Here is a 103,713-nt window from a genome sequence, read left to right as displayed (position 1 = left end):
GCTAACTAAATGCTGGTAGTTAATATTATAATTAATATATAGCAGCCACCTCGCTGGGCTTCTGGCTTCTGCTCTGCCTCCCTACAGTCTGTTTTCCATGCAGCAACCAGAGTGAGGCTTTTAAAATATCAATCACAGGAGCGCCTGGGTGGCTCAGTCGGTTAAGCATCCGATTTTGGCTCAGGTCGGGATCTCGTAGTTTGTGAACTCGAGCCCCATATCCAGCTCTTCAGGCTCTGCAGTGACATTGCCTGCTTGGGATTCTTCTCTCCCTGCCTCTCCCCCACTTGAGCTTTCTGTCTCAAAATGAATACATAATTTTTTTTTTTTTTTTTTTTTTTTTTTTTTTTTTTTTTAATGTCAGGGGCACCTGGGTGGCTCAGTCGGTTAAGCGTCCGACTTCAGCTCAGGTCACGATCTCGCGGTCCGTGAATTCGAGCCCCGCGTCGGGCTCTGGGCTGATGGCTCAGAGCCTGGAGCCTGCTTCCGATTTTGTGTCTCCCTCTCTCTCTGCCCCTCCCCCGTTCATGCTCAGTCTCTCTCTGTCTCAAAAATAAATAAATGTTAAAAAAAATTTTTTTTTTTAAAAAGTCAAAAGAGGCGCCTGCGTGGCTCAGTCAGTTAGGCGCCTGACTTCCGCTCAGGTCATGATATAGCTCGTGAGCTCCGCATCAGGCTGTGCCTTGACAGCTCAGAGCCTGGAGCCTGCTTCAGATTCTGTGTCTCCCCCTCTCTCTGCCCCTACCCCGCTCTGTCAAAAATAAGTAAACATCAAAAAATTAAAAAATAAAATAAAATAAAATAAAATGTCAATGACAGATTAAAGAATCACAGAAAACAAACACAATGTGTGGATCTTGTTTAAATTCTGATGCAGACGCAACAAGTGTAATAAAAAGATATTTATGGGATATAATGTCCGGCATATAGCTTCAAAATCATCTGGGAGGAGTGGGTGGGGGAATGAAACATTGGCCATCAATAGATAATTGCTGATGCCAGCCACTTCTATTATTAACAATTCTAGGGGCGCCTGGGTGGCTCAGTTGGTTGAGCGTCCGACTTCAGCTCAGGTCATGATCTCATACTCCACGAGTTCGAGCCCCGCGTCGGGCTCTGTGCTGACAGCTCGGAGCCTGGAGCCTGCTTCAGATTCTGTGTCTCCCTCTCTTTCTCTGCCTCTCCCCTGCTCATGCTCTGTCTCTCTCTGTCTCAAAAATAAATACAAACATTAAAAAGAATAAAACAAAAACAATTCTATTCTCATGCTTTCTGTATGTTTGAAATAAAACATTGTTCTTACAAATGAAAAGCAAGATATGCAGGGGACAATGGCAGAAATGTGATAATGTGAAGAAATGACTCTTGGGGCGCCTGGGTGACCCAGTCGGTTAAGGGTCCGACTTTGGCTCAGGGCATGATCTCACAGTTGGTGGCTTCAAGCCCCACGTGAGGCTCTGTACTGACAGCTCAGAGCCTGGAGCCTGCTTCGGATTCTGTGTCTCCCTCTGTCTCTGCTCCTCTCCTGCTCGTTCTCTGTCGCTCTCCATCTCTCAAAAATAAACGAACATTAAAAAATATAATAATAAAGTAAAAAGAAATGACTCTAAAGTTTGAAAGTTGTGATAATGATATTTTAGTTGTGTTTCAAAGAGAGAGAGTCCTTATTTTTTTTTTTAACGTTTATTTATTTTTGAGACAGAGAGAGACACAGCATGAACGGGGGAGGGGCAGAGAGAGAGGGAGACACAGAATCGGAAACAGGCTCCAGGCTCCGAGCCATCAGCCCAGAGCCTGACGCGGGGCTCGAACTCACGGACCGCGAGATCGTGACCTGAGCTGAAGTCGGACGCTTAACCAACTGAGCCACCCAGGCGCCCCGAGAGTCATTATTTTTTAGGAACACAGGTTTAAGTGTTTCTGGATGAAATGTGTGGAATTTGCTTCAAAATAACTCAAGGGACTTAATGGGGGAGGGGATGATGGAACAAAATTGGTCATGTGGGTGATGGATTGGTGAGGGGCTGTTTATACTCTTCCCCTTCCTTTCTTTTGGTCATGTTTAAAATTTTCCATAAACTAAAACAATTTTTTAAAAAAGAGTATATTGAGGCCCCTGGGTGGCTCAGTTGGTTAAGCGCTTGACTGTTGATCTCAGTTCAGGTCTTGATTTCAGGGTCATGAGTTCAAGCCCCATGGTGGAGTCCACACTGGGCATGGAACCTATTTAAAAAAAAAAAAAAAAAAAAAAAAAGAGAGAGAGTATATGAAGACCTAAACTAGTTCATGCCACTTCCCATATTTAAAACCCTTCCTTGGTTTCCCACTCAGCTAGGCCTCTTTCTAATTCCTTGACCTCAAGTTCTGTATTGTCCCCAACGTCTATCTACTCATCACAGAGAACTTCTGGCTGTTAATCCTTTCCAGCGTTTATTTGATACAGATTTATTGGACACCTACCCTGTTCTGGACAGAGGGTGAACAAGGCAGACAAGTTGTTAGTCTTAACAGGGAATACATTCTTGAGGACAGGAATACTGTATTAAGTGCCTACCAGGGAGATGTGACAACAGAATAATGAAGGGAAGGGAGCATCATGAGCTACGGTGGACAGGGGAGGCCTTCTGCAGTGGTAATATTTGAAATGAGATCAGAGTGGGGAGTCAGACAAATACGTTGATGGAGGAATGACCTTGGGGGAGGGGGAGGACATAGGGAACCGCCAGTGCAGAGGCCCTGAAGTAGGATGGACCATGGGATGTACCAGCCCTGGAAAGAAGGTGAGTTTGGAGGATGGAGGTAGGAAAGATCCCCTGAACGCAGCATGTTCCTTCCCACCTTGAGCTCTCTGAACTTGCTATTCTGGGACAACTTTGATTCTATCATGGCCTATTTCAATGCACAATAAAAACAAAAAGTAATATTGGTAACATGCATTGAGCACTGTAGGCACTGGTCTAAACTTTCCATTGATTACTGAATTTAATCCTAACGTCCCAGAAAGATGAAGGGACTTGGCCAAGGTTACACAGATAGAAAGTGGCCAAGTCAAGATTCCAAACTGGTTACCCAGGCAATCCGGCTCCAGAGTTCGAATAACCCTACACCTAACACCCAAGGGCTCCCAGGACTCGCCAGACCTTATCACACTGAAGACCCACCCATGCAGGGCATTTTTATGGGCACTTCACGGTCATTCTCGTGCTGGGCGGGAAAGTGCACCGTCATGGCCCGGGGAAGGGTGCCAAGCGTGGCACCCAGGGCCTGGCACCAGGAGATCCAACCCTCCCAAGAACTCCCGCTGGGATATTTCGGGAACCGCCGTCCCCCTCCCCTTACCACATCTGGGCCGGGGCATTGGGGTGGGAGGGGCTGAGATTCTTGAATCACCCAATGGCGAAGGGTGCCGGGGGCCTATGCAAATAACACATTTTTTATTGGACCTCAGCTCTCTCTGAACCTGGAGTCTCACCCCGCCCACTCACGGAAAATTGGCCTGACTTCTTTGCAAAAGCCTTGGGCAGACGTTTCTTGCAATTCCCTCCGGAGAGTGAACTCAGGTTCCCAACGAATTCTCGAAAGGAAGGGGGACACAGAGAGGGAAGGTGCCTATGCTGGGCAGTGTCTCAGTGATCTCGAAACCCAGTTTCCCCGAGTTAGGTCCTGCACGTGCTTGACTCCACTCAGCCACCGTAGGCCCCGCAAGCCGCAGTACACTTTCCTATAGCCCTTAGACTAGCTCCGCGCTTGCTCACCAACTTGCCTGCCTCGCGCACCCACCCCTTCGATTTCTTCTCCCGCGGCAGCCTCAGCTGGCCGCGACTGCGCATGCGTACTGACGCCCCCACCGGGCCCCGCGTGGGAGGAGTGGATGGAAATGAGGCTGGGCAGAACAACTCGCTCACCCTCCCTCCCCTCCCGTCGCTGGGCGCGCGCCGGGAGGTGCAGCTCCGCCGCGTCCGAGGGCAGCGCAGCAGCTGCAGCGGCCGCTGCGGGAGGGGCCCCCGGAGCCCCGCCCCCGGGGAGGGGCCTTCCGCAGGTGAGCCGGGCTCGGGTCCGGGCCTGGATGCCTGGGTCTTCGGGAAGTGGATTGGGGGCTGGACGCCAGGATCTCCCGGAAAAGAATCGATTGGAGTCCTGATGCATAGGTTCCGGAGGGACTGCATTGGTGCCTGAGCCTTGGTAGGGTGCATCGGTGCCCGAATGCCATGATTCCGAGGGGTGCACTGAGGCCCGGACGCCTGAGACCCCGAAGGAGAAATCCATTAGGCGTCTCTTAATCGCAAGACAGGCCACATTCTTTCTGCATCTCCCTCCAGGTCTCCCCTCTACCCTCCACGCTGGGGATGAAATTTAGCAACAAGAAGGAAGCAGTTCACGCGGCGTCCATGGACGGAGACTAAACCGCGACTCCGGTAAAGCTACCTATTGGAGGTGAATCCCGCCCACTGAGCTCAGGCTCCTCCCCTGGGACAGAGTTGTAAAAGACCCGCCCACCCCGCTGGAAGGCCCCTCCCCTGGGTCTGAGTGGCTTTGGAGCCTATTTATATGGCCCCGCCCATTCCCGTCTTAGTTTCCACTGCTGGGAGGTTCTAATGGGGGGAGGTCCCGCCCACTGTGGATCCTGGCTTCGGCAGCTCTGCGCTCAGGACAGCCCCAGAGTTTAAGTTGTAGAGGCCTCGCCCACTCCGTTCAAGGGCTCCAAGCCTGGGTCTAAGTTGCAAAGGGTCACGTTTGCATAAACCCCCGCTAGTTGTGCTTTTAGGCTCCGCCGGCCCGCAAGCAACACCTGCCCTGCCTTTGGATTCCAGACTTAAGACCTCGCTCCTAAAACACTGGTCCGTGATTTTAGGCCCTATAGCCTATCCCCATCAGCCTGATCATCACCGGCGTGGCCTAGCTCCCTCTGGGTTCCTGGGCCAGCAAGATGCTGGAACGAGATGCGGAGTCCGCGGCCGGGGACACGGATCCTAGTCCCACCGGCAAGGAACCTATAACCAAAGGAGGAGGTGAGAGCAGTCCCGCCTGTGAGTAGGGGGCATTCTACAGGAATTGGGGCCAAGAGAATCACATTTTGAGGGAATCTCAGGGCGAAAGTTTGAAGGCCTAAGGTGATGGCCATTTGGGTTGCTCCGAATCGCGTTCTGGGGAATCGTACTATTTGGCGTTGGGGAAATTCAGTGATCATTTTTGGGGCTCAGAAAATTAAAGGAGGCTCAGGGGGTTTGCTGTGTGGAATTTCAGGGTGATCACTTGGGAATGTACTAGAAACGAACATCTTAGTCGCTTTGGGGTTCCAGCTCCGTAACCCTTTGGAGCCCCTTAGGATGATCATTTGAGGAATCTCAGTATGACCCTTGAGTGTCCAGATACACTCCAAGTATCAAGGCTGGGACGGGGTGGGGGGCGGGGGAGGGAAGCCTGGCCTAAATTCAGGTTGTTGGCTGATGCCTGGAGCCCTCCTGTCCTGTAGCTCCCCACCAGGGCTCGCCGCAGAAGCCCAGCCAGTCGGTTCCCGGGCCTGCCACGTCCGCGGGGGCGCCTTCTCGACCCCGCCGGCGGCCCCCGCCCCAGCGCCCGCACCGCTGCCCCGACTGTGACAAGGCCTTCTCGTACCCGTCCAAGCTGGCCACGCACCGGCTGGCACATGGCGGCGCCCGCCCGCATCCGTGCCCCGATTGCCCCAAGGCCTTCTCCTACCCCTCCAAGCTGGCGGCTCACCGCCTCACGCACAGTGGTGCCCGCCCACACCCGTGCCCACACTGCCCCAAAGCCTTTGGCCACCGCTCCAAGCTGGCCGCCCACCTCTGGACCCATGCACCTGCCCGCCCCTACCCGTGCCCGGACTGCCCCAAGTCCTTCTGCTACCCCTCCAAGCTCGCAGCCCACCGCCACACCCACCACGCCACCGACGCCCGCCCCTATCCTTGCCCGCACTGCCCCAAGGCTTTTTCCTTCCCCTCCAAACTGGCCGCCCATCGCCTGTGTCATGACCCCCCCACGGCGCCGGGCAGCCAGGCCACGGCCCGGCATCGCTGCTCCAGCTGCGATCAGGCCTTTGGCCAAAGACGCCTCCTGCTCCTTCACCAACGCAGCCACCACCAGGCTGAGAGCCAGGGGGAGCGCGAGTGAGCCCTCCCCTTGGCTCACAGCGCCCCCCTGCCGCCAGCCCAGGTCAATGAAGAGGTGGCATTTCTAAGCTGGGCTGTACGGACTTGCCTCTGCTCCACGCTGGGCTCAAACTTACCGGGCTGAGGACTTCTGCTCACCTGTTTGGGGGAGGGAAAGGTGTCACCCATAGTTAGCACTAGGCCCCAAACTATGGGTTTGGAGCTGTGGGTTGAAATCAAGTCCTGGCTCTGGTTTTTTCCCTCCTATTCACAAGGCAAAAGTAAAAAGTCTGCTAGCACCGGGGGTTGGTGAGGAATGTGGGGAAACAGGGTCTCTCCTTATTGTGAGTTAAATTGGTGCCTGCATTTTGGCCGTTTTGACTGTATCTATAAAAAATTTTAAATGCACACATGGTCGTGTCAACTATTCCACTTCTAGGAACTTATCCTGTAGATAAACTCAGCACGTTGAAATAGGCGTAAGGGTAAGGATGTCCACAGTGGGATGGTTGTGGCCAAAGATGGGAAACAATCCAAGTGCCCATTGGTAGGGGACCAGCTAATAAATTCCCGTAGGGCCACAGAATGGACTATGTTGCTGTAGGAGGAAAAAAAAAAAAAAGTCTATTTGTATAGATGGGGAAAGAGTCCCCAAATATACTAAATAGTGAAAGCAAGAACAAAGGGTATACTACCAAGAGTTAAAAAAAAAAAAATTTAAGTATTTATTTTTGGGGAGGTCACAAGCAGGGGAGGGGCACAGAGAGGGAGACACGGGATCTGAAGCAGGCTCTGTGCTGACAGGCTGACATCAGCGAGCCTGATGCAGGGCCCGAACTCCTGCACCTCGAGATCACGACCTGAGCTGAGCCAAAGTCGGACACACTCAACCGACTGAGCCACCCAGGTACCCCAGTATAAATTTTTTTTAAAGCTCAAGCTTTAGAGCCAGCCCTGACCCACTACTGGGGGACCTTGGACAAGCTTTGACACTTCTCTGGAGTCAGATGCCTTATCTAGAACATGGGAGTGTTATAAGGCCTTTAGAAGGACGCAGGCATCATCTCTGGCAGTCACTTCCCTCCTGAAGCCTGTTTCTCCTGCTATAAAGTAAGAATGAGCTAACCTGGAGCTGCCCTTCACTCTACAGATGTGTATTAAGTGCCCACAGTGTGCTGGCCCCTGACCAGGGTGGTAGGAACACACCAGTGAACAAGACAAGCCTGGTCTAGTGAGGGAAGCGGGCACTAATCAAGTAGGGACCAAGAAAAGAAAAAAAAAAAAAAAAAAAAACTAAAGCGGGGCGGGAGGGGGGGGGGTAGGGGAGGCAGCCACCACCAAGAATTATTTCAATGTTGACATGGCCAAAGACGCCATTCAATGAATGACATCCATGGCATGGGCTTGGGAACAGGCCAGTGAAAGAGAACCAGTAGCTCAGAAACAGACCTGTGCTTACCGGGGGTCCTGACTCGTGACAATCCCCACATGTCCATGAGGGCCTGACAGTATATGTTTGTAGGTTTTGTAGGCCACGGCATCTGCTACAACTACCCCCACTCTGACGCTGTGGTACAAAAGCAGCTGTACACGTTATGATACATGGGTGAATGAGTGCGGCTGTGGTCCAGTAAAACTCTGCAGAAATAGTAGGTGGGCTGGGTGTCGCCCATGGGATGTCGTTTGCAGATCTCTGCTGTCGGTGAGTGGGGAAAGGACAGGCTAATCTGTGAACCAGCTGAGAGGTACGGGGAAAAAAACCAAGTGGGACCCTGTGGAGGCAGAATAATGGTCCCCCAAAGAGGTCCACGTCCTAATCCCCAGGACGGGAGCATGTTAGTTTACACATGGCAGAAGGGACTTTGCAGATGTGATTAAGGATCTTGGGCGTGGTTAGGCAGGATACTGGCCCCCCAAAGATGTTCACTCCCTAATCCCTGAAACCCACAAATATGCTATGGGGCAAAGGAGAATTATGGATGAAGGAATCAAAGTTGCTAATCGGCTGACTTTAAAAGAGGGAGATTATCTATCCCCTTGAGATGGGGAGATTATCCTGATTATTCCAGCCCCCCCACCCAACATAACCAGAGGTGTCCTTATATGGGAAAGAGGGAAGCAGAAGAGTCAGAGGCCATGTGACAATGGGAGCAGAGACTGGAGGGATGCAGGGCCATGGGGCAAGGAATTCAGGCAGCCTCTAGACACTAGAAAAAGTAAGGAAATGGATCCTCCCCGGAAGGCACACAGCCTTGCACACCATGATTTTAGCCCACTGAGACTGATATTGGACTACCACTGACCTGCAGAACTGTAAGAAAATCAATTTGTGTTGTTTAAGGCCCCTAAGCTTGGGATAGTTTGCTACAGCAGCAATAGGAATCTTACAGATCCCGGTCTCATACCATACGCAAAAATAAGTTTCTGGTGAGTTAAGATTTAAGTTGGGAAAGCAAAACAGATGGAAATAATAAAGGAGAATATCTTAGTAACCTCAGAGGTACAGAAGGAATCCGTACGACACGAGAAATGCACATCGTAGAGGAAAAGACTGGTAAATTTGACCATAAATCAAGTGACAACTATAACAAGAGATACAAGAAGAGTGTATATATACCTAGCACATACTATTATATAGAGGGTTAGAAAAGATATGTTTGAGGAGGGAATGTTTGGGTTCAGATCCGAAACGTGTGGATGGAATGAGAGATGCTTTGTGGAAGTATCCAGCATAAGGGGTAGGACTGAGCAGGCAAGTGCAAATTAGCCGGCCGCCAGACCACAGTCCACTCAGCAAAGCCTTGGGGGAGGGGCGGGCGAGGGTGAGGATTCAAGTCCTTCCACACCTGGAAGTGCGGTTTGTATCAATGTTTACATACAGAGCTGTTCTGGAAGATGCCCTCCGCAGCAACCACACCACCATCAAGGTTTCAGGGACCCAAACGCACTTGAGGGGTGTTGATCTCTGGTCTAAACGTCATTGTACAGGTGGGGAAACAGGCCCGGAGAGATGGGATTTGCTTGTACCCAAACAAGGCCAGCAGGCCGGGACCTGATGAGCCAGGGTGGATCGCGTGTATAGCTCAGGCCGGCTCCTGCCCGAGGGCCTTTGCACTTGCTTTTCCAGACCTCCCCTACTTCTCACTGCAGAGGAATTCTTCCTGCAGAGGAATCAGTCCCTTGAGATGCCTCCCCCGCTGACCTTATCTAAACCACGCCACCCTGCCCATCACTGTAACACTGCCCTGCGTTATCTGCCTCACACGTTTATCACTGCTCAATGCTGCAGTCTCTCTCCCAGAGGAATGTCACCCCGTGAGTGGGGCCTCATGCTTTTCACACTGCAGTTCCACGGCCTCACCCATAGCGGGCGCGGTGGGCAGGACAAGGGCCTCCCAAAGACATCCACATCCTAATCCCTGGAACCCGCCAATATGCTATGTGGCAAAGGGGAATTACGGTTGAAGAAATCAAAGCTGCTAATTGGCTGACTTTAAAACATGGAGGTTATCCCAGAGTATCCAGGTGGTCTCGAGGTAAACACGAGGATCTTTTAAAGGTGGCAGGAGTCAGAAGAGTCAACGTCAGGGTGATGTGAAAGACTCCCCTTGCCACTGCTGGCTTTGAATACAGAAGGGGAATTGGGGATTTGGGGAAAAGACAAGGAAGCAGATTTTCCCCAGAGCTTCCAGAAGGAACACGGCCCTGCCTACATCCTGAGTTTTAGCCCAGTAAGACCCGTTTTGGACTTCACACCTCCAGACCTGGAAGGTTCTACATTTCTGTTGTTTTAAGACACCGGGTTTGGGTTAATTTGTTACCTCTGACTGCCCTTTGCTCTGCTCAGACCCCTTCCTGACCTCCCTGGCCACAGGATAATGTCCAAGCTTTTCGACCTGGCGTTCACAGACCTTCGGGACAGCCCCGTCCTCTTGCTTTCTGCAGTGATGTCACTGTTCTCTATCTGTACGCTCTGCTACAGCAGCCACTGAGCGCTTGAAGTGTGGCCAGTGTGGCCGAGGAAGTGAATTTTTCCTTTCCTTTCAGTGCAGTTCATTTAAATAGCTACCTGTATCCAGGGCCTACCGCGTCGGACAGCACAGCTGCAGGGGCTATGTCCACCCTTCCAGACAGATCTGCCCTTGAAGTCTCTTAAGCAACTGCCCCTGGGGAGCCAGGCTCGTTCCCATGTCCTGCCCTTGGCCTGCGCCACGGCCTCTGCCCAGAACACCATCCCAGCTTCCGCCCAGATTCTGTAACACGCCGCTCAGTTCCCAACTTAAATGTGGTGCAGGCTTGAAGGGGGTCCAGGATTTGGGTGGGTTGATTAAAATGCCCCTTCCCCTATTTTACTTCCCAAATGAGGTAATGTAAAACCATCCTGGTGACAGTTATACGGCCACTTCTGAAAGCCCTGAGAAAGGGAGATGTCCCTGGCCCGGGGGGGCTGAGACGGACTTCAAGAGAAAGGCATACCTCATGAGCACCCAGGCCTCCAGCCCAGGACCCACGAGGGACAAACAAGACCCAGGAATGGGCTCAGAGGTTCAGAACTTCAATTCCCTGCCACCATAGGGGTAAACGGCCAGGGAGAAGTGACAAAGAGCTTCTTCCCGACCAACGCCCTGATGGAGAGTTACTCATTCTCTCCAGGACCCCGGGACAGCAGTCTCAAGGTGGCCAAGACACCTGGCCCTCAGAGGGAAGGAGAAACCAAACCTAAGACAGAAAGCTGGGAGCCTCTGGGAGACTTCCAAGCAAGACAGAGGGCCAGCTGTTCCAAACAGGTCACCTTTATTAAGCTCATCTCGTGTGTGTGCGCACACGGGCGTGTGTGCGCCTGAGTACACGCGTGCACACACACGCAGGCTCATACTTTAGGCCTGGGGCACCACCCCATAAAGCTGGTGGGGAAGTAACTTCCGCTTCTCGTTGCAACTGTAGATCCATCGGGGGCGGACAAACACCAAGGAGGGGTTGTCCACCAGGGCCTGCAGGGTGGAGCGGGTGCACATGGGAACATGTGAGTGAGGAGGGGACGGAGGGGACACAGGGGCGGGTTGGGTGGCCCTTCCTCTGCCCTGCTGGAACTCACCTCCTCAAAACTGGGGTCCCACTCCTGTGCCGTGATCACAAACTGGACCCGGTCGCTCATATAGTCCTCAAGTTCCCTGGCGGGAGAAGGAGAGAAGCAGAGGATCGGTGTCCCCTCTCCGGACATCTTAGCCCCCAACTCTTCTCCAAGGCCGTCCTCCCTCCCTCCTCACCTACATCGCCTAAGGGCTACCTGGGCACCCCCTTCCGTTCTCCCTCGTGCCAACCTGGCCGCAGCCCTAAAACCGAGGCCTCCCACTGTTGCCGGTCGGGGGAGCCTCATTTTCGAGAAGGGGAAGGGAGGGGAAGCGATCTAGCCGGGGATGCCCAGCAGAGCGAGCAGGGCCTGTGCCCACCCTGCAGCCCTTCACCTCCTCCACGGGCCCGATCGCCTTCCTTCCCACAACCCCTCCCTACCCTTGCCCCCACCCCCTGGAGACTGACCCATTGAAGGCTGTGACGTATCGGCTGAGCTTCCGCCGCTCGTCCCCAGGGAACTCCCCGTACAGGAAGAAGTGTTTGCCCTGGAAGAAGTCTGCAGGGGAGATGGTGGGAGAGCCAAGTGTGAGGCCACTGGAGTTTCAAAGCACCAGCCAGGAGCCGCAGAACACTTGGAGGCAAGACTGGAAGGCCAGTGTAGTGGACGGAGAGGGGCGTTTGTGAACACCCTGGCAGAGATGTCGCTCACAGACGGTTCCCAGTTGGGCAGGCCCATCAGAACCTTTCTGGAGCTTTTTTTTTTTTTTTTTTTTTTTTTCTTTAATGGTGAAAGACGAATTACTATTACTGCAATGTGTTTCTTACATGAGGTAAATCCCAGATGGGCAGGTGGCACTTAGCTAGCTCCGTGCGGTTAAAAGCTTTGTAGCCTGTCACTTCTTCACCTTGGCTGCCTCGCCCCTTTTCAGCCAGTGCCTTCTCTGGCTCTGACCTTCTGGATGCCTCTTTCCTTTGTTCCATTGTAGTAGGACTTTCCAGACCATCAATTTGCTGATGCCACTTCTGGGGCCATGGAGGATCAAAGCACTTACGTGCCCATCACCCCCAAGGAACCGGGTGGAAACGGCCTCTTCCAGTGGCCACCGACCCTCACCTCTGTTCAGGCGCTGGCTGCCCATCTTCTCCCTCCATTCTCCACTGGCCGAGGCTCTGACCTTTGCCCCCCAGCCTGCGCCCCCTGCATTCATGTTGGGGTGACAAACAGCAATGCCAACACCACCCGGGTCCCAACAGAGATCGGTGCCCGCATTGTCTGTGTGCCTGGGTGACATCCCACACCAACAGAACCGAACCCGGGGGGGCAGGTGAGGGAGGTGCCGTTCGCACTTGGGTGGAAAGCCCTGGGCTATGATGGAGGTGGTCACAGCAGGAAGTCAGGAGGGGGAACCGAGAGAGAAGTCGTGGGAGGATGCCAAGCAGAAGGGAACGGGCCCAAGGCAACAAGAAGGTAGCAGAGGCAGGAACTGCGGGGGAAGGAGGTGGGGGGGGGGGGCAAGTCACAAGTCACGAGGAGCAGGGGGAGCAGCAGCGATCCCAGGGCTGGCGGAGAAGTAAGAAAGACCAATCCCACTTCGGGAGGCAGGGAGGGATTTCCTACCTGGGAGCTCCGGAACTGGCAGGTCGGGAGACTCTGGGGGACCCTCATTGTCTGTGTTCTCATCTGTGGATCCTGCATACGGGTCCTCGCCATTCTCCCCCTGGTCAGGGGGCTGCTTTTGCTCCCTCTGCTCGGCCACCCTGAGAGAGCCAACAGGGGTGCAGGAAGAGCGTGCAGATCAGATCCCCTCCACCCGAGCCTGGGGCCACCCTGACCCCCAGCCCTGCTTTACCTTCTCAGCTCATCCTCAGTATCCCCAGAATCTTCTGCCCCATTGCCCAGTTCTTCTGCAGGTGGAAGCTTAGTCAATGCAAGGCACGTGCTTGGTCATCCTCCCTTCCGGTCTTTTGCCCGAGCACAGATGAAGGCATGCCAACCCCCAAGCTCAAGGGCCCGCTAGATCCAGTTATCTGGGACCCTTAGCCTCCTCTCCCCCAGATCCACTGTCTGGGATCCAGCCCCACCTTCCTTAGATATAGGAATCTGGGTTTCCAGCTTTCTTCTCCTTCAGACCCAGGAGTCCAGGCCGCCAACCCCTCCTCCTCCCTCAGACCCAGGAGTCCAGGGCCCTCCCCTCTCAGGCTCTGACCTGACTGTTCCCCCTCAGTGTCAGTATCTTCCCGAGGCCCTGGTGAGGCTGGTTTGGTCTCTTCTGGGGTTGTGGGTCTCTGGGGTGAGCTGGGTCCTGCTGCCTGAGGGGGCTTGGTTTTGGTCTGAGGGCGCTGAGGAGGGAGGGGACAGCACGGGCGTGAGCGTGTGTTCTCACAGAAGGCAGGAGCGGAGAGTCTGGGGTACCACCACAGGCCCACGTCCTCCTCCCACCGCACCTCCCCCACCAAGACAGGGGGCATAGGACCTTTTGGGGGAGCTTGGGGGCTTCATCCCCGCTGCTGCCGCCGTGAGAGCCCCCTTCATCCTCACTGCTGGAGCTTGGCCCTGCCATGAGGTACCTAGGGGAGGAATCAGGCCTCAGATAAACAGCACATCCTGTCTTGCGGAGGGGTGCTCAGGAAGCCACGGGGACCGGCATTTGTGAAGCACTCAGGATGCCTCACCTTCCACCTTTGGAAGGGCCCCGCTGAACCTGTTTCAAAGACCTTGAGGCCACATTCACGGTTCCTTACGTGGCTGACACTCCAGGAAAGGGGCTCCCCTAGCTGGACCCTAACAGCTCCTGCTCACGCGGCATTGCCTACGTGCCAGGCACAAGAGCCTTTCGAATCCTGTTTCTCCAGCCTGCCATGCTTCTCATGCTCCCAAAGCAGACTTCACGGAGCCCTCGGGGACGCCAGGCGAGTCCTCTCTCCTCCGCAGCCTCGCAGCCCCCGCCCCTCCTCTCAGAAGCCTGCTGACGCTGGGCGAGCCCGCCCTGTGTTCTCCACGTACGGAGGCCCCAGTCTGATTTCCTCCCAGATCCCCAGCTCTGCCCGGCACGGGCCACGGGATGCGGGGCAGGAATGGCGTGTGCGCGCGCATGCGTGTATGTAGCCACGAATCCAGCGAGGCCTCACCTCCGGGAGGGCAGCCGCCGCCGCATTCGGTGACAGTCCAGCACCCACTCTTTCCGCACGATGCGGCCTCCAAGGCCTAGGACCTGGCTGTACTTGGGGGTGTTGGCAAAGGCACAGCTGGTGGGGGAAGAAGGAAGGTGTGGTCAGCCAGGTGTGGTCTGAGGGGCAAACGGGAAAGAGGGTCGGGGACAGAGGGGAAGAAAGACATGAATAAAAGAGAAAGAGAAGGCCATGAGAGAAACAGAAAAAGACATTAGGAGACCAAGGCACAGATGTAGGAATCAGAAAAGAGGCAGAAGATACAGAGAACTGAAGAGACACAGGCAGAGACGGGCAGACAGGAAGAAACAGAAAGTAAGATGGAGGAGACAGAGGGGTGGCGGGGAGCACGGCGGGGAGGAGGGCGCCGGCCTACATGAGGTGGGTGCTGTCTGGAGTCCAGTCTGGCCGATACTTGGCCCCCAGCTCCAGGGCCTTGTCCCGGAGCTCTGAGCGGAAGGGGTTCTGGAAGCCACTCAGCACCACCACCACACCTTGAAGGATCTTCCCCAGCTCCTGCGGGCCAGCTCGGGGCCCCCTGGGCTCCGTGGCTTCTCGGGTCTTCCCTGGCACTGTGCCTCGTGCTGAAGCAGGGACTGGGGTGCTGCTGGCTGGGGTACGGGTGGGAGCTGGCACTGGGGAAGCCAAAGAGTAGATTCACTTAGTACTGCTGGGACTAAACCCCAGCCCCTCCTCCCGCAGACCCAGGAGTCTAGGGCCCCCGGCCCCTCCTCCCACAGACCCCAGGATTCCAGGCCCCCAGCCCTCCTCTCCCAGGAGGCAGGAACACAGGCCCCTGTGACAACAAGGAATCCAGGGCTCACATTTGGGTCTCTTGAGGGCAGGTGGTGAGGGCTGGGCTGACGCTTTGCCGGGCATCTTCCTTTCTTCTTGGTTCAAATCCAATTTTCTCTTCCCTTTGGGGGACTCCTGAGGCTGAGGGGTTGGGATGAGTTGAGGCCTGTGGCTTCTCCCCTCCTTCTCCACCCCACCAGGGTCTGATAATCTCACCTTGGAGGCGCCGCCCACTGCCCTGGAGACTGGAGAGGCCGAAGAGGCGGCACTAGAGGCCTGCAGCGTAGCAGCTGCGTAGCTGGGTCCTGCTGGGTCGGTGGCTGTGGCTACAGAGGGAGAAAGTGGATCCAGGGTGAGGGGGCTGGGCCCTAAGACCCTTCACCTCCTACCCGTGGGGCAGAGCGCTGTTCTCGTAACGCGGTAGTGATCCAGGCCCCCGGCCCCCTCCTCCCTCAGACCTGGGAGCCTCTAGCCTCCTCCTCCCTCAGACCCAAGTCCAGGTTCCAACCCTGGACTCAATGGGGACTCACGTTTCCACACTCACCGGGGGATGTCTTATTGATCCGGCTGAAGAAGAGGGCCCCGGGTCTCAGGGAGTTAGCACCCTCATCCTCCTCCTTCACGCGGAACTGGCCAAGCTTGGTCACCTTCTAAGGTCTCACAAGGTCAGTACGGTGAGTGGCTGTTGGCAGGTGGGGGTGAAGAGGTAGGGAGAGGGCTCCGGGAGGTGGTGGGGAGAGCTTACCTGGGGTGAGGCCTCCACCTCCTCTTTGTCTGGGGGGCTGTGAAACCGTATAAAACTCAGGCCATAGGGGGAGTCCTGGGAAAGGAGGGCGGGAGTCAAGAAGTGCGGCCAAGGCAGAGCCCCTTGGGGAAACCCCCTTCTGGCTCTTTCCCTCCTATGGACACACATGTCTAGGGAGGTGCCCAGAGGACAATGGCGACAATACAGCATCAAGCTGGCAGTGAGCCCTAACTCTGGGCCAGGTGCGGCGACAAGCCCTTTACGTGCATCGGCTCCGTCAGCCTCAAAGCGAGTGACAAAGGCTGCCGGTGTCCAAGCGAATCCTCTCCCACACGCTCAAATTCCTGACTACAGAATGGGAGGGAGCACTGTGCACCGCTTCGGGAGCACAGAACTGCTCCAGGCTCTTTCCCGCTCTACCGGCTAGGGGAGCCTGGATGACCGGCCAGACACTCCCAAAGACAGGTCCATGGGTAAGAAGTCTACCTCTACTGTGTGGTGTCATGATATACTTGAGTCTCTTTGGTGGCACAGCTTAGCATCCCTAATCCACAGCAACCCTATTAGGATCAGGAAACTGAGGCCAGAAAGGTTAAGTCACTTGCCTAAGGTCACACAGCTAAGAAGTGGTGGGCCCAGCGTCAGACCCCGGATCCCATGATGGTAACTATTAGACTACTCCTCTAACAAGTCAGCAGCCCCCCTTCTCCTCCCCTGAGGTCCTGCAGTCTGCCTTTCTCAGACATCCTCTAGGAAATGAAGCCTCACCTGTGAGAAGGATCGCAAACCCACTTCAGAAACCTCCGGGACCCATCCGCCTCATAATCCCCCAGGGAGACCAGATGCCCCGTCCTCCCAGCTGAGTCCTCTGGGACTCAGTGTTGGCCCCTCGCCCCTCTCCTTGCCCAGGACTGAGGACCCTGCACCCTCAGCTCCCACCCCAGGTACCTTGCTGTAGGGCTGGCTGCAAACGATTTTGACGCGGTCCCAGCTCTTCTCAGCTGCTGCCCGGACCAACTTGTCAGGCCCAAAAATGCGAACGCGGTTCGGGTTTGAGCCACTGCGGCTCTCAGAAGGGGACATGAAAGACGAAGTGACCAGCAGGACCTGGAAGAAGGAACATCAAAGGAGAACTAGGGCTGGCTGATTTCAATGACACCTCCTAGTGGCTGGAAAAAGAACAGGGGCCCAAGTAGGGGCTAGGGAGGCCAGATCTAGCCTGCACCTCAACGTCTGTCCCTTCCCTTGCTTCTGGGCCTCCAGTCACTTCCTCCCTGACACAGGCTCCAGTGAGAGCCCTCCACTGCCAAGTCTGAATGAACCTTCTCTAAATTCTTTCATAGAGTCTTCTATATCCGGCCATAGAGCCAGCTACACCACCTAAGGAACCCCCAGCACAGAATAATCACAACGACTGGCCTAATATTCAAACACCTTTTGGAAATGCATGGCGGAGTCAATGGAAAGGCAGAAGAATGATCAGCGGCCAGAAATGAGAGAAGTGAGGCGCCTGGATGGCTCTGTCAGTTAAGCGTTCAACCCTTGATTTTGGCTCAGGTCACCATCTCACGGTTTGTGGGGTTCTCTCTCTCTGTCTCTGTCTCTGTCTCTCTGTCTCTGCCTTTCCCCTGCTCGGGCTCTCGCTCTCTCTCTAAACAAACAAACAAACAAACAAACAAACATTTAAAAAAAGGAGAGAGCAGAATCCAATGGGGTAGGGGAGCTGCACCAGTTATTAAGTGATTCGCTCCGGGACATTTCTGCTTCTCCTGCTGCTCCTTCTAGGGCACTGCCAACAGGGGGAGCTAGAGAGAGAGAGAGGCTGAGAGGCAAGAGGAGGGAGGTGGGTGGAGGGACGAGCTCCCTCCTTCTAGCAGCTCCCGTGAGTGTCACCCCTCGGGTGCTCCTGCTTCTGCAGCTGCCCCTCCCCAGGGCAGCACATGAATCTGGTTTCAGCTTCTTAACACCTGCAGAACCGGCATCCCGCAGCCTCTCCCAGGGTTTCCAGCGCCCGCCCCTCAGGGTCCGAGTTTCAGCTCTGGGAACCCCACTTCGAAGCTTCTAAGCGTCTAAGTTTCAGTAATTCCAACCTTGTCATTCCGGTCCCCCAGCCCTAGGGGAGGTAGCTGCTCCCTGCATTACCTCACCACACCTTACTCTTCCTGCCTCTCTGGTTCAATACCTAGTTGCTAATTCTTTGTTAAATTCTCTGTTAAAATAACTGGTGACTCTCAGTCTCTTGGCAGGACCCTGACTGATAGGGCGGGTGGCATTGAGGCTGGTGTCTGCCCAAGTGCTGACTCTGGGTGCCAGGGAATTTAATTGTTTTTTTTTAATGTTTATTTATTTGGGGAGAGAGTGAGCAAGAGCGGGGAAGGGGCAGAGACAGAGGGAGAGAATGCCAAGCAGGCTCCGCACCGTCAGTGCAGAGCCCGACACGGGGCTCGGCTCCACGAACCGTGAGATCACGATCTGAGCTGAAATCAAAAGTCCGACACTCATCTGAGCCACCCAGGCGCCCTGAGAATTTAATGTTAATGGGTGGCAGGGGCAGAAGGGGGACAGAGGACAGAGCCTGGGCTCCAAGCCAGGAAGAAGAGTAGCTCAGAGACTACCACCACCAAATCACACAGAGCTGAGTCCCCTCAAAGGGCAATACCCTCCATGAACAAATTAGGGGAAAATGTGCCTTGTGGAGTGACTCAGTGGGAGGCCTTAGCTCTGGAGGACAGCAGAGAAAAGATGAACAGTTTCTCTGGAGGATTCCTAAGCACAAGTCTGTGCTCTCGAGCATTGGGAATAAAAGATTCATATTAGCTATCTGCATGGAAAAACCCAAGCTGAAGGCTCTGAGTGGTCCCACGTACACAGACAGGGTCACCTGACACCATGGCAAATCCTCTTTGGAGGAATGTACTTCAAACCAGTCCTCAGAGATTTCCCACAGATGCCTTCTCAGAGTACAGAAGTTAACAGTTACACACACACACACACACACACTGCTGTGAGGCACGTGGAAACAAGCAACAGAAACCACAAAGTACAGACTCAGACTCACAAAGGCTGCATACACCGAAATGATCAAACGCACAATATAAAAGAAAGTATATATACATATATTTTTAATTTTTTTAAGTTTATTTATTTTGAGAGAGACAGAGACAAGTGCGAGTTGGGGAGGGGCAGAGAGGGAGAGAGAGAATCCCAAGCAGGCTCCGTGCTGCCAGCACAGAGCCGGACTTGGGGTTTGAACTCATGAGATTGTGAGATCATGACCTGAGCCGAAACCAAGAGTCAGACGCTTAACCAGCTGAGGCACGCAGGCGCCACAAAGAAAATATATTTAATAGTTTAAAGAAACAAAGGGAGCTCCATCGTGACAGCGTGATGAAGGGACAAAAGAGAATCAAACGGTCCAGGCAGTTTTGAAAAAGAGTGGAAGAGCTGTGTGCCCAACACTAAAGGGTGAACCAGGATTGGTCCAAGCAATCCAATTCCCTCTGCCAATGGCTGCTTGGGGACAGGCACATGACCCAGTCGGCCAATGGGATGGTAAGAGGAAGGGTGCTGGGGGCTGCTAGGAGAGATCTTCTTTCCTCAACACAGAGAAACAGGAGGGAAGAGAGCCACTGAATTTCTGCCATTCTACTTCCTCCACTTCCTGCTTTGGGTGCTACTACGTGATGGATGGAGCAGCAGCAATCATTTTGTAATCCCGCAGGCAAGTCCAAAAGAAACAACAGGTGCCAACCGAGCCCCCTCCACCTCCGACTGCCAGATCAACTGTGCGTCTGCCTAATGCTGCACTCCCCTCCTCAGGAGACGATAAATTTTCTTACACAGTGATCCAATTTGAGGTGGGTATATTCTGTTTTACTTAGTGTCTTCTCACGGACATGCCGTGAGATTTGTGAAATCAGAAAACAAAGCCTTTCGCTGAGGAAAGCATGGAATCTATCAGTCTCTTTGTGCTCAGCTCTGATTATGAAAAGGAAACAACAAAGACAAGGCTGGTTATACAGAAGGAAAGCCATCTCCCTGGCCTTGACTTGTTTAGCAAAGGGCCCGATTTTGAGCTGACGGGGGAGCTGAATTTACCATCGAGTAACTACGGTGAAGGGGCAAGGCAGACCGTGGTGGGCAGCTGTGGTCCGCACCCGGAGGTTCATTTCCTCAATACAGGCTCATCCCATTCACTGTAAGGAGAAAACAACTCTAGCTGTCCAGACTGTTTTATTATCCAACACTGTGTTTGAGGCTCTGGGGTTAAGCCTTTATTCTCTAGACTGTTTTAACCTCGAAAGCTTATGTATCTCCCTTGTAGAATTTGGAGAGGGAAGAAAAGAACACATTGATTTTGTAGAAAGTGGTATCGGTCATGAGAGTCGGGGCCTTACAACTGATTTGGACAGGCAACGCCAAAGTGGACCAGCCCTGCTCTGCCCTTGAATTTCCTCTTCTTCCTTGACTCTTCCAGCCCTACTTGGTCTCTGGGTGGAAGCCAAACATCACAAGTCCTGGAGTCTTTAATTCAGTCCTGGTTAGGAGTTACTTTTGGGCATAGGCATTTTCAGACTTTGAAAAGATAAAGCCCCGAGTAGCCATTTCATCTTGCTAGATAGAGGGCGAATAATAGACATTCACCTACACAGATACGATAGAATTTTAGCTAAAAACACACTTCCTCAGTTGTCATCGTTATAAATAGAATGTTGATCCAAATCTCTATGCCAAGAAGAACAGAGAACTTTTCTTAATAGTTCCAAGGACTGCTGACTTTGTTCAAACAGTTACCAAGCGGGGGTTTTAGACTGGGTGACTCTAGTGATGAGGGAGCCTCTGTGAGTAAACCCAAACCTAAGCCAGAGTCAGAGAATTAAACGCATACACGACGAATCATAAACAGCGGACTCAATTTCTCAAGTCTGAGAGAATGAAATTCAAGAACAACTATTCTACCAGCTACCAAGTAACTAGATTTTTCCAAACGAGGCAACCGTTTAAAGCTATAGCCAGTTAAGTCATTTCTTCGGTTTGCTTTGGCATCTTCTCTACAAAAACCTCTGCTTGGGGCGCCCGGGTGGCTCAGTCGGTAAAGCGTCCGACTTCGGCTCAGGACATGATCTCGCGGTCGGTGAGTTCGAGCCCCGTGTCGGGCTCTGTGCTGACGGCTCAGAGCCCAGAGCCTGCTTCGGATTCTGTGTCTCCCTCTCTCTCTGCCCCTCCCCTGCTTGCTCTCTGTCTCTCAAAAATAAATAAACATTAAAAAAAAAAAAGTTGTGGCAGCAGGAGCTAGCTTAATTATAAACAACAACAACAACAACAAAAAACTCTGCCCTAGCCTGCCCACACAGCACTCCTAATCATTTTCAGTTTGGGCCCCCGATTTGCATGGTTTGCTCAAATAAACTGGCCAAAATTCAACGTGCCTCAGTTTACCTTTTTACAACTGAATATAACCTTGAGAACGAGAATGTTTGCTAAGGGACACCCTCGTTTGTGAAAATGTACCTCACAGATCAGAAAAAGCGCTTGATTAAAGTCCACACATGTGCACGAAAAAGCTCTCATGAAAGCAGGTCTGGAAAAGAACGTCCTCAACTTGACAATGGACACGGGTAAGCCAAATCTCCAGCGGACATTGTATTTCGTGGTAAAGACTCAACACTTTCCCTGTACGATCAGGGGCAACACAAGGATGTGTGCCCTCACGAGCTCTATTTGACATTGTACTAGAGATACTAGCCAGGGTGAGAAAATGAGAAAAAGAAAAACAAAAGCGCAAATGTTAGAAAGAAAGCTATCTTTATTCACATACAGTATCACTATCTTTGTTAAAAAAAAAAAAAAAAATCCCCAGGGATCTACACAAATTCCATAGGATTCTCCTACAAGAATTAGTAACTCAATGGGGCGCCTGGGTGGCTCAGTCGGTTAGGCGGCCGACTTCGGCTCAGGTCATGATCTTGCGGTCCGTGAGTTCTAACCCCGCATCGGGCTCTGTGCTGACAGCTCAGAGCCTGGAGCCTGCTTCATATTCTGTGTCTCCCTCTCTCTGACCCTCCCTGTTCATGCTCTGTCTCTCCCTGTCTCAAAAATAAATAAACGTTAAAAAAAAAAAAAAAAAGAATTAGTAACTCAATTTAGCAAGGTCACAAGATACAAGGTCGATACACAAATATCAACTGTGTTGTTATTATACTATCAACAACTGGGAAATGACATTTTTTTAAGAAATATAATTCAGGGGGTGCCTGGGTGGCTCAGTCAGTTAAGCGTCCGACTTCAGCTCAGGTCACGGTCTCACGGTCCGTGAGTTCGAGCCCTGCGTCAGGCTCTGGGCTGACGGCTCAGAGCCTGGAGCCTGTTTCAGATTCTGTGTCTCCCTCTCTCTGACCCTCCCCCGTTCATGCTCTGTCTCTCTCTGTCTCAAAAATAAATAAACGTTAAAAAAAAAATTTTTTTTAGAATATAATTCAAACAGCAGCGATAATTAGGCAAGAACCAGTAACAGATGCGAAAACTCGTGACTACACGTTTGTGCAGAAACAAGGTATTTATACAGCCTCAAAGTATCTCCCTAAACGATACTTATTCATTTCCAAAGGGCAAGACAATAATTTCACAGTGGCCAAACCTGGTCCTTAATAAAATGACCCAAGTTAACACCATCAGTGTTAGAGCAGCTCAACAGCGTGTGCTCTGTGATCCGACGCGCTGAGAGCGCAACATCCTCTCTGTGGTGTTCGGGCCAAAGCTGTATGACCTAAATTTCGTCATGAAGAAACGTCACACATTCTGTACAATGAGCGGTATTTTACAAAGTCACTGACCTCTACTCTTCCAAAATGTCAACGGCATAAAATACCAAGAAAGTCACAACCACCGCTCCCAGGGAAGCGAAACCAAGCAGACACGACAAATCAATGCAATGCATGATCCTGAATTTTCTTCTGCTATTAAGAACGTTACCGGGATAACGAAGAAAATCTGAATAAGGTCTGAGATCAGATGGCAGAGGACTAGATCAACATTAATTTCCTACCGTTAATAAATGTACTGAGGTTAAGAGAATATCATGGCAGGTTAAGGAATAACATGGGCAAATGACTTTCAGTTCAGTAAAAAATACGTACATATGTGTTAACATTTGAGAAATCTGAGTGAAGATTGTAAGGGAATCCTTTGTACTACTTTTGTAAGTTTTCTCTAAGTCAGAAATATACTTACTGACAAGCTCGTTTAATAATGTACATGGAAATAAATGTTAAAGATCTAGAATAATCAAGGGACTCTTGAAACCCAAAGTTGGAAGTCCAACACAGTCTGATTTCAATATTTATCATGAAGACAGTGTGGTACTGGCCTAAAGATAAACATACATATCAATGAAACAGAATAGAGAGTACAGAAATAAACCTACATATCTATGATCAATTAATTTTCAATAAAAGAGCCAAAACAATTCAGTAGGAAAAGAAAAATTCTTTTTTTTAAAGATTTTACTTTATTTATTTATTGGAGTTCATTTATTTTGAGAGACCCAGAGGGTGAAAGAGGGAGGCAGAAGCAGAGAGAGGGAGATACAGAATCCCAAGCAGGTTCCATGCTGTCAGTGCAGAGCCCGATGTGGGGCTCAGACTCCAAATGGTGAGATCGTGACCTGAGCCGAGATCAAAAACTCCGAGGCTTAACTGACTAAACCACCCAGATGCCCCTAAAGATTTTATTTCTAAGTAATCTCTACACCCAACGTGGGGCTCAAACTCACAACTGAGATCAAGAGTCACATACTCCACTGACAGAGTCAGCCAGGTGCCCCAGGAAAATCTTTTTTTTTTTTTTCCTCCTTTCTTTAGAGTTAAAGCAGCAAAGTTTTTTGTTTTTGTTTTTTTATTTTTAAAAAAAAAATTTTTTTTTTTAACGTTTTTTTTAAATTTATTTTTGAGACAGAGAGAGACAGAGCATGAATGGGGTAGGGGCAGAGAGAGAGGGAGACAGAATCGGAAGCAGGCTCCAGGCTCTGAGCCATCAGCCCAGAGCCCGACGCGGGGCTCGAACTCACAGACCGCGAGATCGTGACCTGAGCCGAAGTCGGACGTTTAACCGACTGAGCCACCCAGGCGCCCCTGTTTTTGTTTTTTTTAGCAAAAAGTGACAGTACACTCCAGAGACAGAGGAATGGGCTGACCCAAGGATGGGTGCCTGGAAAATCTTTTTTTTTTTTTAGTATTTTCAGCAAACATAAAAAAAAAAAAAAAAGGAAAAAAGGACCTTGTCCTCTACTTCATACAATATAAAAAAATTCATTTGAGATGGATCAGAGATCTAAATGGAAAATCTAGGGAGCCCTGGCTGGCTTAATCAGTTAAGCATCACGGTTCATGAGTTCGAGCCCTGCATCAGGCTCTGCACTCATAGCGCAGAGCCTGCTTGGGATTCTGTTTCTCCCTTTCTCTCTGCCCCTTCCCCTCTAGCTCTTTATCTCTCTCTCAAAATAAAACAAATAAATAAACATAAAATCTAAAATTATAAAGCTTCTAGAAAAAAACACAGAAGATGGCAGTAGGCAGAAAAACAGCGCCCCAAAGAGGCCCATGTGCTGATCTCTGGCACCTGTGGATACGGCAAAAGGGACTTTGCAGATGTGATTAAGTACCTTGAGATGGTGAGATAAGCCTGGATTATCCAGGTGGGCCCAGCGTCTTCACAAGGGTCTTTATAAGAAAGGGCGAGGGGCACCTGGGGGGCTCAGTGGGTTAAGCACCCAACGTCAGTTCGTGGGTTTGAGCCCCACGTCAGGCTCTACGTTAACAGCTCAGAGCCTGGAGCCTGCTTCAGATTCTGTGTCTCCCTCTCTCTGCCCCTCCCTGCTTGTGTTCTCTCTTCCTCTCTCAAAAATAAATAAATAAGCGTTAAAAAAAAAAATTAAAAAAAAATAAATAAAGGGCAAGGCCGGAGAGTCAGAGTCAAAGTGAGGATGGAAACCTATTGCAGTATTGTGGTTGCTACCTTTGAAGATGGAAGGGGCCACAGGCCAAGAAACAGATACACATGTGGCTTCTAGAAGCTGTAGTAGGTAAGGAAATGGATTCTCCCCTAGAGCCTTCAGAAGGAGCCGTCCTGCTAACACCAAGAGTTCAGTCCCCTGAACCTGATTTTGGACTTCTGACGCCTAGAACTGTGAGACAGTAAGTCTGTGTTACAGTTTTAAGCCACCGAGTTTGTGGTCATTTGTTGTCGCAGCGATGAGAAATTAATGACTATCATCATTACTTTGGGACAGGTGAATGTTTTTTATAGGACACAAAAGGCACTATGCAGTAAAAAAAAAAAAGAAAAAAGAACAAAAAACCTTGATCGACTGGACTTCATCAGCTTCTGCTCATCAAAAGGCACTGTTAGATAATGATCATGATGAGCACTGAGTGATGCATAGAATTGCTGAATCATTACACTGCACACCCGAAACCAATATAACACTGTATATTAATTATACTTTAATACAAGAAATTTAAAGATAATGAGAAGGGGGGAGTCTGCAACATACGTATCTGAAAAAAAAAAAAGACGGAAAAAAATAAACAAACCCATCATTAACATCCATGACAGAAAGACAGCCCAATAAGAAACAAGCAAAAGACTTGAATGGACACTACACAGAGTAAGATAAATGAAGGGCTAAAAAGTACACGAAGGGTTATACGATGTCATTACTTGCCAGGAAAATACAAATTAAATCCATATTAAAGTACCACCACCTGCCATATGAATGGCTGAAATTTAACAAATTAAAAACTCTGGCAACATCAATATAGGTAAGGATGTGGAGGAACTAGAACTCTCTCATCTACTGCTGAAGGAAATATAAAATGGTACAACCACTTTGGAAAACTGGCGATGACAAAAAGGTTAAAACCTACATCTACCCAAGACCACGCAATCCCACTCTTGGGTATTTACCCTAAAGAGATCACCATGCAGAAGCTTGTACGAAAATGTTCACGGCAGCTTTATTCATAATAGTCAAAAAGTGGCCACAGCCCAGATGCCCATCAACAAGAGAATGGAGGAAGAAATCATGGTCTCTGCCTACGGTGAACACCACTTAGCTGACATGCCATAGGGAAGAATCTCAAAAAACGGGACGATGAGTGAAAAAGGCCAGCCACGAGAAAAGAGTACAAACTGTGAAATTCCATTTGTAGGAAATTCTAGGACAGGCAAAGCTAGCCCGTTGTGACAGAGAAGAGACCAGAGGCTGCCTGAGCTGGTGAGGGTGTGGGTTTGGGGAGTGAAGGCAAAGGGGTGTGAGGGACCTCCCAGGGCTGTTGCCCTGTGTCCTCATTTGGGGCCAGTTACACAGATGTACACAGCTGTCAAAACTCATTGACCTGTACATTAAGATCTGTGCATTTTAGGGGCACCTGGGTGGCTCAGTCGGTTAAGCATCCAACTTCAGCTCAGGTTGTGATCTCACGGTTTGTGAGTTCGAGCCCCGCGTCGGACTCCGTGCGGACAGCTCAGAGCCTGGAGTCCGCTTCTGATTCTGTGTCTCCCTCTCCCTCTGCTCCTCCCTCGCTCATGTGTGCTCTCCTTTTCTCTCTCTCTCTCTCTCTCTCAAAAATAAACATTAAAAAAAAAGATCTGTGCATTTTATCGGATGCAAAATACACTTCAATTAAAAACCATTAGTCACTGTAAGAAAAATCCTCACCTTGTAGAAAACTGGTTTGTTTACTTACAATTATAAACTTGCTTTTTCAAGTAGGTTTATTTCTTCCCCAAGACATTCTGTGAATTAGCCAGCTGGCTAACTATGATCTCCCCAGCCCAGCGCTAATGAATTCAACCAGTAACAAAAGGATCGCGCCAACTCTTAAAATACTTGTAATAGAGCAAAAGGCATTCCTTCTGGTAAACATTTGTGCGTATAAAGTGACTAACAGAGGCATCCCAAACAGCGTGGAATCCCAGTTTGCCAGGACATCTGTGAGAACCTCTGGGACCAGAGAAAAGCAGTTCTGCTCTCAAGCAGCGATGGCCTCTTAGAACAAACCAGCGTCTCTGGCTGTTCACACCCACCCGATGCGCACTTGGGCGTCTGTGCGGGTGTGCGGATCACCTGGGTCCGCTCCTCCAGAGGCGGAGGGCAGTGTGACTCATCTCCACCTGGATGGGGGGGGGGGGGGAGCAGTGACGGGGGCGCTTGGGGCAAGGAACAGCGTGGGGCCCATCTCAAGGCCCTGCTTACCTCGTAGTCTTGCTCCCCAGCCCCTCCGGCCGAGCTGCCCACCAGCACCTCCACGAAGGCCGAGCCGTCATTGCCGATGTCCACGCTGTGTATCTGTTCCTCCTTCTCCAGCTGTGGGAGGGGGAGAGCCCGCCGTCAGTGCCTGCTCTGCCTCTGGGCTCACTGTGGCACTTCGGGAGAGGGACGACCCCCTTCTGGGCTCCTTGCAATGTCAACTCTGTGACACTGTGGAGGCCAGGGTGAGTGGGGCCACCGTGTCCCCAGCACGCGGCACAGGGCATGGCCCAGGGTCGGAGTTCAGAAAATATTCACTGAATGAAGGCATAAGCCCCTATACTTGTTCCCCCAACTCCTCCAGACTCTGCCAGATCGGTGTATAACATGCCACCACGGAGCCCTCCTTGGTAGCACCTGCCAGAGTTACAATGGCATTCGAATATTCACACGCACAGGGCGCCTGGGTGGTTCAGTGGATTAAACATCCGACTCTTGGCTTCGGCTCAGGTCATGATGTCATGGTTTTGTGAGTTCGAGCCCCACATCAGGCCCTGCGCTGGCAGCGTGGAGCCTGCTTGGGATTCTCTCTCTCCCATTCTCTCTGCCCCTCCCCCACTCGTGCTCCCTCTCTCTCTCAAACTAAACAATTTCTATTTTATTTTTAAAATATTTTTTAATGTTTATCTTTGAGAGAGAGAGAGAGAGAGAGAGCGTGAGCGTGTGTGTGTGTGTGTGTGTGTGTGTGTGTGTGTGTGTGTTCAAGTGGGGGAGGGGCAGAGGGAGGGAGACACAGAATCCGAAGCAGGCTCCAGGCTCCGATCTGTCAGCACAGAGCCCGACGCGGGGCTCGAACTCATGAACTGCGAGACCATGACCTGGGCCGAAGCTGGACGCTTAACCGACCGAGCCACCCAGGCACCCCTAAAATTTTTTTCTTTTTAATCATGCACACAAATGGCACGTGTGTCACTCTTACCCCCAGTCACACAGGACTCCATGGATGCTCCCTCAAGGTAGGAGCCCAGTGTGGTTTTGCTCACTACTGACTCCTGGGTTTGCATCCCAGCTCTGCCACACACTAGCTACACGACCTTGTCATATAACCGACCTCTTGGAGCCTCGGTTTGCTCATCTGTAAAATGGGGATAATCACCAGACCCAAGGTTATACACATGAAGACTAAGGCCACACTGCACAGCAGGTAGTAGGCGCTCTACCCTTGTCAATCAGGAGGCATTATTAGTCAACGCTCGACAATTTAATTATGTGCTGAAAGAAGAAAAGAGCTACCCGTAGGAGGGCTTCCTGCAAACGTTCCGCTATTCCCTGCTGACAGTTAAAGCACACAAAGCCATGTGGGGGTGGAAGGCAGTTAGGAACGGCTGAGGCAAGTCTTCTTTCCAGTTTCCAGTTTGGGGCTCCTTAATTTGGCTCCTAGAGTGACAAATTATTAACAACACTCAAAGGTACCTAGGCCACCACCCCCAGGATCGTCTGACGCTCTAGTCGGCTCTATCACCCCCAGTCAGGAGGTCGCCCAGACTTCACCTACACACTGCTAGAAATAGGGACATCACTACATGGGAGGAAGGAGCCTGGCCTTGGGGGAGGCAAGCCTGGGTGCAAATCCAGCCCTGCCTTTTCTAAGCTGTGCAACCCTGGGTGACGCGCAACCTCTCTGAGCGGCAGTTTCCTTTTGTGGGGGATGGGCGGGCCGTCATAATAACCCTCCTCCTGAATGAAGGGGGCTGAGATGACTCAGAATAACAACCACAGTAACACTGGCAGCAAACATCTAAGTGCTCACGTTGCACCAGACACGTCACGCATGTGTCTGTCTTCTCTCCTCACAACGGCTCTGCCAGGCAGGGGCTATTATTATCTCCATTGAACACGTGAGCAAACGGAGGCAGGAAGCGGTTACGTAACGCCCCCCAGGTCACACAGCTGGCGAGTGGCAGAGCGGGGCCTGGAGCCCAGGCAGGCTGGCTGGCGTCCCACACGTGCGCCTCCACCGCATCACAGGTGTGTCGGAGAAAGAGGCGGTGCTGCGGGAAGGGGCTTCCCAAGGCTGAGCCGAGCTGGCCTCTTGCCTTTCCAGCTCTGAGTCCTGGGACAGTGTGTGGCGCTGCCCAGGAAGTCCTAGTCTGACTTCTCAGCCTCCTGCCACACCGGGTGGCTCTCCTCCGGCCACGCGGGCCTTCCTTCTGTGCCAAGAGGCCAGCTCCTTCCCGCCGCGGGGCCTTTGCACCTGCCACGCCCCCTGCCTGGACCACTCTCCCCTCAAACCTTCCCACGGCCAGCTCTTTCCGTCATTCAGGTCTCTGCTTAGATGTCATCTCTTCAGGCCAACCTAAGTAGGCTGGCCCCTCACCTCCTAACCAGGTGCTATGCTCTACCCTTAACCCTGCTTTATTTTTCTTCAGTATCCCCACTCAATATTGTGTACGTAACTACACTTTTTAGTTCCATTTGTCGCCCATCTGTTTCCCCCCACCAGACTTTTAAGCTCCACGAGGGCAGACACGAGATCTAAGCCACCCCCCACTGTGTCCTGAACACAGAGGACAGGGTCTGGCCCTTCCCAGCTCTGCTTACTTACTGCTGTGTGAGCCCGGAGCAAATAGTTTCATTTCACCCCTTGTGCCTCAGTTTCCTAACCTGTGAAATGGGGACGGTAGCAACTTCTAACTCAGAGTTGTGTGAAGGTTCCAGTGAGGAACACACACAAAGCCCCTTGAACAGTGCCTGCCACAGAGCAAGTGCTCCATAAATATCAGCTGCTACTGTTACCTCGATACGCGCCCGGTGGACAGATGGACAGATGGACGGGAAGCCCCTACTAACCACCTGCTGAAGGAACAGATGCCCCCTGAATCGTAACTCGGGCTCTGCCCTTCCTGACCAGGTGGCTTTGGTGAGGCATTTGCCTCAGTGTCCCCATCTGTCACAAAGGGGTCATCATGGCCAACACTTTCAGATTCTCACTGCGTGCCAGGGGCTCGGTGTATTAGTCTCCTGCTGCTGCTGTAACAAATTACCACAAACTTACTGGCAGAAAGCAATACCTCTTACAGATCTGGAGGTCAGAAGTCTGAAATTTGGTCTTACGTGGGCTGAAATCCAGGTGTCAGCGGGGCTGCGTTCCTTCCGAAGGTTCTATGGGAGAATCTGTTTCCTTGCCTTATTTCCAGCTTCTAGAAGCCACATGCATCCCTCAGCTTGTGGCCCCTCCTCCACCCTCGAAGCCAGCAACAGCATCATGCCGACCTCTGTTTCTATCTCTACATCTCGTTCTCTGGCTCTCCTGCCCCCCTCTTGCCCTTACAAGGACCCTTGTGATGATATTGGGTCTCCTTGCCCCTCAAATAATCCAAGCCAATCTCACCATCTCAAGATCCCTAACTTGATCAGATCTATAAAGTCCCCTTTGCCGTGTTCACTGACATATTCATGGGTCCCAGGGATCAGGATGGGAAATCTTTCTGGGGCCATTATTCTGTCTATCACGGCTAGCTAAGCCCTCCCTGGGCCAGCCATCACTCCTCACAGCCACCTTAGAAGGAAGGGTCTGTTAAAAAAAAAAAAAAAAAAAAAAAAAGAAGGAAGGGTCTGTTACTATCCCAGTCTTACAGATGGGGGAACTAAAGGTCAGAGGTCAAATAAATAGCTCACGTCACATGCAGCTAATGACTAGGAGAGAAATTTGGAACCCACCTGCCTGACTGTAAACCAACACTCCTTCTCAACTCCCCTATTTTAACCCTTGAGGTAAAAACTCAACATCTTTACCTCTCCCACATGACAAAGCACAAGCCCCTATCTATATCCTGAATGAATGATGTTAGTTGCATACATCAACTACCTCTACTTTAAACATGCACACGTACTCCCCCGTATGTCTTCTTTTTCTAAAAATATTTATTTTTGAGAGAGACAGAGCACAAGGGGAAGGGCAGAGACACACGCACACACACAGACCAAAGCAGGCTCCAGGCCCTGAGCTGTCAGTACGGAGTCCCAGATGGGGCTCAAACTCATGAACCTTGAGATCACGACCTGAGCTGAAGTCGGATGCTTAACCGACCGAGCCACCCAGGCGTCCAGTATTTCTTTTTGATAAAGAATTCCAGACCCTAGTGTTTACACATGGAGACAACCCAAATGTCCATCAATTTCTGAACGGATGTACATTGTAGGGTATGTCCACGTAATGGAACAGTGTTCTTGTAGAAAGACACGGGAGTAATGATGCACGCGACACGGAGGAACCTCAAAAACGTGGTTCAGTGAAAGAAACCGGACACAAAGGCCATAGCATGTGATCCTATTTATGTGAAATGTCCGGAAATCTACAGAGACAAAACGTAGACCAGCGGTTGCTGGGGGCAGCTTGGAGAGAGAGGAATTGGGAGTACATATGGAACGGTTATGGGGTTTCTTGTGGGCACTGAAAATGTTCTCAATTAATGGCAGTGATGGCAGGACGCTGTCGATATGCCGAAACCACTGAACTGTATACTGGAAATGATTAAATGGTGAATTTCATGTTACGTGGATTTTATCTCAAAAAAAAAAAATGACTGTTCAGGGTCAGTGGTTAGGGGAAGGGCTTAAGCATTAACTGTCTGTCCTCTGCGGCCAGGTTCATGTGCACCTTTCTCAGGAAGAAGACCTAGCTCATGACAGTAAAACAAACGCAGCTGGGAAGGTTCACAGAGTTCCTGAGAGACACTGTGTTAAAAAAAAAAAAAAAAAGTTCCAGGGCGCCTGGGTGGCTCAGCGGGTTGAGCCTCTGATTCTTGATTTCAGCTCAGGTCATGATCGCAGGTCATGGGATCAAGCCCCGCGTCGGCCTCCGTGTTGAGCACGAGGCCTGCTTAAGATTCTCTCTCTCTCCCTCTGCCCCTCCCTGTTCCCTCGCAAAAACAAAACAAAACAAAACAAAACAAAAAATCAAACAAACCGGTTCCATGTCCAAGAAAGGTAGTGTTATGCACCATTTAAAGGAATAAGGTAGAGGCACCTGGTGGCTCCGTGGGTTAAGCATCCGACTTTGGCTCAGGTCATGATCCCTGGGTTCCTGGGTTCTAGCCCCGAGTCGGGCTCTGGGCTGACAGCTCAGAGCCTGGAGCCTGCTTCAGATTCTGTGTCTCCCTCTTTCTCTGCCCCTTCCCTGCTCATGCTCTGTCTCTCTCTCTCTGTCTCAAAAATAAACATTAAAAAAAAAAAAAAATTAAAGGAATAAGGTAGAACTTTGCCCAGTGCCAGCAGGTCTCCAAAATACATTGTCATTTGAAAGAAAGCATGGGGGATAATAGTGTCCATACTAGGCACTTGGTGGAAGAGGTAGATATTAATGTGCTTGTATGTACACAGTGACCCAGGAGGGCCACGTGAGAAACTCCTAACAGTGGCTGCCGGTGGACAGAGTGGGAGGGGGTGGAAGCAAGGAGAGGGAGGTGTAAACCCTTTTGTGCCCTTTAAATTTCACACTGTATACACATGATACTCATTCAAAAAGTTCAGCTCATAAAAGGGCAATGGACGGGGCCTCCTGGGCGGCTCAGTGGTTAAGCGTCCGACTTCGGCTCAGGTCATGATCTCGCGGTTTGTGAGTTCGAGCCCCGGGTCGGGCTCTGTGCTGACAGCTCAGAGCCCGGAGCCTGCTTCGGCTTCTGTGTCTCCATCTCTCTCTGCCCCTTCCCCACTCACACTTGGGCTGTGTCTCTCAAAAATAAATAAATGAGGGGCGCCTGGGTGGCGCAGTCGGTTAAGCGTCCGACTTCAGCCAGGTCACGATCTCGCGGTCCGTGAGTTCGAGCCCCACGTCAGGCTCTGGGCTGATGGCTCGGAGCCTGGAGCCTGTTTCCGATTCTGTGTCTCCCTCTCTCTCTGCCCCTCCCCCGTTCATGCTCTGTCTCTCTCTGTCCCAAAAATAAATAAAAAACGTTGAAAAAAAAAAATTTTTTTTTTTAATAAAAAAAATAAATAAATAAATGAAAAAAATTTTTAAAAGAAATAAAGTCCAAGGGTTATCACCAACCATGGAGCACCATACAGAAATGAGGACGAACCATCCACGGCTACACCCACCCACAGGGATCAAAGTAACAAACAGGATGCTGAGTGACAGCAGCCAGACACAGACGTCTATACTGCGTGCTTCCATCTATGTAAAATCCCAAACCAGGCCACACGAATCTGCGCGGTTCAAAGTCAGGGATGGTGGTTACCCTGTGGGGGGCGGTGACAGGAAGGAGCGCAGGGGCCGATGGGGGGCTGGGCACGTTCTGTTACCCATGTGGGGGGGGGGGGAGCACCTAGGTTGTCGTGTGTGAGGGTTCACTGAACCGTGTGCTTTGCTGTACACGTCACACAAATAAAAACCAATTTGAAACACCATGGGGGCCAACTGAGTGGTTGGAAAACCACTGAGCAACAAAATCCAAACGTGTGCCACGCTGTTGTTGAGCATCTCTCTGGTTTTGTTTTAATGTTTATTTATTTTTGACAGAGAGAGAGAGACAGAGTGTGAGTCGGGGGAGGGGGGGAGAGAGAGGGAGACACAGACTCCAAAGCAGGCTCCAGGCTCTGAGCCGTCAGCACAGAGCCCGACGCGGGGCTCGAACTCGCAAAAACCGTGAGATCAGGACCTGAGCGAAGTCTGACACTTAACCGGCGCCCCTGTTGAGCCCCAGGCGCCCCCGTTGAGCATTTCTCTCAAAGAGCGCATGTCAGTGGGGCACCGGAGCAATCTGGACCTGGTCCCAGCCATCCCCTCCGGCCCAGGAGCGGTTAGCCAAGAAGTTGGAACTCCCCTCCCGGGAGCAAGTTATCCACGGAGCCTCCTTCAGCTGCCGCAAACAAAAAAGGTGTGTGTGGCCGTCACGAGCAGAGGGTTGAACCCCGTGTGGCAATATCCAGATGTTGCATCATATTGTTTGGAGGAAAAAACACAGGGGAGAAGAACGTGCCACAGATCAGTCTACGGGCATCGGTGTCCAGAAAGTTCTGCCTTTTTCACTTGCTTGAAAACACCCAAAATTACCGTGAATCTGGAGTCGCCCTGCATCCTGGCAGTCGCCGAATGCGGTCAGATTTCCCGAAGTGTCTCTAACGTGGCTGGTGCTGTGCAGCTTGCTCCTGTACTCGCCCCCCGTGCTTTAATTCTCAACACGGACACCAGGGTTCTGTGGGAACCTAAGTCCGACTCTGCTCCTCCTCTGCTCAGAGCCCTTCAGTGGCTCCTGTCTCGTCCAGAGTAAAAGCTGAAGTACTTAACGGTGGCTTTCAGGCCTTCGGTGTGTTGGGGGCCCTCCAGCCCCACCCCATTAGCTCATGTCCCACCTGCCCCCCCCCCACCAGGCTAAATCCACTGCACCCACACCAGCCCCCCTGCGGCTCCTCCGGCACGCCAGGCGCCAGGCCGCCTCACAGTCTGTGTTTCCTCCCTGGATATTTACAGCTCACTCTGCTCAATGTCACCCTCTCAGGGAGGCCCTCCTGGATCCCTATTAAAATAAAAACCTGCTGCCACTGCCTCCTCCCCCAGCTGCAGCATTCTCCGTTCCTCTTGATGGGTGAATTTTCTTCCACCATCTGACATGTTAGAAAAATTAGGTCACTTTTCCTACTAACATGACAGCTCCACAGGACTGACATATTTGTGTCTTGTCCTGTCCCCAGGACCTAAAACAGTGCTTGGCCTACAGGAGGTGCTTCATAAAAAATTACTCAATGAATGAATGAACACAAGAATCCATTCACTCCTGGGGAGCCTGGGTGGCTCAGTCGATTGGGCATCTGGCTCTTTTTTTTTTTTTTTTTTTTTTTTTTTCAACTTTTTTTATTTATTTTTGGGACAGAGAGAGACATAGCATGAACAGGGGAGGGGCAGAGAGAGAGGGAGACACAGAATCGGAAACAGGCTCCAGGCTCCGAGCCATCAGCCCAGAGCCTGACGCGGGGCTCGAACTCACGGATCGCGAGATCGTGACCTGGGTGAAGTCGGACGCTTAACCGACTGCGCCACCCAGGTGCCCCGGGCATCTGACTCTTAATTTCAGCTCGGGTCACGATCTCACGGTTTTGTGAGATTGAGCCCTGTGTCGGGCTCCACACTGCCAGTGGCAGCCCGATGCTGACAGTGCGCAGCCGGCTTGGGATTCTCTCGGCCCCTCCCCCGCTCCCTCTCTCTCAAAATAAACTTAAAAAAAAAGAATCCATTCACTCCTGAGTCTATAGGTCCTGCCCCTGTGCTGACAACTTCCACACCTCTGTCTCCAGGTCCAGTTCCGATTCCTAAGTGTCTCCTGAGTACCTCCCCTTGGATGTCCCAAAGTCCCAGCACACCAGACATTCCACCTACAGGTTCCCAAGCTGCCCCTTCTCTGGGTTTCCCATTTCGGTGACAGCTGCAATACCTCCCTGTCTCCTGGACCAGAGAATCCTGTGCTTTGCTCTGGCCCCTCCCCACGTCGTGTCTCTTCTGCCTCTTGTCTCTCTGCTCCCACTGCAACTGGGGTATAGACTGGAATGTGATTCTCCTGGGGTCACCTGATCCTCAGAGGGCCCAGCAGAATTGTCACCCAGTAATAAAAACATGAATCCCTCCCTTTACACAAACATCTACATGTTGACGGAGCACTTGTGCAGACATTATGTCACCGAGTTTTCACAATAACCCTGGGCTTAGATCTCGTTATTCCCAATGGACAGATGAGAAAAGATGTTCAGAGAAAGGCAAACATTTGCCTGAGGTCACAGAACGAGTAAGAGGGAGAGCTGGGGACTTGAATCCAGGTCCCAAGACTAGATCGTGAGCAACCTGTACCTCTCTCAGTTTAAAGCACTGGCTCTAGGCCAGTGGCATAACCTCCCTGGGCCTCAGTTTCCTCATCTGTAAAATGGAGGTAATAACAGACTCTAGGTCATGGGGTTTTTACGGATTCAATGACTTAAGCCATGTGTGGAGTTCAGAACAGTAACTGGCAGTTGTAATGTTGAATACATATTAGCTCTCATTATTATTATTACTATGTTAGACACTTAGACGTTGCAACTAAAATCAGAAAGTCTTAGAGTCTTACTTTTCCTGGGAAGAGAATCCTCAGCTGCTCTCTAATTCTTAAAAGGGTCTGTGACCCAAAACTTTTTTGGAACCACTGGGCAAGAGAGAGACTGAGAATATGTCCAACACAATCACAAAAGCCTTGCTCCCCAACATCCCTCCCCAAACACCCCTCCATTCAGAAGGAATATGGCCAAAATCAAGAAAGCCAGCGTATGAACACATAGCAAGCGTGACAAGGTGGCTCGGAGTGCCCACTTGGGTTCGAGTCTCAGCAAGCTATTTATTGATGGTGCTAAGGGCCCCTGTGAGATCACGCAGGTAAAACACCCAGCCCAGGATCCAACACAGAGCAGATGCTTCAGACACACTCAGCCCTCTCCTTCCACTAGCCCGTTTAGAATTCTGTCACCACCTGGGGTCAAACCACCCTTTTCCCTCTGTGCCTCCCTCCAACTTCAGAGCCTGGGCTGAAGGTTGGGTGAGAGCACGTACAAAAGCACGCAGAAGAACCTGGCAAGCATTCCAGAAATGGTGCTTAGACCGGCCATTGCACTTCTCCCCTCCCTGTGCTTCAGTTTTCCCATCTCTAAAATGGGGTTGATTGGCTTACATGATCTTCCAGAACACCTTGCAACCTGGAGCCCAAGGACTTCAGAAGGCAAGATACATGAAAACGATTCACTCTGTTCCAGGTGAGGAAACTGAGGCTCAGAAAGCAGAAGCAACCTACCCAGGCCACACACTGATTCCTATAGTCACCCCAGGCCCAGTCCTTGGACCACCTTTGTTCTCTGCTAAGGGGCACAGCCATCACACTGCCCATTTTCCAGGTAGGGAAGCTGAAGTCCAGAAGGCTTAACCCACTGCCAGTTGACTGAAGAGTAGTGTCTGGACCCTGAGTCTCCAGACTCCTACTAGGAAGGAGACAGGGGGAGGGCAGGGTCACCTGGAGCACCACAGAGATGGTCTTCTCGCCTGCCTTGGCTGCCCGCCATTTTCGGTAAGTGTCCGCCTTGAGAAGGTTTTCTGCACAGTGGGTCTGCAGGGAAGAGTAGAAAAAGGAAAGTAAGGGTACAGGGATGAGAGCTCGGTCCCCAGCTCTCCACAGCCCTCTGCTATCCCCCAGATTTAAAATTCCCCGTTAATCCCACCACACTCTGCTTGAGTCCCGTATAACATTTTCTCCTGGCAGCTCCCCACTTCCTCCTGTCCTCTCCGCAAGTCCCCCCATTCCACACCTCTGCCAGAGTTCCCTTATAGCCTCCTGGAATTTCCCCTTGACCCGCCGTGGACTTCCGTGAAGTTCCCTTTTACACTCCCAAAGTTCTCGCACTGCCCCCGGCAGGGATTCCCTTACGTCTTCCAGCCTCCCCCCATGTCAGTTCCTCACCGAGTCCTGGCTACTGCAGGACACCACATGGCGGAGACGGATCTCCGGCATGTCAACGTCTTGGGCTTCGCCAGGCGCGAAGGATGAAAGAAGTCCGAGTTTGGGGGGAAGCGAAGAGGGGGTGCTCCCTGCGCGGGCTAAAGTGCGCAAGCGCACAGGGCTCGGGCCTTTCAAACCGCGGCGCGCCGGCGCTCGCGTAAATACTGCGCAAGCCCAGTCGCGCCTCTCGGGAACGAGGCGCTTAGTCCCCTAGCAACCGGCTTTCCTCTAAGCCCCGCCTCTCCCCGGCCTCACCACTCTCTAGCCCCTCCTCCCGGTGACGTTCACTCCTTGCTTTCTGGGCGCCTGGCAACAGGAGCGGCCTCCGGGATTGGCCCCTAGAAGAAATTTGCCATTCTCATTGGACAATGCAGTCACCGCCCAAACCGAAGGCTTAGAAATCTAGAGGGCGCAAACCTGAGTCGATTTTCTTAGGGAGTCTGGAGCCTACCTCAGCGGGCTCCTCTCCACCAGTTCCTGCGGTTACGCTCTTCCCTGCTACCCTCACACCATGCGCGCGCGCGCGCACACACACACACACACACACGCGAACAAAATCTCCGATCTCTCCAGGGTTATGCCCGAGGCCAAGAGAGAGTGCGTCAAGGACCTACATAAGACACAAAGCACGCATTCAAACCAGATCCACACACGGAGCCTAGAGTGCTTCCACCCATGCCTCAGTTTTCCAATATGTGACCTGTGGGCATCTGTCGCCTACCACACCCGCCCCTGACCGCTGACAGGCATCCCTCTGTTTGGTCCCTGTGAGACCTAGGGGTGCAGCCCCAGGCAGGATCAGAGCTGGGGACAGCCCAAACACAAGACAGGGAATATGAGCCAAGCACACGAAGAAGGAAGAGAAACAGGGCGCCCAGGCCCCCGCAGAACGAGCCGGGACATGCTGGGCGCTCCCAGGTAGGGCCTCGCCCACGCTGGGTAACTCCTTGGAAAGAGAGAGAAGAGAGGGGATCTCAGTCCTCCTAGCAGCCACTCTACACCTACAGGAAATCAAGTGACCCAACTCTGACCTTGGGCTTCAGGCCAGAAAAAAAAAAAGGCGGGGGGGGGGGGGTGGGGGGGTGGGGAGAAGGGCCATGAGAATGTGAGAAAACAGGAAAGTGACCTTCTGGGTCCTGATGGAAGAGGGGGCTAGAAGCCCAGATTCCTGGGGTCCCTGTGGAGCAGGGGGCTGAGCATGAAATGCCCATGTCCCTTTTGAATTCTGGTTCCATATCCCCAACCCAGAGCCACGAAGGCCCGCCCTGAGATCTTACCTCAGCTATTTCTCACCCCAGGGTGAAGGTGGATACAGACCCGCCCCTCCTCAGTTCCCTATAAGGGCTGGGGACCCAGGACTGCAGGTTCACTCATCATGAGGGCTTCCATGAAACCGGGGACCTTCTTGCTGGCCTTCACTCTGCTCTGCACCCTCCTAGGTCTGGGTAAGTGAGAAGGGGTGTGGACCATGAGGACCGTGAGAGAGAGCACTCAGCACGGTCCTTGAGGGGGAGAGTGGAGGTGTCCTGGGAATGCAGACTCATGGTGAAGGCAGAGGCTAAAGGAAGAGAAAGCCTGGGGCCCCAAAGGAGAAGCTCATGTGGTCGACTCCCTGGGGGAGCTTGGGGGGGCTCCGAATCCTCTATCCCCCCCCCCCCCAGGCAGGGCCTTGAAATAAGACATATGAATCTAGGAAATTGGATGAGAGCATGATTAGAAATGGAAATCTAAAAAAAAAAAAAAAAAAAAAAACATGGGAAGAAGGCATGGAGGACAGACTTCCTTTGTCCCTGGACTCTACAGAATTCAGACCCCCAGCCCCTCCTCCCTTAGATTCAGGAGTTCTAACAAGCCCCACCTTTCCCAGGACCCAGGTAGGTGTCTGGGCCCCGAGTTGTGTCTTCTTTTAGGACCAAGGAGTCCATGCCCTCAGCCCTCCTGGTCCTGACTCTCCCTTCTTGATCTGGGATGAAGACCCCAGCCTCGGGTTCCCCTGCCTGAGCTCCTGCCACCTCCAAGACCTACATCTGGTCTTGCGTCCAAGAAACAGCTGGACCTGAAGCTTCCCAAAGCCCATGGAAACCTTCGCCAGGATCCCTCCCTGTCCCCGAGCTTTCTCAGGAGTCCCTAGCATCCCAAGTCCCCAGCCTTATAATTAGGTAAACAGGCTCCCTGGTGGAGTCGCTTCCCGCCCGTGGAAGCAGCTTTGCTGGCATCACCACCGCGTCCCAGCCAGAGCAGTGGACATTTCCCTGGACAGCGGTCAGTGCCCCACCCATGAGCAATTAGAGAGACACCTGTCCCTCCTCCCTCAGGACTCCAAACCCGGTCCCCTGTGCCTCCATCTCCCTCTGGACTCGGAAGTCAAACCCGTGCTCCGCTGACCACACCCCTCATGACTACAGCCTGGCTCTCTACACCGCAGGGTGCCCACTGAGCTGTGAAGTGTGCAGGGGCTCCGGGCCCACGTGCAGCGGAAAAATGAAGGCTTGCGAGGCCGGCAAGGACGCATGCGTGGTCGTGGTGGGGGAGTCCTGCACAAGTATGACAGCCTGGCGTCCCGCCCTGGGGAGGGGGTTGTGCCTTCAAGGGTAGAAGATAGCGCCACATCAGGGAGGGACCGTCACGGTCACGGTTCTGGTGGTGGGAGGTCAGGGAAGAGGGAAAGACTGTCTTGAGGTGGTGGGTGGAAAAAAGCGAAGTCAATGGGATGATGGGAGCCATTGTTGTCAGGGATTTCTGAAAAGGGGACTCTCCAAAATATTAGACGGTGGGTGGGGGGCAGATATAGAGACTTTCTTAGGCAGGAGGGGGTGAGGAAAGGAAAGGACACAGGGGAACAGAACTGGTGAGGGGTAAGTAATAGGCAGGAGGTAGAATGGAAGGGGAGGGGGAATCGAAGAGAAGAGGCTGGGGTGGGTCTGGAAGAATGTGATCAGGTTGACCGCTTTGGGTGAGAGGGAGGAACCGTCCAAAATACCAGGGGATGGCTGGGGTGGTGCGGGCTGGAAGGGACCATTCCTTTTTTTTCTTTCTTTCCTTCTTCTTCTTCTTCTTCTTCTTCTTCTTCTTCTTCTTCTTCTTCTTCTTCTTTTAATGTCTATTTACCTTTGAGAGAGAAAGAGACAGAGCACGAGCGGGGGAGGGACAGAGAGAGAGGGAGACACAGAATCCGAAGCAGGCTCCAGGCTCTGAACTGTCAGCACAGAGCCCGACAGGGGCTTGAACTCACCAACCGTGAGATCATGACCTGAGCTGAAGTGGGAATCTTAACCGACTGAGCCACCCAGGCACCTGGGAAAGGGACCATTCCTGACGGGAGGAGGTGATATGACACCAAGGTAGAGGAAGAGACATAAAAGGGACCGTGCCAGGCAGGAGAGGAAAGATAACCCTGAAGTATGGAGCAAATCGTCAGGAAGAAAGGTAGAGATAGAGAGCCGGAGGCAGATGGGTGACATGGGAGAAGGCATGACTTTAATGGAAGCGACCGTCCCAGACCTGAGGAAGGTTGGGGAGAAGGGGAGCGATGGAGTGTTGATTCAAAGCTGAGGAGAGAGGATGGGGCTGGGGCAGGAGATGAAGGCCGCCAGGAGGGTAGGAAGAAGCCACCCCGACCGGTGTGGGGTGTGCGTGTAAGGAGGGTGAGACAGAGGGTGGTGGCGTTGGCAGGTGGGCCAAAGGACCCGAAGGGCTTGAAGAGACCACCCCAGGCATACACGAGGGAGATCAGACCCTGAGGTTGGAGGGAGAGGAAGGTGGGAAAAGCCCTTCGGGGGTGAAGAGGAAAATCCTTGGATTTGAATGGAAGAGACCACCACACGGTGGGGAGGGGGAAGGCCACGAAGACTGGAAGAGACCACTGCAGGCAAGGCTGGGGGTAGCCAGGGAGGGAGGCGAGAGACCACTTTAGAGGATATGGGTGTTGCAGGGTAGGGGTTGGGCGGCCTCCCAGGGTTTGTTGGAAGGGATTTGGAAGGTGGGAGGGAGGGCGAAGGTGAAGAGGACTGGAAGAGACAGTTTCACACAAGCATGGGGGTAGCCAAAGACGCTTTGGGGCAGGGACCCTTGGAGGATGGCAGAATGGGGCTGGGCGGAAGGGCCCAAGTCAGGCTTGGCAGTGGGGAGCTGAAAGAGACCCTCCAGGCTGGGGGCTAGGATAATGGGGCGGCGGGGGGGCGGGGGGGGGGGGGGCGTCACCTAATAAACGACTCCAGACCAGATCCCAGGTAGCTCAAGGGGCATGGCTTTGGGGCGCCGGAAGAGACCACTCTAGGCAGTGGCGGGGGTTGGGAGAGACCCCGAGGCCGGGGTCCACGCCAGAGCGGGGTCAGCGGGCGCTGCCGGAGCCCTCCCTTCCTGTCCCGCATCCTTCAGAGGGCCGCCACGCGGTGAACACCTACAAGGCCTGCATGAAGTACAGCGACTGCTACTCGGGATTCGTGTCCACCACGATGGGCCCCAAGGACTACATGGTGTCCAACACGCGCTGCTGCCAGAGCGACGGCTGCAACCAGGGCTCGGTGCCCCGTAAGTGCCAGCCCCGCATCGGGAGTCGCTTCCAGCTCGCCCCAAGAGCCCGCGGTGTGTGCTCTGCCCCTCATCGGGGCAACTTGCTTGCTGCGACCCTGTTTCCTTACGGCCAAATGCAGTGTCCGTCATCCATTGGCAACCCGTGTTCCGAGGGGTGTTGTGAGGTGAGGGAAGGGTTGAGTCGTCCCCCTGCTTCTCACGCGCCACTCATCCCCAGCTCCCCAGAACAATCGTACGGAGAACGGCCTCCAGTGCCCGGCCTGCATCGCGCCCTTTCAGGAGACATGCCCCGGGACCCAGGCAGCCCGCTGCGTTGGCCAGGAAACCCACTGCGTCTACTTCGCTGGCAACGTGCAGGCCGGTGAGGGGAACCCGGATCTCTAGAGGGGGCAGGGGCCCCAGAACTGGAGGCCCATACTTCCAGGCTCTAGGGGAGATAGTGGCTCCAGGTTACTGGGTGAGGACAGGGGTGGGGGAGGGAGGACGGGGTCATGAGGAAGGAGGAGTTAGGGGCCGACTCCATTCTGAAACCCCCTTCCCAGGTCTCATCACCCCCAAATTTGCCACTCGGGGCTGTGCTACGGAGAGTGCCTGCTTCGCCAAGGCCGGGGCGCAGGTGCCTTCAGCCTCTTATCTGTACTTCCTCCGCCGAGCAGACTGCCTTCCAGCCCGCCAGGCCCCTAGCAGGGCGGAGTAAAGAGCTGAGGATTATGTGGCTTGAAGTCTCCCTTTGCCCTCAGTCTACACCTGCCCATGTGCCTATAAATTAAACAGGTTAACAAAGCAAGCCCGAGTTCTTGTGATGTGATGCATCTCAGGAAGCGAGGGTGCAGAAAGCAGGGGTCTTAACCCTTGCAAACCCTCTCTTTGCAAGGAAGGGAGAGAAGATCCCACCATTTATTACAGGATTCCTCCCCGCTGGGCCCCTGTGCAGTGTTCTCCGTGCTGTACCTCATTTCATAACCCCAACGACTGTGTGAACTTGATATTACTATCCCCATTTTACAGATGAACAAACTGAGGCACGGGTTGTGTGGCCATTTGTTTTGGGGCAAACCTCTAGGGAGGGTCAGACCCCAGAGTCCATGATCACCTCTCCTGATTAACCCTCTCCCTCTTTTTGCCCGTTTTCATATCTGCAAAACGTGGGTATTAATAGTAATAACCTCATTGGGTTGTTGCATCAAATGAAAGAAAAGCAAAAAAAGCACTTAGTGCAGTGCCTGGCACCTTTATGACAATGTCGGTTCTGGAAACGATACATCTGTAAGTAATAATCATCGGAACAGCTGCTTCTTAATGAGTGCCCATTACCTGGAAGGTGCTAAGCATTGTCATCAATCAGTATGCTGCAGTAACACGCAAGTCCCTAATTTCAGTGGTTTAAAGCAACCAAGTTGTATTAGTCGACTAATGCTGGAGTAACGCTGTGTAACAAACCATCCCCAAACCGAGCCATAAACAACAAGCATTCTTCTTGCTGAGGGTTTGTGGGTGGCTGGGGTAGCTCTGCTTCTGGCCGTGTATTAGCTGGTTTGGCTCCAGTTGGGGAGGATTCAAATTCTGGGATCAATGGCTCCCTGGCTAACGCTCTGACAGCAGGCACAGGAGCACAGTAACCAAGTGCATTAAAAGCCCCTGCTGAGGTCAGGTGTGCTAACATTCCACTGATTGAAGGCAATCCTGTGGTCAAAGCCAACATCAACCAGGCAAGGAGGTGTACTACCCTTCCGGTGGGAGGGAGAAGAGTAGGATTTGTCGAACAAGTCCCCACTCACAAATAGTCGCTTCCCCCCGACCCTCCATGTCTAGCACTGTCCACGGGGTGTTCTGCTCGTGGTAATCATAGAGCATCCTCCAGCTCGAGCGTTGCTGATTTCTGTGCACCGGAAAAGTCTCACACGGGTGATTAAATGCCGTGACCCAGAAATGACTTGACACAACTCATGGGATGGAGCTAATCACATGGCCCCCAAGCCCCACGGGGGGCTAGGAAGTCGCTCCCCAGTGTGGACATATCTTGTAAAAGGCACGAAGCTGCCACGGCCCCCTAGCAGGTGTTTCTCATTTTCTCTTCATAAAGACTCCCTGTGATATAGGGACTGTTATTCTCGGCCCTGTTTTCAGAAGAATCTGAGGCTCAGACGCGGGATGTTACACGCAACTACAAAGTGGCAGAGCTTAAGATTTGATCACCGGGTCGTGTTGAGGGGGAGAAGGGACCACAGCACAGAGGGAACAGGCCCGCATCGGTGATCTTTGGCTGTATCTTTTTTTTTTTTAATTTTTTTTTTCAACGTTTTTTATTTATTTTTGGGACAGAGACAGAGCATGAACGGGGGAGGGGCAGAGAGAGAGGGAGACACAGAATCGGAAACAGGCTCCAGGCTCCGAGCCATCAGCCCAGAGCCCGACGCGGGGCTCGAACTCACAGACCGCGAGATCGTGACCTGGCTGAAGTCGGACGCTCAACCGACTGCGCCACCCAGGCGCCCCTTTGGCTGTATCTTTATACATCGAACCACTCCAAAACTTCGTTGCTTTGAACAATCACCTTTTATTTAGCTCATGATTCTGCAATTTGGTCTGGGATCAGCTGGGTGGTTCTTCTGCTGGGTGCGGCTCCTGTCGGCTTGGCAGCTCGGTTTCGGAGGGTTGGCTGGCTGGCGGTGGGGGTGTCAAGGCTGACTGGGTCACCTGGCCTCTACTCACCCAGCAGGTTAGCCTGGACTTGGTGTCCCAGTGGTGGAAGGGATTCCAAGGGCGGTGAGAGAGGAACCCCTGTATGTGAGCCCTTTCTAAGCCCCTGCTTTATCGCGTTTGCTGTTGTTCCTGTGGTTAGGCAAAACACACGGCCAGGTTTCGAGTCAGGAGAACGGACTCTGCAAGGACACAGCTACAGAGAAGCTGAACAAATTGGAGGCATTAATGGGCCGAGCTGCTTCCAGAGCTAGGATGCTTTACCGTCACAAGCTCCTAAGGTCTAAATGTCGTTTTTCCACCTCCATTCTCCTCTCCCCCACTCCCAGGGTGGCAAAACTCAGGCACAGGAGTCTTTGGGTTCCAGCTCAAGGGGTTCTTTCCCATACAGACCTTCACCATCCCTCCTCTCCCAGGGCTCAGGAGTCCCCACCCTTGGTCCCTTTCTCCGTCAGACCCAGTACTATCTCCAGCCCCTTCCTCAGACCCAAGCAAAATCCCAAGCATCTTCCTACCCCTTCAAACCCTCAAAGGAGAGACAACACAGTGGGATTTCTACTCGTCTTTATTCACTCCTGCAAGAAAGCACCACAGGCCAACCACACCCTTGATTAGCCCTCCATGGTTCCCCACCCCAATGGATACAAGTGCCTTCATCATAACCCAGAAATATCTGAAACTCAGCTAAGGTGATGAGATTGTCTCCAAGTTTTTTGTTTTGTGCCTCTTCTGCTTCTGGCAATGGCAACGCCAAGACTCAGCATACATTTCCTTGAATTCTTGCCTTCAAGGATCTTCCAGCCAGAAGTAGGATGCAGACACGCCCAACGGGGAGCCAGCAATCAGTTCTCAAGGGAGTCTTAGTCTTTTCTGCTTGGATGCTACCTGGGACACATGCCTCACTGGCCACCTTATGCCTCCCACCCAAAGTCATAATTTAAAAGACAACCACCCTCCAGATTAGTCACGACGCCCAACCCGTGGCGATACACGATGATACAGACACAATCAGCACTCCCCGACAGAGACACAGGCAAACGGAATTGGGTCTTGCTTCCTCAGATAGGATCTCTGGCACGATCCCCATTGGCATGGGGGCAGAGGGAGTTTGGAGTAGCGAGGCACAGGGCAGAGGTGTCAGGTGAGAGTGGCACAAAGAGGACACTCTGTGAGCAAAGACATTCTGGGTGTGAGACAGGCGCCTAGACTAGAGTCGGCTCAGCCTGGGGCTGGAGGCATGGACCAGACTCACATTTGAGCTCCCAGTGGGCCAGGCTTCTCCAGAGGGCTGCAGTAGGCTGACATGTGTGTGTGTGCACATCTGTACACACACTATTCTTAGTTACCCCGTGAGGTAGATGCCACTTGCTCAGGGACTTGCCCAAGGTCACCCCAATGTCAGCAGGGCTGTCTGACCCTGGAGCTATGCTAATGGGATTTCCTGGGATAATGCAAGTGTTCCAGGTCATGTGGCTACTGAACACAGGAAACGGGGTTCGTGGCACTGAGAAAGCAAGTTTTAGATTTCATTTACTTTTCATTAAAAATTGATACACGTCTCCGTTGCTGGAAGACCGTTCAGTATCAGTGGGACAACTTGGGGACGTGGATCCATTTCTCCAACAACACATTTTAGGAAAGCTAAACAGAACTATTTCTGATGAAAATTTCTGAACGAGATGTGCTGGAAGTGTAAAATACCAGATTTCAAAGGCAGCATAAAAGGATGTAAAATGTGTCTTTCTTTTCTATATGGACTACATGTTGAAATCATATTTTGGATATACTGGGTTAAGTAAAACATATTCTCAGTAGTTTGACCCTGTCTCCTTTTACCTTCCCTTTTTTTTTTTTTTTTTAAATTTTTTAACATTTATTTTTGAGAGAGAGAGAGAGAGAGAGAGACACCCAGACCCAGAATCCGAAGCAGGCTCCAGGCTCTGAGCTGTCAGCACAGAGCCCATGTGGGGCTTGAACTCACAAACTGTGAGATCATGACCTGAGCTGAAGTCAGATACTTAACCGACTAAGCCACTCAGGCATCCCTCCTTTTACCTTTCTAATGTGGCTGCCAGACAATTTCAAATGATCGATGTGGCTCACACCGTTTCTATAGGACAGCACTGCTTTCCTCTCCTGCGTTCCCACGGCTGGCATGTGAGACTGAGAGACAGTGTGGTATTGGAGATTACAGACCGGAAGCCATTCAGTATCTCATCTCGGCCAGGCCATCTCAACTTTTTTTTTTTTTAATGTTTCTTTTTGAGACAGACAGCGTGAGCAGGAGAGGGGCAGAGAGAGAGAGAATCCCACACGGTCTCCCGCTATCAGTGCAGAGCCTGATGCGGGGGCTGAACTCACGAACCATGAGTTCATGACCTGAGCCGAAATCAAGAGTCGGACGCTCAACTGACTGAGCCAGCCAGGCGCCCCACGGCCATCTCAACGTTGGTGGGACAAACTGTGTCACTGGGAGGGGTTCAAGCTGGACATGGAGATACCACCTCCCAAGTGTCTACCCCTCGGAGTGGTCACCCTTGTCTCCCGCCGTCAAAGGAGATAAGATCTTGGAAGTATTTATGGTTCTCGTTAGGCCCTTCCATTTCACAGATGGGAAAATAAAGCACCGGTCCAAGTCACCCAGAGCGACAGTGGCAAAGCCGGGCCTGCATTCCAGGTCCCCTGATCTCAGACAGGAGCTTTCTCTCCCATCAGATACTTGTTTCTCTTTCTCCCCACCCGGTTCGTTGTCCCTGTCCTGTGGCAAGAGGCTGACAATCTACACCCAGGTCTGCCATGGATTAATGAATTAAAATAAATATTTACAAGCACCTGCTGTGTGTCAAGCACTCTTCTGGGTACTGGGGTTACAGAAGAGAACAGGACAGGCAAGAGGATCATAGCCATTAAATAGGTAAATAAATAAATAAATAAATAAGGTAATTTTGTTACAGTAATAATTGCTTCAAGGGAAATATCTACTGGCCGAGATGAGTAATGGGGGAGTGAGGGCTACTTCAGTTACAGTGGTCAGGGAAGGCCTCTCTGAGGGGACATCTGAGCTGAGACTCGCTAGACAAAAAGGAACCAGTCATGGGAAGATCTGGGGGCAGAGCATTCTAGGCAGAAAGAAGAGCAAATGCAAAGGTCCTGGGGTAGGACCCAATGTGGCCCACCCAGGCACTGCAAGGAAGATCACGCTGGCTGGGAGATGGGGGAGGGGCAGGGAGTTCGAATAGGCAGGGGCCAGACCACATAGGACCTTCCTGTGTGCTGTTGGGCCTAGAGTCTGCTCTCCCTGGGCTCTGCTCTTCCCCCTTCTCATAAAAGAGATTCTATTGAATGGACTCTCAGGTCCCCCCCTTCTGTTTTTTGACACTGAAGAACTGTGACCTGTGGCATCTTTTCTACCCATGGTTGGCAGTCTAGAACATAGCCAGGCACTGTGGTTTCTGCCTTTGCTTCACTCACGGCGCACTCTCACGGTCTGGAACACGACCCTAGCTGTTCTGTGGGCCTCTTGCTCTCTGCGGCACTCTGTGTACTCCAGAAGGCAGACCTCTTGGGGACACCTGAGGTAGCCAACACAGAAGTGTCTGGGTTAGTGCAGCACTATGGCTGCTTTAGCCCAAAAAGGCAGGAGTACAAAATACCAAGGCCAGAAAGAGTTAGGTTTAGTGACAGAAGAAATCAAGACCAAAAAGAGATAGAAACCGCTAGAGGAGGGAGGGACAAAGTTAGAGACTCCCCAAAGACCCCCTGAATCACTCCACACCTATAAAATGGGGGCACTCATATCCCTTTCCCAGTCAAACTCACACAGAGAAAGGCAATTGCTGGGATCCAAATCCCTAAGGGATTTGTGGGAGAGACCTCTGAGGTCTCTGCCCTTCCACACCCAGAAGGCCTCATTCCCAGTCTCTGGCTACCCGCAGGCCCCACCATGCCCAGACCTCCTGCCTCCCCCTCTTCATTTTTGTGGGACCATCCTCCCCACAACAGCTGGGAAAGGAATCTGGGTCACCAGGCCCCTAGAACAACAAATATTAGATATCTATTCCCCAAGAGCTGTTCTCCAGCTCTTTCGCACACCCCCCCCCCTCCCCTGCCCCGGCCCTGTTCCCCTCTGTAGATGGAGACCTCCCACCACCAAGGAATTAGAAACCAAGGTCAACCGCCCTCTTGGGAGCCAGGAGTGTGAGACCCCCAATGAAGATTCCACGCCACTGCCTCTTGAGGAGCTGGGAGGCTGGATGCAGACCCATTTCCTCCAGGAAGCCTAGAGGATCCAAAGATTCCAGCTCCCGGGGGTACCCGGACCCCGTCCTCCATACTGGAATCTCTATTGGGGTAGAGACCAGGCTTTCACCTCTTCTCTCCCCAGGGGGCTAGATGACCAACAGACCCGGTTTCCTTTCCCTTGAAGACCATGATATAACCCCTTCTAGGAGGCCGACCCCTCAGTTTCCTTCAGGCCACAGTCTGGTGTCATGCCCTGTAGTCTCCAGGGAAACCATGGGCTCTGTCCCCCAGACTCTATTCCCCTTCAGGACCCAGGAATTCGGGTGACTACAAGCCACACATCCCAATCAGTAGTCAGAGCCCCCATCCCCTTCAAGCATCCGGGACTCTGAGCGGTGGCCCCCAGCTCCCTTACCCCAGTGGCCGAGACATCCCAGGCCAGAGCCTGTACCCCTAACCCCCCTCCCTCTAACCGGGACTTGGGAGTCCTCAGCTCCTGGCGGGGGCCAAGCAGCTGGGACGCTGGGAGCCCGGAAGCCCCGGCCCTCATCCCACCCCTCACTGCGCGGGCACATGGGGTGCCAGCACCGCCTCGGCATCGGCCTGCATCTCGTTGAGGGCCTGCAGCAGGACGCCGTGCGCCGCGCGGTAACCCAGGCCGCCGGTGGCCGCCGCCCCGCCCGCGGGCCACAGGAAGGAGAGCGCGCCCAGCGCCGCGCCCCCGGCGGTGCCCTCGCCGGCCCACGCGCCCAGCCTCGCCTCCACTTCGGCGCGCGTCACCGGGCCCGGGAAGCGCGTCCGCTCCGCCAGCTCCCCAGGGGCCAGGCCTAGCGCGCGCTCGCGTCGAGCCAGCGCCGCGGGTTCGAGCCCCAGCGCCCGCCGCCACTCCGCCAGCTGACCCCGCAGAAGCGCCACGTCGCACGCCCAGCCTAGCCCGGGTATGGGCGCCGCCGCCGCCGCCAGGCTAGCCAGCAGGGCCGGACGCCACGCCCCGGCCCGCAGCGCCGCGGCCTTCATCCGGGCCCCGTGGGGAGACGCGGGCGGCAGCGCCAGCAGCAGCGCCCCCGCCTGGGCGGGCGGCAGCGCGCGCCGCAGCCACTCGCAGAGCCCGGGGAGTCCGCCGGGCCGCAGGGGGAACACAGGTGGCGGTGCCTCCTCCAGCACCTCCCACGTCTCATCCTCGGGGCTCAGTGCGGCCGCACGCTCTGAGTCCCCACTGCCCGATTTCTTCGCGCCGCCGCCAACACGTGGCAAACTCTCGCTGCCTGCTTTCTCTGGACCTTCCCCGCTGCCTGCTTTCTCTGAACCTTCCCCGCTACCTTTCTGCAATCCAGCGCCACGTTTCTCCCTTCCCTCACCGCGTGCATTCTTCAACTCCCCTCCGCCAGCGTTCTCTAAGCTCTCGCTGCTGGGCTTCTCTGCCTTTCCCTCTTCCTCGGGATACTCTGGATCCTCGCCCTCGCCGTCGGTTCGCACGCAGACCAGCGGTGCATCTGGCAGCACCAAGGGCCGAACCTGAGCCCAGTCCTTCTCAGTGGGCGCTCCCGGGGTGACGAGGATGAGGGCGTCGTAGTGGGTGGGATGGGGGGCGGCAGCAATGCCCGCGGAGCCCAGAGGCACATTCCAGAGCACCACATTGGGACGCTCCGGGGCCGGGTAGGGTGTGGGCCCCGCGGGCATGAAAACAGGCTCCGCATCTGGATCGCCGGGATCCAACCCTAAGAGCGTGTTCAGCACAAGGCTCACATTAGCCGTGCCGGCCACGGCCAGGTCCAGCCGCGCGCTGCCCAGCCGCTCCAGGCCAGCGCGAACCCACGACAGTGCCGCCTCCAGGCCACCGGTCTCAAAGGCCTCCCGCACAGCCTCCAGCTCTGCTGCACCCAGGACCTCGAAGCCATCCTGAGCCGGTGGCAGGAGCCTGAGGGGACAGGAAGACAGAGGATAAAGGGCAGAAGAGGATCTAAACGCAAGAGAGCTGAGTTCTGGGGACAGGACTAGGCTACGAAGACGAGGGGTGGAGTTTTCCCCGAATAATCTCTGAAAGAAGAGGGAGCAGGAAAGGGAGGGGCCAGACTGATGGTACAGCACAAAGAAACCAGGGCTTAAAGCAGGGATGGGGCGGGTTGGTTGAGATCAGGTTTCCAAAAGAGCCTAAAAAGGGGAACCTGCTAAATCATCCCCTGGATTCAGTCTTGAGGCTGGGGGCGGGGCAAGGGGGCCTTTTCCAAGGGATCTGCAGGATTAAGAAAGGCCAAGCAAAACTCACAGAAGGTGGAGCTCGGGCCAAGACAGACCTGCAACTGTATTGTGGACTAAAGGAAAGCGGAGTACTTGTCGACAGGAGCAAGGTCACCAGGGCACTCTTTGCTGAGACTAGGTGTAAAGAGGGGAGTAAGAGCCAATGACGGGGAAAGCTTCACATACTAGTGCTCATCAAGGAGATGTGGCTAAGGTAAAAAAAAAAAAAAATGAGCACCGAGCCTCAGTTTGACTATGAAATAGGTGGTGGCCAGGGGTTGGGGGGAAAAAATCAGGAGGTAGGCAGCAAGTGGGCACAGAAACATGATGGGGTTATTGAAAGGAAGTGGGAGAGCTAACCCAGAAATAACAAGGCTCACTGAAGGTGTGGACTGGTATAGCTTGACGACCAAGCTGATGGTGTGGAGGATGAGGAGTGCTGGAAAGAGTGAACCCTTGGGTAAAATTTTCGCGGGGATCGCAAGCTTGTGTGCTGAATGAGCCCTCCTTCAAACTTTTGCCGGGGCGGGGGTGGGGGGGGGGGCGTTGCTATTTGGGTGTTAGTTCCTCTCCGAAAATTCTCACTGGGGCAGGGCTTGTGACCTCAGAACGCTCACAGGAGGCTGAACCTGGAGAACAGGTCTGAACCTCTAGCTGACCCTTGGATGGGGCGGGGCCTAGAAGACAGGAAAGGGTCCAGCACTCAGCACTGGCTTGGGGTAGAGCCTCGGTGACCGCAAAACCTGCAATGAGGGGCGGGACCTGGACGAGAGAACTGGCCCTCCCGCAGCTATCCGTTCAAGGCCTGCCCCAAACTCGCTGGGGGTGGGATCTCGCGGATCTCAAAGAACGTCTTCTGGGTCTAAAGGACCCGGTCTCCAACCCACCGGGAAACTCCTCGCTTACCTCTGCAACACCTCCGCCTGGCTCTGCAGCGCCACCCGCAGGCGCTCCAATTCCTTACAGTCATCTCGGCTGCCGCAGTCCGCCGGCAGCACGAAGAGAGCCGCGGTCCCCAACCCCGCGCTGTTCAGCAGGGCCGCTGTCTGATCCCGGGCCTGGTCTTCATTTTGTGAATCCCCAGGACGGAGGTTCCGCACAGCCAACAGCGGGGTCCCACGGGCCAGGGCGGCCCGCGCCGCCTCTCCCAGCGCTGGGGCCAAGGGCTCCCCATTCCCCTCGGGGTCGGGCAGGACCAGTACCAGCACATTGGCCTCCGCCGCCCAGGGCCCCGGCGCTGCGGGTGGGCAGCTCAGCTCGCCCAGGAAGAGGCCGGGGCCCGCCGCTCGCAGGCTGGGGATCCCTGAGTACGGCCGTCCCTCGGGGATCTCTATCGTCTCCACATTCCTGTCGCACAGCGCTGCAATCAGAGCGGACTTTCCAGAGCCCGGAGGCCCCAGGAACAAGGCGGTCACGTCGCCCCGCGGCGGTGGCATAACTGGAAAGCAAAAGGGTGGGGCGGACACGGGTCAGGGAGTACCCAGCTTTTTCCTTTCCCAGTCATCCCACTCTGGTGTCAGACTTCAGTCCTTCACCCCGTCCCCTTCCATTCTTGGGTGTCACTCCCAGGGAGAAATCCGGCGCGCAGGCCCTATCTATTCCCCAGGGATCCGGGCGTCTTGTCCGCCCTTTTTCTGGATACATTTTATCTTTCTGTTTCAAAGATCCGGCCTCCAGCCCCTCCTCCCTCAGACACAAAGATGTTTTTATCCCCCGCTCCTCCCTTCCAAATCACTAACCGGGCAAAAAGCCGGCACACCCGAAAGCACAGCTGGCGGCGGCTGATCAGCCGCTGAGAAGCCCCGCCCCTAGAGTCCGGCGGACGGAGGCCGAAGAGGTGAGAGCGCCCGGATTTGGGAACGTCCCGACACGTTCCAGGGGCTCTTACCTGACGTCAGTCCTTTAAGGAGGGGGTGTGTCTTGGAAGCGCGACCTCAGGGATACGGCCCTTCGCGGCGCCTGCGCAAAGCAACAGACGTACGTCCGCTCCTCAGCTCCTGCCGCCCGCGGGGCTCGGAACAATGAGGGAACCAGAGCGCCTGCGCTCCATGAGCACCTAGCCACACGTGCGCCAGAAGCTGAGGTCTGTACGGCAAGGGTGTCATGTCACGTCATCATAACGCACTCCAGTGCAGAGAAGGACCCCTCCCGTTACTCTGAGGACCCGGTTGGCGCGACTGCATCACTGCCGGATGGCATCCGGCATCTCGGCTTGGAGAGGCTCCTCAGGCGAAAGGGCATGGAAGCCACTGGGACCTTGAGCCTCGGTGGGCCCTACCCCGCTTCCCTCCGGGTGGCGGCGCTGTGACGAGCGACGGACCGGCGCAACGAAAGGCAGCCCTCTGCTGCCCGGAGAAAAGCAGAGGCCTGGGCTACCCGCCTCGGGAGGAGGGACCCGAGGGCAGTGCTCGGGGGCAGCGGGACGCCGCGGTTGAAGGCGCGCGTGGGCGGCGGGGGCTCAGGGTGGAAGGAGTTACAGGATGTCAGAGAAAGATGCCTCCGGGGAAGAGGCGAGCTAAAGCCTGGATGCCACTACCTGCCTCAAGACACGTGGGAGACGGGGGCGAGGCTGGTGTCAAAGATCCAGGGTTCCGTGCCCTGAGTTCAGGGAATTAGTTTGATGTAGGTCATAGGTCGCACACAGGTGAGAAGGCTCGAAGGGGTGTCACAGACCTAGGGAGTCGAATCTTTTGGGAGGGCTGAAACTTCTCTAGGGCAGAGCTCCATTAGGTTACAGTTCAAGAAGATGGTATCTTACCGGGGCAAGAGAGCCCGTCAAAGGTCATAGGCTTAGCGGCCCTTTAACGCTGTAGACAGATGAGCGACTTCACTTGATTTACTGTTGTCATGCGTGCTACTCTTGACCAGAGGGATCCCAGCCACTATGGAGGACCCGCATCCCGAAGAGACCATGGAGCAGCAGGATTCGTCCAAGGAGAGGAGTCCCCGCAGTCCAGGAGGCGACGTGTGTGAGTGCTGCTGGCCAGAGGAGGGTGGGGTGCAGGGGCTGAGGCTCCTAAAAGGATTTGCGTAGCATCTCAATGTCCAAGGCGTTACAAGGACTTGCCTGCTGGGGAGGGGCTGTAATAAATGGTTTCTGAGCTGCCCCACCGGGAACCGCCACACTCCACCCTTACTCTTATTCTGCTCAGATGTACCCACTCTGATCTGTCCATGTTAGCTTCAAGGGGCCACAGTTCAGAGGGACAGAGTAGCATCCGGAGGGGCTTGGGGTGGGAGATGTGACTGGGAAAGGGCAGAGACTGAGAGGAAGCCCAAGGTTCCAGTCCCAACTGGCCCCCAGACTCAGTGTGACTTGGGCCTGGGTTTCCCAGTCTGTCACAAGAGGCTGCGGCTACTCCGGTGACTCGGCTGTTGTTATGGGGATTAGCGGCAGAGAAAGGGAAGGTTTGATGTTAACCAAGGTAGCCAGTTCGACAGAATGGTGGCAACAGCTTCTGCTGAATGCTTATTACATGCTAGGCGTGTTCTAGGAGTTAAACCGTCATTATCTCAGTCCTCCAGACAGACCCTTTGAACTCGGTTAAGTATTACTTTCGGGTGAGGGAATTGAGGCAAAGAGATTGTCGGTAACAATGAGCCGCCACCCTGTCAAGGCCCCCCAGCCAAAGACCACCAGGAACACGCCTACAGTTGAACAAGTTGGTTTATTGCTAATAGCGCTAAGGAAGCACACGCACCCTGGGGCACTGTGAAGGCTTCTCAGTAAGAGTTAGGATTTATCCTAGGGTTGGGGCTTTGTGGTAGGTGATTTGGGGAAGGGTTCAAGGAAGGGTTTTGCTGCGGGTTGGATGTTGCCAGTAAGCAGAGGCAAAAGACAGGTTGGCAATCTTAAATCTTCTCTGGGAGGGAGGTACGAAGGCCCCGGCTGCTCTTCCCTTTCTCAGCACCAGTAACTGCAAACCACTGTGTAGCACTGTTCTAAGCACTTTATATAGAGTAATTTATTTACTCCTCCCGACCACCCAGTGAGGTAGATTCTGATAGGGTCGTTACTCCATTTTCCAGATGAGGAAACTATTGTATTTGTCTAGGAAGAGGTAGATCCGGGATTCGATTCCAGGCAGTTTCGCTCCAGGGGCTGTGCTCACGGCTCTGTTGGAAGGGCAGACCCCCGGGGTTCCAGTTCTGACTCCAGGGGTTCATTTCATACCTAGCCTCATGACTGTAGGCGGGTTGCCTCACCTTTTTGAGCCTCAGTCTGCTCATCCATAAAACAGGCCCAGTAATAGTTTGTCTGGACCACTGTCCAGCCCTGGCATAGAGCCTGGCACGTGGTAAGCACTGAATGTGAATTGTTGGCATGACTCTGGGGCTTGGGAGAGGTCCTGGTGACTCTTGCTGGCTTCCCCCGACCTCTCCCCACGTCCCTCAGGCCACCTGGGGGCCCCGCAGTGCACCCGCTGCCTCATCACCTTCGCCGATTCCAAGTTCCAGGAGCGTCACATGAAGCGGGAGCACCCAGCGGACTTCGTGGCCCAGAAGCTGCAGGGGGCCCTCTTCATCTGCTTCACCTGTGCCCGCTCCTTCCCCTCCTCCAAGGCCCTGATCGCCCATCAGCGTGGCCACGGTCCAGCCACCAGGCCCTCCGTGCCAGTTGCACCCGCCGCTGCCCCGCCCACCTTCCCCTGTCCTGACTGTGGCAAGACCTTTGGGCAGGCTGCTTCTCTGAGGCGGCACCGCCAGGCGCATGAGACCCGCACCCCTCCTGGCCCCTTCGCCTGCACTGAGTGTGGTCAGGACTTTGCCCAGGAGGCTGGGCTGCATCAACACTACATCCGGCATGCCCGGGGGGAGCTCTGAGTGAAGGTTAAGCCCTCTCTAGGGCAGTGGGGGTTCTGTGGCTGCTGGAACCCACCTCTGGTATAGGATGGGGGCCTTGCAAGGATTTGCTTCCCTCCCGGGACAGGCAAAGGACTTCTGATAAATAGGACCCAGAAGATTCTCATCTAGAGCTTCAGTCTTTGGAGGACACAAAGGCCTTCAGGGATACAGTGAAATTAGACAATAGTGAAATCTTTTGTTTTAAAAAAAAAAGGAAGCAAAAGGGAAAATTGTTGTATCTCCCTCATTCCCAATTAAATAGTTTGAAATCACAAGTAGCTACAGATTGTGTAATCCCCTTTAATTCTTCCCAGATGGATGCCATGGGCCATAGGAACAAGTGCCCCCAGATTTGTGCCTGAATGGGGGAGGGGAAGGCGAGGTGTTGTGACGTGCAGCAACGTGGGCCTTTGGGGATGGGGCAGCCAAGTTGGGAGCTGTGTTCTGAGTCGTGTAGGGGTTGCAATCAAGTTCTTATCTCCTCCCACTCCACCCCCCATCAGTCTTTCCCACTCAGAGGGGCCACGGTATTGGGTGGATTCAGGTGCACACACACAAACACACACCCCGATAATTTATTGCCCACTTAAGTAATTTTATGTACCATTCTGGTCTTAGAGTATTTTTTTCTGGGTGTAGGTGAGATGACATGAATAAAATAACAAATAGTATCTAAAAACAGAAAAGGTCTGTATTGAAATATCTAAACAAGGAACTCTGGCCTTTGAGCAGATATTCCCAGAAAATATAAGGGCACAGGGAGGGGGGAGCTCAGGTCAGAGCTGGCCTGGCCCTGCAGGGAATCTGGTTTGGAATCAAACAGAGATACCTTCTGTTTCCTGTTGTATTTGGCCAACATTGGGAGAGTTCCCATTAAGATCCTATTTTCAGCTCTTGAAAGGCCTAACCCTGTGGAGTGTCCCTCCAGGGCACTGCTGAATGTGGTCAGGACTCTGGGTGACCTGCCCTGCCCTTAGAGTCAATGGCCGGTGCCCTGCATGCAATAATTATAGACCCTATTCGAACTGATGGATGTTTTTAAAACCCACAGCGGGGACACGGTAGAGACTGATAGCTGTCCCCCAATTTTTAGCTACGTACATGGTAGCTACAAACACAATTTCCCAAAGTCCCTTGCAGCTGGGTGTGGCCCTGTGACCCAGGTTCTTTCCTGGGTAGAGTTCTCAAGCTTCAGAGAGGGACACGCCTTTCCTGTACCTTTCCGCCTGGAGTGTGGACACGGTACCCAACCACCTAGGACCATGGTAGAGCAGCAAGACAGCAGAAGCCTGCGTCGCTTGTTGACTCCACAGAACGGAGTCCTCATCCTCGCGCTAGGAGATCCACTTCCATACTACCATGTAAGAGAGAAATAAACCTCTATCTTGTTTAAGTCACCATTATTTTTGGTCTCCGTCACAGGCAGCGTAACTTACAGGCTGTGTGCAGCATAGAACAGCAGATCTGAGTCGTTGCGACAGAGGCCGTATGGCCCACAAAGCCTAAAATAGTAAAGGGCCATCTGGCCCTTTATAATGGAAGTTTGCTGACCTCTTGTCTAAGTGATGAGACATACAATCTACTCTGAGCCTGGAAACCGGGATTCCCACCCTGGGAAATACTACCTCTAGTAGGGGACTGTGTGTGTGTGTGTGTGTGTGTGTGTGTGTGTATTTGTTTGTACAAGATTCGTGCAGGGCTAGCTAGCCTGGATCTCTTTGCTGGGGTGACTTGTGGGGAAACTGGGTTGGAGTCAGTTGGCCATCACTTTTCCCAAAAATGTCGGCTTCACCAAAGCCAAATATTTCCTCTGCACCTGGTGACAGCCCAGAAGTTTCCAAACCAGATGTCCAAACCTAAGGCTCTAATCACACATGCTCCCCTGAGACAGACAGCCGCCCTGCCTGTGTTCTTCCTGTTCTCTCCACTCTCCAGATGTCATAGATTCCCAGGACTTTAAATAGCATCACTGGTGACTTCCAAATCTTTATCTTCAGCTCAAACCCCAGACGCCCCCCCAACCATGAGACAATCACTTGGATGATGACAAATAGAGGAGTCTCAAAACCTTAAAACAGGCCACTGTGACTCCTACGGCCCCCGCCTACACCACTACCATCAGATTGGTCAACTGTATACTACTAGATTCCCGAGTCTGACCGGCCCTTCCCATAGCCGCTCTCCTAACTGCTCCCCCTGCACCTGCCACCACTGCTGCCCCCTCCAGTGGACTACAGACCACCCCCTGTGTAAGTCAATTCATATCGCTCTTCATTTAAAATCCTCCAAAGAGATTCCATAAATAACATCCAGAGACACCTTACCCAGGCCCAGAAAATCCAACAATGATGGGGCCCCCACCCACTAAGCAGTCTCAACTCCCTCTCTGCTCTACCTTTACTACGCTCCAGCCACACATGCCAGGCTGGCTTCTGCCTCAGGGCCTTTGCACTTGCTGTTCCCTCTGCCTGGAGTGCTCTAACCCAGAACTTTGCAAGGCTGTCTCCACATCATTCAGGACTCTACACATGCCACCTCCTCAGACAGGTCCTCCTTGACCTGCCTGGCCAAAGTAGCACCATTGAACCTTACCCTGGCTTTATTTCTTCCTAGCACCCTTCAACACCTGGGACTATCCCGCTTGTGCGTGTCATTATCTGTGTCCATACTCTGGAATCCAAACTCCTGAGGGCAGGCGGTGTGTCTTCCTCACTTCCCCAGTACCTAGGACAATGTTCACTGCAGAGGCTCAAAAAAAATGCTCGACTGTGCCCACTAGAGTCTCTCGGCCTGCAGCCCTCCCGATGATGCTCTGTAATGCTGGGCTTTCTGGAACTGTATTTCCCAGATTCCCTCCAGAGCTGGCTTCCTCAAGTTCTGCCCAAGAGAGGTCTGGGCAGAAGGTAGACAGAAAGAGGGGGAAGGGACTCACCTCACTTTGGGCTGCTGGAACCCCTCTAACAGCAGCGGCTCAGGCTCCAGTGCATTTCTACACCCTCAGCACAAGGTACCGTGCCTCTCTTGTGGTGTAGGTACAGCCGCACATGGCCTGTCCCTCCAAGCTCCTGTTGGGTTCTGGTAATGTCCCTTCTCTTTCTGTGCCCCGGTCCTAGAGGTGGGAGCTTTGTGCAGACACGAATATCTTGGGGCCTCAACTGTCCACATTTGTGCTTTCGGCCTTCAACCAGCTGCACACCCAATCCCCTGTGTTAAATCCTCTCTTTGGAATTCCTAGCTTGGTTTCCATAGCTCAACCAGGCCCTGGGGAACTGAATGATCCCCCCCGCCCTGCTGCCCCTGGCAGCAGACTAGGTCTCTTGATTCCTAGTCCTCTCATATCCTTAGGAATTTTTCCTGATGAACAGATAATTCTCTATATCTATGCTTAGAAAGCCCTGTCTTATGATTCCAACTATATGACAATCTGGGAAAGGCAATACTATGGAGAAAGTAAAAAAAAAAAATAAAAATAATCATTGGTTTCCAAGGATTGTGTCGGGGGATGAACACAAGAGGAATTGTAGGATAGTGAAAACAGTCTATGATACTATAATGATGAACTCAGGTCATTACGCTTTGTCCAAACCCACAGAAGGTGCAACAAACACCAAGAGTGACCCCCAGTGTAAACTATGCACATTGAGTGATTATGCTGTGTCAATATAGGCTCATCAGTTGTAACAAACGGACCAATGTGGTGGGGAATGTGGATGCCAGGGGAAGGTATGCGTGTGTGGGGGCAAGGAAGTACACAGGAAATGTCTCTATCTTTCCCTCAATTTTGCTATGAACCTAAAACTGCATTAAAAAAATAAAGTCTGGTTTAAAAAACAAACAAACAAACAAACAAAGCCCTGTCTCAGGGCAGAAGAGGGCTTAAGCATGCTGCTCCAGGAACTAAAATCCATCCGGGGTGTTTTAACGAGCTGTGAATTTCTGCCTTGACGATTCTGAGATTCATTGATGTTAAGCTGTGATGGCTATGAAAGTCTCAATTCAAAGAGTGGATAAATGTCAGGTTCCCAGATTCTGAGCTTCTAGGATGAAAAGTGTGGGCTGTGACAGATGCTTTGGTATGAGATCCTGTAACAGGCATCAGGATGCAAACGCTCTTTGTGTCCAAGCAGGGTACCATAAGCAGTGAAGCAGGCAAGGTGTGAGGGGTCCAGATGCCACATGCTGAGGAATGGGCACGTGGGAGGGAACGCCCATTAGCAGGAGGTAAGCCTTCCTCAGCTCCAGAAAGCTACTGCTCCTTGGGATTGTGGGCTCAGCGATCGAGATCTCACGATTTTCAAGGGAAGCCAAAAAACCTCCCTTTTGAGGTGAAATCTGCCCAGTTTTAAATGTTGGTAACCCACATGATTAGAAGACCCCAGTAACTCTATGGAGACCAAACACGCTCCTGGCCAGTCAGACGGTGGCTGTGGAGAGCCAGGCTGCCATTTCTGGTATGTGGCTTCATGGTTAAGAAGGTACGCACCGCATCCAGTCGTCTGGAATCACAGCTGCGTTCTGCTTATTAGCCGTGTGACCGACCTGTAGCAGCTAAGTCAAGTTCCCTGTGCCCTAGCTGGAGCGGCTGTGAAATGGTCACCATAATAGCCCCTGTGCCTCTAAGGGCTACGACGAGGACTCAGACATGGGACGCAGAGCCCAAACTGGTAGAACAGCCGACAGGGCCCGGCCCTCTGCCTCTCCCTGACCTTGCCCTTCCCCTAGTCTTCCCCTGCCTTCCTCAGCAACGGGTCTCATGCCCTAAGTGTTCTTCTGCCAACATCCCAAGTAGGACCCCACTTCAGAGCCTTTGCACTCACTGCTCCTGTAGACAGTGCAGGGGCCCCACTCCTCCCCACTCCCCATCTCTGCCTGAAGTCCCCCTTTCCCTGAAGCCTCCACGACCACCCTCTTTGGAGCTGCCGCACACACACACACAAGCCTCCCCACCCACTCTGTTTCTCTCCACGGCACTTACTATCTTCTAACGTTCTATACTTTTTATATATTTTACTTAAATATCTAAGTCTCTGTCTTCTCTATAATAGAACCTCCACAAAGGCAGGGATTCTTGTTCATCATGTTTACTGCTCTGCTCTCAGCTCCCAGAATAGTGCCTGCGTCTGGAAGGTATTCAATACATCATTGTTGAATGAATGAATAAATAAATAACAGCCCCTACCTCATAAGGATCCGATGCGATTGTCCATACAAAGCGCTTACAGGGCCTGGTCCACCGTGAGTGCTGCTTTAATGATGGCCATTATGGTCATTCAGGTTCTATTCTTGAAGGTTCTTAGTTGCCAAGCTTCTATGAGTTAACACACGTAAAGCGCCTTAGAACGGGGCTTGGCACAGAGTAAATGCTCAATAAATGGCAGCTATCATTATAATTAGGCTTCTATTTTCAAAGGAGCTTTGGTGCCAAACTTCTATGAATTAGCACGTCCCTTCTCAGAGCGAGAGCCAAGGTTTCGACAGAGCTGTGAGGAGCTGGCCCTCTGCTCCCCTCTGCCCTCATCCTTCCAGCCCTGCCCTGACAGGTGGCAGGCTCCTGCCTCCTCCCACCCAAGTGCACAGCCCCCTCGCTCCCTCTGGTCTCTGTCACCTCCTCAGGGAGGGCTATACTATTTAAAATGGCAACCGCCTTCCAGAAGCGTTCTCCCTTCTCTGCTTTATTCTTCTCCACGGCATCTACCACCACCCAGCATTCCCTCCAGCTTGATTACTATCTGTCTCTACCAGTGGCCCTGCCCACTGCCCCCCCCCCCACCCCCCGCCTCGGCCCCATGTAAGCTCCAGGAGAACAAGGATTTTATGTTACTCACTGCTAAATTCCCAATGCTCGGCATACAGCAGGGACCCAGAAGATACTGCTTAAATGAATTAATGGATCACAATCCCTTCCTCACAGAGTTATTCTAAGGACCTGATGATCTCATGCAAATAAAATGCAGCACTCTGGAAGTGCTGGGGAAATGGCAGCTGTAATTATAATTAAGGTTCTATTTTGGTAAGTTCCTAGATACACAACTTCTATGAGTCAATATATATAAAGCTCTTGGACTGGCACTTGGCACCCGGGAAGCACAGCTCTGATTATAATTAAAGTCCTCTTTGTAAAGGTTCTCAGGCAGTGGCAGAGAACATCGACTGTCCTCCACAAACCGTTTTCTGCTTTCTGGGCACTGGCTAGACCTGCCTTTCCCAGACTCCCTTGCAGGGAGCTGTGGTCATGTGACGAATTTCTCGGCAAAGGAACGTAACTAGGAGCAGGCTGTGCTACTTGCAGGCAGGGGGGGGGGGGCCTGTCCGAGATCACGTGTACCTCTCCAGGCTCACCTTCCTCTTCCACCGGCAGGGCCCGGGCCTCGGCCACTCAGCCATGACCATGTGGACGACAGCAGGCTTAAGGGATGGCCTGGGTCCCCAAATCACTACATGGAGAAGGGTCGCCCACCTACTGGAAACACCCACCCTGGACTCTATTACACGAGTGCGAAACCGTTGTGTTGTACGTCATCGGGTCTATGAGTTAAATATACGGAAGCCACCTGAACATAAGCCCTTAGTAAATGTTAATGGTCTTGGCTACAGTGATCTTAAGCTTCCCCCGGGGAGGAGCCAGGGGAGGGGGGAGGGGGAGGGATAAATGCCCCAGGCCCGCGCCTCGCACACTCAAGCGTTTACACACATGCATGCACGCACACACACCAAACACGCTGGACCGACACACACAGAATTCGGCTTTTATTCTGACCTTCACACATCTACTGCTAAGACGACACAGATCGGCGGTACCCCGTCCCACATGACCGCTGCGACCACCCCGATTTCCTCAGCCCCCTCCTCCCACCCCACCCCTTTAGCCAAGCTCCCTGGGTGGGGGGCTCTGCCTACACCTCGCCCCGGGCATGCAGCATGAAGTGCCCGTGCAGCTCCCCGAGGTTGTCGAAGGAATCCTCACACTCTGTACAGTGATAGGTGCCCTCCTCCTCCTCCTCCTCCTCCTCCTCCTCCTCCTCCTCCTCCTCCCTCCCAGCTGGTCGACCCTCCCCAGCCCGAGGCGGCTCCTCCTCTTCCTCCCCCAGGGCCCTGCCTTCAGGGGCTGGAGCTTCCTGGGGGGCTGTAGCAGGGCAGCAGAGCCGGCACGGTGGGGTGCCTGGTGGGGCCTCCCCAAGGGGTGAGCGGCCACAGAGCTGGCAGGGCTGGGCTGGGGGGCCCGGGGGCTGGGCTGCACGGGGGGCCCGGCGGGACGGGCCCCCCCGGCCCCCCCCCAGGCGTTGCTTCACCTTGTAGCCAGGGTCATATTCAGGATCGTCAGTGGCCTCCTCCTCCTCCTCCTCCTCATCTTCTTTCTCTTCGGAGTCTGGCTCTGAGAGAGTGTATTCAGAGTCAGAGGAATGCTCAGGGCCTGTAGAGGGACGGACAGGGAGAGTCAGAGGCATCTGAGGACAGGGCTGTGCCCCTCCCGGGGCCCCATTCAGACTCGCCACAGTAGGGAGGGGACAGCCAGGACACAACCCTGCCCTTCCCCATGGAAGAATCCCTGTCACATGGAACACGGCCTGGCACACGGCAGACACTCAGTGCCTGTGTATTAAGCAGATGAATGTCTTGCAAGAACTGCATCTCCAGGGTTTAAGAAGGACAAAGTAACAGTAATAAAAACAGTACCAGTAACAGCATCCACTGCTACTTTAAGAGCCCTGTTCTTCTATATTAACCTGCCGAATCCTTACAACAACCCTTTGAGGGACGTACTGTTGTCATCCCTAAGTGACAAACGGGAAACTGAGCTACAGGGCGGTTAGGCGACTCACTCGCCTCCAATCACACAGCTCTAACAGGGAAAGCTAAATACGGGCGGTGGCCTACGCCAGATCATTTTAGGAAGACCAACACCTGAACAGGGTTCAAGCAAATTAAAACACATACATATATGATATGTGTGATAAATGTGTGTGTGTGTGTGTGTGTGTGTGTGTGTGTGCAGTTGAGTGAATGAAAATATTGATTTGCAAGTACAGATATACTGCTGTGATTTCATGAGCATGCAGAACACGTCTAGGACAAGTTTAGGTTAAAAAAGGAAAAAGATTTGAAGCCGCCATACAGGAAACGGTGACACCAGTGCATGCAGAGCCTGGGTCTGGGAGGAGGGAGTCCCCACCACAGCGGCAGCGGTCTGCCAAAAGCATCCCCTAGGACCGCAACAGCCTTGCCCTGTGTCCATCCCGGCCCCTCTTCCTCACTTTCCTCCAGCAGCCCAGAAGGGTCCTGTGAGAACTGAGTCAGCCACACTGGGCTCCTCGGGGCTCCTCCACCCCGCAGGCACACACCTGCCTCAGGGCCTTTGCTACCTTTTTTACAGATAGACAAGGCTTGCTCCCTCCCCTCGCCACGTCTGCTCAAGTGTCACCTTCTCAGTTTCACCCTGGTCACACTGTCTAAACAGCAAATCCTTCCCCCTACGCTCTTAACCGCTTTGTTCTCCTCCACTTACTGTAGGTGACATCTACTCATGTGTTTACTGCCTGTCCCCCAAAGCAGGGACTTTGGTTCATTGCTGCATCCTGAGCATCCAGGACACCTTCTCTGTGGCTGGCGTTCATTCAATTTGTCAAACCTTTTCTGAGGCTTTTCACATGTGCTGTTCCCTCTGCTGGGAGTGGCCCAGCCAGGTTTTCCACATCATTCTTTAGGACCCTGTAGGAAGCCTCCCTCCTCAGTGAGACTCTCCCAGGTGTCCTAGGCAGCCAGTCACTTTCTTTTGCCCTCTGGCTGTCCTCACCCAGCCCTGAGGGCTGTGCCGGTACAAAGTCCTTTCCCATCAGACCAGAGGGCGGGCAGGCCGGGTCTGACTCACTGCTGGGTCCCCGGCATCACCCAGCTTAGAAGAATGGGTTATAAATGTTGGCCTAATGTCCCTCCCTGCAGCTCTCTCTCTTGTTTCTGCCTCTGTCCTGCTTTCCCTCTGCCGTTTAACATATGTTTCCTGAGGCCTCGGCATGGGCTGGTCCCTCTGCCTGGAAGGCTGTTTCCCACTCTGGCCACCTGGCGACCTCCTACTCATCCTTCAGGACCTGAACAGGTTCTGTCGTCTATGGCGGTGGCTCCCTCCACCCTGGCCCTTGTGACTGTCCTAGAGGCTGTAGCCATCTGGGCCCCGAAAGGTCTCCCCCATCAGACTGGGAACCCCTTGAGGGCAGATCTGACTCATCTTGGGGTCCCCAACACTGCCCAGCCCAGGACGTGCGGGTCGAGTGAACAAGGGGGGCCCGAGGCCCTGATCTCCCCCATCGCTCCAGGCCTTTGGCTCCGCTCTTCCCCCACCTGGTGACCTTTTCTTCTCTAAGAGCAAACCCCTGCTCCTCTTTAAGGTCCCAGCTCACACATCACCTCCTCTGTGAGGTCCTCCATGCCTCCTCAGGTGGTTAGTGTCTCTTGTCTGGGAACTTCTGCCCCTGCCCCCCCCTCCAAACCCCAACATATCCTGACCACGTGGATAGTGACCTGGAGACTCCAGGAAGGCAGGACCTGGGTCTGACCCATCTCCATGTCCCCAGCAACGCTGCATCCCCAGTCAGCCTCAGAAGATACTCGCTGAATGGCGGCCAAACATGGAGGCAACCCCTCTGGCCTTCACCCCTCTTTCTCCTCCTACCGCTGACTTTACACCACCCACCCTCCAGGGGCTTCAATGCCCACTATGACTTCACGCAGCTGGCGTGTGAGAGGCAGTCAGGTGGTCGTCCACGGCTACCAGGTCTTTCATGTCCACTGTGACTTTCAGGGTCACAAGCCCTTTTGTACCTACCATGCCTTCTCCACCTACGAGACCCTCAAAGCCCAGCACGTCTCCAGCATCCACTGGACCCTCGATGTCCCCCGTGCCTCCCAAGCCTCCCGCCTCCTTGAAGACCACCAAATCGGCAAAGCCCAACAGTGCTTCAGTGCCCACCAAGCCATCAACAGCCCCTAACTCGGTCACAAGCCCAAGCAGTTCTAGGTCTCCCAAGGGGGCGAGTACGAAGACAGCTGCTTCTAAACAGTCCAGCAGCAAGTCCCGAGCCCGCAATGGGACAAGAACACCCAGCAAAGCCAGCACCGACACCAGGGCGAGGAAGGCCAGCACCGACACCAGGGCGAGAAAGGCCAGCACCGACACCAGGGCCAGGAAGGCCAGCACCGACACCAGGGCGAGAAAGGCCAGCACCGACACCAGGGCCAGGAAGGCCAGCACCGACACCAGGGCCAGCAAGGCCAGCACCGACACCAGGGCCAGCAAGGCCAGCACCGACACCAGGGCCAGCAAGGTCAGTGGGGGAAGACTCCACCAGCGGAGGGGCACACACAGCCGGGGCAGAACTCCCAGAAGAAGGGGAAGCCGCAGCTCCAAGAGGTCACCCAGCAGAGCCAGCACTACCAGCAGGATGAGAACTCATGGTGCCACCCCAAGTGTGCCCAACAGGATGAGAACTCCTACTTCCCAGAAAAAACACAGTGGGGGCAAGAGTCGCAGCCGGCCTAGAAACAACAACCGAGAAAGAAATAACAGCCAGCTTAGAAGTGTGAGCAGAGAGAAGAGTTACAGCCTACCAGGAGCCTCAGGCATGGGGAAGAGTTCTGGGCTGGCTATCACCCCAAGCAGGGCAAAGAGTTACAGCCCCACTGGAACTCCCTTCAAGGAGAGAGGTTCCAGCCAGTCTCCATCAACATCAAGGAGGGTAAAGAGTTATAGTCAGATGATCACCCCTGGCAGGGAATGGAGTTACGGCCCAAGTGAAGCATCTAGCAGGCTCAAGAGTTACAACCAGGATACTGCACCCAGCAGGACCCAGGGTCACAGCCGGTCTAGCACCCCCGGCAGGACCCAGAGTCACAGCCGGTCTGGCACCCCCGGCAGGAACCAGAGTCAGAGCCAGTCTAGCACCCCCAGCAGGACCCGAAGTGAGAGCCCGTCTAGCACCCCCAGCAGGACCCGAAGTGAGAGCGGGTCTAGAATGCCCAGAAGGGCAAGAAGTCATAGTATGGTGAGAAGTCACAGTTGGAAGAGAAGCCACAGTAGAGCAAGAAGTCGTACCCGGAAAGGAACTCCCAGTCAGATGAGAAGACACAGCCAATCTAGAATCCACAGCAAGGGGGGAAACTATAACCAATATAGAATGCCCAGAAGGGAGAGAAGCCCCAGCCAGGAGAGAGATCACAGACGATCGAGAACACTCAGCCAGGAGAGAAGTCATAGCCCATCTGGAACTTCCCACAAAGAAAGAGATCACAGCCGATCTAGAACTTCCAGCAGTGAAAGGGAGCACAGCCGAACCAGAACCCCCAGAAAAGAGAGAAACCGCAGCCAACTCAGAACCCCTAGAAATGAGAGAGATCACAGCCAATTCAGAACCTTCAGAAAAGAAAGAGATTGCAGCCAATCCAGAGAGGAGAGAGATCACAGCCTATCTAGAACCTCTAGCAAGAGAGGTCACAGCCAATCTAGAACCCCCAGCAAGGAGAGAGACCATAGCCGATCTAGAACCCCCAGCAAGGAAAGAGACCACAGCCAATCTAGAACCCCCAGCAAGGAAAGAGACCACAGCCGATCTAGAACCCCCAGCAAGGAAAGAGACCACAGCCGATCTAGAACCCCCAGCAAGGAAAGAGACCACAGCCGATCTAGAACCCCTAATAAGAGCAATCCTAGCCAACCTACAAGCCCCAAAAGTCTCAGCCAGAAGGATTCCACTAGCAGGGCACAGAGTCCCAGTCAGAACAGAACACCCAGCAAGACAAGGTGCCCTTCCCCCTCCAGATTTCTCAGTGGAGCCCCAATTCCAAACCAGGATGATATTCAAGGTAATGCCGCCATCTCTAAGGCTGCCTCACCTGGAGAGAGGTCCTCATCGTCTTCTTCCAAGCTGGCATAGCCCCCAGTCTCAGCTGGCTCACGGGTCTCTGTCATGGCCAGGGGAGGAGACAGGAGACAGGAGCAGAGGAGCAGCTAGGCAGTGTCCCTCCCTGGCCAGCTCTCCACAGCCACACCTCAGCCACAAGTTCTCCAATGCAGGATGTCAGCAAAGAGAGCGGGATGCTGGACGGGGGAAGGAAAGGCTTGTGGTGACTCAATAAATTTTTACATAGCACCTGCCTCTCAGGGCCCAACTGTGTGCTCAGTGCTGGGGGAAAGGAAAAGATAGCCCCAGCTCCTCTGTAGATCTTAATTTCCCCATCTGGGCAACAAAGCCGTCTGTGGTTCTTGTTCAGCGGGATGGGGAAAGGTAACATTCCAAATATTTAGCAGCGGGTACTAGCAGGGGCACCATTCAGAACTGAGAGTGGAACAGGGGCCTATCCAGGAATTAACGCTTTGGTTGCTGGACTGTGGGAAAGTCTGGGGGCTGGGAGAGGGTCCAAAGTGGCAGTTGGGGGTAGGGATTATTTGACGTGGTGGTGATATACTAATCAGCCTAGAGGTATTTCAATATTTAAACAAGCGGTATGGCCGCCCTAGTTCGCGTCAGCCCTAGTTCTATCCCTTGGCAAGATGGTGTCCAGGTCTGAACCCTAAGTCTGCCACATTCTAGCTGTGTAGTTTCAAGCAAAGGACCTAATCTCTCTAGCCTGTTTCCTTCTCAGTACAAAAGGAGCTTCCAGGGCTTAACTCATGCAGGCCTTATAACTATGTTGAGACAGACTGTCTCCTTTGTACACATGAGGAAACTGAGGCACAGAGAGGGTTAACAAGTAGCTTAAGGTCACACCAACTGGGTGATGGGTGGACTAGGATTTGAAACCATGTTATTCTACCTCTCATAAATGGCCCCTCAGCTGAAATTTTTTTTTGAAGATTCAGTAGGGCTCATTCGATATAAACCACTGGTATGTGGCAGTTACCGCAGTAACAGTGGCTGTTAATACTCCTACTCATAACCCTTTCTATACACCCCAGCCATTCCAGACTTATCATCTCTCCCTGTGCACACCAGGACTTTTCACATCTGTGGGTCTCAGCAAATCCTGCCACTGCTGCCTAGAATGTCCTCCTTCCCCAACGTCTACCTAGAGAACTCCTACTCGTTCTCCAAAGCCCACCTCAAACACAAGAACCTCTGTACTTCCTCCCAGCCCCAACACCACCTCCACCTCTTCCAAGCCTTCTCTGAGTCCTTTCCTTCCTATCCCTCTTCACCAGTACCTAACACACACACACACACACACACACACACACACACACACACACACAGCAGTTCTTTTGTCTTCCACTGTAATCTTTGGCAGTAAAGAGCTAGGAAGAGCAAGTCAGCGAAAGGACTGGCAACCTCAGCTACGCCTCTTTATGCCAAGGTCCATGCTGGGTACTGGGTACACAGTGATGGGAAATACACAATCCCTTCAAAGCCTGTAAGTCAAGTTTAATGCTGGGGACCGGAAAAAAAAAAAAAAAAAAAAAAAAAAGATTAAAAGTGAAGCCTGGAGGAGGCTGAGGCATGGGAGGGCTGGTATCAGTGGTAAACGAGCTTTCTAAAGACACCCCTGAATCTGGGCTTTAAGGACAGAAGATTCATAACTGGCAGAGGAGAGTTCTTATAATACCCTATTGCCTGTAGGGTCCCATTTAACTGAGGAGTTCTACTTTAAGCCAGGATAATTTGCCAAATTAAGTAAATAAAAGCAGACAATGCTAGGTTAAATGTGAATTTCAGATAAACAACAGAAAATTATTTAATATACATAGGTTCCAAGCAGTATTTGGGATAAACATTCCTAAAAGATTATTTATCTGAAATTCAAATTTTAAGTGGATGTTCTATGTTACCTGGCAACCACACACTACAATCAGGACTACCCAGGAGATGACCTGGAGACGCTGCTCACCAGTCCAGCCTACCCTCCCCCAAGCCCACATCACACAAGGACCCTTCCAGCGTACTCCAGATGTTAGGTGGAAGCATTCTTTGGTGCAGTCCCATTCCTATAAGGATTATGGTGGCCATACTGGCTTCCACAATTTTAAAGTGTTATAAATGACACTCCCTCGCTACCACAGGGAAAACACAGTGCCAAGACCCCACTACATTCTGAACCTACAGCAACCAACTCCCAAGATGCCCTGTGAGAACATAAAAGGCACCCGTTTCCACAACGGAAGGGCAAGGAGGCCAGAGCAAAACCTTACAACAGACAATAAGGACCAGTTCCCACAATGCCCTGCGGCAATTCTTCCCAGGATGCCTTGGGCCTATAATGACCGCCTTTCAAGGTGCTCTGCGTCGAAGCACTCCAAGCGTCCAAGATGCTGAGCGGAAGGTGTGTGACAAAAGGGGCCGGTTTCCCAAAAGGAGCTACAATAATCCTTCCCAGAATGCACCAGGCCCATAACGACTAGCAGACCGACTCCCACAGTGCCTTAGGGCGGGGCGTCCCGTTTCCCCAGGATGCCCCAGGGCTGCACGGAGCCGTGTTGGGGGAGAAAAGGGAGCCTGGGTCTCGCCCTCCGGCCATGATGGGCCAAGACCGCTGCCAGCTCGCCCCGGTGATGGGAGCCGTAACTCCCATCATGCAGCGGTGCCGTAGCGCCCGCTTCCCAGCATGCCCCGCGCACCCCTATCCCTATCCCGGACACTCACCGGCACTAGCTGCCCCCGCTCTGGCTCGGCGGCGGCGGCTGCACGCCCGAGCTCTGCGCGTGCGCTGCAAGTCGGGTAGGAGGGTGTACAAGCGGCGTGAAGCGCCTAGGGCGCTTGCGCGGCGAGGTGGACCATTCCCATTGCACAGTGGGGAGAGGGGCTCTCCGAGTCGGGCCATCGACTAGGCCCGCGCAGGGGCTTCCGGACTTTGCCCCTTGCTGTCCAGGTTTACTTGGTACAGTCCGCAGCTGGATGGAACTAGAAACTGCGAGGCTTGCGCGTGCGTGAGCAAGCAGGAATGCGCCTTACAGAAAATGGGATGAGCTAGGGGTTGGGGGCGCCAACTAGGCTTGGATCTTGGATTTGAGGCTTATTTGCATAACCTTAGCGCGGGACAATGGGAGCCCTACGGCGCTGAAGGGGTGATTTGCATATTCCCCGGAGAGGCTGTACTCCCGAACGTCGTGATTAGCATATAGGGGGAGAGGGGTGGCGGGGGGCGCGCCTGAGCAAAGCGCATGCGCTTACGGATTGCGGACTAGCGAGTGGCCTTGTTTTAGTTGGCGTCAGTTTGCATCCGGAGAGGGGGCGCAATGGCCAAGACACTTACTAACTCTCACAAACCCCTTCCCCCACCACCATCAGAAATATTTATTGCCGTCGTCTGTGTCAAGCCCTGTGTTGGTGGGCACCGTGGTTTCCGCAGTGAACGAGACATACCTGGCCCCTATCCTGGCACCCCAATCAGAGGAAGGAGATCCACACAAAATCAGAACCACAACCCAGAGTGGTCAGATTTGGGATGAGTGAAGCATAGGAAGCTGTGGGAGCCAGAGGAAGTGCCTGCCCCAGCCTGGAAAGGCTTCCAAGAGGTGGTGATCTTTAAGCCATGGATGAATAGAAGCCAACTATAGCATAGGAGTCCTGGCACAGGGAACAGCAAGGGCAGAAGCCTACAGGCAAAAAGTAGTGCATGGTTTGATTGAGAAAGTGATAGCAGCTACGTATGCCTGAAACAGAATTAAGAGAGGGGAAAGGCTCCTAAAGGTAGAGTTAAGAGCTCTGACTATACAGTTTGATGGCATAGGAAGCTACTGCAGTATTCCAGGCTTTTAGAATTGACTTATATTTTAGCTCAAAACTCTCAAGAGCTCCCATTATACTTAAATCAAACGTTGTCATGGCCCAGGGGCTATACATGTGGTCTGTTCTTACTTGTCTCTGACTTCACTCACCTCTTTATCCATCCCTGTGTACCTCTACTTCCTCTCAAACACCAGTCCCTACCACCTCAGGCCTTTGCTCTTGCTGTTCCCTTTGCCTGAAAATGCTTTTCCCTCTGATCTTTGACTCATCATTCATATCTTGGCACAGGTGTCAAACAGGCTCTTCCTGATCTTTCAAAGATGGCATGTCGAATTTGCATTAGAGAAATGAGCAGGATTGTGGTTACAGCAGGATTGGCCACGAGTTGATGGTTGTGGGAGCTGGGGTGAAGGGTGCATGGGACTTCATAGTCCTGTCTACTTCTGTATTTGAAGTTTTCTATAATAAATTAATAGTACCCCATCCCCTCACTCTGCATTTTATCTTAAGAGTACTTATGGCAAGCTGAAATTAAAGGTTTTTTGCTTCCTGTTTTCCTCATGGAAGCTTTGTGAGGGTAAGAAGGGAGTCACCCTTTTTCCTTCAGTCCTCAGTGCCTAGAAACAGGATCAAGTTTCAGATTAGTACGAAGCCATCTAGAACACCTAACATTTGCCTATTTTATTCATCACAGCATCTCCAGATCTTTGGGTAGCACCTGGCACAAAGAAAGAGGTCAGTGTATTTTTTAATCTAAAATTAGAATCACTCATTTAAAATTTAGTCGAATGAATGAGGGGCCAGGAGTGCCAGGCTAAGGGGGCTTGACTTGACCTAGAGGTGATGGGGAGCTAGGGAAAGATTTTGAGCAGAGCAGGCACAGGTTTTGACAGGGCGAGATGTGAGTTAATTGAAAGGTCCTTTGGAGATTGATTTCCGGGTTAGAGGTAAACCAGGGGAAGGATCTGGGCCTTTGGCTGAGGACAGGGTAGCTCAGTGGCTACTGACTCAAGACTCAGTGACTTTTGGCCAAAGGAGTGGCCAGGGAAAAAACCAGATTCCTTGGAAGGGTGGAGGTGCCCCTGAAGAGGTACAGAACTTCTCCTGGCTTGTACTATCCACCAACAACCATCTTACTTCTCTCCCTCCTCCCTCCCTTAGTTCAGTTCCCCTCCCAACATAGTGCAGCTCTGGGCAGAGGGACAGACACACAGCCACCCCAGACACTTGTTCTCTCCTCAGTTTAATGGTGGTTAGTGGGATTGCCAAACCCCCTCCCCGTTCCCCTCCCCGCCCCGTACAAAATGTGTGTGTTTTTTTTTTTTTTAAACAAGAAAAAGGGGGCAAAAGCCAGGAATGAGGGGAGGGGGGTGCAATCTGATATTTTCATACAGATTTTTAATTTTTTTTTAATATATTATATATAAAACCATAGAGACCAACGCACCCCCCAGACTCCTTTCCCTCTCCCTGGAGGGCCTGGAGGAGAGATGGGGAAGGCCCCCCCAGGAGTGGGTGGACAGAGAGACAAATATGGATAGGACAGATATGGGGGGAGGAGGTGGGGAAGGGGAGCCCAGGAACCTGGGGATTGGAGAAAAGGGTTGGGGCTGTCTCCCTCACCGCCCCCATCAAAGTTATGACACAAAGACACAGAATCCCTGTTTCCATGCCCTCCCCCCCCACCCTTACCCCCACCGTGCAAACATGGCTTTGCAAAGAGGTGCCCAGAGCTCTGTGGAACTCCTACAATGGCTGGCATGGGGTCTGGGACCCCCAAAGAAATCTGTGTTCCCCTTCCCTGCCCACCCCACCCTTCCCAGAATCTGACCCCCTCCCCACAAGACCTGGTTCTGCAGCCTAGGGGCCCTGGCCTTCCCCCAGTTATCTTCCCCCAACCCAATCCCTACCGCCCTCCCTGGACTTGGGGGGTCTGGACCTCTGGCCCCTGCCCCCTGGGGGGCCCAGGCCTCTAGGCCCTTGCTTCTGGCCCTTGCAGAGACCTGGGATCCGACACCCCCCATCCCTGCCCAAGCGTCTGAGGTGTTAGTGGTGGGGGGAGAAGCCCACCATCCCAGACTCTGGTAAATGTCTTTGCAGCTGGCAGTGGGGTGGACCCCAGCCCAGGCCCAGGCCCAGGCCCGGGTGGAGGTGGGGTCAGATGAAGAATTCTTCTTTCCTCTTGTGTCCGTCGCTGCCATTGAGAAAGGCTTCTCTTGCTTCTCCCTGCTCATCCAGGCCACTGGCCTCGTGGGTCAGATAGGAGCCTGAGGGGTGACAGACCCCCAGACAGAGGTGACATATATGTGGACCCAGGAGTTGGACAGAAATATATGGGAAGGGGAGACAGACAAGACATACCAGGCGAAGGAAGAGGGAGAAACGGAACATTCAGGGAGGGAATCAAGTGCAGGGGATTGCAAAACAGGGGCAGAGAAAGAGGTAAAAGCAGAATTAGGAAGACTCCAAAAGTTCAAAGAAAGACCAACCCTTATCTGTTCTCCTGGTGGTGTCCCCTTACTCTGCTCCCAACGAATCCAACAATTTAGGGAGATGAATTGTTTTATTCAAACTCTTGGCCTTAATTTCACCTTCAGTGTTTCACCCCTTTCAGAGTCAAGGCCGAAAAGTCAGCCCGGAATCTTGGCCTCAGGTCCCGCCAGGTTTCGAATCCCGGGTCTAGGTTCCGCCCTCTTATCCTCTGGGCTGTACGCCCTCCCTCTTTGCAAGCCGGGCTCTAGGGCCCCGCCCTTCCCGAATCCCACAACCAACCACACCCCCTGCAGAATTCAGTCCCCGCCCCCACTCACCCTTCTGCCGTACAGAGCACCAGACCATGCCCACCAGCACACATATGATCAGAAACACCAGTAGCGCCAGGATGCCGCCCACAATGGCGTAGGGCACCGACGTCTGAGCCTCTACCACCGCACCCGGGTCTGCCAGAGGGACAGGGCGCAGGACCAGGTCATCAGAGCACAGTCCCAGCCTGGCCCCATCGCTGCTGCTCTTGTAAACCAATCCACACAACTAACCGCGCTTTTACGCGTCACGCCCCTCAAACTACTGCCACGCCTGGCCCCTTGTCCTGGTTCCACTCTTTCCTGATGCTCCACTTCCACAAAGAACGCGTGTGTTGGTTTGTACACTGGCCCGAACCAGCCCTTGAATCATTTTGCCAGTACTACCCCACTCCCTCCCCCCACCACTCCCCAAAGAACGGAAACAGCACATCTCTTTTCGTTCGATTCCTTTGACCCACAGAACCTGAGGTCCAAGTCCCTTCCCATCTTGTCTAAAACGCTCCAGGTATTTAAAAATGCGGAGCTAGGGCCCAGCAACTTCCAAAATTCGTGCTCCACTGTCATAAGAGCTAAACACATAGCACTTATTTTGTGCCAGGGACCATTCCAACCGCTTTATATATTTAGCTCATATATAATCTTCACACCCCTATGAGGTAGGTGCTATTGTTTATTTCCGCTTAACCAATGAGGGAACTAAGGCGCAGAGTTACGCGCAATAGGATGCCGCAGAGCCCAGTCTGAACCCAGGCGGTCGGTCTGGTCGCAGAACTCCCGGAATTCAGGTGGCTGTGGACCCCAAAGAATCACCCTTTGCAACAGGCCCCTCAAACACCCCTGCAGGCCTTGAACCATCCAACCCAGCTCGCCCATTCCCAAGACCCCCTGCCTCCCGGGACGAGCAGAGACCTCCTCCGAGGCCCCGCCCCCGCCTTGAGCCCCGCCCCCAGGCCTGCGGCTGCGTGCCCTCACCGTAGACCACGAGTACATAGAGCGCCCTCGCGTGGCCGTGCTTGTTCGACGCCTCGCAAGTGTAGGTGCCATTATCTGCGGATACCAAGCCAGGCAGCGTAAGCGTCTCCCCGACCGCCTCGGCGCGCTCTGGCAAAGACTCATTCCCGCGGTTCCAGCGGATCTGGTTTGGCCTGGGCGTGAGGGAAGTATAGTCAGAGTTAGGGACACAGGAGCCACCATCCAATTCTGACTTCTCGGTAATCTAGATATGTAGTATCTGCCAGTAAGAGGGTCCTTACTCTCCCCATCCTAACCAATAAAACCAACAGTCCCGGGCACAGCTTTCACCCATCACCGGAGTCTCAAGAATCCTAGCGTCCTGTCCCCCGCCCGTTCCACTATCAGAATTCAGGAGTCCAGGGCCCCACAGCCTCCCCCCTTCAGGACGCAGAAGTCCGGGCCCCAGCCCCTCTGTTCGCCCAGTCCCCTCTTTCCCGAGACACAGGTGTCCAGGTCCCCGGTCTCTTCTCCTCAGGACCCAGGAGTCTCGGGTCCAAGAGCTCACCTGGGGTTCCCTGTTACAGCACACGTTAGCACCAGCGTGTCTCCCTCCCTCACTACAGCTTGGGAGGCATGGATCCGGGCCGTGGGGGAGTCTGTGGGCGGAAGTGAGATGGGAGAGTGGTGGTCTGGGTCATCTCGCAGGGCTAGAAACCCTCCCGGGGGCAAGCGGCTGGCGTTGGGACCCTCCGGCCCCTCGCGTCCCGGCCCGCCGGGCACTTACACTGCACGTCCAGCACGTACTGCGTCTGCTTGCTGTGTCCGGAGGGCAGCGCCTGGTTCTGCGCCTCGCAGATGACGATACCGCCGTCGTCCTTGCGGTCCACACGAAACCGCACTGTGCTCGCCACGCTCCAGACTTTGCCATTTTCCTGGCCGCTGCTCACTCCTGCCAGGCCCCGCCGGGACTCGGTCAGGCCAGGATTCCGGCCCCGCCCACCCCCAGCCCAAACCAAAGCAGGCTATTTGCCAAGCTCCGCCTCTTAGCCACAGGCCTCGCCTCCAGTCCTCCAAGCCACGCCCCTCCCCGAACGTAGCCCGCAGCCCCAGGTGCCTCTTCCCAAAGCCCCTCCCACTTTCACTCCCAAGCCCTCCCTTCGGTCAATTCCTTCCGTAGCAGCATATTGGGTGGCCAGGGTCAGCGAAACCTGTGCGCTCTTCTCCAAGCCCCGCGCACTTATAAGCCAGGAGGTCCCAAGACCCGCTTCCTCTCAGTCCCACCCCTCGCCGGCACTTCCCCGGTGACCCCACCCCAGGTAGTACCTTTCAGCTCCTTGCGGTCCCGGTACCAGCGCAGGACAGCGGCGGGGCGGGACCGAGGAACCAGGCAGCTGAGCTCCACCTCGCCTCCCTCCACCGCCTGCTCCCGGACCTCCACCACGGGATTCTCTGGGGCCACTGCAGGGAGAAAGGGGTTAGGGGGGCGGTCAGCGGTGGCACTGAGGTGGACTCAAAGAAACTAGGTGCATCAAGGGTCCCAGGTGGCAGGGGTCAAACACAGGCTGGAGGTCAGGAAGACCGGCCGTGTTTCCTGGGGGCAGGTGTCGAGGAGGTTAAAAACAACCAGATTTAAAAATCAGGTCTCAGGATAAGGGACAAGCGGAGGAGAAAGGAGGAGGGGATGAGTTTGAGGAGGGAGAGGCGTTACCCAATACAGTGAGCGTGGCAATCTGGTGGTGGGTATCCTCCGTGTAGAGCTGGCAGAAATAGCCCCCCTCGTCCTCCAGGCGGGCATCTGAGAGCCGGATCCGCACGCGGCGCGGAGAGAACTCCTCAAGCTGGAAACGCTCATCCTTCAGGGCTAAACAGAAGGAACAGGAAGGAGTGAACCTAGGGAATTCTGGCTCCACGGACCTGCCCTTCCTCCAGAAGCTTACAGTCCTGCGTTCTGCCCCTTTTCCCCATCCAGCCATACCCGTGCATCTCAGGGGCCCCCACCTGTGACTCCCTTAGGGACCCAGAATGATCCAGGCCCTCGTGCCCACAGGACCAGTTGTCCAGGCCCCTAGCTCCATGCTCTGTCAGGACCCGAGTCCACACTCTCCCCTCTGTCCTCTTTCAGGACACAGGGGTCAGGCCCCAGTCCTTCTCCTTCAAGACTCAGGATTTCCTACCCCAGCACTCACCGCGGGTGCCGTTGAAGAAGAGGGTCTGCCGGGCTGGGTTCTGAATGACAACTATGGATCCATCGTACTGGTGCAGACGGCAGGTTATCTCGGCCACCCCTCCCTCAGCCACGGTCACATTCTCTGTCTGTACTTCCTGTCCAGCCCCTGGACCAGCAGACAGAGAGACAGGATAGGAGACTCGTTGAGGGCTGCGATTCAGTCTTTTCTCTCTCCCCCGTTCCTCCCCCATCCAAATCGCCAATCTCTCTCTTTCCCCTCTCATTCAGTTCCTTGCAGCCAACATTTCCCGAGGGCTGGATTCTGGGAGGTAAAGACAAGCTGCTCCAGAGAAGCTACAGTCACGATCCAGTGGTATGTGCTCTAATGGGGACAGCACAGAGCACACGGGGAGCCCAGAGGAAGGGGAGACTAAGGCTGCCTAGGGAGATGGGTGATCAGAGAAGGTTCTGGAAGAAAGCTCCATTGGATCCAGATTTTAGAGTGAGCAGTTCACCAGGTGTGGGAAACTGCTATGTGTTCCCCAAATCCCACCTTTCACACCTGGGCACCCGTTGTAATTTGTCTGCAGTGATGGCCACAATATTCTTCCCATCCCTGTATATGCCCTCTGTAAGTTGACTTTGTCCCTCCTGTCATAAAGCAGGCGTTCTGATCCTGTTGATCTGGGCAGGCCCTGTGACTTGCTTTGACCAGCCACTCGCTTTGACTTGTTTTGATCACATTTCCTAAAAGTGATACTGTATGGGTTCTCGAGCCTAGCGTTTCTATTCGTGCCCTCTTGCTGCCCTGAGACCATCAGGTAAAGATACCTGGACTAGCTTCCCTGAGGGTAAGGGACCACATGGAGAGAGAAATCCAGCCAGTAGCCAGCACCAACTGCCGGTCACGTGAGTGAGGCCATCCTGGCCCATCCAGCCCCAAGTGACTGCAGCCACATGAGTGACTCCAGCTGAGACCCAGAGATGAACTGCCCAACCAACTCAGTCCAGATCGCTGACTCCCAGAGTTATTTCCCAGAGCAAATAACCATGACTGTTGTTTAAAGCCACTACATTTTGGAGGGTCCCTTACACCACCAAAGTTAACTGGTAGGACACACGATTGGACTACATTTCCTCAGATCCCTTGTACTTAGTTGGGACCACGTGGCTGGTTTCTGGCCAGTGGGATGTAGGTGGAACAGAGAAACACCTCTTCCAGGCTGGCTCATGTCAATCACAGTCGTTCTCGCTGGCTGAATGGAGAGGACCCCAAGGAGCCTGTAGGAGAACAGGATCACAAGCTGGAAGGAGCCCACGGCCCTGACTGCCCGCTGTGACCTGCCTGCACAGGACTGTAACGTGAATGAGAAATTCACTTTTTTGTTAAGCCGTTGGGATTTCGGGGCTGTTGTTATTGCGGTTAACCTACCCCGATTAATCCATCAGAGGAGGAAGGTAGGGGATTAGTAAGGGGGTATTTTCAGCAGAGGCAGCAGCCTAGAGTACAGCTCGAAGCTGGGATTAATCAGCATCACCATCACCATCACCATTGTCACGGTCATCTTCAAAATAAAATAACCACAATGGCTACTGTTTATTAGGCACTTGCTATGCCTGTGCCAGGCTCTGTGCTAAGGGTGTTACCTATATAACTTCCATTTAATCATCAGAGTACCCAAATAGTTAGGCACTATTAGCAATCCCCAGCTTAAAAATTTTTTAATGCTTATTTTTATTTTTGAGACGGAGAGAGAAAAACTGTGAGTAGGGGAGGGGCAGGAGAGAGGGAGACACAGAATCCAAAGCAGGCTCCAGGCTCCGAGCTGTCTGCACAGAGCCCCATGTGGGGCTCGCACTCTCAAACTATGAGATCATGACCTGAGCTGAAGTCGGACGCTTAACCGACTGAGCCACCCAGGTACCCCAATCCCCAGCTTTTTAAAATTCCCATTTCATGGGTGAGAAAGTTGGTCCAGAGAGAGAAAATGACTTGCTCAAGGTCTCAGAGTGGCAGTGGAAGGGCCAGGATCTGCATGCAGAGCTCTCTGATGCCACATTTTGCATCCACATCCACCTCCTGGTTGTCTGGGTGAAATTGTGCAGCCCTGGGGAGGGGGTGTGGGATGTGCTAGTGGAGGGCCACAAAGGCCAAGCCTGGAGATTAGCTTTTACCCTGAAGGCCAGTGGAGGTTTTGAAGCAGGAAAGTGCCATGATCAGATCTGGTTATTTACCTTTAAATGTGGGCTAACTCTGGCTTCGTGTCTCTTGCATTCTGTCCCATTCATTCGAGTATTTCCTGAGCAGTAGGTAGGTGCTTAGGGGCTGGGTGCCCAGAGATGAGTCAGATGAGGTCCCTGCCCTGGAAGGCCTTCAAGATTTACAGGGAGGTAGATGCAAATCACTGTAATTGACCATCAAAGTGTTATATTCCCTGTAAGAGGGCTCAGTAACCCAATTTGGATGCTGAGGGGTAGAAAAGATTAATTCTGGAGAATGGAGGCAGAGACAGCTAGCTTTCTACCCAGCATCCATAATCCAGCATCCATAATTCTTCTTAGTAAAAGAACCCTGATTATATTTATGGTTGCCCTATGTCCAGCAGAAAAAGATATTCCCAGACTCCCTTGCAGCTAAATGAGGCCATGTGATAACAAGTTTTGTACAAACTCGATATAAGGATAAGTGACTTCCCTGGTAATTCATATGGTAATTTCAGGAGGACTTCCTAAAGAAAAGGGACAAGTCCTTTTTCTTCCAGGTTGCCTTTATGCTGCCTGGAACTGGGATGTGATGCCTGGAGTTCTGGCAGCCACTTGACCAAGAGGACAAGGGCACGAAAGATGGTGGAACTAAGAGCTGGAAGGTACCTGAGTCTCTGGTGATGATGTGGAGCTGCCTCCAAAGCCCTGGATGCCTACTTCTGGACTTCTCTTAGGTTTGAATACAATGCTTTGTGCACTTAAGCCACTCTTATGGGTTGATTTGGCACTTCTTGGAATATCAACATGTTCAATCCTGGCCCCACATATTTTTTCCTCCCCATGTCTTTTTCAATCTCGGTAAATATCACGACCATCCACCCAGTTGCTCAAGCCAAAAACCTTTCCCTCTCTCTAACATCCATTCCATCAGCAAGATCTATCCATCTACCTCTAAAACATATCCCAGATCAGTTCATCTTTTTTACCGCCACCCTAGTCCAATGACACGGTCTCTTCCCTTGACCTTTAAGAGCTACTCAGGGGTCTCCCAGCTTCTATGCCTGCCTCCCCTCAGGCCATTCTCCACATAGCAGCCAGATGGAGTTTTCCAGAAGGTAAATCAGATCAAGTCACCTCTCTGCTTGAAACCCTCTGAAGGCTGGTGCCTGGATGGCTCAGTTGTTAAGCATCTGACTTCAGCTCAGGTCATGATCTCATGGTTCGTGAGTTCGAGCCCCGTATCGGGTGAACACGAGCCCTGCGTAGGGTGAGCTCCGCTTCTCTCTCTCTCTGCCCCTCCTGGGATTCTCTCTCTCTCCCTCTCTCTCTCTCTCTGCCCCTCACTCACCTGCACCCTCTCTCTCTCAACAAACAAAAACAAAAGACAAACAAAAAAAACCCTGGAAGGCTGCCCATGACACTTAGGAAATAAAGTAAAATCTATATTCCTTCCCTGGACCTTGAAGGTGGTATGTGGCCTGGACCTCTCTGACCACAGTTCCAACCACCCTCCTGCTACTCCCTTTCCTCCAGGTGCATTGGCCTTGATCTTCCTCAAATTCACTGAACTCGTTTCCACCCCATGGCCCTTGCACTTGCTCTCCCCTCTGCCTGGAATGTTCTTCACTGCCTCCTGTTGTCATTCAGGTCTCTGCTCACATCCACACCTCCTCAGGGAGCCCTCCCTCACACCTCACACGTCCCCTTACCTCCAGAACACTTTCTGTTCTGTCCCCACTGGTTTTATTTCCTCTACAGAAATGTCACTGAAATTATCTTGGTAATGTGCTTACTCATTTACTGTGTTTGTCCCCTGCCACCAGAATACACACCCCATGCAAGCAGGAATGTAATCCATCGGTTTCACTGCTGTATCCCTCCTCCCTAGCAGTGTCCCTGAAGCTAGATAAGTGTCTGGGAGATTGACAGATGAATAGCGTGTGCTGGGCACGATTTCATTTCAACCTCACGACGACTCTGTGGCATCATTATCCTCATGGTGGACACCTGGGTTGATCCCAGCTGGACCACTGGCCATCTTTGTGACCTTGGGCAAGCGGCATGACTTTTCTGAGCCTCAGATGCCCTGTCTGTAAAATGGGGATGATGCCAGTGCCTTGTCTCCTAGGGATCAGCCCAGTGCCCAAAGCTCAGGGAGTCCTTCCTGCAAAGCTACTGTTATTACAACTCCGGAAACATGCCCGTGCACATGAAAACTGGCCTGCCTGCACATCCTGGTGCTTAAAAAACAAAACAAAGCAAAGCAAAGCAAAACAAAACAAAACAAAAACATCCTGAAGCCTAGCCATTGATCCTGGACCTCAGGGCTAACCCAGTGCTAGCCCCCCATTTTACAGATGTGGAGAATGAGGCTCAGGGGTCCCAGGCCAAGTCAGTGGCAGAAACTCAACATCTCCTGGGAGCCATCAGGACCTCTGCATCTGCCCCCGCCCCTACCGTGCAAATTATTCCTCTGCTGTCTGCTTGAGGGTGCACATGGGGTGAGGGTGGGGGGCTTTTGTCTTGTTCCCTCCCCCTCCTGAGGAGTCAGTAACCAACAGTGTCTGTGCCTGGAATATTAATGTCCCAGGAGCTTTTGTTTCAGGGTTGGGGAGTTGGGGGGTGGTGAGGCGGGACTTGTTAGTCCGAGAGGGCTAAGCTTTTGGGACTTGGGCACTGGCCCTTTAAACGGTGTTGACAGCCTGGAGTCGTCATGGGGATGGTGCCTGGAAAAAGGGACTGGGGAGGGCTTGGGAAAGAGTGGCTGAGCAGGTGATAGGTAGAGACCCAGAATCCAGCCCTCTCCTCCCTTAGACCCAGAAGTCCAGCTCCCAACTGCCTCTTTTCCCAGGATCCAGGAGTCCAGACTCCTAGCCCCCTCCTCCAATCAGGATCCAGGAGTCTGGGTTCTCAGCCTCCTCCTCCTTCATCCCCAGAAGTCCTGAGCCCCAGCCTTCTCCCCCTTCAAACCCAGGAGTCTGGGCTTCCAGCCCCCTCCTCCTTCAGGACCCAGGAGCCAGGGGTCCAGAGTACACAGCTGGTGGATGTTTCCACGGAGACTAGACAGGGTGGGGGGAGCACTTCCTGGGTCCTGAGTCAGCGAATACCCAAGGGAGTCTCAAGGTCACGGTTCCGGGAAGGTCACAGCCACCCCCTCCGTATCCGCTCCCCAGGGGGCTCATGGCTTCATGCCTCCTTCCCCCACTTCCTCCCCTAGGGAGGTGGTACATCCCTTCGTCCTGAATGAACCCCCCCTCAGCCCCCCATCAATGGCGGAGTCCGAACATCCTCGCACAAAGCATCAATTCTTCCCCAGCTCAGCCTTGTGAAGGCGCCTGTATTCGCAGGACCTAGGCGTCAGGGTCCCAGCCCCTCCTCCCTCGGAAACCTGCAGTGGGACCCCCGGTCCCTTCCTCTCCCAGGACTCAGTAGTCTGTACCTCCATTCCTCCCACACGACCTAGGAGTATGGAGCCCCAGCCCTCTTCTCCCCTTAGACCCAGGAGTCCAAGCCCCCAGCCCCCTCCTCCCTCTGAGACACTTAGCCTTCTACCTCAGATCCCAGAGTCTAAAACCCTGGCCCCTCCTCCCTCAGACCCAGGAGTCCTGGCCCCCAGCCCCCTTCTCTCCTGGAAACTTGACTGCAGGTCTACAGTCCTCAACCCTCAGAATCACAGTCCTGCCTTCCCCCAGCCTTCCGTCCCCCTCCTATCTGGGGACCAAGCATCAGGTGGGGGCGTAGGGGTGAGTCAGCAGCCTCACACACAAAGTGCCCCCTATGGCCCCCACGTTCCTGGGATATTCAGAACTCCCTAGATTCTGGGCCTCAGGCCCAGCCAGGGGGTGGGAGGTTTCCCCTGGGCGTGGGGTCATGGGGGAATTCCTGCTTCAGGAAGGGTGCAGGCCTGCACTGAGCCCTCACTGTCCTACCCTCCACCCCCAGTACCCTCTAGTCACCCCCTCCCAGGAGAGCCCAGGCTCTGTCGCTGCCCTCTTGCCCCACTGAGTTACTGCAGAGGAGCCTTAGTGCCTGGTTCTCGGAGGACTATGGGCCTGGGGTCTGCACTGGCAGGAACCAGTGGGTGCTTGGGTCTTGGTGCCACAGGCCATTGGGCGCTGGCGAGTCTGACTGTCTCCAAGCATCCCCCCCCCACCTCCCCCACCCAGAGAGAGAAAGCTGCCTTTGTGTTCCCCAAGACGGGGACAGGCCAGGCTCGCACGACATTAACCCACCCCGGGCCCCAACCCTGCTGTGTCTAAGGTCTTGGAATCCATTGCTGAACCTGACCCCCCGCTCTGGAGACTCAGGCATCCAGCTCATGGGTGGGTGGGGGTCAGTGACAGAAACCACCCAAGGCCTGCACCCTGGGGTGACTCATATTGGGGGCAAGGTCCCCCTGCTCTCAGAGTGACCTGTCAGAACTCTAGCAGGGAAAAGTGAGTCACTGGGGAGGAAAACATTTGGGCAACAACCAACTCCCCCTCTACAAAGCCCCCTAACTCTAAACGGTCGCTCTGTCTTTTCTCTGTATCTGGATATCCGTTCCCTCTGCCCCTCTCTGCTCTATCCAATTCCCGGCCTGTGGATCTCTGGTTCTGCCTGCGTGCATCTGGTCAGGCAACGCATCTCTCTCTCTCTCTCGCTTCCTCTCGCCTGCCCACCCTGGGCCCTTCTTCCCTTTGGCATCAATCTCCTCCTCCTTCTCTGGTATTCTTGGCAGATGTGTGAGCCAGGAAAGAGAATTCGGTTTTGGAAGGGCACAAAGGGACCCCCATCTTCCTTCGTGCTGGCTGGCCAAAGTGAGAGAGGAAAGGGGTGACTGAGAGGAAGATGATGGAGGGACCGTGAGCAACGCCTGAAATCTGGCGGCCAAGGTCATTCAGAAATATCCAGTGAAAAGGAAAGCAGACAGGGCCCTCTGATACCAGGTACCCCAGCCCCCTAGCCCACGCTGTACAGAAGGGGGAAAGTGAGGCTCAGAGAAGGGCAGAGACTGATATAAAATCACACCAGAGAGGCTGGTTCCTCAGCTCCCAGTCCAGAGTGCTCCCCGTGACACCCAGCTGTCTCCCAACTTTTAACGCCCCATGCCATTTAATTTAGCGAAAGTTTAGAGAAGTAGGATGCAGGTCCCAGGAAGCAGTGATTTGAACATGAAACAAGAAACAAGCCTCTAGAGCTACCTCCCAGGAGCGCCGGAGAAAAGACTCTTGAACTGGGCAAGCCGTCATCTTAGGTTCTGATTCTGAGAGAATCCATCCCATGATTCTAAGCTGTCAAGATTCCAGATGTCAGAGGTGTCAAGACTCAGGATCTCCCGGAGGTCAAGATCTCAGAATTTTAAAGCTGTCAAGAGGCTAGAATCCTAACGCTGTCAAGGTTCTAGAATTTGCAAGGTGGCAAGATTCTAAAGACTTGGGGATTCTGGAGTCCTAAAGACGCCAGTGTTTTCAAACACCCTCAGGTTCTTTGTTTACTGGATTCATTGGTTCTAGGATTCTATGAACCTGGTTCAGGAGCCTAAAAGAAGACAGAATAATAAAACTGGAGGGCATGTAGCTAAGGTACCAAAGCGCTCATGGGGAGGAGGGCGGGGGGATTGTGGCTTGTCTGCTGCAAAGAAAGAAGGAAATGGTAAAAGTTCCAAGCAATGGCAGAAGACTTTAGAAGAAAGCAAGGTGCAGCGTGAGAGGTCAGCTTTGCCCCTCTGGCCTTGTCCTGAGGAGAGGGAGGCTGTGCCCCAAACCCTGTGGTGTGGGATGCGTAACCGCACCCAGCTTGCCAGAAACCCCTTGGGAGGTCCGAGCTGGAGTTCCCTTTCAGGTCACTGGGTTCAACACTTTACAGAAAGGGGAACTGAGGCCCAGAGAGAGGAGGGGGCTTGAGGTCGGCTGCTGGGGCAAATGGCAGGAGGCAGGATGTAAATAAACCCTGGCCCCCAGCCCTGTGCCATCTGGCTACACACCTCTCCCAAATCTCTCCGTAGCATCCTGCCCTCCACTTCTGCCCAGCCACCTCCCAGCCATCCATTCCTCCTAAGAGCGGCCTCACCCGCTGGGGAGGGGGTGACCTGTGGCAGGTTTGAGGCACACGCAGTGTGAGAGTGTGAGTGTGTAGGTGACGTTTCCTGACCTTGTCCCCAGCCTCAGGGTCACCCTATCGTGGAGGTGTCCGGCTTTTCACAGTGTGTGATGTGGCTATGTGGATGGCTCCCTAGATGTCCTGGAGGGGGGCTTCTCTGTAAGTTATGGTCTGGGTGTGTGAATGGGGGGGCAGCATTTGCGAGGCATTTGCTGAATCCACGTGTGTGCCCACATGCCAAGGTTCCTCACACACTTCCCAACACGCACACATGCACACACACACACACACACACACACACACACACTTCCCTCCAAGGCCCTTCAGGATGCCCTGTCTGACTCAATTCCTCTCCAGGGCACAGAGGGATGAAGGGGTGCAGGTATTAAGAATGGGGTCAGGGAGGTTGTAAGGGTAAAGGGGGGAGCAGAGAGATGGGGGACAGGGGGACACTGGGACAGAGAGGCGGGGATGGATAGTGGGGGGAATGAAGAAGAGAGGTGACAGAGGGGGCTAGAGAAACGGGCAGGAAAGATAGGGGATAGAGACAAGGGGATGGGACAGATGGGGGACAGAGGGAAAGGGACAGAGAAACAAGGGTGACAGTGAGACAGGGACAGAGAGGGAGAATGGGGGCAGAGAGGGACAGCAGAAATATAGAGGGACAGAGAAGGAGGATAGAGAAGATGATGGGGGGACAGAGTGACCCAGTAAAAAGGGGCAGAGACCAAGGGACAGAGGTGGGGGACAAAGACAGGATGGAGAGGTGGGGGACAGGGCGGCAAGGAGAAAGGGGGACAGACGGGGGGACAGGACTTCCAGACCGAGGGACAGAGGACAAGGGTAGGGGGACAAGGAGAGAGACTGAGGGACTCACAGACAGGCGGACAGAGGGACGCAGAGACCGCACAGAAGGACAGCGGGACCGGCCCAGAGAAGGCGGGCTTGCGGAAGGGGTGGTGGGGGGGGGGTAATGGTGGTCTCGGTCCCTTTGTCCCCGCCGGGATCCGGGCCTGTGCGGGGTGTGTGTGGGGGGGGGGGGCTGCGGCACAGCGGCCGGGGCCCGCGTCCCCCTCCCCCCGCTCGCGGCTCTCAGCTCCCGGCTCCCGGCCCGCGCTGCGCTTTGTCCCGGGGAGGGGGCCCGGCCCGGCCCCGCGCGCATTGTTCGGCCTCTGCGGCCCCGCGGCAGCCGGGCTGTCACCGCAGCGCGCCCCCCGCCCCGGCCCGGCCGGCCGACCCCGGCCCCCGACCCTACCTGGCCCCGCCGCGGCCGCCCACAGCAGCAGCAGCGGCCACTGGAAGCGCCGGGCCCGGCCCATGGTGCCGCCGCCGCCGCCGCCGCCGCCGCCGCCGCCGCCGCCGCTCGCTCCCGGCCCGGCACCTGCACCGCCCGCGCCGCCCGCCCCGCCCCCGAGCCCCGCCCCCTGCCCGCCCGGGGGCGGGGCCGGGGCCGGGGCGGGGCCCAGGCCGGGACTGGGGGTAGGGGGTGGGAGACCCAGGGGACCGAGAGACCGTGGGGGTGGGGGGACGGTGGGGGTGCGGGCCCCCCAAGAGCGGGGCAGTTGCGGGCGGGGGCGTGCAGGGGATGCGGGAGAACGGGAGGGTGCTGCGTGAGGGCAGAGGTTGCGGGTGCTGTGTGAAGGGGTGAGTGTGAGTGTGTTGGTGGAAGGGTGTGCGAGGGTGCGGGTGTCGCGTGAGGGGAAGGAGGTGAGTGGTGTGTGTGAAGGCTTGGGTGTGTGTGGAGGGGAGTGTTGCGCGAGGGTGTGAGCATCGAGGGAGGGAGGAGTGTTCTGTGGGAAAGGTGAGTGTGAGAGGTGTTCTGTGGACAAGTGAGTGCAGGTGAAGGTGTCACATGACATGATTGTGACCTTAGCCACCCCGAGCTCCGGGAGGGCGGCAGAGGGGTGTCTGGGCAGGTCCTGGATCTCCCAGGCAGGGCTGGGCGGGGCGGGGGTCAGGCCCCACCCTTCCTACCGTCCAGACCCAGGAATTCAGTGTTTCCACATCATGCATCACTCTCCTGAAAGGGGCCCCCCGAAAGGGAACCAACTGGAAGGAAGCCTAAGTCCTGAGCCCCAGAGAGGGAGAGGCTCCTGTGGATGCGTCCCACCCCTAGCGTCTAGCTTCCCCACCCCTGCTTCCCCCGCTCTTCCTGCCCCAGTCTCTTTTGCGTCCCCGACTTTCCACGCGCGCTTCCCACTTCTCTCCCATCATTGTTGCTGACTCACCCCTCCACATTCGGGTCCCTTCTCCCTCCTGGGGAGTGGTCTCCCTGAGCCCACTTCTGTGGGACCTTGTAGACCCGGTGCAAGCTTATCACCCTTAGAACCCGGGAAGAGTGAGAAACAGAAGGTAGGAGACCGCGACCTCTCCCGGGCCCGTTTGACAGTCAGACAAACGGAGACATCCCAACTTTGAAAACCCTTGCTCTTTACCTCCATCGCTACCGGAGTGTTCTACATTCAGGCCCACCAGGGGACTTCAGCTCCAGATACCCTTTCTGGCCTCGGTGTCCAGCTCCCAGCATCCTCTCTGTCTTCGGGACCCGGACTCCCATCAACCTCTGCGTCCCCAGGATCACACTTCTAAGCAACCCCTCTCCTTTTCCATTCTCAGTTCACCTTTCTATAAACTGGGGGAAGAGGCCTCGCATTCTCTGTCTGAGGACGGGTGGAAGAGAGATGTCTGACCTGGAGGTGGGAATCTGGGTTGGGAGGTAGGTCGCTAACCGTTGTCTTTGCCCCGAGAAAGGTCCCCTTGCCCATGGCTCCAACCAACGTCTCCTGCTTCAGCTGAAGGACACCCCAGTAGATGTTGGTTTGGTTCTCGTCTCTCTTCTTTGGGCCCCGCCATTTTTCCCTTCCAAGGATATCAGGAGAGTGGTGGACACCAGGGTACTTTATCCATTGGGGTTTTCATTCAGGTGACAGCAAATCCGACCCAAGTGGCTTCAGAGAAACAGAACTGGGCCACATAGAAAAAAGTCTCAGGTACAGCTGGCTTCAGCATGGCCCGTCTGTCTCTCTGTCCTAAGGGTAAGTGGCTCCCCTCATGTTGCAAGATGACTGGCCACCACACCTTTCCTTCTCATCTGGAGAGAGAAAAAAGCAAGACAGATGGAGATGGAGAGAGCCAGACTGATAGAGACTGAGGGGAGGGGAAGAGAGAAAGAGGGGGAGAAGAGGTTTAAGCTTCTTCAGCAGAGTGGGGAAATACTTTTCCCCAGAAGCTCCTAGAAAACCTTTCACTGGGTCTCATTGTAAATTTTTGGAAATGTTGGGATGGTGCAGACTGGATGTTAATTGTTTACTCGATATCATTCTGTGAGATAATACGAATATATGTATATATATGGTCTTTGCCCCTGGCTCCTGACACAGAGCTCCCGAAAGCCTTGTAATTTCCTGGGCGATAGGAATGTCTTTTTTTTTTTTTTCCAATTTTTTTAATGTTTATTTATTTTTGAGAGACACAGAGTGTGAGTGGGGGAGGGGCAGAGAGAGGGAGACAAAATCCAAAGCTCTGAGCTGTCAGCACAGAGCCCGAAGCGGGGCTCGAACCCACCGACCGTGATAGCGTGACCTGAACCAAAGTCGGATGCTTCACCGACTGAGCTACCCAGGCGCCCCAGAATGTCTTTTGTTTTAATGAGGTGACTCTGGGTGGGTTTCTGGATGGCTCCTAGGTGAGAGTTGGTTCCTGGGATAGAGCAAGCAAGCCATGATGAGATGGGAAGCTTGGAATTTTCCATCCTGCCCCCCCCCCCCCCCCCCGCCAAGAAGGGAGAGAGTGAAAAATGGAGTTAGAGAACAATCACGCCTATGTGATGGGGGGGTGCTCCAGGTTGGTGAGCACGAGAAGGTGCTGGGCTAGTGGTGCTCCTGGAGAAGCTTCGTGCCCCTTCCCATAAACCTTGTCCTATGAGTCACTTCCATCAGGATGTTCATCTGTATCCTTTGTCATATCCTTTTACAATCTACTGGTAAATGTAAGTAAACTATTTCCCTCAATTCTATGAGCCGCTGTAGCAAATTAACCCACCCCTAAGAGGGGGTCATGGGAACCTCTGGGTTTTAACCGGTAGGTGGGAAGCACAGGTGACCACCTGCCCTTGTGACTGGCATCTGAAGTGGAGAGTGTGTTTGTGGGACTGAGCCCTTAACCTGTGGGATCTGACGCGATCTCCAGGCCGATTGCGTCAACGTTGGGTGACGTTGTAGGACACCCGGCCCAGGTCACAGAGAACCGCTTGCTGCGGGGAAAACTCCCCCACATTTGGTGAACAGAAGTGTTGTGAGCGTGGCAGCGGCAGTGTGTCAGTGAAGGGACAGGAGGCACACAGGAGAAAGACACAGTAGGAAGAACTGGGTGGTTTTTTTTTTTTTTTTTCCTTACACATTCCCTCCCTCTTTTTCCTTTTTAAGAGAATCCTGATTTTGTTCAGGCATCCACCTTTCTTTAATAGCCAGATGATGTGAGGGAAGCCTCAGGAGTGTGGTCTAAATATACTTTTGCCTAATATTGTGGTTCCACGGCCTCTTCCAGTGGTCGTTGTAGGCATAGGTGTATGAAACAAGTCAGGCAAGCACAATGTGAGGGCAAGTCGGCTTGGGAGTTTTGGGTTAAGCTTTCTTTGTTTCAAAAAAGAGGCCCACGAAGAGATGGCCTTTTGTTATTGCCTCCGAATGTGGGTGTGATGTCTGGAATTGCAGCGGCCATCTTGAGGCCATGAGGTGGACAAGCCTGAATGGATCTTTCAGGACATTGCAGAATTAGTCAACTCAGGCACTGCCCTGACTCATGATCGCTTGTTATGTAAGATAATCAATTTCTTCTTTCTGAAGAACCATTCAACCATTCTGAGTTGGGTGCCCTATCACACACATCCCTGGCCTCCATGTTGCCTCTGATTCGTATAGAATGTATGGAGGCAGCCCTGCTTACAGATTAAAGCATTAAAGCTTAACGATTAAAGTGATAGTTTTCTTTTTCAGTTGTTCCCCCAACCTTGTGGTCGGATCTCTCTCCTAGGGGTCACTTTCCCCACTCTGGCCGAGTGGGCTGCATACTAGGACCGCAGGAGCGGTGGATGCCTGTTCACAGCCTGAACAACTGTACGCAGTGACTTAGATAGGAACTTCCCTGGGTGTAGCAGAGAGGGTCAGAGGCAGAGGCCTGGCCCAAACTAGACCCCATCAGAACCTGTCTGCTAGCTAACGGTTTGGAACCGGGACACGAGGAGTTCTTGGTGCTTGACATTTCAAGGGCATATTTGGCTCCTCTGTGTGAAGCAGAAGAAGGTGGTCTGTGGAGAGACAGAAAAATAAAGCAGAAGCCCACGAGGGAAACCACACAGTCGGAGAGAGACAGAGAGACAGAGAGATTCTGCAAAAGGGAGACAGCCTTGTGATTTCGCGCAGCTTTTCAATTCTGTTTCTTGTCCCTGGTGAGGCCCAGAGACTAGCTCTTGCTTGGATTCTAAACTTCCAATAACATTGTCGTTTTGCTTAAGTCAGCTTAAACAGGTTTTATTTCTCGCAACCGAAATCCCTCCACAAAAACCTGGGAGCCATTAACGATGAGGTCCTGATCACAGGCTCCGGTGTAGAACATTATGAGAAATGTATCCCCGAGCCTCAATATCTGCTGTTGTGGGATCTACTCATTGTGGGACGAGTATTTCAAACCTCTGATCCTTACTGGAGGGCATGCCAGGAGGTGTAATCCTAGCCTCCAACCTCTGCCCCACGGTCTCATGGGAGATGCAGTCCTAGCCTCCATTCCTGCTGTAAGGCATCATGGGAAATGTATTCCTTCCCCTCCAATCTCTGCTGTAGGGCATCATGGTGGGTGTAGTTCTTGCCTCCCACCTCTGTGGTAGGGAATCGTGGGAAAGGTGAAACTACCCTCAATTTTCATTCTAGAGCGTCTCACAAAATGTTACCTTGGCCTTGTCTCTGCTGTTGGGAATCAGGAGAGGACGTAGCCCTAGCCCAGTTTTTGTTGCATGATACCCTAGAAGATGTGATCTTTCCTTCCTTCCTTCCCTACTTTCTTTCTTAATTACCTGCCACGTTCCAGGCATTATTCTTCTAGATACTGCGAAGACAGCAGCAGTGAGCCGATAAAGGTCTTGCCCGTTTTGGAGGTTATAGTGGGGAGAGTTAGCAAAAAACCAAACCAGTGACTGACTGTTCCTGTGAACCACTGCAGCATAACAAAATGCCCTAAAACTCAGTGGTGGAAAACCCTCACCTTTTTATTTTATGATTCTGTGGGGCAGGAATTTGAGCAAGGCACAGCAGGATCAGTGCCTATCTTGCCCCACAATCAACTGGGGCCCAAATGGGCTGGCTTAAACAGCTGTAGGGGGGGTGGGATGGTTCATTTGGGGCCATATATCTCAAACCTTGGCTCTCGCTGCTGGCTGGTGGTGTGGACCGAATTGTGTCCCTGTCCCCACTGAGAAATACGTTGAAGTTCTAACCCCTAGGAGGTACGAATGTGACCTTGTTTGGAAATAGGGACTTTGCAGATGTGATTTAAGATGATGTCACACTGGATTAGGGTGGGCCCCTAAATCCAATGACCCGGTGTCCTTTTAGGGAGCGAGAGAGATTTGGAGCCACACAACCACATTCACTGAGAGGAAGGCCATGTGATGACAGAGGCAGGGACTGGAGTAGTGTGGCTCCAAGCCCAGGAACACCCAGGATTGTCAGCAACCCCCAGAAGCTAGGATGAGGCCAGGAAGGATTCTTCACCAGCGACTTTAGAAGGAGCACATCTACTGCCAATACCTTGATTTCCAACTTCTAGTATCCAGAACTCTCAGAGAATAAATTTCTGTTGCTGGAAGCCACCTGCTTCGAAAGTTTGTAGTTACTCTGGCAGTCCTAGGAAACGAAAACAGCTGGGCGTCCTGACTCTCCTGCACATGACGTCAGCTGGGGTCGCGATGTCTGGGGTCGCTCCCTTGCCCGCTTGTCTGGTGTCTGGGCTGAGCTGGCTGGAACATCTGGGGCTCTCTCCCCATATGGCATCCATGTATGAATAGCGTGGGTGTCCCCAGAGCATGGCAGTCTCAGTGTAGGAGGACTTTCACATGGCAGCTGGCTTCCCCAGAGCCAGTTCCTGAAGCCTGGGCCCAGAACACGGCATGACATAGCTTCCAGACCACCTTCTGTTGGCCAAAGCAGTCACAGAGCCACTCACGTTCAAGAGCTGGAGATGCCACCCCACCTCGTTAAGCCACCACAATGACCATCAGTGATGTGTGATTAGAGGAGGTCCTAAAAGGAAACCCTGTCCCTTACCTGCCCCAGATACCTTGGAAGATGTCTTATCCTTTTGTTCATTAGCCATAGGGTGCTGGGGAATGTAATTTTGTCTCTACGGGTTTGCCTCAGCAAGCATGGGATTCTTCAATGTTGTGCCCCCAGAGTGCCATTGAGATGATATTTGTGTCTTTTTCTCGGTCAGTCTGAAGGCATCCTAGGAAATATAACCCAGCCTCTATCTCCTGCCACCAGGGCATCAGTGGAGATGTAATCCTGTCCTTATTCCTCACTGCAGTGCCTCCAGGGAGCTCCGGCCATCAGAGTAACCCTCCCATTCATCTCCTGTCTCAGAGCCCCCTGGGAGAGGCAGATGCTGCTCCTTAGAACAACAAAGTAGTCTTGACCTTTTGGAGCTCGGGAGAAGAGACTGGAAGGTGAGTGCTTGGGTGAGCGAGTTGGAGCCCACAAATCGATGTGGAGGTGGCTTTGGGTGGGAGTCTACATGGGATCGTTCCCAAGGCTAGGGCCTCAAATGCCTCGGTCCTGCAGTGTGACCCCTGATTCCAGGAAAGGTGCCCCCGCCCCGCCTTCATCCTCCCAAAGATAGATGCTACAGAGACGGGAAGATCGGGCCTTGTTCACTGGTATAAAAATCTTTACTTCAGTATAAAATATTAAATAAAACAAATATTAATTAATAATAACAACGATGGTGCAACAATACTAATGTGACAAGACCTCTCCCGCTGGCCTGCAGCCTATCTCCAGCTTTTCTCCTCTGGTTCTGCAACTCTGTGAGACAGGTGTCTTGACAGCTGGGATGGCTGAGACCCACAGAGGGCGCCACACTGGCCTGAGGTCACACAGCAATTCTGCAGCGCTGGAAGCCGAGGGAAGGGCAAAGGGTTCCCCTGGATCCAGCCAGGGCAGGGGGAGTGTGGGCTTCAGGTCCAGAGGAGAGTGCCCCCCCATAGTCTGGCACTTATAAGCAGGGTGACGGTGAGGCTGAGGTGGGCAGGACCACGCCGGGCGGCACCCCCCGTGCGTGGCTGGCGATCCAGGACTGGATGGTTACAGCCATTTCCAGAACAGCAGGAGACGTTGAGATGGGTCAGGCTGAAGGCTTCAGCCACGTGGAGACTTTGGCACCATGAGGGGGTTGCACAGCCTCTCACTGTGTAGCTTGGGTTGCCCAGGCCTGAGGAGAGAGAAGGCTGTGTGAGCTCCTGGGGCTAGGCCTGGAATTCTCCCCAGGTGACATGCCACCTTGTGGTGGGTGCCACCTGAAGAAAGCGGCAGTTTTAAATGTGGTCCCTCGGGCCCTTCCAGGGGAAGTGTGAAGTCAAAATTATTCTCATAATAATGTTAAAACAGCATTTGGCTCTTCCGCTCTTTTACGTGTGCAGTGGGGTTTTCCAGAAACCCTGGGATATGTGATCTTGCAGCCGACCGAATACAGAAGCAGATAGGAGGCTCCTGGGGCCCCTGGGTGGCTCAGTCGGTTCAGCGTCCGACTTTGGCTCAGGTCATGATCTCACGGTTCGTGAGTTCCAGCTCCGCGTCGGGCTCTGTGCTGACAGCTCGGAGCCTGGAGCCTGCTTTGGATTCTGTGTTTTCTTCTCTCTCTGCCCCTCCCCCGCTCGTGCTCTGTCTCTCTCTGTCTCTCAAAAATAAATAAAAGTTAAAAAAAAGTGAAAAAAAAAAAACCATAGGAGGATCCAGCTGTCTTCTCTTAAGCCAGGCATTAAAGATATTTGCAAAACGGTAGGCCCATGCCGGTCTTCTCATTAAATGTTTTCGTTGTGGAAAGTGGCATTAAAAAAATTTTTTTAAATAAAAAATATGTTCAGATGGGATGAAGTTTTATTTTAAAATAAATTAATAAATACATCTCACTTTTCACTTCTAATGCCGTAAATATCTACAGAGATCATGGACACAAGTAATGGTTTTTAAGAGAATGAGGAAATTTTGAGATGAAAAACGTGGAGAACCACTGGAATAGAGAGGCGGGTCCAGGATGGCACAGGATGGGAGCCCGTGATGGCCGTAGGAAGTCCCACCCACTTGGGGAAGCCCCGCCCCCAGAGAAGCCCACATTCTGTTGCTGAAACACCCATTTCCTAATGGAAGCCCTAATTCCCGACTACACTTTGCACCCTCCCAAAGGAAGTCCTACCTTTTCCACAGGAAGACCCACCTCTATCAGGGCGACCTCTAGCCCACAGCCTCCCACCCACCACTCTCCTTTCCCAGCCTCCTAGAGGGGCTCACCATTACTGCCAGTGGCTTCCAGACATTGACTCATGGGGCCACGGCAGGCAGTCAGGGAAGTCTCTTCCGAGGAACATCCATGGGTGCTGTTCCCCTCACAGCTGTAACACTGGAGGCCATTCAGAGGCAGGTTTTGAAGCTCCACAACTTGGAAGAAGACCAGGACACAGAAACCAAGGAAATTAGCACGGGGGTCTGGGCAGGTGGGTGGAGGGGTGTCCCTCCAGGTATTACCTCCCTAGAACTGTCAACTCGCAGCCTAGAGATGTCTTGGAGCCACCTTGTGGTCAGGCATTTGAACGGCACTCTCTTCTGGCGGGTTCTTTATAGAACCTCTGAGAGAAATCCCACCTCCCGGCTCCTCCTGAGCCCCCATCTGGCCAGGCACTGGGCAAGCAGCTGTGGAAGACCAAAGAGTCCAGCTACCCTGTCCAGTATGGTGGCCACTAGCCAAGTGTGGTTGTTTACATGGGCACTGAAGTTAGCTCGTATTAACTACAGTTCAAAGTTCAGTTCACGTTTCAAGTGCTCAATGGCCAGATGAGGCAGTGGCTACCATATTGGAAGGCACGGGTATAGAACATTTCCATCACTGTGAGAACTTCTGTTGGACAGTACTGGTTTATAACACGAAGGAGCTGGATTACACTGGAGGGGAGGGACAGGGACACGTTTCCCCGAGGACCATACTTCAAAGCAGAGACCTAACAAATGAGAAGTAGCCAGCTAGGCAAACTCCCGTGGGCGAGACGTGTTCCTGGAGGAGAGGGCACTGCATGTGCAAAGGCCATGAGGCAGGATGGAGTTTGGATCAGTGCAGACTGTGAGGCAGACAGGTGCTGATCACATAGGGCATAGGACGGCCTTTGGATTTTATTCTGAGAGCAAGGGGAAGTCGCCGCAGCGACTTGAGGAAGGAGGGGCCCATGCTTGCTCTGGTTTACATTTTTTTTTTTTTTTTAATTTTTTTTCAACGTTTTTTATTTATTTTTGGGACAGAGAGAGACAGAGCATGAACGGGGGAGGGGCAGAGAGAGAGGGAGACACAGAATCGGAAACAGGCTCCAGGCTCCGAGCCATCAGCCCAGAGCCTGACGCGGGGCTCGAACTCACAGACCGCGAGATCGTGACCTGGCTGAAGTCGGACGCTTAACCGACTGCACCACCCAGGCGCCCCTCTGGTTTACATTTTTAAGAAATCACTCTTGCTGCTGTGCTGGGCACTGGCTGTAGGGTGCAGGAGTGGAAGCAGGGGGGCCAGCAAGGTTACTGTAACAATGGAGGCAAGGGCTCCAGGTGGCTCAGACCAGGGAGGTGAGCAGTGGAAAGATTCTAGGAAGCATAAAGCATGGGTCTTGGTAAAGGTTTGACGGGCTCATCGAATTCCCACACAACCCATCTTTGAGGACGGAGAGACCTAGAGAGGAGGGGTGGCCTGCGAGTGAGTGGCAGCAGCCTGGGTACACCTCCCTGCCCCGACCCCAGGCCTCGCGTGGCGCGCGTCCCTTGCCCCTCACCTGGACCCCCGTTGCATTTGGTGGTGTTACAGCACCGCAGGAAATGGAAGGTGTGGTTGTTGTGGAAGCCGGTGGGGCCTGGGCAGCCAGGAAGGTTGCCACAGCCGCGGGTGTGGTGCTCATCCCTTGGACTGCCTGTAGGGGGCAGAGGAGAGAGAGAGATCAGGCTACTGGCCAGGGCTGAGACTGGGTTTGCCCACGGCAGCAGTCATCTGCCCGTTTCCTGCTTCGCGGTTCATTACAGGACCCTCATCTTATTTGGGGCAGCCATTATCTAGCCAAAAGACACATTTTCCACCCGCCACAGGTGTAGTCATATGACTGAGTTCTGGCCAATGTGATATAAATAGATTTTATGCGACTTCCAGAAAGGAGAACCCTCACGAAAGGAAAAGTGCCTATTTTTTGGTCCCTTTTTCTCATTCTTCTTCCTAGAACTTGGACATGAGGTCTGGAGCTCTGGCAGCCATCTTGGACTATGAGGCAATCTTGAGAATGGAAGCAGAGACGAGAAGGCATCTGGGTTCCTGGTGACTGTAGAACTGTCCTAGTGGCCCAGGACTTCGGATCACTAGACTTTTGTGTCACAGAATTAACTTTCTGCCTTGCTTAAATGCTTGTTATTCTGGGGTGGTTGTTAAGTGCAGCCTTGGGACGGGACAAAGCAGGGAGGAGGAGCTGCTGGTAGGTTGGGGCTCACCTTCCAGAGTCCGGTGGGTCACCACCTCCAGGCACTGTTCTCCAGGGCTGCGGCATTGCAGGCTCTGGACCCAGCCTCTCTCACAGCTCAGGTCTGATGAGGCGCAGGAAACACATTCAAGGTAACGGCTTCGGGTTCGGGGAAAGGTGGGAGGCCGACCTGTTTGGAGAGGGGCGGGAGGGTGAGACTCCCTGGGAGAGTCCCGGAGATCTAGTTCCCTTGAAGACTCACTTTAGCGTCAATTCCTCTTCATCTCACCCTTCAGTCAATCATCAAAGCCCTGACCATCCCACCTCCTGAATCTTTCTAGCATCCATCCCCTCCTTTCCAGCCCCATGACCAGGTCAGACCGCCTTCAACACCAGGTTTGTCTTTGGCCTTCTGGTTTCCATTCTTGCCCCCCAACCCCACCAAGTGCATCCCCACACAGCCCTAAAAGGATGCTTCTAATTTTTTTTTTAACATTTATTCAATTTTGAGAGACAGAGAGAGACAGAGCACGAGCAGGGTAGGGGCAGAGAGAGAAGGAGACGCAGAATCTGAGCTCTCAGCACAGAACTTGGAAGGATGCTTCTAATACTTGAATCCGACTCTGCCTCTGCTCTGCGCAAAACCCCTCCATGGCTCCCCGGTGCCCTCAGAATAAAATCCAAGCTACTCAGCACGGCATTCAAGGCCCATCAAAGTCTGGGTCCTGGCCACCTCTCCTGCCTCATCGCCCTCCACTAGCCCCTCAGGCTCTACCCCTCCACAACTTCCCACAGCCCCTGAGTGTACAGGCAGAACACGCTTCCTTGTTCCCTACTCTCCCTGTCTCCTCCTACTCATTTTTCAGGCATCATCTCAAATTTCACCTCCTCTAAGAAGTCCTCCCTCACCTCCCAGGCCGGATCAGGTACCCCTCTGGGGTCCCCTTCCAGCCATGCCCACTTTAGGTCCTCCCCGGGATCCCCAGCAGGTTAGGTCTGGGGGGCTGTCTCCATCATTAACTTGTCCCAACACCACCCAGCACAGGGCCAGGGCCAGAGAAGATATTCAATAAATATTTGTTAAATGAATGAATCAACAATTGATCAAAACTCTGCTATCGTTCCCTGTGGTAGCCAATCTCCGAGCCCCCAGGACCCCTCGCTCCTGGTATGTGTGCCCTTATAGGGGCTGACCTGTATAACTAAGAGGAATATTGTGGAAATGATGGCGTATAACTCTTGTGCAAGATCGTAAAAGGCACTGCAACTCCTCCCTGGCTCTCTCTTGGATTCCTTGGTCTGGAGGGGATCCAGCTATCACGTTGTTAGGACACTCAAATACTCCGCGTACTCGTCTACATGGCGAGGAACTGAGGCCTTTTGCCCAAGTCACGGGATCACATCGTCCGTGAGAGTGAAGCTCCCTTTGGAGCCAGCAGTCACCTTGACTACACCTGCATGAAAGATCTAGAATCATCTGTGCAATCAGCATCTGAAAGATCTAGAATCATCTAGAATCATCTAGATTCATCTGGAAGTTACTTCCAGATTCTTGACCTTCAGAAACTTTGTGAAATAATACACGCTTAATTTTGTTTCGAGTTTTGGGACAATCTGCAATGCGGCCACAGATAATTAATACACTCCCCAGTTGTGTCAGGGATCCAAGCCTCACTTGATCGATCTGTGAAAACTCGGCCTCTCACCCCTTCTGGTCCAGGCCAAGAGGATGAATTATTTTTCCCTGGAAACACCATAGCCATTTCCTCTGCCCAGGCCTTGGCCCACACCATTCCTGAGCCTGGCATGCCCTCCCCTTCCTGACCCCAAATATCCAAGTTGAGTTGGGGCCAAGTCTTGCATCAGAGAGAGGACGGTCTCAGCCCCTCTCTCAACTGGCAGGCCAGCTGCTGGAATTAGGTGAATCATTTACATCCAAAGCCAAATCTTCCCCAACCCTAAAGAAAAGTAACTAAAATTCCAACATGAACTTCCATGAAAACAACAACAACAACAACAAACACCATTGGGTTTGATTGCCGTCCCCACTCTCATACCACTCTAGGGTCCCCTGGTGAACTTTTCTATCTCATTCTTCTAAATGTGGGTGATCCTCAGGGCTCTGTCTCGGGCAGTTTTCATTTCTCACGGTACGCGCTCTCCCATGGGGACCCTATCCATCGACCTGATTTCATTTCCATGTGTTTGCTGGGAACTCACTCCAGGCAGGACTTCTCTCTGAGCTCCACATCCGTACACCCAACTGCTTCCTGGAGGCCCCCTGACTATCCCTCAAACACCTGAATCGCTACATGCCCCAAGGGGAGCTCTCCTTCTTCTCTAAACTGGTCCTTCGCTCCTGAATTCCACATCTCTGAGGTGGCCCCGTTCTTCAGTCCCCCAGGGCAGACATCTGGCAGGTTCCTTGATCCTCTGCATCCAGCATCAATTTGGATATTTCTAGTTGCCCCGTCTTCTAGTTCTTTAATCCTTTGGCCGCACGGCACACATCTTTTAAGCACATCTATTAGGCTGTTAATTTCAGTCACTATTCTGTATTTCCTGTTTGACTCTTTTAAAAAACGGACACCACATTTCTGCTAAAATTTATCCTATTCTCTATTTTTTGGACTCTGTTGGTCATGGCTTATTTATTTATTTATTAAAAAAATTCTTTTTAATGTTTGTTTTTGAGAGAGAGACACACAGAGTGCGAGTGGGGGAGGGTCAGAGAGAGAGGGAGACAGAGAACCCGGAGCAGGCTCCAGGCTCTGAGCTGTCAGCACAGAGCCCGACGCGGGGCTCGAACTCACAAACGGTGAGATCAGACCTGAGCCGAAGTCGGACGCTTAACCGACTGAGCCACCCAGGTGCCCTGATTATGGCTATTTTTAATTTCCCTGTCGGGGCCCCTGGGTGGCTCAGTCGGTTAAGCGTCCGACTTCGGCTCACGTCATGATCTTGCAGTCTGTGAGTTCGAGCCCCGCGTCGGGCTCTGTGCTGACAGCTCAGAGCCTGGAGCCTGTTTCGGATTCTGTGTCTCCCTCTCTGACCCTCCCCCATTATGCTCTGTCTCTCTCTGTCTCAAAAATAAATAAACGTTAAAAAAAATTAAATAAATAAATAAATAAATAAATAAATAAATAAATTTCCCTGTCTAATAATTCTACTATCTGAATCATTACGGGTCTGTTTCTACTGTTGGATTTTTCTCTTGGTTTCCTGTTAATTGGTCCTTTTTATTTTCTTTGGGGTACCTTGTAAGTTTTGATTAGATGCCAGACATCACAATGAAAATTTGTAAAGGCTCTAAATAATGTTATTTTCTTCCCGAAAGGGGTAGGTTTTCTTCCTGCTGACGATCAGATGTAGGCATTTTTAGGGCTGGTCTATTTCAGTTTTGCCCTTATGCCTCGGGTGTGGACTGAGAGGAAAGCGTGGGGTGGTTACCAAGGCCTCTCTCTCTCCAACTTGGCAACTTTGGTCTTTCCAGCATCATATGCCTGCTGGAATCTTTGCTCAGTTCTGTAACTTCCCAGATACTATTTTCTGCTGAGTTTCTTGGAGTTTCACCCTATGCACATACAGCCTGCCAATGACTTAAAAGAAGTTTGCAAATCTGGGGACTCCCTTTTCTGTGGTTCCATGTGTTCCAGGATTTTACCACTCATTTTCTAGACACTCTGGCAGCCCTAGACTCTGACCCTTGTCTGCTCAGCCTAGTGATGATCTCCCTTATTTGGGTTCTATTTCCTCTCCTCAACAGTGAATTGGAAAGTGCACCCAAGGAAACACCCAGCTTGTCTGCATAACTCAACTTCTGTGCTTCCCTTATTTCAAGGATCGTAGCATCTCAACTTCCTCTCTTCATTTGCTGCTCTCCAGTGACCTCAAATAATTATTTATAATTTGTCCAGCTTTTCTGGCTGTGACTGGCAGATTAGTCCAATACATGTGATCCCATCATGACCAGAACTGCAAACCAACCTCCATGTCTAATCCATCACTAAGTCCCGCTCATCTACCTGCTAAATAGTTCTTTTTTAAAGAATATTTATTTATGGGAGCACCTGGGTGCCTCAGTTGGTTGAGCAGCCGACTTCAGCTCGGGTCATGATCTCTCGGTTCGTGAGTTCGGGCCCTGAGTCAGGCTCTGTGCTGACACCTCAGAGCCTGGAGCCTGCTTCGGATTCTGTGTCTCCCTCCCTCTCTCTCTCTCTCCCTCCCTCCCTCGTTCATGCTCTGTCTGTCTCTCTCTCTCTCAAAAATGAATAAAAATTAAAAAAACTTTTTGTTTATTTATTTACTTATTTACTTATTTATTTATTTATTTAGAGACAGACAGACAGCATGAGTGAGGAAGGAACAGAGAGACAGAGGGAGAGAGAGAGTCCCAAGCAGGCTCCACGCTGTCAGCACAGACCCTGATGTGGGGCTCGAACTCACAAACCTCGAGATCATGACCTGAGCCGAAACCAAGAGTCAGATACTCAACCGATGGAGTCACCTGGGCGCCCCCTCTGCTAAACCCTTCTTCAATCCACCCCCCTTCTCTCCATCTGCATGGCTGACATTCTAAAAAAAATTTTTTTTTCAACGTTTTTAATTTATTTTTGGGACAGAGAGAGACAGAGCACGAACGGGGGAGGGGCAGAGAGAGAGGGAGACACAGAATCGGAAACAGGCTCCAGGCTCCGAGCCGTCAGCCCAGAGCCTGACGCGGGGCTCGAACTCACGGACCGCGAGATCGTGACCTGGCTGAAGTCGGACGCTTAACCGACTGCGCCCCCCAGGCGCCCCTGCATGGCTGACATTCTAATCCAGTCGCCCTCTTCTTCATCGGGACAGCCTCAGCCAACTCCAAGTTGGACTCTCCTCATCTACTCTCCCTCCATCATTGCCTCCCTCTGAGGTCAGAATAATTTGTTTAACAATCCAAATCTGATGGTGACACTCTCTGCTTAAAACCCTTCCATGACCTCCCACTGTTCCCCAGACGGTCTATGTTCCTCACCACAGCCTAGAAGGCCGTGTGGAATATGACCCTGCCAGGTGCACCAGCTCCTCTTGCCGGTTTTTTCCTCCCCGCAGTCATCCTACTTTCATCCACCCTTGTGTCTGTCGCTCTCCCCAGAAAACCCTTCCCCCTGTCTTTTTAATAATCTGACTCCTACTCATCCCTCAAGATCCAGCCTAGTCATTGCTTCCTGTAGGAAGACTTCCCTGACCTGAGTCCAGTATTTCCCCCCAAGGGTCCCACAGCCCCAACGCTTCATGCCTCCCGGCCCCGATCACTCTGGTGTCTGTTTCCTTTATCTCAGCCCTGAAAGTTCTGGACTATGTTTCCCCATTACAGCTCTGACCCCTCTGATCTGTTTCCCCATCCTGGCGCTGACTAATCTTAGCAGTCACTGTCTGGTGATGGGTCTCTCATCCCCACTCCCACCCCACTGGACTGTAAGCCCAGTGGTAAGGCCCAAAGCTGTCCCGGTCACCTCTGTATCCCCAGTATCACATAAGTACAGGATGGGGTTTAACCAACTATTCCAGTCACCGCCCGCAGGATAAAATGGCCTTAGAAATGGGGCTGGTATAGTTTTACTATTTACTAAATTACTGAATTGATAGCTGCTGCCCCAAGCTTGCTGGTGGACCCCTGGCCACTCCCAACTCTCTATTTATTTCCTTAAAAAATTTTTTTTGTAATGTTTATTTATTTTTGAGAGAGAGAGAAAGAGAGAGAGAGAGAGAAAGCATGAATGGGGGAGGAGCAGAAAGAGAGGGAGACACAGAATCTGAAGCAGGCTCCAGGCTCTGAGTTGTCAGCACAGAGCCTGACGCGGGGCTTGA

The 103,713-nt window shown here is 53.2% G+C and overlaps 9 protein-coding genes across 24 annotated transcripts in view; 4 read left to right on the top strand and 5 right to left on the bottom strand.

Moving 5' to 3' along the window:
- Nucleotides 1-3,527: 3,527 nt before the first annotated feature.
- ZNF575 (zinc finger protein 575) lies at nt 3,528-6,520 on the top strand. 7 transcript variants are annotated; one of them, XM_060651324.3, is made up of 4 exons: nt 3,528-3,605; nt 4,320-4,434; nt 4,853-5,009; nt 5,474-6,520. In XM_060651324.3, the coding sequence occupies exons 3-4, from the start codon at nt 4,928-4,930 to the stop codon at nt 6,130-6,132; spliced, it is 741 nt and encodes a 246-aa protein (XP_060507307.1). In that variant the 5' UTR covers nt 3,528-3,605; nt 4,320-4,434; nt 4,853-4,927; the 3' UTR covers nt 6,133-6,520. The 7 variants fall into 7 exon arrangements, with proteins under 7 accessions (XP_060507307.1, XP_060507302.1, XP_060507304.1 ...); XM_060651319.3 differs by lacking the exon at nt 3,528-3,605 and adding an exon at nt 3,839-4,039 and having other exon boundaries at nt 4,320-4,415; XM_060651321.3 differs by lacking the exon at nt 3,528-3,605 and adding an exon at nt 3,839-4,039 and having other exon boundaries at nt 4,320-4,415; nt 4,812-5,009.
- A 4,367-nt stretch (nt 6,521-10,887) lies between these two features.
- XRCC1 (X-ray repair cross complementing 1) lies at nt 10,888-37,820 on the bottom strand. 3 transcript variants are annotated; one of them, XM_060651330.3, is made up of 17 exons: nt 37,609-37,818; nt 37,165-37,257; nt 27,146-27,256; nt 16,840-16,998; nt 15,892-15,966; nt 15,691-15,796; nt 15,363-15,472; nt 15,176-15,287; nt 14,728-14,986; nt 14,313-14,429; nt 13,658-13,751; nt 13,391-13,523; nt 13,034-13,088; nt 12,802-12,941; nt 11,649-11,739; nt 11,206-11,281; nt 10,888-11,101 (listed from the first exon to the last, which is right to left on the bottom strand). In XM_060651330.3, the coding sequence occupies exons 1-17, from the start codon at nt 37,657-37,659 to the stop codon at nt 10,988-10,990; spliced, it is 1,896 nt and encodes a 631-aa protein (XP_060507313.2). In that variant the 5' UTR covers nt 37,660-37,818; the 3' UTR covers nt 10,888-10,987. The 3 variants fall into 3 exon arrangements, with proteins under 3 accessions (XP_060507313.2, XP_060507314.2, XP_078294485.2); XM_060651331.3 differs by lacking the exon at nt 27,146-27,256 and having other exon boundaries at nt 37,609-37,820; XM_078438359.2 differs by lacking the exons at nt 27,146-27,256; nt 37,609-37,818 and adding an exon at nt 37,457-37,576.
- A 210-nt stretch (nt 37,821-38,030) lies between these two features.
- On the top strand, nt 38,031-42,980 carry PINLYP (phospholipase A2 inhibitor and LY6/PLAUR domain containing). The gene is made up of 6 exons (XM_060651334.3): nt 38,031-38,565; nt 38,946-39,092; nt 40,073-40,189; nt 42,025-42,177; nt 42,398-42,541; nt 42,723-42,980. Exons 2-6 carry the CDS (start codon nt 39,023-39,025, stop codon nt 42,875-42,877), a joined length of 639 nt encoding a protein of 212 aa, XP_060507317.1. The 5' UTR covers nt 38,031-38,565; nt 38,946-39,022; the 3' UTR covers nt 42,878-42,980.
- Nucleotides 42,981-45,427: 2,447 nt separating this feature from the next.
- On the bottom strand, nt 45,428-53,366 carry IRGQ (immunity related GTPase Q). 3 transcript variants are annotated; one of them, XM_078438357.2, is made up of 4 exons: nt 53,100-53,214; nt 52,267-52,798; nt 49,644-51,040; nt 45,428-49,600 (listed from the first exon to the last, which is right to left on the bottom strand). In XM_078438357.2, the coding sequence occupies exons 2-3, from the start codon at nt 52,794-52,796 to the stop codon at nt 49,681-49,683; spliced, it is 1,890 nt and encodes a 629-aa protein (XP_078294483.1). In that variant the 5' UTR covers nt 52,797-52,798; nt 53,100-53,214; the 3' UTR covers nt 45,428-49,600; nt 49,644-49,680. The 3 variants fall into 3 exon arrangements, with proteins under 3 accessions (XP_078294483.1, XP_060507310.1, XP_060507311.1); XM_060651327.3 differs by lacking the exon at nt 53,100-53,214 and adding an exon at nt 53,249-53,366 and having other exon boundaries at nt 45,428-51,040; XM_060651328.3 differs by having other exon boundaries at nt 45,428-51,040.
- ZNF576 (zinc finger protein 576) lies at nt 53,329-56,489 on the top strand. Of its 3 annotated transcripts, none has more exons than XM_060651338.2 (3): nt 53,329-53,443; nt 54,229-54,329; nt 55,757-56,489. In XM_060651338.2, exons 2-3 carry the CDS (start codon nt 54,245-54,247, stop codon nt 56,182-56,184), a joined length of 513 nt encoding a protein of 170 aa, XP_060507321.1. In that variant the 5' UTR covers nt 53,329-53,443; nt 54,229-54,244; the 3' UTR covers nt 56,185-56,489. The 3 variants fall into 3 exon arrangements, with proteins under 3 accessions (XP_060507321.1, XP_060507322.1, XP_060507320.1); XM_060651339.2 differs by lacking the exon at nt 53,329-53,443 and adding an exon at nt 53,451-53,761; XM_060651337.2 differs by lacking the exon at nt 53,329-53,443 and adding an exon at nt 53,451-54,004.
- Nucleotides 56,490-62,935: 6,446 nt separating this feature from the next.
- ZNF428 (zinc finger protein 428) lies at nt 62,936-68,193 on the bottom strand. Of its 2 annotated transcripts, none has more exons than XM_060651335.3 (2): nt 68,086-68,193; nt 62,936-63,616 (listed from the first exon to the last, which is right to left on the bottom strand). In XM_060651335.3, exons 1-2 carry the CDS (start codon nt 68,159-68,161, stop codon nt 63,099-63,101), a joined length of 594 nt encoding a protein of 197 aa, XP_060507318.3. In that variant the 5' UTR covers nt 68,162-68,193; the 3' UTR covers nt 62,936-63,098. The 2 variants fall into 2 exon arrangements, with proteins under 2 accessions (XP_060507318.3, XP_078294484.2); XM_078438358.2 differs by lacking the exon at nt 68,086-68,193 and adding an exon at nt 65,719-65,860.
- SRRM5 (serine/arginine repetitive matrix 5) lies at nt 65,906-68,347 on the top strand. Its single transcript, XM_060651326.2, is given in 2 exon segments — nt 65,906-65,968; nt 65,970-68,347. Coding segments are annotated over 2 exon segments (2,220 nt in total). The 3' UTR covers nt 68,127-68,347.
- Nucleotides 68,348-73,193: 4,846 nt separating this feature from the next.
- CADM4 (cell adhesion molecule 4) lies at nt 73,194-87,518 on the bottom strand. 2 transcript variants are annotated; one of them, XM_060651332.3, is made up of 9 exons: nt 87,379-87,511; nt 77,857-78,003; nt 77,379-77,531; nt 76,994-77,128; nt 76,455-76,619; nt 76,236-76,326; nt 75,689-75,861; nt 74,723-74,851; nt 73,194-74,179 (listed from the first exon to the last, which is right to left on the bottom strand). In XM_060651332.3, exons 1-9 carry the CDS (start codon nt 87,440-87,442, stop codon nt 74,070-74,072), a joined length of 1,167 nt encoding a protein of 388 aa, XP_060507315.1. In that variant the 5' UTR covers nt 87,443-87,511; the 3' UTR covers nt 73,194-74,069. The 2 variants fall into 2 exon arrangements, with proteins under 2 accessions (XP_060507315.1, XP_060507316.1); XM_060651333.3 differs by lacking the exons at nt 73,194-74,179; nt 74,723-74,851 and adding an exon at nt 75,352-75,505 and having other exon boundaries at nt 87,379-87,518.
- Nucleotides 87,519-93,471: 5,953 nt separating this feature from the next.
- PLAUR (plasminogen activator, urokinase receptor) overlaps nt 93,472-103,713 on the bottom strand; it is a 14,760-nt gene continuing 4,518 nt past the window's right edge. For both annotated transcript variants that reach the window (XM_078438356.2, XM_078438355.2), the window contains exons 4-7: nt 97,895-98,053; nt 97,195-97,329; nt 95,678-95,824; nt 93,472-94,601 (exon numbers count right to left, since the gene is read on the bottom strand). In XM_078438356.2, the coding sequence (XP_078294482.1) occupies nt 94,348-94,601; nt 95,678-95,824; nt 97,195-97,329; nt 97,895-98,053 (695 nt within the window). In that variant the 3' untranslated portion in view covers nt 93,472-94,347. The remainder of the gene's footprint in view (nt 94,602-95,677; nt 95,825-97,194; nt 97,330-97,894; nt 98,054-103,713) is intronic.

The sequence above is a fragment of the Panthera onca genome, chromosome E2, assembly GCF_046562875.1.
Source record: "Panthera onca isolate mPanOnc1 chromosome E2, mPanOnc1 haplotype 2, whole genome shotgun sequence".
NCBI lineage: Eukaryota > Metazoa > Chordata > Mammalia > Carnivora > Felidae > Panthera > Panthera onca.
The sequence above is the reverse complement of the archived record's forward strand: the minus strand, read 5'-3'. Positions and strand labels throughout refer to the sequence as shown.

Excerpts from the sequence above, each read along its gene's own strand:
- XRCC1 (XM_060651330.3), bottom strand. The coding sequence starts at position 37,659 with ATGCCGGAGATCCGTCTCCGCCATGTGGTGTCCTGCAGTAGCCAGGAC. Across the intron at positions 13,089-13,390 it reads CACTGAGGGGGAACAGTCAG|AAGAACTGGGCAATGGGGCA; the intron begins GTCAGAGCCTGA and ends TTCCACCTGCAG. Across the intron at positions 12,942-13,033 it reads ACTGAGGATGAGCTGAGAAG|GGTGGCCGAGCAGAGGGAGC; the intron begins GTAAAGCAGGGC and ends TGGCTCTCTCAG.
- IRGQ (XM_060651327.3), bottom strand. The coding sequence starts at position 52,796 with ATGCCACCGCCGCGGGGCGACGTGACCGCCTTGTTCCTGGGGCCTCCG. Across the intron at positions 51,041-52,266 it reads CAGGCGGAGGTGTTGCAGAG|GCTCCTGCCACCGGCTCAGG; the intron begins GTAAGCGAGGAG and ends CTGTCCCCTCAG.
- PINLYP (XM_060651334.3), top strand. The coding sequence starts at position 39,023 with ATGAGGGCTTCCATGAAACCGGGGACCTTCTTGCTGGCCTTCACTCTG. Across the intron at positions 40,190-42,024 it reads GGTGGGGGAGTCCTGCACAA|AGGGCCGCCACGCGGTGAAC; the intron begins GTATGACAGCCT and ends CGCATCCTTCAG. Across the intron at positions 42,542-42,722 it reads CGCTGGCAACGTGCAGGCCG|GTCTCATCACCCCCAAATTT; the intron begins GTGAGGGGAACC and ends CCCCCTTCCCAG.
- ZNF575 (XM_060651324.3), top strand. The coding sequence starts at position 4,928 with ATGCTGGAACGAGATGCGGAGTCCGCGGCCGGGGACACGGATCCTAGT. Across the intron at positions 5,010-5,473 it reads ACCTATAACCAAAGGAGGAG|CTCCCCACCAGGGCTCGCCG; the intron begins GTGAGAGCAGTC and ends CCTGTCCTGTAG.
- CADM4 (XM_060651332.3), bottom strand. The coding sequence starts at position 87,442 with ATGGGCCGGGCCCGGCGCTTCCAGTGGCCGCTGCTGCTGCTGTGGGCG. Across the intron at positions 78,004-87,378 it reads GGCGGCCGCGGCGGGGCCAG|GGGCTGGACAGGAAGTACAG; the intron begins GTAGGGTCGGGG and ends CTGCTGGTCCAG. Across the intron at positions 74,852-75,688 it reads CTATGTACTCGTGGTCTACG|ACCCGGGTGCGGTGGTAGAG; the intron begins GTGAGGGCACGC and ends TCCCTCTGGCAG.
- ZNF428 (XM_060651335.3), bottom strand. The coding sequence starts at position 68,161 with ATGACAGAGACCCGTGAGCCAGCTGAGACTGGGGGCTATGCCAGCTTG. Across the intron at positions 63,617-68,085 it reads CGATGAGGACCTCTCTCCAG|GCCCTGAGCATTCCTCTGAC; the intron begins GTGAGGCAGCCT and ends GTCCCTCTACAG.
- ZNF576 (XM_060651338.2), top strand. The coding sequence starts at position 54,245 with ATGGAGGACCCGCATCCCGAAGAGACCATGGAGCAGCAGGATTCGTCC. Across the intron at positions 54,330-55,756 it reads CAGTCCAGGAGGCGACGTGT|GCCACCTGGGGGCCCCGCAG; the intron begins GTGAGTGCTGCT and ends CACGTCCCTCAG.